Below are 144,179 nucleotides of genomic sequence, written 5' to 3' on the forward strand. Positions count from 1 at the left end.
TTGGGACTTTGTGTTTTCCAATTAATCACTTCCTTAATTAGACCTAGATAAAACACAGAAACATCTCTCTGTTTCCCCTCTGGTTTTCCTTCCATTCTCCCCAGCCCACGTAATTTATAGAACATATCACCTGATTGACAAGCGAGGTGGCTCTAGCCACGGATGGATTGAGAGAGTCTCCAAGGAGAGAATGTGAATGCTCTTGGTCCTTTCAATCATGCCCTGCTCTTGCCCCAATCTTCCAATGAAGATTCTGGTGGTCCTCCCCAGCTCTGTCTCCAGAGACCCCCAGGGGTGGCCTCTCCTCGCTGGATGGAGCTGTGCTCTCCTGCCTTGGGGAAACAGACACCATTCTTGCACACATCTGCGGTGGCTGTGATATTTGGGCACAAAACATATAAGCTCTGTTATTTGAAATCTTCAGCCTTTGCCTTTTGGTCAGAACTGCAAAGGAGGCTGAGAAATGTAGTTTTTCCAGCTGGGGACATTGCTGCCACCTGTCCTTCCCTCACCCTGTAAGTCGCATTTACCTTAATATTAACAAGGATGAGAAGAGGATGGATGTTGGATAGGCACTGTTGGCCATGTTGGCTATTAGAAGTTCGAATCTCTGGAAGGAACCTAGCTGGTGTTAGTGGGTCTTGATGCTGACCTGACCAGAAGACTCCTAGACAACAGGTCTTCTGGTTTAATGAGAAATTGCTCTGCCCTGTGTCTCTCCTGAACATTAAATGTCAGAAAACCATGGTTTCCAGACAGTATGTTTTCTCTGTGGCTCCAACTATCCCTCATCTTTGAAAACAAGGGACTGGAGGGCCCAAGTGGCTCATTGGTTAAGCATCTGCTTTCAGATAAGGTCACGATCCTGGGGTCCTGGGATTGAGTCCCACATCAGGCTCCCTGCTCAGGGGAACCTGCTTCTCCCTCTCCCTCTGCTTTACCCTCTCCCTCTGCCTCTGTCTCTCTCTGCTTCTCCTTGTACCTCGGCTTCTCCTCCCACTTAAACTCTATTGTTCTCCATCAAATAAATACATTAAAATTTAAAAAACAACAACAAAGGACTATAATAAACATCATGCTTTGTTGATTGGAAGTCATTTTTATTACTAAAAAGAAGTAAACTCAGGATACTTTCCAAATGCCTAGTGGCATAGAAAAGCCCCCGTTGTACTGTGTCACACCTGTCTTTATAGAAGGATGTGTGTATTTATTTGTATGTGTGGGAGATATATTTGCATTCTTCTGCCCACATTTCTTTAGGAACAGAAGGACTTGGCAAACAAGCTGGAGGAAGGGAGCCTATAGCCTTGCTTTTGTCTATTTGGCAGTCTGTTTTTTGGGGTTTTTTTTTTTTTCAGTTTTAGTGAGGTATCATTGACAAATAAAAATTGTGTATATTTAAGGTGTACAATATGATGTTTTGATATACATATGCATTGAGAAATGTTTACCACAACCAAGCTAGTTAATAAATCCATCACTTTACATGTCACTTTTTTCTCTTTCTCTCTTTTTTCTTTCTTTCTCTCTTTCTCTTTCTTTCTCTCTTTCTCTCTCTTTCTTTCTTCTTTCTTTCTCTCTCTCTTTCTTTCTTTTTTCTTTCTTTCTTTCTTTCTTTCTTTCTTTCTTTCTTTCTTTCTTTCTTTCTTTCTTCTTTCTTTCTTTTTCTATGCAAAGAGTTAAGATCTCCTCTTAGCAAATTTCAAGTTTACAATACAGTGTTATTAACTATAGTCACCATGCTGTGCATTAGATCCCCAGATTTTATTCATCCTGCATAACTGAAACTGGGTGCCCCTTGACCAATATTTCCCCTCTCCCCCAACCCTGAGCCCTGAACCACCATTCTATTCTGCTTCTTTGAGTCAACTTTTTTGGGTTCTACTTATAAGTGACACCATGCAGCTGTTGTCGTTCTGTGTCTGGCTTATTTCACTTAGCATAGAGACCTCTAGTTTCATTCATGTCATCACAAATGACAGGGTTTCCTTCTTTCTAAGGCTGAGTAATATTCCACGGCCTCTGAACACTACATTTTCTTTCTCCATTCATTCATCGACAGACATTTAAGTAGTTCCCACATCTTGGCAATTGTGAGTAATGCCACAACCAACATGAGAATGCAGGTATCTCTTCAAGACACTGACTTTATTTCCTGTGGGGACCCAGAGGTGAGATCGCTGGAACATGAGGGAGTTCTAACTGTGGCCGTGCTTTCCTGCCCTGTGATCAGACTCGTGAGCTCATCAATGGCTGATGAGTGAATGATTCCACCCGACTCTAGAAGGAAAAGAGATTTACAGTAGACTTTTAAGAATGAACATCATACCAGTTAGGACACTTTGGCTGTTGGTAACAGAAAACCCTTAATTCAAATTTGCATAAAAGATAAAAAGATTTATTTTCTTACCAGGAGATGGGATTCAAGGTTGTTTAGTTCAGCTTTATTCAGGGACTCACATTATAGTCCAAAGATGTGGGTTTTTCCATCTCACCACTCTGCCACTGGCAGTTCAGATTCTCTCACGGTCACAGGATGGCTGCTGGAGTTCCAGGTGTCACATCCAGACATGACCATATTCAAAGGAAGAAAAGAGGCCATCTCTTTTTAGGCTCCCCATTATTAATAGTGATAAATCCTTTCCTGGAGGTCTCTAACGCACTCCTCACCTCCATGACCAGCTGGGTCACATGCTTGCCCTAACCCTGCCATTAACGAAGGGAATCTGATCGCTTGAACTGATCTTCCCTGATTAGGATTTACCAATGAGTCATGTGGCAGGAGGGACAAGAACATAAACGAAATCAAGACTCTGTCAGTGAAGAAGGAAGTGGAAGTGATTTGAGACTGACTTCCAACAGCATCTGCAATAAGCATGAACCTCATTTCTCATGACCTCACCCTGGTTTCGTCGGTATACCAATTTCAAAATGTAGCCACTGCTAGTAAGTATAAACTTGTTGGGTTTTATTCTATTCTCAGATGCTCGTGTAAAGACCTTCCAGTAGTTTTAAAACCATGAGTCCCAAAGAGCAAGCAATAGTCTATTTCTCTTCCTCAAAGCACTGATGTTGTGATTGCAGTTGACAGGCTGCTCCTGGCTTTTGTCTGGGCCTCCCTCAGCCTTTACTGCTTTCTTTGCCTGGCAAGACAAATGGCCATCACTGTAGCAACGTAATTGCTTCTCTGACTCCACCACTGAAATAAACAGAAATGAAAAGGAAATAGGGAGCTTCAAATTGTGATCCCACCACATGGCAATTTCCCATGATACCTCAAGCGAGAAGCAGACTAAATGGGCAGGCTGGGGGTTGATCTTGAATTAAAAAAAAAAAAAAAAGCCCAGACCAGATTGTAGAGAGGGTGCCTTTCTTCCCACTTAATTCCTAGGGTTGGGTGGAGAAAAGAAAAGTGGATAGCATAAAGCAATTTGTCTTAGTAGTCAGGAATAGGCAGCCTGCCAGTCAGATGCTAAAATAGACATGCTGTTTGCCTGGATGGTGTCTTAAAAATTAGAATTTGTCACACATATTTAAAAATCAAGGGATTTCACGTATCAATCCAGGTTGTAAGCTCTTGCAAAATCCTGCTCTCCCTGAAGACAGGCAGTGCCTGGTGCTGCCCCTATGAGCGGGACTCACCTTGTCCACTTTGCCACAGTCCCCATCACACCCTAGTGTCCACCCCTTCCTGCTTAATTTGTTTATATTACCTGTCTGCCCATGTGAGGCATTGAGTCTATGCTCTTGGTTTAACTATTAGGTATGTTAGAGGTAAGGGGAGTATCCATGCTTGTTGGACAATATTGTTTAAATTCCTGTCCCTGCTTGTGATTCTCTGGTTGTGTGTGCAATGTTTTGAAAAGACGTTTACTGCATAATATTTGCTCTCCTGGCTGATTCTGAAGATTCATTTACTCCCTTCCCAGCTGGTGGCTGGAATAAGTTAGAAAGCCTGTTTAAGAAGAGACAAAATTGCTAGGCAATGCCATCCACTCTGAAGTGCTACTGGTCAGACATCCCTGATAAGTGAACAGAACTGGAATCAGATCGCGTGGAGAACTTACAACCAGACCATTTATTTCCAGGGATTCGTTTGCTGAGGCTCTTACTGGATCTGGAAACAAAGAGCAGGCCCCGTGTGGAATCTTGATGAATAACTGTGCTCTGTGTGGCACACACCACACCTGACCTCTCCCTGCTTCACCTAATCTTGTGGCACTAAATGCATTTGTGACAGATGGAGACCACAGTTCTCACAGAACCAACAACCATTACTTAGAGACTTTAATGCCACAAACAGGACATTTTCCTGTTCTTGGACAGTGAGAACGAGAGATTGAATTTGCACAAAGACTTCCAGAGATTCCTTATGATTTTGACAGGCGAGGTGGTAAAAGAAGGGAGTCCCAGTTGGCAGAGGAGTAGGAGACCTGAGTCTCACGTGGTCCCAGGAATTCAGCAGGATAGCCATGAACACCTGTGAACTCAACTTGGGATCTAAGGAAAGAATAGTTGCAACTCTGCAAATAGAAAAGTGACCACTTTCTACAAGGTGGGAGGCATGGAGAAGTGAATCCGAGAGAAGAATCCCAGGCAGGGCAGTAGGGTCTCAGGATCCCCCCAGGTCACCAGGAGACCGAGGTGCCTGGGTGCAGCAGAGTTCCCAGGCCCTGGAGGGGAAACGGCTGCCATCAGTGAGCCCAGGAGTGGACACTCAGCTCTGGGTGGCATAAACCACGAACCACTGCACGGTGGGTGACCGCTCTGTGAGTAGGGGCCCAGCAAGCAGCAGAACCCCATGGAGAACCCCCTCCCCTGGGGGGAGCAGCACACACATGCACTGCAGAAGTCAACAGGGTTTGGGGATTCCTGAGATAGAAACCTTGGTCACAGGCTGGGTGAGCACAGAGTCCCATCAGAGACCGGGGAGACAGGGGTGACTGACTGCTTTTCCCTGAGGGCACACTGAGGAGTGACCCCCACCCAGCTTTCAGCTCCAGGGCTGGAGACTGGGAGGCCTCCATTCTCACTCTCATCTTCTAAAGCTGCGAGGAAAACCTTCGGGGAGCAAAAGCCACCTAGAGCAATCTGAGCAAGGCCGGTGCAATTCTGCTGGGGGCAAAGACCCCTGAGACTCAGAGCAACAGGCGCCTCCCCCAGAAGGTTGGCAAGAACATCCAGCCAAGACCAAGTTTAGGGATCACTGAGAACTGCAAAACTCCCGCACTAGGGGGAAACAGCATATAGAATTCATGGGTTTCCCGCCCCCCCATAATTCTTTAGTCTTTCTATTCTAATTTTCTTCTTTCTTTCTTTTTGCAACCAACTTCTTATTTTATCAACTCTTTAAATTTTTTTTTAATTTTCATTTTAACAGTTACATTCTATCCTTTTGTTGTACTTAATTTTGTTTTTGTATATATATGTTTTTCTTTCTTTACAATTTTGGGAGTCAGTTTCTCAGTTTCTTCTAACAAACAGAGTAAAAGATACTCAAGGTATAATGTTTTGCTCTGTTCTGTTCACCTGTCTGTTTATATTCCTTCTTTTTTTCTTGTCTTTTAATTTTGATTTTTACATTACATTCTATCCTTTCATTGTATTTAATTTTGTTTTTGTACATATGTAAATTTTTCTTTCTTTACAATCTTGGGATCTAGTTTTCTAAAAGACCAAAATACACATTGGGATCTAGTGTATTGTTCTGTTCTGTTCACCTGTCTGATTATATTCTCTTTTTTTGTTCTTTAATTTTTATTATAATTTATATTATAATTTAATTTTTATAAATAAATATTATTTATTTTTGTTTTGGGTCTCTTCTGCGTTGTTTAGTGTATACTTGTCTGTGGTCATTGTAGCCATTTTAGTATTTTCTTCTCTTGTTCATCATTCTACTCTGGCAGAAAGACAAGATAGAAAAACTCACCTCAAAAAAGAGAACAAGAGGCAGTAATGACTGTCAGTGACCTAGTCAGTACGGACATAAGTAAGATGTCAGTACTAGAGCTCAGAATAACGATTATAAGGATACTAGCTGGGCTTGCAAAAAGCAGAGAAGACACTAGAGAATACCTTTCTGGAGAAATAAAAGAACTAAAATCTAAACAAGTTGATATTTTAAAAGACTATTAATAAGATGCAATAAAAATAGAGGCTCTAACTGCTAGGATAAATGAAGCAGAAGAAATAATTGGTGACATACAAAACAAAATAATGGAGAATAAAGAAGCTGAGAAAAAGAGAGATAAACAATTACTAGATCACAAGGGGAGAATTTGAGAGATAAGAGACACCATAAAGAGAAACAATATTAGAATAATTGGGATCCCAGAGGAAGAGGAAAGACGGAGGCAAGGGACAGAAGTTATATTGGAGCAAATTATAGCAGAGAACTTCCCTAATCTGGGGACAGAAACATGCATTCAAGTCCAGGAGGTGCAGAGAATCCCCTTCAAAATCAGTAAAAATAGGTCAACACACAAAAAAAAATAAAAATAAAAATAGGTCAACACCCTGGCACATGATAGTGAAATTGCAAATCTCAGAGACAAAGAGAAAACCCTGAAAGCAGATCAGAACAAGAGACTGGTAACATACAAGGGTAGAAACATTAGACTGGCAGCATACCTATCCACAGAGACCTGACAGGCCAAAGGACTGACATGATATATTCAGGGTGCTAAATGAGAAAAATATGCAACCAAGAATACTTTATCCAGCTAGGCTTTCATTCAAAATAGAAGAAGAGATAAATAGCTTCCAAGACAAACAGAAACTAAAAGACTTTGTGATTATTTAACCAGTCCTACAAGAAATATTAAAAGGGATCTTTTAAGCAAAGAGAGAGCCCCAAAGTAACATAGACCAGAAAGGAACAGAGACAATATACAGACACAGTGACTTTACAGGTAATAAAATGGCACTAAATTAATATCTTTCAATAGTTACTCTAAATGTAAATGGGGGGGGCAGCCTGGTTTAGCACCATCTTCAGCCCAGGGCCTGATCCTGGAGACCTGGGATCGAGTCCCATGTCAAGCTCCCTGCATGGAGCCTGCTTCTCCCTCTACCTGTGTCTCTGCCTCTCTCTCTCTCTCTCTCTCTTTCTCTGTCTCTCATGAATAAATAAATAAAATCTTTAAAAAATGTAAATGGGCTAAATGCCCCAAAGACAAGAGTATCAGAGTGGATATAAAAGCAAGACCCATCAATATATAGTTTGCAAGAGACTCCTTTTAGACTCAAAAACACCTCCAGATTGAACATGAGGAAATGGAAAACCATTTATACTGCTAATGAACATCAAAAGAAAGCTGGGTGGCAACACTTATATCAGACAAATTAGAATTTAAAACAAAGCCTAATAAAAGATGAATAAAAATCATAATTGAAAGGTCTATACAACAAGAAGATCTAACAGTTGTAAATATTTATGTCCCTAATATGGGAGTAGCCAATTATATAAACCAATTAATAACAAAATTAAAGAAACACATTGATAATAATACAATAATAGTAGGGGACTTTAACATCCCACTCACGCAACAGATAGATAATCTAAGCAGACGACTAACAAGGAAACAAGGGCATAGAATGACACACTGGACCAGATGGACTTCACAGATATATCTAGAACAGAACAGCAACAGAATACACATTCTTATCAAGTGCACATGGAACATTCTCCAGAATAGATCACATACTGGATCATAGATCAGGTCTCAACCAGCACCAAAGAATGGGATCATTCCCTGAATATTTTCAGACCACAATGCTTTGAAACTTGAACTCAATCACAAGAGGAAATTTGGAAAGAATTCAAATACATGGAGGCTAAAGAGCATCCTGCTAAAGAATGAATGTGTCAACCAGTAAATTAAAGAAGAATTTTAAAAATTCATGGAAAAAATAAAAATGAAAGCACAACTATTCAAAACCTTTGGGATGCAGCAAACGCAGTTCTAAGAGGGAAGTATGTAGCAATACAAACCTTTTTCAAGAAACAAGAAAGGTCTCAAATATACAACCTAACCTTACACCTAAAGGAGCCAGAAAAAGAACAGCAAATAAAGCCTAAACCCAACAGGAGAGGATAATTAATAAAGAGCAGAGCAGAAATCAATGAAATAGAAACCAAAAGTGCAGTTAGAACAGATCAATGAAACTAGGAGCTGGTTCTTTGAAATAATTAATTAGATTGATAAATCCCTGGCCGGACTTATCAAAAAGAAAAGAGAAAGGACCCAAATAAATAGAATCATGAATGAAAGAGGAGAGATCACAATATTGAATAAATGCAATCATAGAACATATGATGAGCAACTATATGCCCACAAATTAGGCAATCTGAAAGAAATGGATGTGTTCCTAAAGATGTAGAAACTACCAACAGAAACAGGAGAAATAGAAAACCTGAACAAACCCATAACTGGCAAGGAAGTTGAAGCAGTAATAATTAAAAAAATCTCCTAACAAATAAGAGTCCAGGGTCGGACTGCTTACCAGGGGAATTCCACCAAATATTTAAAGAATTAATACTGGGTAGACCAGGTGGCTCAGCGGTTGAACATCTGCCTTCAACCCAGGGCACGATCCTGGAGACCCAGGATCAAGTCCCACATCAGGGTCCCTGCATGGAGCCTGCTTCTCCCTCTGCCTGTGTCTCTGCCTCTCTCTCTCTCTCTCTCTCTCTCTGTCTCTCATGAATAAATAAATAAAATCTTTTAAAAACTTTAAAAATTAAATAATTAATTCCTATTCTTTTGAAGCTATTTCAAAAAATAGAAATGGAAGGAAAACTTCCAAACTCTTTCTATGAGGCCATCATTACCTTGATCCCAAAAGCAGACAAAGACCCCACCAAAAAAGGAGAATTACAGACCAATATCCCTGATGAACATGGATGCCAAAATTCTCACCACGATATTAACCAATAGGATCCAACACTGCATTAAAAGGATTATTCACCATGACCAAGGGGGATTTATTCCTGGGCTGGAAGGGTGGTTCAATATCAACAAATCAATAAGTGCAATATACCACATAAATAAAAGAAAGGACAAAAGCCATGCGATCCTCTCAATAGATGCAGAAAAAGCATTTGACAAAGTACAGCACCCTTTCTTGATTAAAACTCTCCACAGTATAGGGATGGAGGGAGCATACCTCAATATTGTAAAAGCCATCTACAAAAAGCCCATAGTGAATATCATTCTCAATGGGGGAAAACTGAGAGCTTTTCCCCTAAAGTCAGCAACACGACAGGGATGTCCACTATACCACCGCTGTTCAACATGGTACTAGAAGTCCTAGCTTCAGCAATCAGACAACAAAAAGAAATAAAAGGCATCCAAATCAGCAAAGAAGTCAAAATCTCACTCTTCACAAATGATATGACACTCTATGTGGAAAACCCAAAGACTCCCCCCCAAAACTGCTATAACTCATTCAGGAATTCAGCAACCTGGCAGGATATAAAATCAATACACAGAAAGCAGTTGTGTTTCTATACATTAACAATGAGACAGAAGAAAAATTAAGGAGTCAATTCCATTTACAATTGCACCAAAAAACCCTAAGATACCTAGGAGTAAACCTAACCAAAGAGGTAAAGGATCTGTAGTCAGAAAACTATGGAACACTCATGAAAGAAATGGAAGAAGACAATAAGAAATGGAAAAATGGGGGATCCCTGGGTGGCTGAGTGGTTAAGTGCCTGCCTTCGGCCCAGGGCATGATCCTGGAGTCCTGGGATGGAGTCCCACGTTGGGCTCCCTGCATGGAGCCTGCTTCTCCCTGTACCTGTGTCTCTGCCTCTCTCTCTCTCCTGCCCCCCACCCCCGTGTCTCTCATGAATAAATATATAAAATCTTAAAAAAAAAAAGAAATGGAAAAATGGTCCATATTGATGGATTGGAAGGACAAATATTGTTAAAATGTCTATGCTACCTAGAGCAATCTATACATTCAGTGCAATCCCTATCAGAATACCACCAACTTTATTCAGAGCTGGAACACATAATCCTAAAATTTTTTTGCAACCAGAAAAAAAAAAAAACAAATAGCCAAAGGAATGTTGAAAAAGAAAACCAAAGCCAGTGGCATCACAGTTCTAGACTTCAAGCTCTATTACAAAGCTGTGATCATCAAGACAGTGTGGGACTGGCACAAAAGTAGACACACAGATCAATGGAGCAGAATAGAGAACCCAGAAATGGATCCTCAACTCTATGTTCAACTCATCTTCCACAAAGCAGGAAAGAATATCCAACGGACAAAGGACAGTCTCTTTAACAAATGGTGTTGGGAAAGTTGTACAACTGCATGCAGAAGAATGAAACTGTACCATTTTCTTATACCATATGCAAAAATAGACTCTAAATGGATGAAAGACCTAAATATGAGACTGGAATCCATCAAAATCTTAGAGAAGACACAGGCAGCAACCTCCGTGACCTCAGCCACAGCAACTTCTTGCTAGACACATCTCCAAAGGCAAGGGAAACAAAGGTAAAAATGAACTATTGGGACTTCATCAAGATAGAAAGCTTTTGCACAGCAAAGGAAACAGTTGACAAAACCAAAAGATACCCCCCCCCAAAAAAAAACAACCAAAAGATAACAGACAGAATGGGAGAAGATATTTGCAAATGTCTTATCAGATAAAGGGCTAGTATCCAAAATCTATAAATAACTTATCAAACTCAACACCCAAAGAACAAATAATCCAATCAAGAAATGGACAGAAGACATGAACAGAACAAGACATTTCTCCAAAGAAGACATACAAACAGCCAACAGACACACGAAAATATGTTCAACATTACTCGGCATCAAGGAAATACAAATCAAAACCACAAGGAGATATCACCTTACACCTGTCAGAGTGGATAAAATTAACAAGTCGGAAATGACAAATGTTGGCAAGGATGCGGAGAAAAGGGAACACTCGTACACTGTTAGTGGAAACACAATATGGTGCAGCCACTCTGGAAAACAGCATGGGGTTTCCTCAGAAAGCTGAAAATAGAGCTATCCTACGACCCAGCAATTGCACTACTGGGTATTTTTATCCCCAAAATATAAATGTAGTGATCCGAAGGGGCGCCTGCACCCCAATGTTTATAGCAGCAATGTCCACAATAGCCAAACTATGGGAAGAGTCCAGATGGTTAAAAAAAGATGTGGTGTATATATGCAATGGAATATTGCTCAGCCATCCAAAAAATGAAACCTTGTCATTTGCAACAACATGAATGGAACTAGAAGGCATTATGCTAAGCAAAATAAGTCAGAGAAAGACAATTACATGATTTCACTCATATGTGGAATTTAAGAAACAAAACAGAGGATCATAGGGGAAGAGAGGAAAAAATAAAACAAGACAAAATCAGAGAGGGAGACAAACCATAAGAAACTCTTAATCATAGGAAATAAACTGTGGGTCACTGGAGGGCAGGGGGATCAGGGGAAGGGTAACTGGGTGATGAGCATTAAGGAAGGCATGTGATGTCATGAGCACTGGATGTTTTATGCAACTGATGAATCACTGAGCTCTACCCCTGAAACTAATAATATACTATATGTTAATTCATTGAATTTAAATTTTAAAAAATAATGAAATTCCTAGGGACAGGGAGCATGTTTTAAACAAACAAACAAAAAAAAGAAGAAGAAGAGAAAAGAGAGAGAGAGTCACATGAAGCAAGAACTTCTGTCCTATTTGAAGATGTCAGTAAATGTCCAGTCTCGACCCTGGTGGGGCAGTGGAGGGCCGAGGCTTCCCTCCATCCCTCCTCGGTCGCTGAGAGGAGGGGCCTGGGCACCACATCTGACTTATTCCCTCTCCTCTGGAGTACGTGGGCTGACTTTCTACATTTTGGGTCGGCCAGAAGCAAAAAATGTGATCCCAACCATCTGCTATTTAAACAAGAAACAGTTCATTAGTTTAAAGTTCAAGGAACTGTGTTACAGGCAGACTAGCCACGTCAGGTGGCCGGAAGATGCCACCTGTGGTCCTGATGTGTCCCCGAGTGACTCGGAGCTGTGCATTTCTGGCCCTGCTGGGGAAGCACGTGGTTTCCAGAGAGTCATGGAGGGAAGGAAACCTATGGCATTACGTGGTTGCTGAGGTGACTGATGGATTTAGTTCCTAGTAGACCTCAACCAGGATCCATCAGCTGGCCTTATATACGGCTGACACTCAAAACAAGTCCTTTATTCATTAATAAGTCCAAGTGTGAGGGGCGCCTGGGTGGCTCAGTGGTCAAGCGCCTGCCTTCAGCCCACGGTGTGATCCCAGGGTCCTGGGATCGAGTCCCGCATCGGGCTCCCTGCAGGGAGCCTGCTTCTCCCTCTACCTGTGTCTCTGCCTCTGTGTGTCTTTCATGAATAAATAAATAAAATCTCGAAAAAAAAAAAAAAGTCCAAGTGTGAGACGTAGCACTCCTCTGCTCGTGCCCTCTCACAAGTCCACAATGAACCTTATCATTTTGAATCTCCTTCTCGGTGGATGTTGAAATAGTTTTCCTGTGGCCACATGGCCCGAATGGTCTCTCTACACACTTCCTTGCTGCCTTCCAACCCATGATCCACACACCCTGGGTGAGCTTTTCCAAATTTGGAAGAAATCATGGACTTCTGCTGCTTAAAACATGGTCTCTCTTCATTCTCAGGCAGAAAGCCAAATCTCTAGAGCTGTCTGTTGCCCTGCCTGGTCTGGCTGTGGCCTCCAACCTCACCTCTCCCCACTTGGGTCTCACTGGACTTCTTTAGTTTCATGAATTCACCAAGCTCTCTGCTGCTTCAGGGCCTTTGCCCATTCTGCTGCCCCCTTTGTACCTCCATGTCTGGGCCTAACTGTCATTTCCTCACCAACCCATCACTTTCATCACCATCCTCCCAAGTAGGTTAAAGTCTTCCTTTTTTAAACTGAAAAACGTGAGGTAATTATAGATTCACATGTAGTTGTAAGAAATAATACAGATGCTTTGTACACTTTGCCCCATTTCTCTTAATGATAATATTTTGCAGCACAACCAGGATGTTGGCATTGAAATGATCTTCCAATTTTTTAATTCAGATTTCCCAGTTACACTTGTAACCATTTGTGTGTGTGTGTGTGTGTGTGTGTGTGTGTGTGTTTTGGGTTCCATACTCTTTTATCACCCATGTGGGTTCATGTATCCACCAGCAGTCAAGATACCGACCAGTTTCAACGCTGTGAGGTCCCTCTTGTTGTCCTTCTATAACCCACTCTCCATCCGGCCATCACCCCTCACCCTGGCAAGCACTAACCTGTCCTCTATTTTTCAAATTTGTCCTTTCAAAAGTACTATATAAGTGGAACCATAGAGAACACACATCTTTTGGAATTAGCTTTCTTCCTGGGCATGGTTCCCTGGAAATGCATTCACATGGCTGCATCTACCAAGACGTCACTCTTTCAATTGCTAAGTAGTATCCTGTGGCTTGTGGGCCAGTCTGGTTAGCCACTTCTCTGTGGAAGGATTATCTGGGCAGACTCCAGGTTAGAGCCGCTATCAGCATTCTTGTGCAGGCTTTTGTGTGAACATAAGTTTCCAAATTAGAGCCCCTCCACTCACACGGCAGCCCTCAGCTCCATATCCTGTTGGTCCAGTACAACCCAGATTTTTGCACCCCTGGCTCCTGTTCAGGGCTGAATCATCTTGGGGTGGTTATTAGATACCACCCGGCCTCATGTCTCCATACTGCTCTGTACTGGCAAAAGTACAAATATATGTAACTATAGCAAGTCCCTGGTGCTATTATCTCTATACTTTTCATATATTGAAGTCCTGAGCCCCAACGCCTCAGAATGTGACCTTATTTGGAAGTTATGTTAATTATTAAGGAGTGAACTCAAGATGAAGCCTTTTTTTTTTTTTTTCAAGATTATTTATTTAGGGATCCCTAGGTGGTGCAGTGGTTTGGCGCCTGCCTTTGGCCCAGGGCGCGATCCTGGAGAACCGGGATCGAATCCCACGTCGGGCTCCCGGTGCATGGAGCCTGCTTCTCCCTCTGCCTGTGTCTCTGCCTCTCTCTCTCTCTCTCTCTCTGTGTGTGACTATCATAAATAAATAAAAATTTAAAAAAATAACTTAGCAATAACCATTAAAAAAAGATTATTTATTTATTTATTCATGAGAGAGAGGCAGAGACACAGGCAGAGGGAGAAGCAGGCTCCATGTGGGGAGCCTGACGCAGGACTTGATCCCAGGGCCCCAGGATCACACCCTGAGCCAAAGGCAGATGCTCAACCACTGAGCCACCCCAGGGTCCCAGACATCTGTTTTTATTCGCAGTATCTACTCATTCCCTACTCCAAACAATGTTTCTCCTCCCTCCTTCCCTTTGCCCTATCTCCCATATTAGTCAATAAAGTTACCTTTTTTGTATTTAGCTTTGTATGATTAAATATACATATACTTTTCAGTTTTTTATTTTTTTATTTTTTTTTTACTTTTCAGTTTTATATTATTTGAGCTCTAGCTATTACACATATGGCATTAACAAATTTACTCTAGTTCTGATATTTTTCTTTTTTCCCTTTTTTTTTTGTCAGTTGCATCAGTTCCATAATCATGCCTCAACACGTCCCTCATTCGTTTTACCATGGTTCTGTAGACAGCACGTGTTCAATGCTCATCCACAATTCCTTGGCTGTGGTTTCCTTCATTATCTCCTGATTACCTGAAATCCATTTTTTAAAAGATTTTATTTTTTAGGCAATCTCTACACCCAGCATGGGCCTTGAACTCACAACCCTGAGATCAAAAGTCCATCGACTGAGCCAGCCAGATGCCTCTCTAATAGTTACTTTAAAATGGGCTTAAGAAGGAATAATACCCTTTAGATTCCTACTTATTCACAACTATTTGTCAGCTCCATCTGGACACAAAATCCTAAAAAATACTGAGTTGTTCTGCATGGCTTCTATGGCAATCTCAGTGATGTGGAGCAGCATTTACACACTTTCTTCCTCAAATCATGACTACCTTCTAGTGTCACTGACATTGGTGTTCGAGGGTCTTGCGTCTTTTGCATAATATCTAGATTGAGGAAATGGGAAGATACATTCACAAATACTGTGCTCATTCTGAAAGCCTCTGCTATGTGACTCTTAAAAAAAAATAAAAGGATGTGCCTTTTCCTATAACGGGGGATCAGACACCACTTTAGCATGAATAGAAGCCATACCTGGAAATTCCAAATAGATTATCTTGTTCAGTGTTTCAGAACAACCCTTAACATAGATGACATTATGCAAATCATACAGAGTAGTAACCTGAAGTATGTAAGTTAAGAACTGACTCAAGGACACCTGGCTTGGGATCCCTGGGTGGCGCAGTGGTTTGGCGCTTGCCTTTGGCCCAGGGCGTGATCCTGGAGACCTGGGATCGAATCCCACATCGGGCTCCCGGTGCATGGAGCCTGCTTCTCCCTCTGCCTGTGTCTCTGCCTCTCTCTCTCTCTCTCTCTCTCTCTCTGTGACTATAATAAATAAAAATTAAAAAAAAAAAAAGGACACCTGGCTTGTAAATAGGAAAAACAGGGCAGAGGGGAAAGGCAAGTTCTAGTTTACTCTACCGCAGTTGTCTCCTACAAATACCTCGGAGTCAAGGTAATTCCATTCCTGGGACAATGTCTGTTCCTCTAGGAAGCAAGTAAACGAATACACCATTCTCAGTATCCTTTCCCACAGATGAGCCTTGAGAATTGTCAACATCTCGGTCATTGAAGGGTAGTCCCCAAGCTTCAAAATATCTCCCCACCGTATTTCTTACACACCTACATCCCACCATTGATTCTTTGCATCAGTCATTGTACACCTCAGATTGTCTCTTAAAATGTGTGTATTTCTAAGTGGGGTGGCGTATTAAGATTTTTGTGTTCCTAATACATTGGTATGAAACACCAGGTATTAGAGATTAATCTGAATGGAAATCCTATAGTATATAATGTCTACTGGTAGGACTGAATTTATTGCCTATTTGCTGTGATTTGAAGGATACCAGGATGGGGACGCTCTGTATCAAATGTATTCACTTCACAGACATCTAAAATTCTCCCCCAGTATGATTTTTAATTAATTGAATTTAAATTAAGAATTGCCCTACTTCAATACAGACAATATTGCACTATGATCATCAAACTTGCTGAGACGGAAACTTTATTATCATAACCACTAAAAAGAGGATAATTACATAATGTGATAGAGGTGCTAAATGTTGCGACAACAGAAATCATATAGCAATATAGAAATGTATCACATTAACATGTACACCTTAAATTCGCCCAATGTGATATGTCAAATGCATTCAATTAAAAAGAAAAAAAGAACTGCCCTCCTTCAGGGCTCATTTTATTAAAAAATGCAAATAGTGCCTCATGAAAATTTTAAGGGGTTAAGTCACACCTACTTTGCATGAATTACCTTAGAACCCATTCATTCCTAACTTGAAGTGGGGTGGGGGGTGCATGAGAACATGAAATCACAGCTTGCTTGACCTCCTGGTTTCTCTTAGGGTGGCTTTAATGATGTAGGGATCCACGGGGCTGGGTCCCAGCCTGGGCGGGAACCAGAGTGGAGAAGGCGGGCCTCTCCACCCAAGGGGAAGCATGGAGGCCACGGACTTGGAAGAACTCAGGAGGGTCATTGCTTGGCTGCGGGAAGGCCCTCCTCGCTGCAGGCGGTGCTGGGGAGCAAGCCTTCCAGTAGGACAGCTTCTAGGGCGCCGGCAGCAGGTGTAGTTCTCAAAACGGCCATCAGATGGCAGCCTCCGCCAAATTACCGAAGTTCGTGTGTTCGCCGGAGCCAATTGTGCAGCAGGGAAGGTAGTGGAGGCCCCGGGTCTGGCCCTTTGGTTTTGCAGCCCAGGAACTCCAGCCAGACCGAGCCTACGCAGCCTGAAGCCGCACATCATCAAGTCGGTGGCAGAGCTGGGGGTCCCGCGACCTCCTGCCAAGAAATCCAGTCATCTGTCTATAATGGGAACCTGAAAGGAGTGCTCCTCACCTCAAACAAAATGAAATAAAGGATAGAAAAGACAGAGCAGGCCTGTTTGAATACTCACGTAGTCGTGTGAGCTTGAGTACAAAGCCTTGCAGGCTAAACCTTGAGCCTCCAGCAGATTTTTGTTAATATATGTACTGCCAAAGCGAGCACCAGATTTTTGTTAAATTCTAGGCAGTCACATTTACCAAGGGCTTATTTGCTTTAAAAAGGGATGGAGGAGGATACTAGTCCTTTATTCTGCAAGACATTTGAAATACCTTCTCCTATTCCATAGGCTGCCTTTTAGTTTTACTAACTGTTTCCTTTACTGTGCAAAAGCTTTTTATCTCAAGGAAGTCCCAGTAGTTCATGTTTGCTTTTGTTTGCACCCCAGTGTTTATGGCAACAATGTCCCCCACAACGGCCAAAATATAAAAAGATCCCAGATGTCCATCCACAGATGAACGATAAAGAAGATGTGCTATGTGTATGTATGTATATATATATATATATATATATATATATACATTTATATATGTGTATAGGAATATTACTCAGCCATCAAAAAGAAGGAAATCTTGACATTTACAATGTGGATGGAACTGGAGGGTATTATGTTGAGTGAAACAAGTCAATCAGAGAAAGACAAATACCATATGATTTCACTCATATGTGAAATCTAAGAAACAAAACAGATGAGCATAGGAGAAGGGAAGGAAGAATGAAATAAGATGAAAATAGAGAGGGAGGCAAACCATAACAGATGCTGAACTCTAGGAAACAAACTGAGGGTTGCCCGAGGGGAGAGGGGCAGGGGGTGAGGTCACTGTGTGACGGGTATTAAGGAGGGCACCTGATGGGATGAGCACTGGGTGTTACATGCAACTGATGAATCACTAAATTCCTGAAACTAATAAAACACTATGTCAACTAAATTGAATTTAAATAAAGAATTTTTAAAGATTTATTTATTTATTTATTTATTTATTTATTTATTTATTTATGATAGAGAGAGAGAGAGAGAGAGAGTCAAGGAGAGACACAGGCAGAGGGAGAAGCAGGCTCCAGGCTGGGAGCCCCACTTGGGACTTGATCCCGGGACTCCAGGATCGTGCCCTGGGGCAAAGGCAGGAGCCAAACCACTGAGCCACCCAGGGATCCCCTAAATAAAGAATTCTTAAAATAAAAAAATAAACAATAAAAAGGAGTGGGGGAGGACAGAAGAGGGGAATTCATAGACACAAGATCCTGGGGAAGTAGGAAGACTGCAACCAGGGAAACCAGAGAGATCCCTGGAGGAGATGAGCTTTGAACTAGGGTTAGATGCAAGGAGAGGAGAAAAGGAGACAGACACAGGATGGTTAGTATGAACCAGGTGGAAAAAAAGCAGGAACAATCCTACCTTGCAGCAGGGCTAGCCCTGTGCAAATGGAATGTGAGCCCAGCTTCCCTTGAGCCTCAGGCCTCCCTCTTTTCATGCTTGCTCCTCACAGGACACCCCCACCATCCCCATCCCCACCTTTCTGAACTATCACTGGCAGAGAAATTTCCCTCCAGCCAAACTTTAACATCACATGGTGATTTTAAGTGATTGCTCTTTCCCAGGAGAAGTGGGATTTTAGGCCAGTCTGTCATTTTGGGTGAAAGGGTACTGCTCACCCTGAGAAATAGTATGGGGAAAGAATTACAGAGAGAAAGATGCTTGTCCAGGTTGCTTGTTTAAAGCAGAGAGTCTCTATTATCACCCAGAATGTAAATGGGAGGGGAAACAGGTGAGTAAGGCATGCAGAAAGAGCATTTGAGATCTGAAACTAGAAGTGTGTGGATGTACCTCTGTGCCTAGGACAGTAGGCACTGACTATGTGTTAGCTGAATTAGCAAGTTAGAAGGCTGTCGCAGGACCTGAAGGAAAATGAAAGCTTAGCCTCCTGTAGTGGCAAGGTGGCCAGGTTTGAGGGTGAATGAGGAGATTTTTGATGTTGTGGCTGCCCCGAGAGGGTGCACCATCCTAGAAGTACTGCGATACAGGTCGATGAGTGAAGTGGACAGAGCCAGCTCCTTTTCCACCTCCCTGCTCCAAAAATCCATGTAATATATTGTCTTCAGATACAGGACATGTCAGATATAAACTGATAAGAACAGATATTATACTTGATCTTAGCCAAAAGGCTGAGAAACATTTTTTTTTTAGTTCAGTTTTGATCAAATGCATTTGAGTGAAGCTATTGAGTTGTTTGTTTGTTTGTTTGTTTGTTTGTTTGTTTTTTTCAGGGCTGGACAGTAAGTTTATACACACCCACATCATGTCTAGGAGCCACAGTGGGCTCCAACTCATTTACAAGCATTACATCACAGCACCTGCTTTGGGTCCGCAGACGCAACCAGGCTGTCCCGGTACAGGTCCTCACATCGCAGTAATGCTTTATTAAAGGGAAGATTAATATGCAGCTTTTGGGGAGGGGGAATTTTTACAAGTATCAAAAGGAGCTCAGGGAAAGAATCCGAGCTCTGAGATCAGTGTACAGAAGAAAATAGAAGCCGTGGGCATAGAGGGGGGTGCCGCGGGGGAGGGAGCGGATGGAGAAGAGGATGCCTTGAGAAATGCCAGCATTTAGTGGACGGTGTTGGAGGAGCCAGAGGAGTGACAGCACTTCCACTTCTCTCATTCCACATCTAGGAAGAAAGTGAAACAACACAGGGGTCCTAGAAGTGGTAACTGATGATCTGAAACCCATTCAGTGTAAACTTCTTAGTCCTTTGTACACTGTGACTCCAACTGACTTCTCTCCATCACTCGCTCCTCTGCGCACACCCTCTGCTCTTGCCAAACTCGGCTCTCTACTGAACTTGCCCTGAGAGTTTCCCACCCCTATGCCTTCGCGCAAGCTCTGGAATATCTTTCCCCCACAGAAAATGCTTTAAGATGAAGGAGGGTGCAACATAAACTTCTGGCATGCAGCTAAAGCAGTGCTTAGAAGGATTTTTAGCAGCAAGTGCCCATATTAAAAAAAGAGGAAAGATCTGAAATCTACAACCTTCTTAGAATGCTCTTCTGCCTCCTCCCAAGCTCTTCAGCATGTGACACGCTCGATGATCTATTTGAAGTGATCATATCACCACCTGTCTTGTTTGAGATTAGTTCCGCACTGGAACACCCTTCCCATGTTGGAGAATTCCCCTCCTTCCGACTCCTGATTGGATACAGAGCCTACCTCCTGCATTGTTTGTGGCCACACAGAGACTCTTGTTTCCTTAACTTGTCCTTTGGCTCCTGTCGGACCAGCCTAGTTTGGGAGCCTCAGACATGCCCTGTTCCTTCTTCCTTTGCAGGAAGGAAGTTGGTGACCTCCTCCTCAACTCCTCCCTGTTTTCTTCTTCCGTTTTTCCTTCAGGGCTCAGCCTCAGGGAAGTCTTCCAGGACTTCATGACTTCACAGGCTAAGGCAGGTTTCTTTGTTATACGCTGTTACAGAGTGTGGTGCTTCCTCTGGGAATCACCCACCCCTTCTGCTGGTTACTGCCCATCAATTACTGGGTGTTTCCATGGGGTCAGGCACTGAAGGATCAGACTAGGGCCTTTAAGGATCCTACAGTCCCCCTGGGGACCATAGGTGACACTGTGGGGTACGTGCTGAAAAGGCCCTTGAGTGGACAGCAGCGAAGTGCTCCTGGGGGAGTAGGCACTGGGGTAGGGGAGGACAAGGAACTGATGCTGCTGGAATGCAGCCAAGCTTCATGGAGGGGCAGAGCCACCTGGGCCAGGTCTTGAAGGAGTCCACCAGGAGCAGGACCCTGGGAAGTCCTTCTAGGCAGAAGGAACATTTATGCTCAAAGCCACAAAGTGAAAAGCACATGGTGGACCAGTGAGATGCAGGGTGCCTTGGTGTCACTTGAACAGAAGGCCAGGAAAGAAAGAGGGAAAGAGGAAGAATGCCAGACACAAGCCTGGAAATATGGATCGGGTCAGATTCAGAAGAGCCCCAGATGCCATACGGACCAGGAGGAGCTTAGATTTGGTTGCTTAGGCCACAAGAATTGTTTTAAGCAGAGGAATTGTTTGAGATACCTAATTCTGGCTATAGTATGAAGGATAGATTGAGGATTGAGTGACATGCAGATCCATGTGGAAGCCATGTCTTTATAGCTCCAGAGAGAGAGAGAGAGAGAGAGAGAGAGAGAGAGGCTCAATACATGGTTGTGAATGAATCAATGAAGAAGCAACCGTAAAGCAGGAGCATCTGTGATAAGTGCCATATGAGACACTCTGCATGCCATGGGAAGCCGTGCAGCACGGGGGAGATCTGGAAGAGAAAATCAAGGATAGGTGAGCTTAGACGTGTTCTGAAGTAAAAGCGATGCGGTTAAGTAATAAACTGCATTAGTTGCTGAAAGGAATGACTAATTTAGGGCTAGGTTTGGCTGATGGTGACAAACGGACTTGAAACGGAGAGCCCAGGCAGCAATCCAGAGCCAGTACAGCGCTCACATATGGTCCCTTCTATCCTGTTACTCAACATTCTCAATGCATGGCTTCATGACGTGGTCCCAGATGGGTGCTCCAGCACCAGCATCACACCCTCCTTGTAGGCAGTGGACTATGGGGAAAGGGACACGGACAGGGCACGCCAGTGACGTGTAAGAACTTACTTCCTCGAAGTGTTTTCCCTTCCAAGACATTAGTAGATGTTTAGTCATATCTAATTGATGGGAGTTTGGCAGGTGTCTTTGTTCTGGACAGCTAAGATCTGGAAGCTCTATGGCTGAGCAGTAAGAGGCACCAAGAATGAGCCTCATATCCATTGGGTGGCTATGGCTGAAGAAAGAAGGAGGAGTTTTAAGGTTTATAGGAAGCCACAGAGTAGAGATGAGTAAGTTTTGTTTTGAATATGTCTATTTTGGGCAGCCTATGGGACACAAAGTGGAGAAAACCAGTAGATATTTGAAAACATATATAAAGAAATGGGTCATTTCCTCTACTTACACCATGTTCCTTGAGGGTGGAGATTCTTACTATTACATGTCCATCACGCCTTACAGATGTCCAGAATGGATAAAGATTGCAGGGATTAAGAAAGTGAAAACAACAATAACAACAACAACTAAGGGCTATTTTTTTTTCTTTAAGTACACATGGAGAGACTAGATATAGAACCCAGCTGGTGTCAGCACTGGAAAGAACTTTCTCAGGTAACTTTTGACAGGAAGGCACCCTAGTATACACCTCATTCAGAATCTACTGTGAACACACACCCATGTTAAGTACAGAGCAGAGGAAAGCTGCTTCTAAAATGGGGTGTTACATTCCAGGTGACTTTGGTGCAGTGATGAGGGAAGAGGGGAGATCTTGGAGATCCAACTTTGGTGTGTGTGGTGGGGATGCGGCTACTGAAAGTCACCAGCAGGCAGTGTCACAGCTCTGCTGGCCACAGATCTCCCCATTTCCAGGCTGAGGGGCACTGCTGCACCTGCTTTTTTTTTTTTTTTTTTAGATTTTATTTATTTATTCATGAGAAACACACAGAGAGACAGAGACATAGGCAGAGAGGGAAGCAGGCTCCATGCAGAGAGCCGGATTGGGACTCGATCCCAGGATCCCAGGATCAGGACCTGAGCCAAGGCAGATGCTCAACCACTGAGCCACCCAGGCGTCCCAGCTGCACCTGCTGGAAGTTGAGGGGAACTTGGCATTCTCTGAGAGTTTTCCAGGGCTGTGAGAGACGTGGCCAAGGATCTAGACGATTTAATCCAGTTTTGCCAAAGGGAGTTTACAGTGAGCAATTAAGGCACAGTTAAATAATTAATCACTAATGAGTCATTAACTCTGCCCACTATTGTACAGTTAACAAGCTGAGGCCAGATTATTGGAACCGGTTCCCAATTAAGGGGCCGGCATTGGCCGCAAAGCACACCATCCGCCTCTTGGAGGGTGGGGGGGCCAGTGGGGCGCTGCGGGGCCGCCTCTTTCCCAGGCGAGTTAGGTGGAGCCCGAGGCGGTGCTCGGGCCGGTGCAGAGCTCGGGCTGGTGCAGAGCTCGGGCTGGTGCAGAGCTCGGGCTGGCGGCGCAGAGAGGAAGTGCCGGCTTTTTCATTAATTTTATCTTCCCGGGAGATCTTTTCCTCCTGGAGGCCTGAATTCTATGGGTGCAGGAAGGTTCTAGGAGCACTTGGCCGGAGGCGGAGAAGGGCCTGCGGCGAGGCTGCGGGGCGCGGCGGGGCGGGAGGGTGGCGGGAGCCGGGACGCACCACTACCGAGGTCCCCACCGGACACCCCCGCGGGGCTGACGCGGAGTCCTGGGCGTCCCCGCTTCCAGAATCCCGCAGCAACGACTTTCAATTCACCGATGAACTTGGCTGAGAGAGGGGAGGATTGGGATCCCCTGCCTCCGCTCTTCGGATTCCGGATTAGCTGGAGGTGGGAGTGGGGGTCGGGCAGGGACTGTCTCCCCTGGTTTGACAGTTCCCATCTCCTAAACAAGGGCTCTGTTTAAATACACGCGGGCCACCCCAGGCCGTTGCTGGCCAAAGCCTGCTCCTCCCATCCTCCCGGTGTAGCCCATTCCAGCCCCATCACCCTCCCGGGCAGCAGGGGTGGGAGCTCAGACCCGCCAGGCCCAGAGCTGGGTTTCCAAAGCCAGACGACGGCCCATCCGGATGCACCGCCTGGGCGGGCCTGAGGCCGCAGCGCGGGCCCCAGGACACGTAGCAAGGAGGCCCCGCAGGTCGGAGCGGCCCCTGGACCCCGTGGCTCCGGGCGACCCGAGAGGCGGAGCCCTGAGTGCCCCGCGCCCCTGCGGGAAACAGCCCCACCGCCGATCCGGAGCCGTGGCGCGCTGTGATCACGACACCCCCGTGGGCAAGAAGAGACTCCTTCAAAATGAGGAAAACGCGAAAACGGAAACAGCTCCCCCCAACGCGGGGGCTGCGGCCCGGGGGGCTCGGCCCCGCGCGCCCGGACCTGGGGATGCGCCCGTGGAGTGCGCGCCGCACCTGCCGCGGGCCGCCCCGGCCGCGCCTGGCTCCGCCCCCTCTCGGAGTGGCCCAATCCGAGGCGGCCTTTCCCGCCCTGGAGCCCCGCCCCTTGGCCCTGGAGCCCCGCCCCCTCGGCCCTGGAGCCCCGCCCCGCGTGACTCCCGGGCTGGTACCCAGGAGCCCGACAGAGCCATCCAGCCCCAGGCTCACCCGCTTTCCTCCCGCCGCAGGTCGGACGGAGCACGTGTCGTCCTCTGGGGAGGAGGCTCCCTAGGCCTCCCTCCTGACTGACCGAATCCGGTCAACCCGAATCGGTGCCTGCCTCGAGACCCAGGTCGCTGTGCTTGGGCCTCGGTGTCTTTCCTCCCCAGCCCTGTTGAACCACTCGCAACTGGTCCTTCCTCCCCTTCGGTGCACCCCGGGAGGGTCGCCTGAGCCAAGCCCGCAATCTCCCTATGGAGGACTCGAGAACTAAGTGATGCAGGCTTACTGGGGAGACCTGCCCACCCCCTCCACTCCCGGAGTCCCTGGAAGACTCGTGGCCGCCCCAAGTCATAGCCAGCACAATCTAGTTTCTCGGAAGCTGCGACTCCACCTTGGCCGGCGCCTCTGCAAAGTGCTTTCTGTAGCCATGAGCTTGAGCGGCATCCCCCCCCCCCCCCCCCCCGCGTTTCAGGGTCCTCTGGGGCTGTAATGCTCTGCAGCGCGGCCTTCTCACCTCCAGCCGGAGTTAGGTCCTGACTTCTGGCCTCTCCTGCGTCTCTACTCCTGGAGCTCTTAGAGCTGCTCTGTTAGGCAGCCCCTAGGAGTGGGGGGAGAGGGGCGCTGGGGCTGATGGGAGCCCAGGAAACACTGCTGCCATCCATCCCTCGGGATCTTAATTCCCAATGTGGCATAATGAGTTATCCCTCAGAGTTGAAATAGGAGCATTTATTCAGCAAGTGTTTCCCGAACACTGCGCTATGCTTGTGAACTGACCAGAGCTTCTGGCTACTGCAGCTCCAACGCTTGCAAAAGGTGTTATTTGAACACCTGTACCTCAGTTTCCCCATTTGTAAAATGAGGCTAATCGTATTTTCCTGGCATGGTCCTTGTGAGGCTTAAATGAATCAGCAGGTGTAAACTGCTTGGAAGAGTGCTGGCACATAATAAACTCAAAGATCATTAGCTGTTAGTATTTTGATCATTTTTCAAGTATTTGTCCCTGAAATTCAGGTATGACCCACCCTGCTGGTTTCTAAGGAGATGGTTTAGAATATTCATTCTCAGACTAAGTAGTAGGAGAGGAGAAAGAAGAGATGGAAAGCTGCAGGTGATAAAGAATACAAAGAAAAATGGCATAATGAGGCAAAATGAGTAGTCATGGAAATGATCTAAAGGAAGCAAAGAAGATGCTGACGGTGGGATGGGCAAGTCAGAGGTGCCCAGGACTGTGGGAAGGAGAAGGAAGGCAGAGCAAGTACTCACCAGTGAAGTTGGAAGTTCTCGGAATAAATCCCAGTAAAGGGAGGGCATTAAAGGATGAAACGATGGATGAAAGGGGATAGTGCAAACTGAAAGAAATTTACTTACACATCCACCCTGTTTGCCTATTTTCCCCCATCCCAACGGCTAGTATCACTTGGCCAATCCATCCATTTCCCAACGAACGTCCTTGTGAGGGAAAGTGACAGTATCACTTCCTACCTCTTGAGGGAAATAACAGATCCAGGAAACCCTTACTGGCCAGCCTGCTATATACAAGGCGCCACGTGAGGGTCTAGGGGCACACACCCCTGGTCATGCTCTAGCATCTCGAGGCCCTGATGGCAAGGCTTGAATCCTGTGATGACACTTCCTCTACCCCAGCCTCAGGATACTCCTCCTTGGCCCAGGTAGGTTTCAGGAACTCAAGAGCAGGTGGACTGGAATACCGTGGGATCGGAGAGGCGGGATCACAATCTGCGTTGCCTTGCGTGAAAGGGGGCTGGAGCGGCCCACTAACGTGCTAAGGCACGGCAAGCCGCAGTGGGTGGATGATGCTAAGGCGCGGGCCGCGTCTTTCCCGGCGCACTCTAAGCCACGAGGCCAGAGAACCTGCGCGGCGGGAACCCGAGTTACATCCAGGACCCGCCGCAGAGACCGCGCTGCCCAGGGTGGGACGCCCCGAGAGCCGGCGGGGGACCTCCGGGCTCCCTCCCGCCCCAGAGCCCGCGCCAAAGAGCAGCGGAAACTGTCCACGGCGCGCCGCAAGCACGTGTCCCCCGGGGGCGCGGCGCAGACAGCTCCAGGACACGGCCCCAGGGCGCAGCAACAAACCTGGCCGGCTCTGAACGGAACCGCGGGGCTGGGGGGTCAGCGGCGAGCTGGGGGGAAGCGAGAGAGGCTCGGGGACCAGAAGGGGAACAGTCGCCCTGCCCGTGTCCTCGGAGGACTAAGTCATCAGTCCTGGGTAGCAGGGGCTGGCACCCAGCCCGCGCCCTGGACGGTGATCCCAGGCCCTGGGGCAGCGGCGGGCTGCGGACGGGGAGGAGGAGCCACAGCTCTTCCCCGGGGCAAGGGGGTTCCTATTGGGGGTTCCTATTGGGGTCAGTCCTTCGAGGGAGCGGCCGCAAGCTTGACTAGCGGGGTGCAGAGGGCCTGGGAACGCGCAGGCCGCTGAGCCGGGGGCTTGGGGCCCCGGAGCCCCGCACGGTCGCCGCTCGGGCACGCGCCAGGGGAGGGCGCGCGGGTGGAGTCTCCGCGGCAGGAGGATCCGCGGGGCGGGGGCGGCTCCTGCGCGACCCTCGGCTTTCCCTGACGCGCCCCGGGCGTCGCCGCAGCCCCTCCCGGACCCCATCCGCACACGGGCCAGCGCAGTCCGGGGCGCCCTTCACCGGAGTCAAACCAGAACAAGGCAGTTTAATTCTCCTCCCCAGTGCTTCAAACTACGCCTACACAGTGCCTCGAACTCTACTCCTCGGCCTCCCCCTCCTCCCCGCGTCGTTTCCCGGGGTCGGGCGCTTTAGGTCCCCCGAAGCCCGAGAGCCCGGGCCGCTCGCCCCCCCGCCCCCCCCCCCGCAGCAGGGCCGGGGGCCGCGGGGACGGAGGGGGGGCCGGAGGGTCTCCGCACGGCTGGTCCTGCCCGGCGAGCCAGCCGCAGCTCAGACGGCTCGGGAGGGCGGCCGCGGGGGAGCCGGAGGTGGCAAGGGCCGGCCGCCCGGTCCCATCGGGTCCCCGGAGCCCCTAGAGGGCCTGCCACGGCTTCCCGATGGCCTGGATGTGCTCCTTGGCCTTCAGGCGCAGGGCCGCGATGCTGCTGTTGCGCGGGTCCGCCTCGTCCAGCGGGAACTTGTCCCCGAAGCCGGGCGCGCACGGGTAGGCGGGCGGCGGCGGCGGCGGCGGCGGCGGCGCGAGGGGCTGCAGGCCGGGGCCCAGCGGCGGAGAGTTCAGGAAGGGCGGCGGCGGCGGCGTGTAGCTGGCGGGCAGGCTCTGCGCCGGCGGCCCGAAGCCCGGCAGGCTCTGCAGCGCCGTGGCGCCCCCGCCCGGCAGCGGCGCCCCGAGCCACGACTCGAGCGGCAGCGCGCCCCCCGCCGGCCCGCCGCCGCCGCCGCCGCCGCCCGGGCCCGCCCCGAGGGGCGCCAGAGCCGCCGCCGGCGGGGAGCGGCTGAACGAGAGCAGCGGCGAGTCCTGCAGCTTCATGGACGACACCTCCAGCTTCTCCTGCCGCCGCCACTTGGCCCGTCGGTTCTGGAACCACACCTGCGGAGGGCAGCAAGGCGGCCGTCGGGCTGCGGCCGAGCTGGGGCCACCCCGGCCTGCTCCCGGGCAGCCCGGCCGGCCGCGGCGACTCCCCGCCCCCCGCCCCCCCACGCTCCCCTCCCTGTCCACCCCGTTTCCACCTCTTTGCCCCGTGCCTCCTCCCGTTTCCTCGGAGTCCCTTTCTCCCATCTTCTTCGTCCCCCCCACCCCGCCCCTGCACACCTCACCCGCAGCTGCGGTTGTTCTCTATTTCCGACTCCTGGCACCCAGCGGGCGCTCCGAAAACAAACAAATAAATAAATGAAATTTTAAAATGAAGCTAACTTTGGGAATCGACCTAGGATTTTGGAAAGCAGGTCTCACCAAATTTCGGGGACCTGCTGGTTGGGCTCCCGCACTTCGGGTTAGACTTTGTTTCCTCCCTGTGTGGCTCAGCTCTCGCTGGCTGGGATTTTGGCTCAGACTTTCTGTGCTTTACCTGTTTTTGTCTCTATGATAAACGTAGACATAGGTATAGACAAATACTCTAAGAACCCTGACTGGCAGCACTGGATGTTAACATACAGCGATGTCCAGGAATTACTGGGTATGAGAACTAGTAGGAAAAAAAAAAAGTGGGTTTATTTTATTCCAAGCTTATTTGAGCTGCTGCTTTCATAAGATCTTCCTTCTTCTTTTATTGATATCCCTTTGGTATTTCCTTTTTTTTTTTAAGTGATTTTTTAAAAAAATTTATTCATGAGAGACAGAGAGAGGCAGAGACATAGAGGGAGAAGCAGGCTCCCTGCAGGGAGCCTGATTGGGGGCTCCATCCGGGACCCAGGGATTGCACCCTGAGCTGAAGGCAGAGGCTCTACCGCTGAGCCAACCAGATATCCCCCCCCCCACCTTTTTAAAGTCCTTTAGTATTTCTGATATTTCTTATAAATGGTTCTCAGTGAGTAGAGGAGTTCAAGTTTATTATATTTACGTTGAGTTTTTTTGTAGTCAATTTTGACATTAAGATGAGTTCAGTGAGTTCGAGTTTTTCTTTTTCTTTTCTTTACACATAGAAAGTCTGCACCAAGAGTGAAGTCTGGTCTCTTAATGATGAAAACGTCCATTACTGATTTGGTAAAAGCACAAGAAAAAAGGTGTGATTAAGGTGGTGACCAAGTTATCACCCTTGGAAACAGAACCGGTCTAGTTTAGCAGAGAATCTAAAAGAACTTTGGCCAAACCGGTGGCTTCAGTGTTAGACTAATGGAAGGAAATAGGGGAGTAGCTGAGACCTTAGGAGGGAGAAGGCAGTTTTGAGTGGGGGTGGGGGGGTGGGGATGGATCTCCCAGCGCCTGGGCAGAGCAGGGCAAGTGTATGTAAGGCTAGGATTTGGGGGAAACTGAGAACAAAAAAGTGAATACCCTGCCCCCTTGCCACAAAGGATTCATCCCCATAGCCGAGACCCCAATTTCCCCCAGAAACGTTAGATATCTGCCGATAATAGAGAAAAGAGAAATATTAGCTTGGAAAAGGCTCCCATCCCACTGCTTCCTCCAATTCCCTGCATGCCCCATCTGGCCCCCAAAATATTGGCCAGAGTCTTCCACCCAGTATTCAAAGTCAGAGAGTTAAAGACTGGGATAGTCCGCTCTTAAGGGCTGTACTGCTGCCCTCTACACAGTTGGAGGTCCACAGTAGACCCCTCCACCCCGTCTGATTACATCATAGCCATGTGTTAAGAACCCGCCATATGCTGGGCACTGTGCTGGCCCTGTGGTCACAGAGAAGTCACATACACTGTTCTCAAGAAGCTGACAACGTAGAGGAGGAGCCAAAATCCCTGAACAAATAGAGGGAGGAAGGAACATAGGACGGAGGTGGTATCAAGTGTGAGGGCAGCCCCTGCCCTGGCTGTGCCTGTATTCTGTAGGGGCACCGGGAGGCTTTGTCTCTCCTCTCCCTTCATCTTTCACTGGTGTTCTTTTCTTACCCCGTACTCCATCCTCTCCCCTTGAAAAGCAGGTACTAAAATGTCCGCACCTTCAATGCAACCATTGCAGTTCTACTGCCCCAAAGTCAGAGAAATTGAACTGTCCTTGCAAATTAATCCTGAGTTACATTATGGAACTATATGTTAAAACTACGACATTTACTCATTACTTTAAACCCCTTACTTTAATAAGCAGAGGAGACAAAAGGCAAAAGCTTGTCTCCCCTTTTACCTTTAAGGAAAGGCTAAAAAGTCCCCAAACATCTGAATATCTTCACTTCCTGGAAATATAATTCATTAGACACGCACAAAAATCCCATCTTCGTTCCACCGCCTTTCAGATGCAATGAAATTTGTTCCCAATGACTCCCTTTCAGGCCTCTGTAAACTCTCCTAATTTGGAAATCCTCCCAGATTTTTCACAGATGACTAGCAAATATTTAAGGCTTTCAAATATTTTAATGATCAGGGATTAAAGATAATTCAGCTTTAATTAAAGCGAAAACCCCTTTACAGTAGAAAAAAAAAAAGAAGAAGAAGAAAAAGAAAGAACGAAAAGAAGAGAAAAGGCCTCTCTGCAGCAGCGGGAAGTTTGGTTGGATGTGCACCAAAGAAGCAAAAGTCAATTTCTTAAACAAATCCACCAAAATTTGCAACTGCAGGCGCCAGGGCCCTTGCAAGAAGACTGGGTTTTCGTTTCTCGACAGGGTGGGCGCAGTTAGCGACTAGGGTGGCATTTGGGGCCCCAATCCCGGAGGCTGCCTACATCCCGCCCCGATCCTGGCTGCGTCTAACGAGCTGTCGTTCTTCATCTTTCCAGCCATTTCTGAGTCCCCTCTTTAGTTAAGAAAAACGAGACCCCCTTTCTGTTCCAAAGGGGGCATTGGGACAGAATGTCCAAGAGGGCTGTGCTGGGGCGCGCGCCCGCTCTGGGCGAGCCGGGTCGAGGCAGACCGATGGGTGGGAAGGGTGCCACGGTACACGCGTGGACGCCCGGGGACCCAGGGGAGCACTGGCTGCAGCGCGGGCCTCGGGCCCTCCCGGGGACCCATGTGGGCGCTTTACCTGGACCCGGACTTCGGGTAGGTTGACCTTGCCGGCCAGCTCCTCGCGGCTGTACACGTCGGGGTAGTGAGACTTCTCGAACGCGCGCTCCAGCTCGTGCAGCTGGTACGTGGTGAAGGTCGTGCGGTTCCGCCGGTGCTTCTTCTTGGGCTGCTCCTCCTCCGACAGCTTCGCGTCGCCGGTGGCGGGCCCGACCGGCAGCCCGGGGCTCGGCCGTGCCTCGCCGGGCTCCTTGGGGCAATAGGGCCGAGGGGCTGGGACGAAGGGGCCCCAGGCGGTCAGAGTCACTCCGGAGCATTCCTGGGCCCACTGCGCCCGTCGTGCGCGCCGGCAGCGGGACGCGCGCTCCTCCCGGGGGCCGGGCCAGGAGGTCGCGGTAAGGCCGTGCGGGGCCCCCAACACTTCTCCCACCGCAAACTGCACCCTAACCCCGACTCCGCGTCCAAACCCCTTCCTGGAAGGTAAGGCAGGGGCTTATTCCCCTTGCGGAGCTCCCAAGTCTGGGCGCCCCTCGGGGCCCCGCAGCCGCCAGGGATGCGCACTCACCTTCGTACTCCGGGGCCGGCGCCGGGGCCGGCTGCGGGGAGGGCTCGCCGCTGCCCCCGGGCGCCTTGGGGCAGGCGGCCCGCGCGCCCGGCCTCCTCTCCCGCTCCTTCGCGCCCCGGGCGCCCGGCTCCGGCGAGAAGGAGCCGAGGATCCCGTCGTCCTTGGTAAATCCCAGGATAGCCTCGATGCTGTGCAGCCGCGAGGCGCTCCCTCCCGGGCTGCGGAGCAGGTGGCCGGCCAGCGAGAAGCTGCCGTCGGCCATGGCGGGGGCGCAGCCCGGCAGGTGCATGGGGAGCGCCGGCCGGCGGGAGGGCGCGGCCCGCTCCGGGACCCAGAGAAGAGCCGGCGCCGCCCGGGTCCCGCCGCCCCACCCGCCGGGGCCCGACCCCGGGTCAAGCTTCGCGGGGGGCGCGGGCCGGGGCTGCGCGCACCGGGAGGCGGAGGCGGAGGGAGGAGGAGGCGGAGGGAGGCGGAGGCGGAGGGAGGCGGGCGAGCGCTCGGGCCGCGGCGGCCTGCGTCTGCGGAGCCTGGAGGGGGGACTCGGGGCAGCCGGGGCGCGGGGGGCTAAAGGCGGCGAGCCCGCGCGCCCCGGCTCCTCCCCTCGGCCGGGCCCAGCCCCCTCCCGCGGCCCCTCCCCCGGCTGCGGGGCGGGTCTTTCCGTCCCAGCCTCGGGGGCCGGGTCCGCCCCGAACTTCCCACCTTCCGCCTCCCGATCCGCTCCTGGCGCGTCCGGGGAGAGCGGCGGGGGGTCCGGCCGGCCTGGGACCCGCTCCGGGCCCGCGTCCTCCGTCCGGCCTCGGGGGCCCACGCCCTCGGTCTCACTGGGCTTCCCCCTTGTCGGGCCGCCTCCCCCATCGCTCTCCACCCCCGACCGCCTCTGCCCTCGGGCTCGCCTGCTCCGCACCGACGGCCCCCGGCGCTAGGCCCTGGGAAGCCGGGCCACGCGCGCTCCTTCCCAGTTTGACCCTCCCTCGCGTGCCCCGCTTAACCTCCAAGGGCGCTCCTCTTTCGGCTCCGTAGGCTGAAGCCTGGAACTTCGGGTTTATTTTGTTTGTCTAGGTATTTTTGACTGCTCCCTCCTGTCCTCGCGCGCCGCAGCCCCCTCACCCGAGCGCCGGCCCGGGAGGCGGCGAGGCCCTCCGTGCCTGCCCCCAGCGACCTCCAGGGCCCGACCGCTGGCGGGAGGCTGGGAGGCCCCAGTCGGACTTCGGGCTCTGGGGTGGGGGCGTGGGGCCCAGCCACCTGGGGTCCCTGAGCTCACGTTGCGCAGGAACCGACTCCCCACCAGAGTCTCCAGGTCCAGGAGATCTCCCAGCCTCAGGCTGACTGTGCAAGGACCTCGGTCTTGGTCTCGGGTGAAGGCCTTGCACTTTTCCAGGGTGTGTGTGTTGGGGGGGGGGGCTGCTATAGGCCTAATCTGCTTGCATTTCTTTCCACTTTGGGAGCCCCACGAGGCTTCTGTGTTGCAGGGGAAGTCACAGGCCAGGTGGAATGATGGTTAGTGCAGGCAAGTGTTTTTTTCACCACTGCCAGCGCTGTGATGGGCGCTGTGAACGCTGGCGCTTCTCAAACCTGATGCCAGAGACCCGAGGCCCCCGGTCCGCCCTCACTAAACTATTAGCGGGAGCCGGGAACCAAAATTCGGTCCTAAGAGTCTGAGGACCTACAGGCTTCTTCCCCTCCCCCCAATCTTATTGTGATATAATTGACATACAGCACTGGGTAAGCCTAAGACCTATAGTATAATGATTTGGCTCATATGTGTGGTGAAATGATTACCACACTAAGTGTACATCCACCGTCTCACACAGATACAAAATAGAGATTTTTAAAATGTCCCCTGCAGAAGCTCTGATCTCAGCACCAGGACATCTCTCCCACCCCACCCCACCCCATCAGTTTATTTCTGCTTGCATTCAGACAAGGATTTACTGCCTCCCTTCTGAGGGTCCTGTACTCATGTGGACCAAGCTAGCACCACAAAAGAAAAGAAAGGCTGGGCGCTGGCCTTGAGGAGTTTAACGTCCAGCCTGGGAGATAAGACAAAGGAAGAAACAAGACAAAAACCCTTATCTTCCAAGCCTGGCCTTTATTTAATTTTTTTAAGTTTATTTATTTAAATAATCTCTATACCCAACGTGGGGCTGGAACTCACAACCTCATGAGATCAAGTGCTGCATGCTCTTGGGACTGAGCCAGCCAGGTGCCCCCAATCCTCATCTTTAAATTGGTGTTGGGCACATTCCAAAGGACATGTGACTACATTAAGGCTCTCAGAATGATCAATTTTCTGTGACAGGCAAATGGGAGTGGTCATTACACAAATCATTCTATTGTTGAGTAGACCTATAAAGGGATAAATTAAAATAGCAGGAGGCTTTGCAGTAGATAGAATTTGAGCTGCTGATTCAAGTTGAGAGATTACATTTTATTTTAAAGATTTGCTTGTTTTTATTTGAGAGAGAGAAAGCCTGAGCATGGTGGAGGGGGGGCAGTGCAGAGGGAGAGGGAGAGAGGGAATCTCAAGTAGACTGAGCGAGGAGCTGGTCACAGGCTGGATCCCAGGACACTGAGATCATGACCTAGACCAAAATCAAGAGTTGGATGCTGAACTGACTGAGTCACCCAGGTGCCCCAGAAGTTATGTTTTATTTTAAGAAAAAGCTACAATAATGATAATCAATATGTACTTTATGGTTTTTGCATTATCCTTTCACACTCTTGTGAGGTGAGCAGGGCAATATTTGTCCCCATTTTATGGAAGAGGAAACTGAGGCTCTGTATGATGTAAAGCGGATGGGTCAGGACTAGAACCCAGACCACTGGACTCCTTGTTCAGTGTCTTCTGTCTACGGCTCATTGGTAATAAGTGTTGTACAGCCTGATGTTTTTGAAAAGAATAAAAGCACATCTTAGCCTGCAGTCCATCTTTAATCCTTCCTGGAGACTGGAGGCCGCATCTAAGAGGCTGAGATAATGGCAGCTTAGCTTCCCCAAGAAATGAAGTCCGAGCCTATAGACAGTGGCCTTTGGGGCGCTGGTGTCTGGGAACACCAAACAAATCCTAGGGAGCTTCCCCCCACAGTCCAAGCAAAGCCTGCGCCTGGGACCCTGAGGCTTTCTAGGCTGTCAAAGGCACTGTCCCTGCAATACCACTGTCTGGTGAGATCCCCACCACGTCCCAAATGCGAGTTGCATAGACCTGATGGCTGAGATGCTAATGTCTTGGTGACCAGAGGGCAGCCATAGAGATAGCTGATTGGTGTTTGCTGTTTCCCCCTTGACCAAGAATACTTTTTATGTAAACTTCCCCAATATTAAATTGATCTCCATAATCACTGCTAAACAAAGATTGGCAGTGTTTTCTTAAGCTTCTGCCCACACGCTAAGGGGCTTAGAGCCTTGTTTTCTAAAGTTAATTCCCTCTGGGACTGCCCAGCTCTCCCTAATAGGTCCAGGTGAGGTTAGCTTTTATTTACTGTTTATTTCAGAGTCTTGAGAGAAAAGCAGAAAAGACTTCAACAGCCACTGATGAGGGACTTGGGGTGGGGAGGAGGGAAACAGGGCAAAGCAGGACAAGGGGAGGTTGGGGCTTCCTTTGTGTGGGACATAAAGAGCTAGTCAATGCCATTGTGGGCACGGTGGAGGGTACTCCAAGCAATCAGCCGGGGGTCATTGTTAGGGGCTAATCTACATGTGTATTTCCCAAGAACTCGATTAGGGAAGATGAATGGACTCGGCCATGTCCCTAATTCTAGCATGAAGCCGCATTTTTCTAGCAGTGACGCCAGCTCATAATCAGCCCAACTTCAGCAACAGTAAGGAGCCTGCCTTCTGAACTCCACCTCTGTTTAATTCATTAATTCATTAGGTGGATCAAAGAAAAATCCCTCCTCCCAGCCCCCACATGCAGGCTGAACCTAGACATAGCTAAAGCCCCCTTAAGTTTGGCATGGCTCAGAGACACATTTCCAGAAGGGCGGAGAGCAGGGTGGTCACGGCTTGGGACGGTCTGCAGGGTGGGAGGTTCCACGTGATGTGGGAAGGACGATATCAAAGAGTAATCGAAGTGGGGTGGGGTGGAGGGAAGATTTTGAGGAGAAAGGGAATAGAGACAGGCTGGTATGAAGAAATGAAATCTAAATGTCACCAGCGGTTATGGAAAGCTGTAATGTAAAGTGGCTCTGTTGTCTTGGATGGATGCGGGAAGTCCCATTTCTGGAAGTGTTCTAGGGGGACTGCTTCCTCCAGAACACTCTTGCAAGAAATGGGGACACTTGCAGAGTGAATGCCTTGCACGCTGGGGTGAGCGGGTGGCCTGTTCACAAACTAAACTTTTGCGTTTGACCATGGCTTCTAGTCATTTCACCTTGAGGCGATGTTTTAGGTTTTGGCAAAAAGTGTTTCTTTAAGGGCCTATGTGTTACCACTTCATAAAGTGTGTAAAACCAACTCTATCATCTGCATGTAGACGCTTCCCTTTAACAGATGTATTTTTATCCTGGAATAACTCCACCTGTTTCAGATCACGCTCCTCCTAGCTCATATGTGTTCTTCAAGGGAAGGCAACTTTAGTTGTAGCCAAAACCCATATAAACATAAAACACACGTACACAGTGAAGTTCAACAAGTTCAGTTTCAAGGGTTAAATATATTTCCTGAATGCTACCACTGTGCCAGTGGGCACACTTCTGAACACCTTATGTGGATTACCTAATTAGTCTTCACCGTAACCCTCCGACATAGTCAATATTCATTTTATAGACAAGGAATCTGAAACACAGGTTAAATCACTTGGCAAGGTTGCACAGGTGGTTTTAGGTGGAATCAGGAAATAGGTGTTTTTTAAGGAACATGTCTGTCTAACTACCATGTGTACTAACTCCCAATAAATACGGTGTGTTTACGTGCTAGACATTGTGAATTTTCTCTTGGCTGTGAGAGAACTAGCAGATAAGAACACCTGGGAATCAAAGGATATAGGAATACTATGGTTCAGAGTCTGGGTGATGTGAAAAAATTGTGCTGGGCCGTTTACAATTTATTTGGTCAATTTTAATGATGACAGAGATGCTTTAAAAATTTAATAAAGTATACCATTCAACTTCCCAAGCCTGTCCCATTAAGTTCAGGGAATCTTCTCTCTGTTCCCAGAGCTCCAGTTTGTTCACAGTTGTTCGTGAACTATCTATCATCTGCCTATCTATCCTATATATATATATTTATTTATATATTTATATATACTTATATATATAAATATATTTTTTAAAAAATATTGATTTCTTTATTTGAGAGAGAGTGAACAAGAGCAGGAAAAAGAGCAGAGGGAGAGGGACAAGCAGACACCATGCTGAGCTCAGAGCCTGGTCCAGGGCTAGATCCCAGGACCCCGAGATCATGACCCAAGCCAACATAAAGAGCTGGAGGCTTAACTGACTGAGCCACCCAGTTTTATTTTTAAGCATCAGCCTTGTGTCATTTACTTTGTCTGCCTTTGATACTATGAAGTGTCCCTGATACTAAATTGCATGTCATGTCATGGGCACAATATACAAGCTGCTGACCATTGTAAATAAAAACATCGCTAAACTGTCTTTAATTCTGACACATGGAGTCAGAGATGAAACACACAGTGCTTGTTTGTCTCTCGCTACCAAATCTTCCTAATCAATGAAATATTTTCGTACTTCAAGCACAGCAGAAGGAAGGTCAGGAAAATGTTCTTAGAGATGCTTATCAGAAAACCCATTCTTACAAGTAGACAACCAATAATGAATATTGTTGGCCACTTCCATCAAATTGGCACAAGTGATAAACACACTTTCTATACATCAGTTTACTACTCAATATGGCAATCTGAATATTTTCTAGTCTTTTCAGACTAAATTGGAGTAGATGTTGATTAAAGGATACTGCGGTGAATTATTATTCACCCCATCACTTAATTGTGGCTAAAACACACCGACCAGTGAAGAGATGGGCATCATATAGGCATTTCTGGTTGAATTGAGAGCCTCTCAGGTGGGGTGAATAATAATTGGGCAGATGGAAACAGACATTTGACCTAATCACAAGATGAAACCAAGGGCAGTTGGGAGCTGTTGAGTTTCACACTGTTTGGGAGGCTTCCTTTTGTGTAAGAACAGAGACCACAGCTTTCTGCAGATCATCCATTAATTAGCAAGATGTCTGTCCTCCTTTGGCATTCCTGGTATTTCCCAATTACAGTATATTTTACAGTAAATATTTTTAGGAATCACTTAAAACTAGCCTCCGATTTACTTTTCTGATATTTCATTTTTTAAGATTTTATTTATTTATTTATTTATTTATTTATTTATTTATTTATTTACTTGAGAGAGAGAAAGAGAACATGAGCAGGGGGAGGGGCAGTGGGAGAGGGAAAAGCAAACCCCCTGCTGAGGGGGAAGCCCACAGTGGGGCTGGATCCCAGGACCCTGAGATCAAGACCTGAGCCAAAGACAGATGCTTAACGGACTGAGTCTGTAGGGACACTGGGCTTCACCACTGCCATGCTGGGCTCTAGGGGTCTTACCCTTGGAAGGGGAGACTTAAGGTTGCAGTTGGAGTGTGTTCGTGGATACTGGGGACAAACACAATGAAGTTACTCCTCATGCTACTCCCCAAAGCATGTACCAACCCAGGTACCTTGGCCTTGGTCCTGAGCTGGCTTCTGCAGCTGATGTCAATCCAAGTAGCCACCATGTAAGAGAAAAGAATTCCCTTGGCAATAGATTCGCAGGGCATTTGGGCAAACAACTGACGTGCTGGAATTAGCTCTTTAGTGGCTTGTGAGAGCCGATGGTTAACATCCCTCCCCAGCTCTGAATTCACCGATGTCACATTAGTGGCTTGAAACGAGTCATAGTGGGAATATTTTCGCCACAGATACCGGCAAACACTGAAAATCAGGGCATTCTTCCTCTTTTCTCCCCCTAATCCCGTTAGCAGTTTAAAAATAATCACCAGCATACCAATATTCTTATTTCATTAAAGAGTGAAGAAATCAGAAGCTAAAATACGATCTACTGAGTCATGTCCACTTTTTTTGCCAACAAAATGGAACATTTGCATCATTATCTGAGAATATGTAAAAAGAAGGAAACTTGGATTTCTGCCAAAGAAATGGCCTTTTTCTTTCTTTCTTTTTTTTAGTTGTTAGGCGCAAAGCTATATTAAGATAATTCCTCTTTACTTGTTTTCTAATTAAACTAATTGAATTCAGAGTGTCTAGGGGAAGCACAAGACACATTCATCTCAAGGAGACGATGGTCTTGAAGCCCATCAATCCTCTTTAGAGTGCTAAGAAGGCAAATCCGAGGATGCCCATTCTGCAGCAGCCCGGACCCACCCCCCCACTCAGAGTCTGGCCATCTCCAGGAGTCTCCTCCTGTCTTGTTTTGAAAGGACAGTTATCAGGGAGTCAATTCTTTTTTTTTTTTTTTAAGATTTTATTTATTCATTCATGAGAGACACACACAGAGAGAGAGAGAGAGGCAAAGATGCAGGCAGAGGGAGAGGCAGGCTCCATGTGGGGAGCCTGATGTGGGGCTTGATCTTGGGACTCCAGGATCATGCCCTGGACCAAAGGCAGGTGCTAAACTGCTGCGCCACCCAGGGATCCCCCAGGGAGTCAATTCTTATTTCATTTTTACAGCATCTGTGAGGTCAAGATTTAACCCTTCCCCATTCCTTTCATGGCCTGATTGAACACTTAGACACTCTCCTCTCTGCTCCAACTTGCTCGCAAGTTGGCCACAGCCACACTGGTCTTTCTCCCTCCTTGAAATCCTCCAAGCCCCTTCCTGCCTCGGGACCCTTGTACCGACTAGTCTCACTGCCCGAAATGGTCTCCCATAAATGTCCACATAATCCTTCTTGTCATTTTATTTTTCTCATAGCACTTTCCAGTCTCCAAAGCTATCTTTTTTTTTTTAAATTTTTTATTTATTTATGATAGTCACAGAGAGAGAGAGAGAGGCAGAGACACAGGCGGAGGGAGAAGCAGGCTCCATGCACCGGGAGCCTGATGTGGGATTCGATCCCGGGTCTCCAGGATTGCGCCCTGGGCCAAAGGCAGGCGCCAAACCACTGCGCCACCCAGGGATCCCCCCAAAGCTATCTTATTTATTGTTTGATTAATGGTTTGTTACCTGTCTCCTCTCATTAGAATCTAAGCTGCATGAGACCAGGCACCTTGTCTATTGGATCCCTAGCCTCCAGGACATGTGCTACACATGGTGGCGGTTGATTTAATGAATAACAGCAAGGAACTGTGCTTTCCAGTTGAGGAAACAGGTTAAGAAACTTGTCTAATTCCACACAGCTATTAATTAGCACAAGTACATATTTTTTGCACAGCCTTATAATAAGTCATCTGCAGTTCCTCTAAATATCAGTTATTTCCCAGGTGTTGGAAAATGTCAAACTGCTTTGCTCTCCCTTCTACATAGTCGACAGAAACCATTTGATCGCTTTCAAAAGTCAGTTCAGGCCACTCCAGTCTTGTTAGCATCAGGGCTGTCTGGGGTTTCCTCTCTGGTCTTTGATGTGAGGAGCCGGGTGATGCAGCAGCCACCATGCTCAGAACCCACCCCAGCCGGCTTCTCTCTTAGCGGGGTGCACCATCCTAGGGAATGCCATTCTTTTTACAAAGTGGCTCCTGCAACTCTACTGCGGACTATTGGCTGTAGCTTACTTTTACAGCTGACTGCAATTTCATAGACATTGGTGTGTCCATTTTTATTGTACTTTCTCCTTTGACCCCTTAAGCCCTAAAAATGCTGATCTTATATATCCTGACCAATCTAATTAGCTCCTTTTAACCACCAGATGTTTTCAATAGGGTTTTCAAGATGTTCCCGAGAAGTGTCTTCATTCAGATGTCGGGAGCTTACCGCACTTACCGCGGGGTGTGTGCATTGTAAGTCCGAGGAATAAGCTTTAAAGAAACACAATTTGGAAATCCTTAAAGTTTTCTGAGATGGCTTGAGAAAACAAGCAGGCATCACTTTGTGCGTTTATGCTATCTTTCTATAGCTCTAGGAATTAGACACCATCTAAGAACAATGTCTGTTTTATGGGGAGAGCTGACAACAGTTTTCCCAGGAGAACAGTGCTTCAGAGTAAGGTAAAGAAACTGAATTTGGGTACGTGTGCAATTGTTATCCTCGCTGTGCTACTTTTGGTGGGGTTTGAAAACTTTCCCTAATACATTTTTTTTCCACAAAAGAAAATCCAAGATTCTGAATCTGAATTTCATTTGTATATCAAATTTTATTGCATCCTGCAAGCATCATTTTTGTAGCTCTACAAACTGCTATTTCTAACGTAGATGAAAATCGAAGGATGATCTAGACATTCCACTTCCAGGTGGAGCTGCCCCCAATTTCATTGGAAAAAAGCGTGAGGCAGCAGCTATAAGGTAGCCAGAAAAGCAGAATCAACCCAAGTGTCCATGGATGGAGGAATGCATAAACAAAATTTGGTCTATACATACAATGGAATATGATTTTACCTCGAAAAATGAGAGCAATTCTGACATTTGCTACAGCATAGGTGACAAGTGAGGACGTGGCGCTGAGTGAATGTAACCAGTCAGGAAAGGAGAAGGATCGTGTCATCTATTCATATGAGGTTTGACTAAAAGTAGAAAGGTGGCTGCCAGAGGGGGTGGGGTACAATGGGGAGATCATGTCTAACGGGTTCAGAGTTTCAGCTGGGGAAGGTGGAAAAGTTCTGGAGCTGGAAGGTGGTGATCATTGTTCAGCATGAATGCACTTCGTGTCACATAAATGGGGAATGTGGGGGGTGCCTGGATGGCACAGTCAGTTGGGGGTCAGACTCTTGATTTTGACTCAGGTCATGATCGCAGGGTCGTGAGATTGAGCCCTGCGTAGGGCCCTGAGCTCAGCGGGGAGTCTGCTTGAGGATTCTCTTTCCCTCTCCATCTCTCCCCACTCACATGCTCTCCTTCTTTTTCTCTCTCTCTAAAATGAATAAATAGGGGCACCTGGGTGGTTCAGTGGTTGAGCATCTGCCTTTGGTTCAGGTCATGATCCCAGGGTCCTGGGATCGAGTCCCACATCGGGCTCCCCATAGGGAGCCTGCTTCACCCTCTGCCTGTGTCTGCCTCTCTCTGTTGTGTCTCTCATGAATAAATACATAAAAATCTTAAAATAAAAAAAATGAATAAACAAATCTTTAAAAAATAGTGAAAGTGGTAAATTTTATTTGTGTATTTTACCACAACCAAGAAATAACAGTAAGACTTTTTTTTAAAAAAGAAAGAATAAAAATAAAAAATAAATAAAAATAAATAAAAAAAGAAAGAATAAATACCCAAATGTAGAGAGAGTCCTTGCTCTACTACAGCAAACCCCTCAAAGTTTGTTTGCATTCTTTTTTCCCCCCAATTGTTATTTGAAGGAGTGACATTATAATCTTGGGGAAGGAATTTTTCCCAGGTTTTCTAGGGATGGATGCTGTGACCGTATGGGGATATGTTTTATGTCTCTAATATCTGGATGTAACATCTGTTGATAGAGCTTGTGATCAAAATATGGACTGGCCACGGAGATGAGGAAAAGGAAGAGGGAGACAGAAAGACCCCAGTGGCCCCAAGCCCATGAGCAGCAGAGCATTCTGGGTTTAGCATGGGGTTGGACCTGAAAATCCACACAAAACACTATTTTTGACTTGAACGCCTGGGAACACCACTTTTTAAAATGCCTATGAGAACGAGACACAAATTGGTCCTCCAGAATTGCTGTGGTTAGACAGTGAGCATATTTATTTCATTTTATTTTCTTCATTGCATTAAGAAGTGTGACGTTTTTGTTGAAATGTTTAGTTTTTGTGGGAGTGATATTTATATACTGTTTAATGCTTTGAATTCTTCTTGTTCAACGTTGCTTAATGCTTTGAATTATTACATGAAAATTCTACACATGAACACAAGAATATGAACCAAGTACCTGTCCGTTATTTAAACTACTGAGCAGAGAAGAAAACGAGAGCCTAAAATTAAAATGCATGTGAGAAATAGGGGAAGGGGATAAGAGGATTCTATCTTGATGAGCACTGAGTAATATATGTAACTGTTGAATCACTACATTGCACACCTGAAAGTAATATAACGCTAAATGTTAACTACACTGGAATTAAAATTTTAAGAATTACATTATTGGGGCACCTGGGTGGCTCAGCCTGTTAAGTATTTGACTCTTGATTTTGGCTCAGGTCATGATCTCAGGGTCCTGGGATGATTGATCCTCATTCTGGGCTCCCTGCTCAGCGGGAGACTGCTTCTCCTTCTGCCTCTTGTGCTCTCTTGCTCGCTCTCTGTCAAATAAATAAGTAAAATCTTAAAAAAAAAAAACTTTGAATAAAATAAGATACATAAAATCTTTTAAAAATTTCATTAAAATAAATAAATAAAATGCACGGAGAACTCCAAACTTAATTTCATCCATCGGTTTCATCCTTTCTTCCTATAGTACCTCTTTCACTAGAGCTACTAACAACTGGAAGAGTTTGTTCATTCTTCCCCCAATATTTAATGATAAAATATAAAACATGCGTTAAGAACACTTAAAAATAAAAAAAAATTTAGGGCAGCCCGGGTGGCTCAGCAGTTTAGCGCCGCCTTCAGCCCAGGGTGTGATCCTGGAGACCCGGGATCCCACATCAGGCTCCCTGCATGGAGCCTACTTCTCCTTCTGTCTCTCATGAATAAATAAATAAAATCTTTAAAAAATAAATAAAAATTAAAAAAATTAAAAGGAACACTTAAAAATATACAATAAAGTTCAAAGAATTATAAGCACCATGTATCCATCCCCTAGATTTTAAAATTAGTATTTTGCCATATTGTTCTAATATATCTATTTATTCATCTATCTCTCTATCTGTCAGTCTCTTGTATTTTTTAGTACTTCTTTTTTTTTAAGATGTTATTATGAGAGACACAGAGAGAGAAATAGACACACAGGCAGAGGGAGAAGCAGGCTTCCTCTAGGGAGCCCGATGCGGAACTGGATCCCAGGACTCTGGGATCACACCGTGAGCCAAAGGCAGATGCTCAACTACTGAGCCACCCAGGTGTCCCCTTTTTTGTACTTCTTAAAGTAAGTAGCAAATTTTGGGGCATTTCACCTCCAAGTGCACAAATGCATGCATATCCTTAGCTAGAGTTCAATATTTTTTAAGGATTCTCTTTTTCGGTAAATAGACACATACATGCATCTTAACACACCATTTAATGAGTTTGACAAAACTGTGTACCTTAATATGCTGTTTTATAGCAAATCCCTATCAAGACTTGGTACATTACTGGGGTGCCTGGGTGGTTCGGTCCATTAAGCATCTGCCTTAAGCTCAGGTCATGATCCTAGGATCCTGGGATCCCGCCCTGCATCGAGCTCCCTGCATCCAGCCTGCTTCCTCTCCCTCTCCCTCTGCCTCTTTTCCCCTGCTTGTGCTCTCATTCTCTCTCTCTCTCTCTCATGCTGTCTCTCTTTCTCTCTCTCTCAAATAAATAAATAAAATCTTAAAAAAGAAAAGACATAGTGCATTACTATCATCTCAGAAAATTCATACATACCCTCCCCACCCCTTCCCAGCCAGTGCTCACCACCATTGAGGCAAATACTCTTCTGGTATTTTTCACCAGACACTGGTTTACCTGTTCAAGAATTTCTTATAAATGGAATCATACAACACGTACTCTTTTGTGTAAAACTTCTTTCACTCAGTGATTCATCCATGTTGTTTGGTGTATCATTTGTTTTTACTGCTTAGTATTTCATTGTATGAATATTCCATCTTTGTTTATTCACCTGTTGATGGACACCTGGACTGCTTCCACTTCCTGGGTATTATGAATACAGCTGCTGTGAACATTCTTGGACAATTTGAGGACATGTACTTTCAAATCCTAAGCATGCAATGAATGCTAGGTCAGGGATAGTGTGGTTTCGTCTGTTACTTGCATATGAAACTGCCAGAGCACTTTCTAAAACTGGTTGTACTATTTCACACTCATCCAGTAACATAGGAGAGCTCCAATTGCTCCACATCCTCCCTGGCCCTTGTCAGTTTTTACAAACGTTGGACCATCTAGTGGGTCTGTGGTAGGATCCTATTCTAATCGCTTTTAATGTTCACTTCCCTGACAATCACACTGAGCTCCCTCTCATATGCTTGGCTGTTTGTGTGTCTTCCTTCATTAAGTGTCAGCTCAAAAAAGCCAAAAAACAAAACAAAAAAAAAGTGTCAGCTCACATCCTTTCCCTCTCTTTTTGTATTGTTTTAAACATTTTTTATTGTTGGGTTGTAAGAGTCTTAAAAATATCTTTATGTAAGTTAGAGATATATTTATATCTAACAAAAAGACTGGAATGGGGATATATAAAATATAAATTGATATTTTTTTCTTTGTGGATAAGATTTTGAGAATTATTTCTTTTCAATAAACCTGGGGTTATTACTCTCATGAATAAATAAATGCAATCTTAAAAAAAAAAAAAGAATTTGTCAAGTTCAAATTGAGACACTAAGTTGTCAACTGTATTGGCATAAAGTTCTCCGAAACGTCCCCTTCCTAGAATGTTAACAGCCGTAGGATCTGCAGTGAGCGCTGTCTTTTGTTTTTGATGTTGCTATTTTGTGTTCTTGGTCTTTGCTTTTCTGGACTGTCCATTTTGTCGATCCTCTTAAAGAACTAACTTTGGGGCTTTAAAAAAATGTTTTCTTTCTATTTTCATTGATTTGGGCTCTTATATTTATTTTTTCCTCCCTTCTCCTTGCTTTGCTGTGTTATGTTTTTACGGGGAGTATTTTGGTGTGTTTGTTTAGCAGTCTGCAAACTTGGCTAGGTATCAGCCCTCGACTGTCTCCCCTGGATGGGCAGCAACAGACTTCAGTTGCTGACCTTAACTGGGCTGCTTGGATCTGCGTGATGTGCACACAGGTCAGGGATTAGCCAGGATCTTGAACAGACTTTATACACAGAATTAGGACCATCCTCCTCTGGCTCTGTCCCTTCTGGAAGTTTCTCTTTCACTTTATGGCTACTCCGGTCTCCCAAAACTCTGCTGGCTCTTTGAGCCAATAGGGCTGCAGGTTTTCTGAGTTTTAATGGTCTTGGCTTGACTGGGGTCTGCCCTCAGATGAAACCGGTAAACAAAGGAAAACTCACTGGTGCTTCTTCCTTCTTCCAAGTGTTAATTCAATTTCCCTCCAGCATGAACCTGCTTTTGGCTGCTCTCTGGTGCCTTTGGGCTGTTGTTTCCTTTGTATTTGTCAAGAGTTTAAAGTTGTTTTTAAAGTTGTTATCTGCAGGAGGGTTAATCCACTGGGAGCTAATCCTTATCAGAAACTGCAAACCCAGTTTGTTCATTTTTAATCTCACTCCTCTCCCTGTCTCGTAGGAGGCGATTTGGCCAGATTTCTAGCGCCGGGAGTGGAACAGAAGTGCTTCTGCAACTCACAAACTGGATTACCTGGCCTCTGAATAACTGAGTTTGCTCTGCCAATACTCTTTCCAAAGAAGAATCCCTGTTTCCTTCTGCTGTATGGGCGTCTAGCTAATGGAGACCTGAGCAGTTCTAGGCAAAATTGGAAAGCCCATTTGTTTTTCTTAAAGATTTCAATTTTTTTTTATTTGAGAGAGAGAGGGAGTGAGAGCAAACGAAAGGAGGGGCAGGGAAAAAGGAGAGGGAGAAGCAGACTCCCTGCTGAACGGGGAGCCCGACTCAGGGCTCGATTCTGGGACCCCAAGATCACAGACTGAGCCAAAGGCAGACGCCTAACTAGTGAGCCACCCGGGCACCCTGGAGAGTCCATTTAATTTGTCTTCTTTGGGGGATGACTTTTCAATAAACCTGGGGTTATTCTGTTTATCTTGTGTCAGGATTTGCAAGGTGTATTTTTTTTTTCAAATAATGTGTCAAGTTTGGGATCCCTGGGTAGCTCAGCAGTTAAGCGTTCTGCGTCTGCCTTCAGCCCAGGGCATGATCCCAAAGTCCCGAGGGGTCGAGTCCCCCATCAGGCACCTTGCAGGGAGCCTGCTTCTCCTTCCTTTGCCTGTGTCTCTGCCTCTCTCTCTCTCTCTCTCTCATGAATAAATAAGTAAAATCTTTTTTTAATTTATTATTATTATTTTTTAAGATTTTATTTATTTATTCATGAGAGACACACACACACAGAGAGGCAGAGACACAGGCAGAGGGAGAAGCAGGATCCATGCAGGAAGCCTGATGCGGGACTTGATTCTGGGTTTCCAGAATCATACCCTGGGCTGGAGGTGGCGCTAAACCACTGAGCCACCTGGGTTGCCCTAAATAAGTAAAATCTTAAAAAAAAAAAAATTGTCTTCTTGGTATTCATTCTTCAGCGTTCCTCCCAAAGGGTCATTATGGCTCCTTGCACCGGGGCTAGAAATGTTCCCTGGGCTTCTAGATTTTTCTCTTCGTGGACAACCTTCTAGGTCCCTTCTAGTCCCTACCAAAACCCTCTGTACCCTTTTTTCCCCCTAGGGCCTGTCGTCCCTTTGCTCAGGTGGAGGTAGTATAGGGACAGAAACCTAGTTCTGTGACAGTAAAAATGGGCTCATGTGCTCTCTTTCACAAGATAAATCTATAGTTGATACCGACCACCCTGAAACCATAAAAGGTGAATCACAGAAGGTAAAGGAATCCAGCCTCTTCATTTTTACTCTCGAGAAAATGAATTTCCAGAGAAGATAAATGACTTGGTCAAGATCACACACTCGCAGGACTGGGGCTGGAATCTTAATTTCCTGGCTCCCAAATTGGCTCAAAGGAATGGCTGCAAGCATAGAATCCAGTGGCTGGTGTGGAAGCTAAGGTAACCTCAGTTTTCCACATGGCAATTCATTTTACCACCTGGAAAAGAGAAAACTGAGGGGAACATCATCAAAGGCCTGAGTGGGGGTTCAGGTTATCTGCACAGCTCCGCACAAGGGAACCTTGACAAATGAGTCCAAGGGACAGCCAGTTTCCATGTAAGACAAGAAAGGGTTTTCTAGCAACTAAAGGTGTCCACAAATGGAAGGGGGTTAGTGGCTGAATTCTCTGGAAGTGGCAGATGGTTAATTCTGAGGCTTTTAGATAAGGTTGAGTTTGGGTCTTGTGAAAGGAGTTCCTTTATTTATGGGAGTTTAGACAAGGTTCCCTCATAGTGCTCTACAATTGTTGGGTTTTCTGTTTTGGTTAAAGGACACCCTTTTGTGTCCATGACATGGCCCGGACACCAACTATCTCTAGAAGGAAAAAGGCCTTCTGAATGCCCCAACACAGGCCCTCCCTGCCTCAACCCCCCACGTCCGTGTCGTTTGGTGTGCCGTGGTGGGTTTGCTATGGTGTACTATGTATGGGGTTGCGTGGCGTAACGTGGTGTGATGTTTTGGGATACGAGAGGCATCCGACAACCATGACAGTCTTCTAGGAGCTCCACAGCTCCACTGGGATACAGACCAAAGGGCATCAGAGTAACGCTGAAGTCAAGAGGACGCGCCAGTGCAGTGACTTCCCTATCTGCGCTGGCTGCATCTTCTAACAAAGCAAGTCTTCTGTCACAGTATTTTATGTCACAACCGAGTATAGCGTTGTGACACAACACAGGGCCACATGCATCCCCCATCCGTCCCACTCATTCTGTCCATTACGGGGCAGAGTCAGGCACTGACCTGAAAAGAAATTTCATCCGTTATTTTATAGTTTTAAACATTTTAAATATTTTAAGTTTCCTGCTATAAAACAAGTCACCAATCACATGCCGGTTCGGATAAAAAGACAAGCATGGTTTTAAAATATGTCCATGGCATCCGGGGCTCATGGATACTGTGGCCTGAATGTGTGTCTCCTCAAAGTTCATATGCTGGATTCTAACCAAGGTGGGGTCTTTGGGGGGTGTGATTAGGTCATGAGAGCAGAGCCCCCATGAATGGGATGAGCGCTCTTATAAAAGAGGCCCCACAGAGCTCCCTTGCCCCTTCCATGGTGTGAGGATAAAGGGCTCTCACCCAGTTGTCTTGGCACCCTGACCTCAGCCTTCCAGCCTCCCACACAATGAGAAATAAACATTTTTTTGGTTTATAGTCACCCAGTCCGTAGTGTTTTATTATAGCAGCCAGGATGGACTCTGTAGTGGACTTGAGGACTCATTAGCTGCCGGCATTGCTCCAATATTTTCCCAGGGACTTCCACGAGGGCTAAACTTTTCCAAAAACCATAGGTCTTAGACTCCTAATGAGTTGTTTTATTTGCATATTTTCACAACATGAAACCTTTCCTTCTACAGTACATTCAGGAACTCTGGTACTAGGACAGGTTTGCCCCTAGGCTTCTGATCTTAGTTCTTTCCTCTGACTGAGCGGTTCTTCTTGGTAAAAGCTGCCTTTGGGGGCACCTGCGTGCTTCAGTCGGCTAAGCACCCAACTCTTTGATTTTGGCTCAGGTCATGATCTCGGGGTCTTGAAATCGAGCCCCATGGTGGGCTCCATGCTCAGCGGGGAGTCTGCTTGAGACTCTCTCTCTCTCCTTCTCCCTCCGCCCTTCCCACCCCCATTCTTGCAAGTGAGCACATGTGCGCGCGTGCACCTTCTCTCAAGTAAATAAATAAATCTTTAAAAAGAAGAAGCTATCTTTGAGCGTTATTTCTTCAATGAACAGATTCACTGAAAGGCTAGTATTTTGCTTTGGTTTGGTTGGCTTTAGATAGCTCTAGATGTTTCCGAGGGAAATATTCTAGGTCTTTTGAGCAATTCTCTTTGAAAGAGAGCAAGTGTTGAGGAAATCCGTGTGCCCCCTGGAAGACTGTGGCGCAGAATAAGGGCGGCATGATTTACTGGAAGCTAGTCTGCAGCAGAGGGATGGGGAGGGACAGGTGAGGGAGACCAAGGAGAGGTCGCAGAGGCAGGATGGGGAGATGATGAGAGAGAAAGGGGGGAGAGAAGACACACACACACACACAGTGAGATTCACTTAACTTCTCAGTGCTCTTTATTTGTCCATCTGCTCTGTTCCCACTGCAGTCACCAACAGACAACCGGTGATGATGCCGAACGTGGAACCAGCCATAGCCTTCCTAGTCGCCCCCTGCCTCTAGTGTCACCCCTCAAGTCCATTCTTCATATAGCCTCTAGCATGATGCAAAGGGCTAGTGAAGTCCATTCTCTGCCTTCATTTCTCTTCTTCATTGCTCGTCCCATCCCCGCCTCTGTCCCCTGGGCCTGGAACCATCCAGGTCCTCATCCATCCGCGATGAGGAGCAGCAACAGTGTCAAGGTCCCTGGGAGTGAGAGGCGGTGTGCTCTTTGCTTGCCCTTGAGCCTGCAGCCGGGGTTCCCCGGGGGTTCCCTGACCTCCCACATCTTTTCTCCAAAGGATCTGGAGTTATGCTAACGCATGAAGAGGACGAGACCTTGCCCTGGAAGAAAGCAAGTCGGAGGGGAAATGCCATCTGCTCTTGTCTCTTTGGGGCTGTCCTGAAGATCTTCAAGCAGATGTGTTCCGCGTCACTCCCAGATGAAATCTCGCACTGAGCCACATTTATAACTACAAGGAAAGTGTGTGTCCTACTGCACGGTGCTGGCTGAGCACTCTACGGGGACGTTTAGAACATCAAGTCGTCTACCAGTTTGTGGAGAGCTTCACCGTCGTGGTGTTTGTGTGTTCGCCGTGTTTAAGGACGCGCTGCTGGAAACGCTCCGTGCAGAGTGATCACCTCCACATGGACTCGGTTCCCTCCTCTGCGCGTCCTGCCCCTCACATCACAGCACACTTCTGCTCAGCGGTCTGCTTCATTTCCGTGAAGGTGGCCTGGGCTTTTTCCTTTATGGTATCCAAGTCCATGTTTTGGAGATTCTGTAAATGCCCAAGAATGGAATCCTTGTCTTCTTCCTCTTCTTGATCTTCATCTACCATTTTCCGGAGATCTTCGGGCAAGTCCACATCGTCTCCGGCCATCTGGATTTGGTTCTCGTCCATTTCACTCTGTGCAAAACACAAACACGGAAGAGATAAGCCACTCTCAGACAACCAGCCTCCAAGGAGATAGTCAAAGCAGCAGCAAAGTCCTCCGTTGGGGTGAATGATGGGGACGGCGAGCTCGGCCATCCCTCTGCAGAGCCATCGCGGAGGCTGGAGGTCCTGGTTGACATGCTCCCCTTCCGCTGCACCTTGGGCTGATCAGAACTTTTTACAACAGTGGTTCTCAAAGTGTGGTCCCTTGGCCCAGCAGCATTAGCACATCTAGGGATACTTTAGAAAAGGCAAATCCTGGGATCCCTGGGTGGCGCAGCGGTTTGGTGCCTGCCTTTGGCCCAGGGCGCGATCCTGGAGACCCGGGATCGAATCCCACATCGGGCTCCCGGTGCATGGGGCCTGCTTTTCCCTCTGCCTATGTCTCTGCCTCTCTCCCTCTCTCTGTGACTATCATAAATAAATAAATAAAAAAAAAAAAATTTAAAAAAAAAAAAAAAAAAAGAAAAGGCAAATCCTTGGGCCCCATCCCAGACCAAGGGAATCAGAAACTCCTGGGTGGAGCCCAGCAATGTGGGTTTCAAGAAGCCCTCCCTTGTCCTGCTGTTGCCTGCAAAGCTTGAGAATCACACTGTAGGCTCCGCCTCAGGGCAGCTTTGCAAGCTTTGCAGTCTATCAGCCCCAGGATGTGCCTCAGTGGCCCTGGCTGATCCCTCCCTGGAGGGTGTGGTTGGGCTCTCAGTGGCCTTGGCAACTTCTGCTTAACCTCTGCCCCTTCCCTCCTCTCTACTAGACCGGGGCTCCTTGGGGGCACAGAATCAGTCAAATTCAACCTTACATACACCCTTTGCACCTGGAAGTGGTTCTGGCACAAAGCTCTTTGTTTCTTAAGCAACTCGTGGGTGGCATGGCTTCTCCTCAGCAACCTCCTGTGCTGCTGCTGCTAACATCACAGTTTGCCTCTCACAGATTCCATTTTATGATCCTGAGAGTGTCCGTTCCAATTTCGTAGTACCTGCTGCCTGGTCTTAGAGATTCCTTTGCCCCATTTGGCTGCAGGGCCTTTGTTTCTTAATAAGAGAGAAGAATCTAAAGAAGTTTCTCTGGGAGGGGCACCTTGGTGGCTCAGTCAGTTAAGCATCCGACTCTTGATTTTGGCTCAGGTCATGACCTGATGATCTGAGATCAAGCCCCACATGAGGCTCCGAGCTGGACATGGGGCCTGCTTAAAATTCTCTATCTCCTGGGGGGCTCAGCGGTTGAGCATCTGCCTTCAGCTCAGGGCATGATCCTGGGGTCCTGGGATCGAGTCCTACATCGGGCTTCCTGCAGGGAGCCTGCTTCTCCCTCTGCCTATGTCTCTGCCTCTCTGTGTCTCTCATGAATAGATAAATAAAATATTAAAAAAAAAAAACCTCTCTCCCTGTCCCTCTGCTCCTCCTTTTCTTAAAAAAAAAAAAAAAATTATCTGGGAAAGGTAAGGGTAGTTTATATTCCCAGGTGGCTGTATCCAGTGATTTCTGAGATCAGATTGTAACAGGAGGCAAATGGGGCTCCAAGGGCCCGGAAGATTACAGAGCATCAGAAAAGCAAAATGTAGGAAAGATGTCAGCCGACCTTGGGGCTCACCCTCCTCGATGTCCTGTGACCAAGTGCATGAAAATTCACGTTAAAGGTACGACACTTACTTAGTCCTCATCAAACCCTCACTGATTGGACTTTAGAAAGATGCTGACCCCTGCTGAGTTCCCAGGTGGAGTTCAAGTGGACACCTACAGGAAAATATGAATTCCCCTTGCCTGGGTGATGGGAGGAAGTAACTCTAGGGGAACATCGGTGTCTCTGGGTCCGAAGAACGAGCCAGGGCAAGGCGTGCGCACCCTCTAGTCTGCATCTGTGAAGTGGATCTCCCGGGCGGGCTCCAGCTCTAGGGCCCCGTGGCTCCCCCACAGCTCCTTCCTTTGGTGGGTTCTCCCACAGGGTGACAGCCAGCCCCCCGCAGAGACCTGTGAGAGGCTGACTTGCAGGGCAGAGATGCTCCCCTTTGGGGGGTACGGTCCTCACACACGCCCTCCGGGAAGCCCTCCGGGGAGGGCCAGTCTCCACCGCAGCCTCCCCAGGGACAGAAGCCGGTCCCTGCACTTGGCCAGGCCTTGGCCCTTCAAAGCGCTTAGTGGATTAATTAGTTCCTCGTCAAACTGTTGTGGGGATTAATTAGTTAGTTAATCCGCAGGGGCTCCCAGCCAAGCCTCCATTTCTATTTATTTTTTATTTACCTGCCCTAGAGGTTGCCTTCCTTGCTGATCATCCTCTGGGCACTTTTGCAGGGAAGAGAGGAAAGGCAGGACTTCCACCTGGCAGTCCTGTAAGTGCAGGACATCTCCCCTCTCTTACGCACCCCGGAATACATAATGATTTGAAAAGACATTCCTGGGAATTCTGATACCCTTTCCCCTCCCTCTAGTTGGTAATAAGATCTTCGTGGATGTCAAACCCGGAAGGAGTAGCCTGGAGGGACAGGCAGCTAGAGGGGCCAGAGGGCGGTGGGCCAGCCAGCAGGTGCTCAGAGAGGTGGGCCACTCATGAGGGTGGCGGGTCGGGGGTGGGCTGCGTCTGGGGGAGTTTCAGATTGGGTTCCTCCTTCAAGGAGGACTTTCAGGTTTATTTCCCCCTCATTCCGTTTGCCTGGGAAGGGAGAGCTGTGGGCTTCCACTTTGCCTTACAGCTCACAGAGGGGCTCTGGATCGGCACTTCTACCAAAGTGTGTCCCTGAGGGGGGTCCCCAGCCCCGCAGCATTGGCACCTCCTGGCACTTTGTTAGAAATGCATGTCCTCGGGGTCACCCAGAGCTGCTGACTCTGAAGTTGAAGATTTCTTAGCAATCTTCAGTTTAGCAAGGCCTCCTGGTGATTCTGGGTCGTGCTAAAGTTTAAGAACCATTACTTCACTATCCCTGAAGACAGGACGGTCGCTTACTCATCTCCAAGCCTCAGAAGCCAGCAGAGTGTCTGGCACGCAGACCCAGACAGTAGATGTTCACTGAATGATTCGATGATCCTGCCGTCAAGGGCAATAGCCTTAACCATCCTTAAATGTACAGATCTGCTTTTCGAAGGGCTCTTTTCTCTCTTTTTTAAAGATCTTATTTATTTATTCATAAGAGACACACACAGAGAGAGAGAGAGAGAGAGAGAGAGAGAGAGAGAGGCAGAGATACAGGCAGAGGGAGAAGCAGGCCCCACGAAGGGAGCCCGATGGGGGACTCGATCCCAGGACTATGGGGTCACGTCCTGGGCTGAAGGCAGATGCTCAACCACTGAGCCACCCAGGTGCCCCCCTCTGTGCCTTCTTAATCATAGGGACTCTTTCAGTAGGGGTGTGACAGTGATCTGCCTTTTTTTCTCAAAAATACGAATAGCCATAGGCATGCTTGTCCCGCAGGCTTAGGAGCTTACAAGACCATCTAGGAGCACACCCCCTTCCATCTGCTCGGTAATCCTCTGAGGGCCCTTCCACGGGGCATCAGAGGTGTAAGGTGACTTGCCAAAGGTCATGCAGGGGGCAAGTGACAAAGCTCAGACTTGAACCCAGGGCTCTGATCGCTGCATGCTGCCTCTGCGGGAGAATAGTCTGGGTCAGCTGCAGAAGCCTGTAAAAAGCCTGGACCCCTTTTTACAAGCAGGACCCTCACCCTTGGCCTGTCCTAGGCCTGGGCCCAGCTCATGTGGTTAGGACTCAGTGCTAATGAGGCTGAGGCCCAGGTTTGGTCCCCCTTTTGTCGTCTAGCCGCCCATTGGCCCTTTCTGGGTGTCCTCCCTTAGTTGTCAGGTATCCACAGCATGGGCTGCAGCCCAGGGAAATAGATTCTGGTGCTAGGGAACCATTCTCCACTATCCCTGTCATCCTTCTAGAAGGATGGTGACTGTAGGACTCTGACCATAGCCAGTGACAACACTGAATGCTGCCTTTAGACTGGACAATTGGAGCCACCTGCCGAGGGCCCCATGCTTTAGAGGGCTCCTCTGTCCCTTGGGCCACACTCCTTCACACGGGGTGGAAAGGTCACAGGGCCAAAGGGACGGGCCTGCCCAGAGCCCACAAGCCCTTTTAGACCACACTCTGGCTGCCTGGGACCCTGACTTCCCCACCTAACTGTATCCGGGAGACTGCTCAGACCCCTTCACCAGGCCGGTGCCCCTGAGAGTTCAGTGATCTGCTGGCCTGAGTCCTGCTGAGCCTCAGGAGGAGGGCAGGGGGTCTGTATACATAAAGGTTGCCAGGGAGGGAGAGAGCCAGGGATGGGGGAAATGAGGGGGCTGGCAGTGAGCCTGGAACCTCTGTCAGAAGTCGTCCTCTGGGTCCCACAAACATGCACATGGGTCTGACAAAAGCTGAGGAAAGCCTGGTAGCTTTGTCCCAGAATTGAGGACCTGGTGCCTCAAAGGGAAATGAATCCTGCCAGGAATGTGACTTTTGGGTGAAAGCGGGGGCCATTTCGAGGCCAGGGGTAAGGGTACAAGGAGAGCAAGGCCTCTGATAAGGCTGACCACCGTGTGCAGGAGTCACAATTGTCCGTTGCACATCTCCAGCCCACCACTGAGGGTTATTCTACTTATGAGAAGCCTCTGGGGGTTGACTGCTTAATCTACTCCAAATAATTCAGACGTCATCTAATTAATCATCTATGACTCTAAGGCAAGTAAGAGAATCCCAGCTTATAGATAAGGAAATAAAGCTCAGAGAGGCTGTATCAGGTGTCCAGGGTCACACAGCCTGTAAGTGGTGGCGGTAACCTTCCTGCTCAGGCAATCAGATTCTCACGCCAACGTTGGACCTCCCAGCGTCCAACAGGAGGGGCGAGACAAATAAGTCAGTGGCTGTTGAAACAGAGCTCTTGGGGCACCTGGGTGGCTCCGTGGTTGAGTGTCTGCCTCTGGCTCAGGGCATGAACCAAAAATAAATCTTAAAAAAAAAAAAGGCATAGAGGGTGGGTGGGAGAGCATCGGCCCTGAAGGCAAAAATCCAGGACCGAGCAAGCCATAAAGAAGAATCCGTGGAGCATATGCAGTGGCCTCTGCGTGGCCTTGTCCCCTGGCCTCACCGACCTCCCTGCGCAGGAGACCTTGTCTGCCATCCACGCAGCAAATGTCCTGCACAGACTTTCCACTGCCCGCTGACAAGTCAGGCCGGGGGACCAGGGATGTTTGGATACATCACACATCCAGGAAAGGCAGTGATGCCTCAGCACTTGCCCAGATACAAATGCAGTTGCAGACAACACGAACCAGCTCCAGGGAGGCAGGGAGGCCAGGAGGCAGGGAGACAGGGAGGCTTAGCCCCCGCCGCCCCCACTCCAGAAGCTTGGTGTGAACAAGTGGAAGCGAGAGTCAGGGAGGGAGGCGAGCCGGTGTCCGGTTAGGGGCCCGACAAGCTGCTCTCTGTTCTTAGAGGCTCTGTCTGAGAGGCCTTCTCGTTTCTAGAAATCTTATCAATTTGGGATATTGTTTAATGCAGTTAAGAGCTAATTATTTTTATGCCGGCTGACCAGAATCAGTTTTAATCTCTTGGTTTTTAACCAGATTTATAATCTTAATTGCCGGCGCTGAATGCCCCATTATTTAAATAGCCCCACATCCTGCTCTCGTTATTCCCTGTGACTGATTTCTGACCTTTCTCCGAAGGGTAAGCACGACCCTGGATTCACACTGTCTGAGCCCTAGATTTTGATAAACTGGCCTTCATCTTGCATCCACCTTGAGATACGTGGAAAAGCTACCTTATCTCAGACGGTTATGTTGCCCAAGAGCTGAGCGTTCACCACGTGTTAGAGTCCCAGTCAGTTGACCTTGGTGTATAGCAAATACCGGCTTGATTCTGGGCAGATTTTGTTTGGGGTTTTTGGGTTGTTTACGTATTTTTGGTCTACAGGATACCAGACAGTGAGATTAATGGCTGTCTTTGACTTTGACCACTTGACCTGACATTGGATGCTTCCATATTTGTGAGGACCACAGTGGTGGTCCACAGTCAGTGGTCTTCATCCCAGGTATGAGGGGGGAACTTGTGAGACATTGGGGTAGAGTGAAAAGAACACAGCCCGTCAACAAAATCCTCCACAGCAAGTCAAAGTGAGCATGGCCTGCTTTGTGAGGAGTGAAGGGATGTATTGGGGCCAGAGCAGGAGGGAGGGAGGCGTGAGGCCCTGGGGCCCAGGCTCCAGCAGACCCACTCATCCTCATTCTGAACACTTGCCACTGAAGGACAGAGCCAACTTTATGTCCTATCCCTCTGGGACTGTGGTTCTCCACCCTCTCTGGGCCTCCGCCTCCCTTGTGAAGTCTAGAAAAATGGCTAGTGCCCACCCCCACAGGATTGGCTCCAGGGATATGTGGCAGGGGCCGAGGCAATATAAATTTTTTAAAAGCTTTCCAGGTGATTCTAGTGCTGAGCACTGTGGAGACCCTTGTCTGGGGCCGGCCACCTGCAACGTCTGCTTACTGTACCTCATTGCTCTTCCCTCATCAGCTACTTGGACAGAGGATGTGGATCGGACTTCTTGGGCTGAGAGTGTGCAATGTGTAGGGCCCATCAGGAATGAGGATTTCTAGATTCCAGCTGTGTACATCTCCCACTTCTTCCCTTCACAAAGGCATGGCCGAGGGGCTCAAGAGGCTCGCGGGGGTCACTATCCAAGCCTCTCATGTTACAGAGGGGGAAGCCAAGGTCCTGAGACTTGCATAAATGTCATTCAGCTTGTTTAGTGCTGAGCGGCCAGCACCGCCACCAGGGCTAGTAGGAAAATATGGCCAATGGGGTCAGATGGGCTTGGGGTCTTGTCTTGCTTTGCCATTCACAGGCAGGCATGACCTTGGGAAGCCCCGCTTCCTCTCCTTTCCCAGCCAGTGTTCTCATCTGCGAAGGGGAAATACTATCCACCTACCTTATGGGGTGGTTGTGAGGATTCAGTGGGATTGCCAGCGTGGCTAAGTACTTCACTTGCATTCCCGTGGCACCAGCGTCCTAGGGCTCTCTCTCCCCTTCCCCATGTCCCCTCTGGACAGTCAGTCTGTGGCTCGTTCAGGGGCATGAGTAGAAGGAGCAAACTGCTTTGGGACAGGATGAGGAGAAGGAAGGAAGGGAAGGTCCCTTGCGGCCACCGACACCGCCCCCCCCCCCCCCCCCCCCCCCGCCCCAATGGCCTGCCGCCCTGCCACCAGAAACAGCTGCTCAGGAGCAGGAGGTTTCAGTGTCTGGGGCCCTGCTGGGCAGCCCAAGAGCTCGGAATCTGAAGGGGGCGGGCAGAGAAAGGTCCACAGCATCATATCCTCTTTGTTAAGAGGCAAATTTTAAATTCTGTTCTAAGGGAGATTTCAATGTGACACGTTTAAAGACAGCTCCACTGGTAGATCTCCTTCTCTCTTCATCTTTATTCAAAGTGAATGATGCCCTTAATACAGCAGACAAACACCAGGTGTAACTAAATCATATAGCTCAGCAGGGGGCACAACATTATTTTTCAATGACTAACCTAGATTGACAATTCCCTTAATAGGATTAGGGTTCATTGTGGAACTGTTTTTTCTTATTAATTTGGCTTGACTTACATATACATTTTGAATTGGCGAGGGAGAGGGGCACATTTGTTTCTAGAAAGAATCTCGGGGCCTTATTTAAAACGTTAAGTTTCGGATATACAAAGTTAAAATGTCTAATCCAGACCTGTTCTTTTTATGAAAATTTATTTTCCTAAAATTCTCACAGCAGGTAAATTCTTTCTGCTGTTTTTGATACTTTGCTCTCTGGATGCATTTTTTTTCTCCTTTTCCCCAGCGACATCCAACATTCAGCAAATGTTTTGTGCGTGTGTGTGTGTGTACAAACACCTGTGCACACTTTCTACGTGTCAGACATCCTGCCAAGCATGCAAGACAAGGACAACCCCTTTGTTAAAGAGCAGAGTCCAGCGGGTGAGAATATTCACGGTGGTAAGATAACATAAGAGACACGCACTCCTGTATTACGGGAGCATGAAGGGCGGCGGGGAGAAGGGGGCACAGGAGGCTCTGTAAGAAGTGGCCCTAGACGGAAGCCTCACGGGAAGAAAAGGGGCCACGGAGAGCAGAGTGTAGGAAACAAAGCAGAAGGAAGGTACAGTCCAAGCAGGGAGTAGCAAGAGCTGAGACCAGAAAGACAGGAGCCACGTCATGGCCAACAGGGCAAGGGATTGGGACTCTGTTCTCAGAAGTTGTGATAACCTTTTTTTTTTTTTTTTTTTTTTTTTAAACAGGAGATAAACAGGACCAGATTTGCATTTTGGAAACCTCACTCTGTAATTTTGTGGGGAGCAAGACTCAAAGTGGAAAAGCCACCGATAAGCTGTTGTGGTCAGAAGTGAGATATGATGAGCCCTGCCCTTGGGGATGAGTTGAGAATTATGTAGGAGGTGACATTAGAGTGACTTGATGATTTACTGGATGTGAGTCTGGAGGAGGAGGGAAGAGTCAAGGCTGACTTCCGGATATAGGCCCTGGGGACCAGGGCTGGCTGGGGATGAGGGAGCTGGGAGGTGGGGCACGGGCAACACTGAGATGGGGCCCACAGGAGGAGTGGGTTTGGGGGAAAACGAGCCAGATCTGTTCTGGGGAAGAGCTCGGATGTGTTCAAGCAGAGGCAGCCGCGGCAGGGACCCTGAGGGAGAAGACTGCGTGCGGGCTGCAGGTGTAGGTCTGAGAGTCATCCACACACTGGTGGCAGCCGAAAGCGACAGCAGGATCCCCGGGGAGAGTGTGCAATTCGGGAGGACAAAGGACAGACCTGAGATATTCCAAAATCTGGGGGCAGCAGGCAGAGGGAGGGTAGGCCATGACCAAGACACAGGAGAGGCAGTTTGGGGAGGATGAGGAGAGAGGGGGCTCCGGGAGGAGGTGACGGTCCTCTGTGCACAGCCAGACTACCCAGCATGGGAAGGAGGAAGCCTTCAGCGGAGCAGTGGGAGCCCGTCCCTGGGGGGAGGCACCTGGAAAGGCACAGCTACTCCCCAAGTGCTATTTGCTTGTTTTCCCTGGGAGAGATTTGACCTTTACAAAGGCGAGATGGCGGGGAGGGGAAGGTGAAGACCCAGGACAGGGGCTGACTGGCGGCGGAGCAAGACCCAATCCTAACGCGAGCATCGCGGATTCCTTGAGGCGCCTGATGTCCCCCGAGTACCCCCGTGGCTACAAAGCCGGAGGAAATGCACGCTGCGTGGACACGTGTGCTGTCCCTATATGCTCTGGATGGTTGCGTTCGACTGCTGCACTTATTGGACTCCTTATGTGATCACTGCAATTAAAAGGGGTCACCCGAAGACACAGGGTACAATACACGGGGTTGTCACGAACAGGGAGGACAATCTGGGAGAGGAGGCTTTTGCTGTTCCCTAGGGGGCTGGGCCGCAAATTGTCCTTCCCCGAGTCCAGATTTCCTTCCCCCGCTCAGCAATCAGTGAAACCCTTTCACGGGGAACAGCAGCCAAATAATTTCTTTAGAAAATACAGTTCTGATTCCAAAATGCGACATAGTTATCCTCATTAGACCTGACAGCTCCCGGGAAGACATTTTCCTCAAATCTGCTCTCCGTTGGGCCTTGGTTAGGGGAAAGGCCCAGAACCGCCTCCTGCTGGTTGTGTGGCTGCTGTGCCGGTGACCCTGGAGAATTGTGAATGAGGCACCCAGGGGGTCATCCCTCGTTAGCTGGAGGACTCAGTGAATGTGTCCAGCTCCCTGTGGGCTGCTAATACTATTAGTGCGGCTGCTTACCCAATGTGGACTTTATAAGACAACAGAGGGCTTAGAAGTCTGCAAACCTCAAGACTCCAAACCTCGAGGGAAAGGAGGTTATTAGGAGCCCAGGAAGGTCCCGGTGACCCTTGCTTTCTGCCCAGCGCTGTTTTCGGGTTAGAGGGTCGTGTTCCTTCTCAAGTCTACCATCCTGGATGGAGACACGGTTCAGGGAGGGTGTGTAGGGGACAGTGAGGCTCAGAAAGTACCGGGTGGAGACTCGGGAGGCTGGAGGCCCCTCTGGCACAGTAAGCTTTGTGACCTTGGGCAAGTTCCTTGACTTGAGTTTCATGGGTTTTCAATGAGTTTTATGATTACCTACTGATGTGCTTTTTCAATATATAAAGAATAAGTTTAATAAAAATAGAAATTATATATATATATATATATATAGCTGGGGTGGAGGAGCTACGGTCCTGGGGCAGCCCAGGAACCCACCCCTGCCCTAGGAGGAGAGCCTGGACACTGGGTGTACTCCTCAGACGACCCCACCTGCCCCCAGTGATTGCTTATGGGTCATTACAAGACGATTTGTCCTACCAGTGTCTTTTGATGACTGTTTTTAATAGTCACCAACCCTCACGTTATAGCCCTAGGACTTATTTATCTTATACCTGGAAGTTTGTCCCCTTTGACCCCCTTCACTCATTTCACCCTCCCGCCCCCACTCCCACCCCCGCCTCTGGCAACCACCAGTCTCTTCCCTGCATCTGACTTCTTCTTTTTAAGATTCCACATACAAGTGAAATCATGCAGTATTGTCTTTCTCTGTCTGACTTATTCCACTTGGGATGATACCCCTAAGGTCTATCTACATTGTTGCAAATGGCAAGATTTCCCTTTTTTATGGTTGAATAACACACACACACACACACACACACACACACACTTGCACACCAGGATGACCATTTTCAATGACAGTAATCAAATAAGTTATCAATGAAGTGAGGTAATCGAGACGCCGAGCCCCACAAAGAGGATGTAGGTAATGATTTGGGGATCTGTTGCCCCATCTCCAGCCTGGCAGTTCCCGGCTGGCCTGAGCCCCCGTCACCCCTCCCTTCTGCTCCAGGGGTGTAGGACTGGCCTGGCCCCTCATGCCTTTCCCTGGATGCTCTGGACATACGGCCATGGCCTCGAGCTTTCCCAATCATAGTGATGGCCCTGGGCACGGCCTGACCCCTCGGGGCCTCCTTGCTCCTTAGGGGAGCATGCAGGAGATGAAAACCTACCATTTCGGGGGGCCCATGTGGATTTCAGAGGGCCTTCTAAGGACTCACTGCGAGGCGTCCTTCTGCAGCCCAACACCTGAGTTACACGCAGTTCCGTGCAGCCGGCAGCGCGGCCGCTCCAGGTGAGCTGGTTGGTACAGCACGAGAAAAAGCCTGCCTTCCGAGGCCCAGGGAGTGACTGTCCCCACTGTGATCCTTTCCCCGAGTCATCCCCTCTGGGGCCGGATTCTCCAATGCCTTCACCTCAATTACCTGCATTTCAAACAATCCCCCTCCATCCCTCTTGCGGTGGAGACAGCAAGCCCCCCACCCCCGCCCCCATTGGTGCTGGTCCCCACGGGAGGCTCCCACGCTCCCCACCCGGCCTATGCCCACCAGGCCCTCCCAGCCTCGCTGGCACTACAACTGCTTTACAATACAACGCGCAGCCTGTCCTCGGGAGCCAACGGATAGACTTCACACACACACACACACACACACACACACACACACACACACTCGATCATGTGCAGATATTATTTCTGTCCCCACCATCACTGTCCCTCCTACGACCCACAGTCCCCACACCCGAACTGAGAAGCCGGCGGGTGGGCTCTGCGGGCTGCACTTCCCTGCGGCCGCCGTGCGCCGCGTTAGGGACACCAGGGGGCGCGAGGGACCCGAGCCTGTCCCTGCCCGGTGGCAGCCAGCGCTGCTGCACAGTGGAGCCAGGCCAGGAGTGGCCACTCTGCACGGACAAGAAGCCACGGGGCCGGGGCGATCTCGGCCTGGGAACTGTGTCTGTCCCCCTGCCTCCCAACCCCTGGCGCTCCCTTCTAGGCCTGGGGGCTCCTGAGCCTAGATGAGGTGGGTGAGAGGGGCACACGTCACCTGCAACAGCCCTGGGGTGGGGGGTGCAGCAGAGGGGGGTGCCCCAGGGTCGGCAAGGTGCTGCCCTGAGGCTGGGCCGTTAGCCACATCTGGTGACACGTGGACACCGTGGAATGGGAACCCATTCGTTTTTCATGATATACTTTCTATTAATTGCCATTTTGTGGAAGCACAACTAGGTTAGACTTTGCACGTGCTGCATGAAAAGCGGGCCACGGTACTGTTAGTATTTTCACTATTTTTCACACCACGGGCAGATCCTCGAAGCACCGCGTAGACCTAATCCATTTTTACCAAATGCAGCCAGTTACAGGAAAGAACCGTGGGGAGGCCTCCCCCTGAAAGCAAACCGCATGCACCTAGGGATCCAGTGTAGAGCGCTCTCCGGCCATCATCTCAATTACTGGTCTAGCTTGTGTCTGGAACTCAGCAGCAGCCCCCGGGTCTGGGGTCCAGCTGTCGGGCTGCCGGGAGCAGGAAAAGCCCCGAGCCTGCGGGGGCTTCAGGGCAGGGTTCCGCACGGTGACACTAGAACACGGTGCAGTGCAGGTTGTCCCCAAAGCCTTCCTGCAGCCTGAAGCCACAAAGAGCTCAACACCACACGAAAATTTTGGGGACTCCTCAAACACTGAGAAACCACAGACACCTCGGGGTCAGAGGGGGAGCCGTGTTCAAATCTTTTCTGGGGAAGTCTCACTTTTTCCTGGTTGAGAGGCCAGCAATCCCACCCTGGTTCTATCAGTCACCAGCGGTGGGTTTCTGCAGAGCTCCCTAACCTGTCAGGCTGTGGTTTCCTTGTGTCCAAAAAGAGGCAGTGGCATGAGGTTCTTAGCTAGACTCCCAAGTTCTTTTTCAGGGTCCAAGAGAAAATCAGGTGAGGCCTCACATGCATTAGACATTTGAAGCAGCGCTGGGGAGAGGGGTTTCTGAGCACAGGTAAGTCAGGCAGTGAGAGATCCTGGGCTCCACTCTTAACAATCAGTCGACTTTTCCACGCTCCCTCCATCCCCACCCCAGACTGGCTTTAGGGAGCAGTAGCCTGTGCAGACATAGTCACTGTCCCTCCTCTGGGCCTGGTCCTCTCCAGGGAGGATCTGAATGAATGTGCACATCTCATGGCTGCAATTCTTTCCTCTCTATCTCTCTTTTTTATGATTTTATTTATTTAAGATAGAGCAGAGCATGTGCCAGAGGGAGCACAAGAGGGGGTATGTGGCAGAGGCAGGAGAAGGACAAGCAGACTCACCGCCGATCAGGGAGCTCCATGTGGGGCTCAATCCCAGGACCCTGAGATCACAACCTGAGCCGAAGGCAGAGGCCCAACCTGCTGAGCACCCCAGGTGCCCCTCTTTCCTCTCCTTGATAGCTTCTGTTGGAAAGGCTCTTGTCCCAAAGGATAGCCTGACTCAGAGATGTGGGGATTCTTTTTTCTCTGAAGGCCATCAAAGCCCTGCTTTGAGCTTTGAGGGGCTCATCCCAGAGGCTCCAGAAAGGAGCAAGACTGGGGCGCCCTCATGAGGGAGAAAACCATCAAAAGTTCGGACTCTTGACTTGAGTTGTTGCCTTGTTTACACCCACAGGGTGCTTGGTCAAGGTCTCCGAGACCCCCGGGGCTAGAGTGAAGGAAGGAGACTTCTGGGCACGGAGGAGACCACAGGAAAGATAAGAGCTGGCATCTCTTGAGTTCCTGCCATCAGTCAGGCACTGTACTGGGTTCTGCCTGTCATGTTACTTCGCACAGACTTGGTGGCACAGGTGTCACTGTCTCCATTTTACAGAAGAGGAAACCAAGACTCAGATGGGTTAAAGAGCCATCTGAGGCTGCAGCAGAATTGAAACCCAGTTTTCCTAAAGACAGCCAGTACCATCCCAGGGAGCTTCGGGGAATCTACCAGACAACGGGAGGGGACAGGGTCCCCAGGTGCCCCGCGCTTCCAAAAACGCAAGCACAGTGGGGTAAGTGCATTAAACCCCGGATAAAGGAGGCAAAAAGCAAAGCCCTTCTTTTCAAAACCCGTTGGTCACAATGAAAATGGTTAAATTTCACTGTGGGTTTTCCTCCCCTCTCTGAGAGCAGAACCCAGCTCCTGGGGCAACTTTGGGGTGAGTCTCCCCCGACAGGCTGGGGCTAGTTAACCACTTGGTGACCTTAGCACTGACCTCGCAGGGACAGCAGGGCTCTCTCCCTTTGTTTAGGGCTCGTGGCTCCCAAGTCAGCTCTTGGGGGACCCGCAGGGGACACACAGGAGTGGAGCTTCTGAGTCCTGACGTCACATGTCAACCCCTCCTCTTCCCATCAGCCAACCCACTGCTTGACCAGAGCCTACAGGTGTTTCGTGCTCTCTGCCAGCAGCCAGATGGCCGGATGGATTGTGCCAGTTACCACTCTATGGTCTCCACCGAGAAGGAACAGACTGCTCCTGAGCCACAGGCAGAGCATGGTGGAAGTAAGACCCTGCGCTCTGCCCTTCCTGGCCTCTGCTTCCTCCCCCACGAAGCAGAGGTGATAATAGAACACCCCCCCACCCCCCCACCCCCCCACCCCCCCCACCCCCCCACCCCCCACCCCCCCCCCCCCCCCGGCCCAGGGGACTGTCGGGAAGGATTACAGGTCCAAGCTCTTAGAACAGTGCCTGGCATGGGACACGAGGTGCCAGCTGTGATTACTTTCTCCTTGTGTAGTTACGTATAGAAGTTGTACAGGCTTTACAGACATTTACAGTAAAATGCCACTTACAGGTGTTAGCTTCATTTTGTTGAGAGAAAATGGAAGTTCATAGAGGTTGAACGACTGGAATCTAGTTTTTATGAACTAGTTCAATGCTCTTTTCACTACATCAAATGCCTCAGTTAAGATGAAAGCAAATATATGTATGTGTACTTGTGTGTGGTATGTGTATGTTGTGCATGTGGTGCATGTGTGCTTGTGTCTGTCTTTGTGTGTGCATGTGTCTGTGTGTGCATGTGTGTGTGCATGGGGTGTGTGTATGTGTGCTTCTGCATGTCTCTGTGTGTATGTGTGCATGTACATGTCTCTGCATGTGTGTGCATGTGTGTATGTATGTGTATGCCTGTGTGTACATGTGGTGTGCATATGTGTGCTTGTGTATGCATACATTTCTGTGTGTGCATGTGTTTGTATGTGTGTGCATGTAGTGTGTATATGTGTGCTTGTGTATGTCTGTGTGTGCATGTGTGTATATATGTGCATGTATGCGTGTGTGCTTGTGTGCATGTGTGTGGATGTGTGTATGTCTATATGTGTGCATGCATGTGTGCATGGGTTGTGTGTGCTCGTGCACGTCTCTGTGTGTGCATGTGTATGCATGTGTGTATGTATGTGCATGCGTGTGTACATGGGGTGTGCGTATGTGTGCTTGTGCATGTCTCTGTGCACGTGTGTCCATGTGTGTATGTATGTGTATGCATGTGCGTACATGTGGTGTGTGTATGCATGCTTATGTATGCATACATCTCTGCGTGTGCATGTGTCTGTATGTGTGTGCATGTAGTGTGTATATGTGTGCTAGTGTATGTCTCTGTGTGCATGTGTGTATGTATGTGCATGTATGCGTGTGTGCATATGGTGTGTGCTTGTGCATGTCTGTGTGTGCATGTGTGTGGATGTATGTCTGTATGTGTGTGCATGCATGTGTGCATGTGGTGTGTGTATGCTTGTGCACGTCTTTGTGTGTGCATGTGTATGCATGTGTGTGTGCATGCATGTGTGCATGTGGTGTGTGTATGTGTGCTTGTGTAGGTCTTTGTGTGTGCAGTGTGCATGTGTGTATGTGTATGTCTGTATGTGTGTGCATGTGGTGTGTGTGTATCCATGAATGTGACCCTTTGCTGATCATCAAACATTCTCCATTTTCTATTATTTAAGAAATTAAATAGGATAGCTACTGCGTTAAGAGCGTCTCACCTTTGGGAGTCTGTATTTTTCTCTGAGATGAACTCTGAGGCATGCCCTCTCTGCCTTTTTTTGTGTAAATGCAGCATCTCTTTCCATCCTAAAAGTAAAAGAATAGAATAAAGGATCAAAGGACATATTGAGCTAAGGACAGTCCAACCCCTGCACAGAGAAGCCCCCGCTGGGCTAAACCTTCCTGGTTCCCAAATGTCTCCCTCATTCTCCTGTCATAACTCAACAGGACGCCAAACCCCAACGACAGCTTGGATCTGGGACTCTCTTTAGGATGCAGCCCGGAGGGGGGCAGAGTGGTTATTCCTAGTGTATAGCTGACCCCTCAGGGTTGCTCTCAGAGGACTTGGGACCTCATACACCACAGCCACCTGGGTGCTGGTTAAGAGCGCAGCTTCCTGGGTGTGAGCTCAGACTGACTCATCAGACTCCCTGGGGGCAGATGAGGGGAAGCTATGTTTTTAACAAGCTTCCTGAATGATTCTTGGTTAGTGAAATGGGGTCACAGCTTCCAGGGCTGGGGGGGCCTTTAGAGGCACATAGTCTTGAGGAATGTATAGAAAGTGGTTTCCCTTCACTGACACCCCCTCTGGGCCCCATTTTTGTACAGTGTTCCATTCCCTGTTTGGAAGGGGGATCCCCGAACGAGGTAGGGTAGGTCTCCACGCTGCTCTGACCTAATAGGACTTAGGATCAGGCTGGTTTGCAACCGACCCCTTGCTCACGATGTCCTGGGCAGGAGCTGACAGCTTTGGGGCTGTCTGGGGGGCCCACGGTGACCGCCACCCCTCCCAGCTGCCCATAGGGGTGCCTTTTGAGTCTCTACCCGTGGCCCTGCCCTCTGGTTGGATCGGACTGGCCCAAGCTGGGCAAAGGAAGCCCTTTCTCTGGGAGTTTGGGATGGGGACTGGGAAAGACAGACCTTCGTGGGAGCAGTTCACTGCCGTTTCCCCCCAGGCCCATGTGGTTGGGGTGGCACAGCCAGGACAGCTGACAGCTGAGAGGCAGGAGCAGGACAGCTGAACAGAGAGACAGGGGCAAGGCAAGAGCCAGGAAGGAGCTCACAGCTGGATTTACCCTGGTTCCTAGGTTAGGCCCGTGTGGGGCCTGGTCGGTCTCTCTTTCTCTCTCTCTCTCTCTTTAAATACTTAAATTATTTATTTATTTATGGAGAAGGAGTGCAAGTGGGGGAGGGGCAGAGGGAGAGAGAATCTCAAGCAAACTCCGAGCTGGGGCTGGATCTCAGGACCCTGGGATGAGGCTCTGAGCTGAAATCAAGAGCCCGACCCTTGGCCGATTGAGCCACCCAGGCGTCCGGCCTGGTGGGGTTCCTTGCCCAGGGGTTTGGTGAAGCATCTTTGCACGAAGCATTATTTGCACTAAAATAAATTCTGCTTTCCTTTTCAGGTGACCACCCTGGTTTCTATTTCTTAACTTCACGTTTTGAAATCATCTTCACCACCACACGGTCTGAAGGAAGGGCTGATCTGAGCAGTCGGGTTGGACTACTGACTGCGGGGCCCTGGGCGCGAGCCGTCCCTCCGCAGGTCAGGCCCAGAACACGCACCCACACTGGCTTCCATTTTCTGGCTTTGGAGAGGGAGACAGAGTAAGTGACTTGCCTAAGGGATCAGTGACCTGGGGCTTGGGCAGAAGCAGATCTATTCTCTCCAATATTTTGCTAAGAAAAATTTTAAACATACAGAAAAGTTGGAAGAATTTTACAGTGAAACCCATACACTCACCACCTGGAATCTACAATTAGCATCTTGCTATACATGTTTGATCACATACTTCTCTCTCTACCCATTCATTATCCGTCTTATTTTTTGATGCATTTCGAAGTTGTAGACGCCAGTACTCTCTCCCCCAAACACTTCAACACATATCCCTTTAACTACAGCCTTGTATTGGTTTGCAGTTCTTTTCTCTTTTTTCTTTTGAGTAATCTGTGTACAATTAAGTGCACAGAGTTTACTTGTGCTGTGCCTGTTAATTTTGTTTTTGGCTTGACGGGGACACAGGGTGGTCAGATTAAACATGATTTCTGGGTGTGTCTGGGAGGGTGTTTCTCCGTGAGATTAGCTCTCGAACTGATGGGCTGAATGAAGCCAGTTGCCCTCATTGGTGTGCATGGGCAGCATCCAACCACTGAGGGTCTAACATGAAAAGGCAGAGGAAGGGAGCATATTCCCTCTCTCTCCCGTTGCCTGTCTGCTCGGGCTGGGATCTCAGTCTTCCCCTGGCCTTACCTAGGACTCATACCCATCAGCCTTCCAGTTGAGATCGACACCAGCAACCTTCCTGGCTCTCCAGCCTGCAGACAACAGATGGCGGGACTTCCCAGCCTCCGTAATCGCGTGAGCCAATCCTTAGAATCAATCCTCTGGACACCTACGCACAGATGCATGTCCGTTTCTCCTATTGATTCCGTTTCTGTGCATAACCCAAAACTCTACTAAGATATGAAAAGCATTGCTATCACCTGAAAAATTTCTCTCTTCTCCATGCCCAGTTAACAGCTGCTTCCCCAGTCACTGTCCTTTACCCACCATAGATTGCTTGTGCCTGTCCTAGAACTTTCTACAAATGGAACCATATACTACACACTCTTTTGTATGAGGCTTCTTTGACTCAGCATAAGAAACTTTTGGGATTGACCCAGGTGGTGTTATTTATCGGTGGTTTGTTCCTTTTTGTTACTGAGTGCATCGTCCTGTGTGAATATATCATGCTGGTTTATTCATTCTCCCCCGGATGGACTTAGACTATTGCCCCTTGGGGGCTAGCGTAAATGAAGTTGCTGTGAACATTTTTGTACAAGTCTTTTTGTGGACATATATGTTAGTTTTTCTTAGGTAAATATCTAGGCATGACATCACTGAGTTGCAGGGTACTTTGGTTGAGTGAGTTTAGTTTTATAAGAAGCTATCTGACTTTTTCCCAAGTGGCTGTACCATCTCACATCTCATCAAACGGAATAAAGGTTCTATGTTGTTCCATATTTTGGCCAACATTTGGTATTGTTGTCTTTTTAATTTTAGCCATTCTGGTGAGTGTAGTGGTACCTTTGTGTGATTTTAATTTTCATTTCCATGATGACTGAAGATATCAGATGGGCCTTTTTTTTTAATGTACTAATTGGCCATTTGTGCACCTTTGTGAAGTATTTGTTCAACTCCTTTGCTCATTTTTTTTTTTGCTTTTATTATTGAGTTGTAGAAATTCTTTATATATTCTAGATCCCAGTCTTTTGTCAGATATGTTTTTGCAAATATTTTTTCTCAAGTCTGTGACTTGCCTATAAATATTTTCTTTTTTTTTAAGATTTTATTTATTTATTAGAGAGAATGAGTGATGGGAGGAGCAGAGAGAGGGAGAGAGAGAGAGAGAGAGAGAGAGAGAGAAGCAGGCTTTCCCTCCACCCCTCCACCGACCCCGGGGCAGAAAAAGAGATGCGGGGCATAATCCTAGGACCCGGAGATCATGACTGAGCCAAAGGCAGACACGTAACTGACTGAGCCACCCAGGAGCCCCTATAAATATTTTCTTTTCTTTTTTTTAATAAATATTTTCTTAATGGTGTTTTTTGATGTACAAGATTTTTCAATTTTGATAAAGTCTGCATTATTTTAACATTTTTATGGTTATTGCTTTCAGAGTTTAAGAAATGTTTAATAAATCTTGGCCTACCTTCAAGTTGCAAAGATACTGTTTTTCTCTAAATGCTTTAAAATTTTAGGTTTTATGTTCAGTTCTGTGATACATATCAAAGTTCAGGTAAGAAATACCACAGCAATTACTGTGCAATAACCAGGTAAAGGGACACTTTACTATTACTGAGAGAAATGGAGGGGTAAGTGGACTATTGTTGCATTCTAGGTGATGAAGCCATTGAAAACTCAAGCAACAAACTAGAAGTCATGCCTCTTGCCAGAGGGAAGCGGGCTGGCCCCATTGCCCTGCTATTATTTCTTAAATTGGATGACTACAACAATTGATAACATTCACACACACACACACACACAGCCAAGTAGTTGGCAAATAACCCAATCCGCTGATTGACCACACAATTCGGCATTCTGCCCTTTGATCTATCCAGATATGAACTTAGGGAAAACTAGGACATTAGTTAATCAAACAGATGCCATATCTGTGACCAGATTTATTGCTTGGACCAGTTGGATGATATTTTACACAATCAGATGTATAGTCTAAATTTCTGGCCAGTTTCTTTTTATTGGCTCCCTTGAGCTGAGAATGTTTGGTGCTATTGTTCTGCTTCTAAGTTTCTTCATCACGCTAGCTTTTTGTTTCTTTGTTTACATGCCACAGGCAAAAGAAGCCTACATATATGCAAGCAATTGCTGTTTCTTTTGCCTAAGCTTTATCTTAGCACCGACATGGTGTTTGGAGTTGCATTTTTTTTTTTTTAATTGACTTTAACTGACTGCAGAGCCAAGTATAATACATGCTAGGTAGTTTATGAGCTACAGTTTCTTTCAGAAAAAAATACAATAGACAGACTTTCCATTAAATGTAGGCTTTTGTACTTTCTTCGTTTCCTCCAGGTCATTAACCTTTCACCTATAATCATCTTAGCAATAGGATTTAAGCAACTCTTATGTAATTGATAATTAGCAAAAGAGCCATGATGGCAAAAAGAAATACTCTTATTAAATGAGAATTTTTTTTTTTTAAGTAGGCTCCATGCCCAATGAGGGGCTTGAACTCACAACCCTGAGATCAAGAATCAAGTGCTCTACTGACTAAGCCATCCAGGTGCCCAGAGAAATACTTTTACTAAACAATTAAAAAAAAAAAAAAGATGAACATTTAACCTCAGGATTGAGGCTTCAATTCTTCATTGTTACTAAAAGACTCTTATTCTACCTTAAAATGCAAAAAATTAACACACAGATTATACTTAAAGAGCAATCTGCAGCAGTGAAAAATTGTTGGTGATATTCACATTTCATAAGGTTCAATTAAAATGTTACTACTGTTTTACTTTATTTTATTTTATTTTTATTTTATATAGCCAGGAGAATGTCCTCATGTAGCCAGGAGGATGTCTTTAATTTTTGGAGGTACATGGCTGAAGTATTTAGGGGTGAAGTATCATGATGTCAGCAATTTACTTTAAAACTGCTTCTATCTACTATCTATCACCTATCAATCTATCTATCTATCTAACTAATCATCTGTAAGCCAGTACAACACAATGCTAACTGTGACCTTATTCATAGGTTTATATGGGTGTTCTACTTTTCTGTACCTTTACAATTTCCAGAATAAACAGTCCACAAACTTATTCACAGTTTTCGAGAAGCCGAATCTTAGGACACAATCCTCGTGTTGTGGTTTCTAGGGCTTTCACACACGTAAGAGAAGAAAGATTGCACCGTGTGCGCTTCAAGGCTCTCTTCCAGGTACAAAGCTTTCGGTGTGCAAGCTTTCTACGTGCTAGGAGGGTGAGTTTGGGGAAGACCGCAGAGGCAGGCTCACCCTAGTTCATCTGAGCACTTCAACCGAGCTTAATTAAAATGAACCTAGACCGGAAAAAGTGTTAAGCTGCTTTTAGAAGGACATATAGATTCGTTTATTATGGCTTGCCACCATCCCCACAGGCAGGACATAGTAACTGCTGAGGCGAGAGATGGTTCCTGGAGCAGAACACATGCTCCGAAGGTCAGGGGCACACAGCACAGGGGCAGCATCTAAAGAGCAAAGCGGAAGAGGTCGGGGAGCCCAAGAAGCTAGGGCCACAATGCATATCTTTTGGCTCGGAGAGGGAAAGGGAATCTTGTGTACTCACTTCTCCTCAATCATTTGCTTCTGATACTCCTCATACTCCTCTCTAGTCATCCCTTGAGCTGCTGCAGGATCAGATGTGCCTCCTTCTTCTTTCTTTTCTTCAGACCCACCACCGAATCCCAAATTCTTTACCTGGTTACTTATCATCGATTTTACAAAGAAAGCCATGGTTTCTGGCCCCAGAAAAATAAAACCAAAGCTCAGACAAAATGTGAAGAAAGAAAGAAGAAAGAAAGAAAGAAAGAAAGAAAGAAAGAAAGAAAGAAAGATCAATTTCTAAATATCCTCAACGACAGGAAAGCATTTAAGAGCAAAGGACTTTGTGTGGCCTCTTCTACTCAAGGGCATGATGACAGAGAAGAGTGGTTTGCGGGCCGTAAGCTGGATTAAAGAGATGAACTCCCTTAATATAGGGAGGCAGATGGTTCAGATTACTAAGGCATACAATCAGATGCAACCCACTGCTTTCTGAATTAATACACTAAGCTAATTTCAGAGGCAAAAAAAAAAAAAAAAAAACCAAACCCCAAAAACAAAATCCCTCACATTATCTACTCCTCTCCCTACCCATTCTAAATTTGAAATTATAAGCGCAGCAGGGCTTCATCAAGAGTCTGGGTTCAATTAATCAGAGCTGACTGATTACAGGCCTGTAACGGAATGTCCAAATTCCAGCCCTGAGCACAACATCCTGTTGAAAACAGAGTCCAGTGAGACTCAAAACCCAAAATGCTTCATTAGGCAAAAATAATCCTTTGATCCATCATTTTATCTCATTGGACTCTTAAGTCCTAGGCAAGGATTTGCCTTTTGGTTTGCTTGAATTCTGCACTGCTTCCGTGGTTACTGGGGCCCATATGTACGTAAATACTACTCAGCTGAGGCGAGTCTGAAGGGCAAGCCTTCCTCGCATCTGGAAGATCACCCTGGCCCCTCCTGCGCCGAAATGGCACATCTCTGCTTGGACAGGATGCACCACCCTCGGTGCTCGAACCCAGAGGGTCAGCACAACGTGGGCCAAACCATCCGCGTGTAACAGGGTCATCTTCTCGTGCCCCCTTCCTCCCGGGGCCCTTCCCGAGCGCTCTGCTGGCGCTCCCGGTGTACTCCCATCAAACTTTGGACAACGTTTCCCAACACGCAGCGGATTCTCAACGGCTTTCTTCAGGTCGAGGGAGGAATTGAGTATGGCTAAGACTTTAATCTGTTAGTACCTTTCTAATTAAAGCCCTCCAAGAGGGGGTGGGCGCAGAAAGGGATGTAGGCTCTTTGTAACCTGTGCTTAGGATTCTGTCTGGAAGCACGAGCCCTCTCGGAAACGGGGCCCTCAGATCGGCGGGGCTGTGTCCTGGTTAATAATTCCCTACTTAAAGATGTTGCTACACTGGTCTCACTGTGAAGAGAGACAAAGGTTCGGGATGGGATGGGAGCCGAACGGAGTGCTCCAACCCGGAACGTACCTTCACACCGGCTCCGCTTTCACTCTTACTGGCACACCGCTTGGAACTTCATGCGCTCAGTCCATTGTCGCTCCGTCTCCATTTCTAACCCACTAGGCTTCCTCCCTTCAGCTGACAGGGTGAAAGCCACCACCTGGGATTGTTTGCTCAGTTCAGCACGACCCTCCTTTAGGAAACACTGCAGTGTTTCATGAGATTAAAAACCACCTTTATTTCCCAGGGAAGAGGACAATCTGCTGAAGATCCGACCTATGTTAATCGTGCTGGTCCGAAAGTGAAACCCTTCAAGTTACACTTTTCCGAATGGATGCAGGAGAGGGGGTAATCAAGCATTACGGACACGCGGGTGTGGCAGCTGATTACCCCCACCCCCCACCACCACTGTTTTCATGAAGTCAAATCTCTCATGGTCTCCTCAATAGGTGATTCCATTGAAAATGGAGTGTCTTTAAAATCTCTTTATTCCTCAATTTATTACAACAGCCTTTCCATTTGAGACATCCAATAAACTATCTGCTATGTGTAGAATCTTTTAGTGCTCCAGGAAAGGAAAATAAATATCCCAAGCTTTATGACATGGGACAACCAGGCGTACCCCCTCCAAAGGCTTCTCATCGCAGCTGAATGTACCAAATCTCTACTATGGCAGGGCGGGCAAGGCATATCTCCAATGTCCAAGTGAACTGCACAACCTCTGACCAGTGTGCGGGTTTATCTGTGCATAGTCTAGTTTCCGCCCACCCCACCCTCCCCCAGCAGGCTCGCTCATCAGGCATTATGTCATTTCCTCTGATGCCTTTCAAACCCATCTAATTTACTTAAAGGTTTTATTTATTCTATGCAGTATTTCTCTTACAGCAGAATAGAGTCCATTACCTTGATCTACCATTTTCTGAAACCACCTTCAAAGACTCTTTTACAATGCTACCAATCCTGTGAGATAAATATTGTAAGGAAACTTAAGATGATGTTTAGTATATGGCAGAGCCAAGACTTAAACCCAGTTTTGTCTGACACCAAAGTCCTCCTTTCCTTTTAATACTGCATGGGCTCTCAAAAGTGGATTTACTTGGTTAAATCACTGGTGCTGGCCGAGAAGATTTAAGTACTTTTTAAAGCTGCCAATAGTAATGATTAAGAGTTCCAGCTTAACTACACTTTTATCAGTATTTGTTTTTTTAAAGGTAAAAACATCAAAGACAGTTTTAATTGGTTGGTGTTTGTCATTACCAGCAAGGAAAAGCTATACCCATTCTCATTTCTACTTCTCTTGTTCTGCTCCATGTGTTGATGTTGAAGCTGCATGTGGTGGGTCACCTAGGGCATAGTGTTTAGCAAATGACAGATGATAAAGGAGTCAGGATCACAACCCAGGCCTACTTGAAAATAAATGACTACTTATTAACCGAGATAAATAAAGGAAGAAGTAAATTTACTAAAATATTTCTTTATTTGAATAAGGTCAATGTCATTTCTTGAATTCCAGCTAGCATCAAATAACAATCAGAAAAAAACACTTGACAAAATGTTATCCAATTGAAATTAACAGTGGATAGAAAACCCTTTTAAAGTTTAAAAGAAATATATTAAACAGGCAACATACAGATCTAAAAAGTTGCAAGTGGTGATTTTACATTAGCTCTTATAAATAAAAATATCCCCCATATAATCGTTTGTTCACTATCTCCCTGCTTAATAAGCACACGGACAGGAAAAGATAATCACATCTTAATATTCACAAGTGTTATTTAAGTTCTTTACAAAGATTGTATCTCTGCAACACATCGGGTCAGGCGATCCCTTATTCAAGTAATTTGTTTTCCCTAAGTTATCAAAAAGTACAATTGTCCGAGATAAAATGTCACAAAAATCACAATCAGGAACGCAAAAAGCTTTAGCAGGCAGACTTTGAGATGGGAGTTTACATGGCTTGACCATGATCTGATGATTCTGTAAGTTTAAAAGCCATCAACCAAAGTACCAAGAGCTACAGGCGACAATCTGGGTTTAGCTTGTGGTTGTTAATAAATCAAGAATTTTAGTAAAAAGAACATTGTAAGTATTAAAGAATCTGCACATTTGCTAATGTCATCAGCAATGAAAATGGCATATTATGCTCTCAGCTCAGCTTTAAACCAACAAAACAAAGTACTTATTTTTTTCCCCACTCCCCATCTTAGTGGTTCTCAGACACTAATGTGCCCAGAGTTACCTGCGGTGCTTGTTGCAAAGTGATACTCTGAAGCCCGCCCCTGAATTTTGATTCAGGTGGTTTAGAATGGAGCCCTGGAATCTGTATGCTTCACAAGCACACCATGACCCACATGGTCCATGGACTACACTTTGAGAAACACTGATGTTCCTTTAATACATAACGAAACATTGTTTATCGTTTGTGGCTTCTTAGTAAAGTTTCAAGCTGAATAAAACATTCAAACAATTAGAACACAAACAGGTACATGAAATAAAAGTATTAGCCGTTATGTAATTGGATTTCTTTTTAAAAGTGGTATCACAAGCACAATGACTTACACTAAAATTTTAAGATCAATTTTGTTTTAATCCAAGGCACCTGTAAAATACTTGCTGGTGAGAAAGAAGTTAACAAATTTAATTATACAAAATAGTACAGAAATGAAAGAATCCTGGCAGTGACTGATTTTCCTACAGAGCAAACATTTTTCCTCAGAAATGAGCCACATAAAGTCCATGACTTTGAGGAAAATAGACCAAATTTCAAATAATATGATGAACAGCCTGTGTGTGAACTGCTTTACTGAATTTCTAGTAAATTACTAAGTAAAAAAGAAAGATTCATGCACTTTCCTAATAGCTGTCTGCACTTGAATTAGTAATGGTCGGCACACTTCCTCCTGCACCGCAGCCTGATAAATGCACCAGGCACACAGACGCCTGGTGCTCCCTTGGTGCATTCAGGCACATGTGACCATGGATGTTCTAACTCCGGATACTTTGCCGGATTTCCCAACTTTCACAGCCCACAACACCAATATTCTTCTGAGGGTTTTCTTTTTTCTTTCTTTTTTTTTTTTCTTTCACAGATTTAAGAGCAAATTCTGTGATGATGTCTCTGGAACATGAATTTCAAAAGGTGAATACTACAACGGAGAAACATCAGAAAAGTATTTTCTCTGTTAAAGTGACTGAAAGTAGAGTGAGTCGCCATTAGAATGTTCTCATTCAGCGTTCCAGGATAAATGCTAATAGAAAAAGTAGTGCTAGGACTGTTTGCGTACATAGTACGAAGTAGGTACTGCTATAATGCAGGCTTCCTCATAGTCTTTGTATAGATTTTAGGCAGTTAGCCCAATCTGTAAATGACATTTGAGAACAAATTTATGAAGTCTGGAAGAATGAAATGGTACTGTTTTATAAAACAGCATTATTTTTTATTTTGTATTCTATGACAAATGAAAGATTAACGATTTAGCTAAAAGAGGTAAAAAGTATTTTCAAGCCAGCAAAAAACCAGGTCTACATCAGCTGTGAAAACATTAAGTTTACATTTTAAAATGTCCTTTACAGACTGTTTCTGTAATGCCTAGAACAGTTATGTACAAAGACTACAACTGCCCTTCCCAGTCTGACATTTCAAGGTTAAGCTTCCTAACAAGTGTTTCACGATATCCTTACTTCGGGCATTAAGAAAGAGAAGTCAGAAGTATTAATTCTATTTTTTAAATTTTGCCTTCAAAAGTCTTAACACAGCCTCCTTGATTTAAAGGACACCAAGTCGACACCAGATCATACAAAGTGACGTAAACCAAAACGTAGCGGTAGATTTTTTTGTGAACTTAAAATATCCTCAGGACATGCAATCTGAGCTGAATTTATATACCATACAAAATGGGAGAAATAAGTTCCCTAGATTACAAACATAAATCCATATTCCTAAATAAATAAATTTATAAATAAATTCCTAAATAAATCCAATCATTTTCCTACAATTGACCTGATACTGCTGGCATGGAGACATTCCCGAGTATGAGCAGTCCTGAACTGAGCACATCAGCAGGGGGAAGACAAACAGAGACCATTAACAGAGAAACGTTTTCACGTAAATGGTTTTTCAGGCAAAGAGCAGCTATTAATTGTCCTCCCCAAATTTCCTTTAAAAGTGGAATGTATTATTGATAATCAGAAAGATACTTCAACATTCTGAAGCTTATCTTCTAGATCCTAAAGCTCTCAGACAAAATATTCTTTGATTTCAAAGATTATATTAGATTCAAGAACTGCAGGACTGGGTCTTGGAGTAGGAAATCCTGACCTCTAAAAAGACTCTGGTTATAAAATAAAATGGTGGGGAGCTCTTAGTTAGACCACATAGTCTATGGGGAAGGAGGGAAAGTGTGTATTTATGTAAAATAAAGAAATTTCCAACTCTGGAGACTTAAGGGTAAGTTTCACATCTGGGGGGGTGCCCCTATTTTCTATTATTTACCATCTTAGTTATCAATATTCTTTTCAGTGGCTATACTCTACTGGCCAGAAATTCACTGAAATTTAAATAGATTTATGTACTATGCACAAATTTACATGTGGTTGTCTTTAACGTTTATTCTTAATGCAAATCAATGCTTAAACATTTTATACAAAATTTAATAATTTAGACTATGAAGCAATTTAAATACTTAAATTCCCTCAAAAAGACAACATTTTGTACATACATACATGATGTACACATATGAAAATGGTGGTCAAAAGAATTTTTTGGCAGCTGCTTCTTGCTGAGTCCTAAGGAAGAGGAGAAAGAAAAAAACTGAGAGTTGTATATATTTTACTTCAGAAAGAAATAGGATTCCTTAAAATTGAAATACACATTGCCTTTTGAAGTATAAAATGCATTAAGATAAGCATATATTCTATACATGCACTCCACGTGCCTGAGATAGACTACAAATAATACTTTCTTTGTTAAACCGAATTTTACAAGTACTGAAAGTTCTGTTAGGTGCACAGATAACTTTGAGTATTTAAAATTAAACAAATACAGAAAAACGTTGAGTCAAATTTTAGAGACTTACCTATACATAATATAACCAATGAATAACACCGTTTGTACCATTACAAATATAATGAAGTGCATCGTAGATAAGCATGATGGAAATGGTGGTAGTTCTGGGCATTTTGGTCTTTCATTCAATGGCTATAAGGCAAAGAACTATTATAATTAGTCAAACTGGTATTTTAGAAACAGAAATAAATGCAAAAGCTTTATAAAATTCATGGTTAACTACATAAACTCAAGATTTTCATTTCTTTGTCCCATAAACATTTCTGCTCCCTTAACTTTTACCACTTAATATTTTAAAAAATAAAGCTTATTCAATTTATTAATTTTAAGTAATCTCTATGCCCTATGTGGGGCTGAAACTCATGACCCCGAGATCAAGAGTTGTGTGCTCTGACAGAGCCAGCTGGGAACCCCTACCACCTAACTTTCGGAAAGAGTAGTCAACATCGGAAGGCCTCTGCCTTCACGATCCAGTCACTAACGCACTGCCATCTGGCTTGAATCTTCAGCACAGTGATGATGATTTTTTGTGTTCTTGATGGTCACAGACCATGAATTCCCTGGACACACCCAGTTTATACTTGCTGTACTAGAGTAATTATTTCTAGTTCAGGCAATGACATGGTCACCCCCGCCCCCCATAAGCTGCCTGACAAATATAATGGCTTTTTCTTAGCCCTCATCCTCCCCAAACTCCTAGCAGTCAACAGTACTAATTAGTATTCTGAAAAATGTTTCTTTCCCTATGTCCATGGGTATTCCTTCTACTTTAAGGGAGTAATTACATGCCAGGAACAAAGATTTACTCAAGGTATCCAGACAGAACAGTTTCTAGGATTAATTGTTCTCAGTATGTTTATATCTGTGGGACAACGCTCTTCAGTGCATATATGTACCATTCACAGCATCAACCTGGACACTGCAACACAGGCTACAGTTGGTAGAAAGTAACCTCAAACAGAACTAAGGGAATAGACAACAACACTTTGGATGAGAGGTAATGGTCATTAAGAAAACTCTTAAGTCATATTTGAAAAATACGAATATCTAAGACATATATAAAATATAGGTAAGAAAGGCAGTATCCAAAAATATAAAGGAGATCAGATTACATATTAAAGATCTAAGTTCTTCCCTTCTATCACTTACTAGCTAGTGACCTCAGGAAAGTTATTTAACATATAAACTTTCTTTCCTAAACGACAACAGATATTTAAAAATAAAAAAAACTTTTAACGACATAAAGCTCCACATAACATATAAGGTATTAGGACTTCTGGGAAGGTAGACTGGGTAATATGGATCGACCACCTTGCAGATGACTAGCAGAGCTAGAAACAAATCCAATCTAAAATAACACCTGTCTGAAGGCAAAGGCAGTGAACTAGATAGCAAGAAATTATGGGATCATCATTTGGTGGCGCGGAGGCCAAAGAAAGACAACTTTAAACCCATGAATCAGAAAAGAAATTAAAACGGAAATTAAAAGGGGCGCCTGGGTGCCTCAGTCAGTGAGCATCAGATTCTTGGTTTCAGCTCAGGTCGTGATCTCAGGGTTGTGGGATGGAGCTATGGGGCAGGCTGCACTCAGTGAGGAGTCGGCTTGGGATTCTTTTCCTTCTTTCTCTGCCCCTCCTCCTGCTCACACATGCTGTCTAAAAGAAAGACATCTTTTTTTTTTTTTTTTTTTTTTTAAGATTTTATTTATTTATTCACAAGAGACAGAGAGAGAAGCAGAGACATAGGCAGAGGGAGCCTGATGTGGGACTCAATCCCGGAACCTGGGGTCACGCCCTGAGCCAAAGGCAGATGCTCAATCACTGAGCTGCCCAGACATCCCTAAAAGAAATAAATCTTAAAAAAAGAGATTTATCTTAGAGAGAGAGAGAGAAAAAGAAGGTGTGTGTATGTGCATGCAAGAGCTGGGGAAAGGGTAGAGGAAGAGAATCCACACAGACTTTTTGCACTGAGCTCAGGGTCCCACCACCCATGAAATCATGACCTGAGATAAAACCAAGAGTTTCCACGCTCAACTGACTGAGCCATCCGGGTGCCCAGCTATAAATCAATCAATCTTTAAAAAAGAAAAGAAAATTAGGAAGAAAAAATGCTTATTGAAGGATTAATATAAATATTTAACGAAAATCATAGGATAGGAGAAGCAATTTCTGCTTCCACCTCCGAAGGGCTGATTAGGAACAGCTCTTCCACCTAGGACTAGAAAACAAGATATATGAAACAACTATTATCAAACATTGGCCACAGGCAGTGAAGGCCTCTACAACTGTGACAGCCAAGAAAAAGGAGTCAGACAAGCTGCGACCCATGGCAGATGTAGCTTAATGCCTGGAGGCAGATTCTGCAGTCCAGGGAGGGCCCCCAGAGAGAACTGAGTGGTCCTGCTGAACTGAGAAGTCAGAGACTACAGCTGAGGGAAGTCCAGGTGGCGGTGTGACACAACATGAAAAGAGATAATGGCAGAGAAAGCTTTGGAAGTTTGCAGAAGAGCCCTTCAAATCTTTGGCTGAATCTAATCTGCACGTGTATGGTATGAAAGTCCACAAGGCTAGGAAAGAACCACCTAAAACCAAACAATTCCCAGAGCTCACGGGAAGGGCTCTTTGTTTGTTCCAATGGGTAGAGGCCAACAATACACAAAATAGCTTCCCACAAAACACAAGTATCTGGTACAAAAATATCAATGGTACTGAGACTGAGAAATCTTAATAGACCCATTCTAACAAAACTTAAAAAGCACACCCTGAAGGAAGCCAACTAATTCCCAAAACTTAATTGTAGAGCACAACAGAGCTGAATGCTAGTTAAAGGAATACAACAAAACCCAACAACCAATAATGTAAAGGCAGAAATGTTCAGCAACCAATGAAAAATTACCAGGCACACAAAGAAAATTTGGCCCAGTCTTAGGAGAAAAATTAATTGGTAAAAATAGACCCAGAAATGACACAGATGATGGAATTACCCAAGAAAGACATTAAAAGATACTATAAATTGATATCTGGGCCAAGAAAGACATTAAAAGATACTATAAATTGATATCTGGGCTTCGACTGTAGAGAAAAATATAGACATGAGGAGGAAATGGGAGATATCAAAAAGGGACCTACATGGACTTTCCAGAGATTAACACACAGGAAAATACTTTGAAGGAGCTGAACAACACATTAGACACTGCACAGCAAAACATTGATACACCTGAAGGCACAGCAACAGAGGTGACCCATGACTAGAAAAAGTCTAGCAAGACAATGCAAAGAAATATGGCTAAAGATTTTCCAAATTTAACAGCAACTATAAACTCATAGAATCAAGATATTAAACCCGAAGCACAAAGAAAACAAAAGCAAAGCATATCATAATCGAACTGCTGAAGCTCAGTATCAGAAAAAAAAAATCTTAAAAGCAGAGAAAAAATACATACAAAGAAACAAAATAAGACTGACTTCTCAGTAGAAATTATAAACTGTGATCGTCACATAATGGGGTTCAGGCAGCTGTGAGAGGAATAAGGAACATCTGTGCATCACTACAGGCACACTGGTAAGTGAAAGAAAGCAGGAAGATGACAACTATTTACAGTATGCTACTATCTGTAAAAAGGGGGAAGATTTCATCACAGTTTCTGCTTATATTACAAAAGCAAAGAAACAGTGGACAGAGGAACTATAACCCCACCCACCCACCCACCCAGTTACTCAGTTGTTCCTTATAGGGATGAAATAAAAAGTACAAGCGTAAAAGTTAGACTTCTTTGAATTCTATCTTACTCTATAGATGTGAGAAACCATCTGAACTTTAGTCTAGATCTAAATTTACAGGAAATTTACATTGAGTATAATTATCAGTACATAATTGCGATCTTGTTACTTTTCACTTCTTTAATCTGTCTCCAGTCTTTTATTTTTTATTTATTTTTTTTTTTTAATTTTTATTTATTTATGATAGTCACAGAGAGAGAGAGAGAGAGAGAGGCAGAGACATAGGTAGAGGGAGAAGCAGGCTCCATGCACCAGGAGCCCAACGTGGGATTCGATCCCAGGTTTCCAGGATCGCGCCCTGGGCCAAAGGCAGGCGCTAAACCGCTGCGCCACCCAGGGATCCCATGTCCCCAGTCTTTTAGAGCTATTCGAAATACTCCTGTAAGAACAGATTTGAGCATACTAGGAATTTTTTTTTTTTTTTAAGATTTATTTGAGATAAAGAGTGAGAGAACATGCAACAGTCAGGGGAGGAGCAGAGGGAGAGAGAGAATCCCCAGGCAGACTCCCTGCTGAGCACAGTGCCCAAAGTAGGGCTCCACCTCACACCCCTGAGATCATGACCTGAGCTGAAATCAAGAGCTGGATGCTTAACCAACTGAGCCACCCAGGTGCCCCTACGTACCTGTTTTATTGCCAGAATAGCTGTGAAAATGCTGTGTTAAACAGGCAAATCTCCTAAGGGCTATGCTATTTCGTATCCCCTCAAGCAATGTGCTACTCTGTTTTCCTCAAGTCTTGGCAACAGAATATGTTGTCAGACTTTGGCTTTTTGTCAAACAGGTGTGGTATCACAGGAAAGTTTTATTTATTTTTCATTTCTCTTATTATTTAAGTAGCCTGAGCATCTGCTCATATATCGTACAAGCTTTTCCCAAGAACACTCTGTTCATTTCTCCAGTACCTTTTTGTGCTGAGTTGTTCCCCATCAAATTTTTAATGTTGATCATTTCAAGAAGATTGGACTGGAAGGGGAAGAGGCAAATACTACAAGCATTTGTAAATTTCATAAAGGTTTTGAAAGCCAGTAGTAAGTTAAGGAAAAACTTAAAACAGAAAAAACTTGTAAGTACCACAGGTCTATTGTCTAATACTGTTTCTTATGCATATTAAACTTTGAAAACACATTACCTATTTTTAATATTTATGGCCAATCTCTAAAAATATAGACGGGGCTTACATTTAAAAAAAAAAAAAAAAGGGATCCCTGGGTGGCGCAGCGGTTTGGCGCCTGCCTTTGGCCCAGGGCGCGATCCTGGAGACCCAGGATCGAATCCCACGTCGGGCTCCCGGTGCATGGAGCCTGCTTCTCCCTCTGCCTGTGTCTCTGCCTCTCTCTCTCTCTGTGACTATCATAAATAAATAAAAAAATGAAAAAAAAAATAAAAAAAATAAAAAAAATAAAAAGGCCTAATAAAACAAAACCAAACGAACAAAAAAAGTTTTAAAAAGTGAATCGAGGGCAGCCTGGGTGGCTCAGTGGTTTAGCGCTGCCTTCAGCCCAGGGCCTGATCCTGGAGACCTGGGATCGAGTCCCACGTCAGGCTCCCTGCATGGAGCCTGCTTCTCCCTCTGCCTGTGTCTCTGCCTCTCTCTCTTTCTCTCTCTCTCTCTGTCTCTCATGAATAAATATATAAATAAATAAAATCTTTAAAAAAAAAAAAAAGTGATTCAAGTCAGAAAGGAAAAGTTGCTGGAAAAAAGAAGAGTCTTAAAGAATGAGGCTACCAGTCAGCCAGTCTCAGATCTGGGCTTCCTCATTGCCCTGACCAGAGAAGTAGGAGGTACCCAGCATCAGTCTGTCTCAGCAAAGCGTCAAGAGATGTTCACCATTTTTAAGCTGTTTAAAGACAGCATTACTGATAACAAGAACCTTTTTTTTTTTTTTAAAGAAAATTTACACAAAGAATCTAGAAAACAGAAGTCTGAGACTGTGACAGCTCCAATGATAGGAAAAGCAAAGTACTTTTTAAAAAATTCTATTCAACAGAGTATGGAAGCATGGAACATAAAGACATTTGAATCATATGGAATAATTCTACCTTGAATACTACAAATAAACATTAGTATTAAGTAAAACATTAAAATATTTTCAGTAGAATATGTACTCTTCCTTTTCTAACTAAGGAAGACTGGTAATTATAAAAGTAGAAGGCAAGAGCTTACCATATTTCGCTGCACTAAGTTATCGATGTCCCGCTTCACAATGTGAAGATGCTCTTTGATGTCATTGAAGTGTTGAGTTGACTCATAAACTCCCCCTGCAGATCCAGGATGCTGTATGCCGCTGACCAGTCTGACAGTATCACTCATGGAATTCCTAAAACAGAAAATCCCTTTAGACAAGGAAATTGCTAGAAAAATGATTTTTTATTTTTTTAGTCATATACTATAAAAGTTTAGATATACTTTTATGCCCAATAAGTTAGATTTTTAAAAAATTAATATTTAGGAATATTCAATTGTATTCAGGATTGGAAAATAATTTATAAAACTACAGTTTATGGGGCACCTGGGTGGCTCAGTTGATTACATGTCTGCCTTTAGCTCAGGTCATGATCCCAGGATTCTGGTATCAAGCCCAGAAGAGGGCTCCCTGTTCAACAGGGAGCCTGCTTCACCCTCTCCCTCAGCCCCTCTTCCTGCTTATGTTCTGTCTCTCTCAAAGAAACAAATTTAAAAAAACAAAACAAAACAAAACAAAAACAAACGGAGATGGGGCTTTAGAGTGAGAGTGCCACCCTTCGCTCTCTCAGGAGATGAGGGATTCAGGGTATGGCCATGACTGCCACTAAAATTTGGAGGGGTTGATGGGGGTACTTCAGGATGAACTGTGCAGGCTGACAACATCCAGTTATTAACAACTGTTCCAACTGGGGGCTGGGGTATGACGGACGGCTTTTATGCTCAACTTCTTTGTATGTTTGAAAATGTCTAAAATGAAAAGAAAAATTGGTAAGGTGTTCTGGTATGCTAGAAATAGCATTTGAAAGTGAAGAGATAATAAAACTAATTCTGTTTTATATTGTGACCCTTTAACAGTCAGGGCCTTGTTTTCTTTTTCTGTAAACTGAAGGGTACTGTATTACATGCTGTTAAAAAAATTTTATGATTCTTGGAGGATATGAAAACCCACAGACATACACCACTCTCTCCATAAAAGGCAAGTATTTCCTCTCTCTTTACAGTTTCTGAAGCCTATCCAGAAGGAAAAAAGCTCTAGAGGACAAATTCAGAAATCTGAGTTCAGTTTTTACCTTAACTTATGGTATGCATGACATTTGTTCTCAACGGGTGGGAGTTTATGAGGAGTGCTAACGACTCTAAGTAAGTGTTTTCATGGATAATACTGCCAGATGACTAGGATTTACTAACCACTAATTGAATCTTAAGACGTTCTAGTACCACTGTTAAGTGAAATAGGCAAAGCACAAAAGAGTGTCTAGAATATACTACCATTCATGTAAGAAAGAAGAGAATCTAAGAAAATACACATGTGCAGGAGAAATACAGGAAGAACAAACTAGAGATTAATGGGATAAGTTACCAACAGGGGGTGGGTGGGAAAAGGCTAGGAAGGGGGGGAAATGGGAGTGAGGTGGTAGTGATGAAGAGGGGTACTGAACATATAAATTTCGTCTTAAGAGTCTCTCAGAACTACCATTTTTGCATATCCTTCATATACCCCAAAAACACACAATTAAAATCAATCAGGATATAGGAAGAATACAAACGCTAACAAAGAACCTAACTCCATTATAAATGCACATCACAACCATACTGAAAAGGGTGGGGAGAGAACCGTACTAAGTAATTGGAAAATAGTGTCTGCATTACAAACTGGACAGTTAGACACAGAAGGACCTTTACATAAATCCATCAGTGAATATATTTCTCACAGGGATACAAGTTAACAATTTAATACCACTTTATGGGTACATTTTGTGTACACTAAAATAAGTAAATATATTATAGATAATAAAGACCAAATTTCTCCCTCCTGGAGGAAGAATTTTTAAATAAGGAAAGAAGGTAAAAATAGATTCTATAACATTCAGCCTAGTTGAGTCCAATCAGAATCCAAGGTGTCTGGATATCTCAGGTTTTTGTTTTTTTTTAATTTTATTTATTTATTCATAGACAGAGAGAGAGAGAGGCAGAGACACAGACAGGCTCCATGCAGGGAGCCTGATGTGGGACTCGATCCCGGGTCTCCAGGATCATACCCCAGGCTGCAGGCGACGCCAAACCGCTGTGCCACCCGGGCTGCCCACTCTCAGGGTTTTTAAATGCAAATGTAGAGTGATGGGTACAAAAATAAAGATGTGTATATTTGTGGGTTAGTATACATTCATATATTCCCTAGCTCTCTCTGTCTACTGAGAGGGCCTAGAAGCAGCAGCACTGCAGAGGTAATGAGCACGCCCAACTGTCCAGATCTTGGGTTTCTAAATACCTTTCTTCAATAAAAGGAACCAAGGCTCACTGGAGAAGTGGTTGATTCTAGAGCTGGGGCAGAGAAAATACAAAATGAGACTAAGACACAGTGTAGCACCAGAAGGTAAAGAAATGCTTTTAAAAAAGATGGGAACTTGGGCAGCCCAGGTGGCTCAGCGGTTTAGCACTGCCTTCGGCCCAGGGCGTGATCCTGAAGATCCGGGATCGAGTCCGCATCAGGCTCCCTGCAAGGAGCTTGCTTCTCCCTCTGCCCACCCCCGCTCCTCTGTCTCTCATGAATAAATAAATAAAATCTTAAAAAAAAAAAAAAAAAAAAAAAAAGATGGGAACTTGTTCAAAGAACACAGAAGCCAATCTGGAGGAGTTCTTAATTACCAGAGCTGAATAATTTGAGCAATAAATAATGATAGGGTAGGACTGTGACCATAGAATACATACCCATGAGTCCATATGATATAAATAATTGATTAAATAAATAAATGGAGCAGAAGAGAGCTGGTCCTTACAGAATTCCAATAAAACATGGGAAGGAATGATGAAAATAGAAAAAAAAAATCAGCATTTGGGAAACATCTCATTCTTGTTTCAGGCAAGACATCAATGGATGCTACAATTAGCAAGCAAAAGTTTAAACTGAAACAGGATATTTATATATTTACATGGTCTCAAAGTATCTTTCCCAAAATATAATTAATCACCAAGGGAAAGATAGTAACTTTAAAATAGGGAAAGCACAAAGAAACCACCACAACCAAGTGATCACGGCCAATGTCATGAACATGATAAAGTGTTGTATGGATGTCAAAAATGCAGAACCTCCATCCAATCACAAGTAAACACCAGACAGACCCAAATTGTGAGACAATGGAACAAGTAACTGCTCAATGCAGAAGCTGTCACGGTCATGAAAGACAAGGGAAGATGAACTATTTCAGACTGTAGAAGTCCAAAGAGATAGAGCTAAATGATATGTGTGTTGTTGGATAAGATCCTGGAATGGAAGAAAAGGTAAGCATGAAAAATGGGCGAAATTTGAATAAGATCATTAGTTTAGTTAATAATACTGTTACCAGTCGGGGGGGCACCTGGGCGGCTCAGTGGTTGAGCAGCTGCCTTTGGCTCAGGTCGTGATCTCAGGGTCCTAGAACCGAATCCACCATCAGGCTCCCCAGAGAGAGCCTGCTTTTCCTTCTGCCTATGTCTCTGCCTCTCTGTCTCTCTCATGAATAAAATCTTTTAAAAGAATTTAAAAAAATAGTACTGTACTGGTGTTAATTTTTTGGCTCTGACAACTGTGCTATGTTTATGTAAGATCTGCACATTAGGGGAAGATGAGTGAGGGATACATGGAAACTACTATTTTTGCAAGTCTGAAGCCGAAATTAGATCAAAATAAAAAAATTTTAAGTGTTACATTATCCAGTCTATTTCTGAAAGAATTAAACTATTTAGGATTATAAATATTTTAATCATGAGTTTACAACTTAAAGATTTTTTAAAATGCCAGACAAGTGAAAGAAGTACAAATTTGCAGTTATAAGTGGAGTTGCCTTTAATCTCTCTATGTAGATATTCTTACCTCCTGTTTAACCTAGTACTGTTTAATTTTCCAATGTTAAAGAACTCACTTTGACGTTCTTGTTTGTCAAGGACTGTATTGGTTGGTGCAGTGCTCTGAAGTGCTGGCTTATAAAATGTAACATTTTGGCTGTTTCTCTACTCTAGGCATTGAAGGCTGTTAATTATCTGCTTAAGTGAATACTTTTTAGAAACTTATCAAAGTTCCAAGGACACAATACCTCCTCTCTGCTCCAACTCCTTGTTCAGTCTCAGAGTACAAGACGGAATGAAAGAGAGGTAGTCACGCAGCATGTTTCCTTGAAAATGGTTTCGTTTCATCAGAAAGAAGTTCCTGCATCAGGCATGCTTGTAATTACAGTCCTATAATGCTACCCTTACTCTTCTAGGATTTTTCACAGAATTGTTACCTATTACATATATTCTTTTTATTTTAGAAATGTATGAATACTCCTGGAAGTCAAGTAGCTGCGTGACAAATGTACTTTTTTTTAAGAGATGCTAAAACATTTTTTCTCTTCTGGCTTGGCACAATTCAAAACTTTAGGCCAGGGATCCCTGGGTGGTGCAGCGGTTTGGTGCCTGCCTTTGGCCCAGGGCGCGATCCTGGAGACCCGGGATCGAATCCCACGTCGGGCTCCTGGTGCATGGAGCCTGCTTCTCCCTCTGCCTGTGTCTCTGCCTCTCTCTCTCTCTCTGTGACTATCATAAATAAATAAAAATTTAAAAAAAAATTAAAAAAAAAAAACCAAAACTTTAGGCCTGTTGGCAGTTTTTGAATACCAAAGGTTCCTGCACTTGCCACTCCCCAATTTATAAAATGAATCTAGAAAGTGATTCTTATCCTCATCCAGAATCCTTACAATAATAACTTGCATGGAGAAAGAGAGAGAGACAGACAGACATCAGGAATTCTGGATAAATGTATCACCTAACAGATTTTACTTCTGTAGACTTACTTCACTTCATTTACTTGTCTCAGGATCTCATGCTGAGTGTTCACAATGGTATCCAGGTCTTGTTGAGTGACCTGGAGGAAAAACGGAAGAACCAAGTTTGTAGGAACAGACGACAGAGTAGTCTTTCTTTCCTTCCCTCCTCCTTCCCCTCCATCAGAGGCTACCTAGGGCACACATTCAAATTTGGAAACTTACCTGTCCCTGATGCCCTGGGATCCCTGCTCCTCTTTTAGAGATCTCCTCTGTCAAGGAAGAGACATATCTTCTCTGCTCATCAAGAATCATATCTAACTGTCGGTTCAGCTGCTTGATTTCAAGATGGATACGATTTTGTCCTTCAAAGATTTGTCTCAATTCACGGTCTCCTACACTCTCAAATACTTCATCTGCTGAAATGGAAATTGCAAATCAAAATGATCAAAACCACCAACATGTGTAGTTTCTGAAATATCATAAGTGACTGAAGTATCAACATATGCTAAAATTAGAGTATCACCAATATGATCTACTCTAGTGGTAAGACCTCCCCAATAGTAAACATGCAGATAATTGATTCAATCATGACAAAATTACTATTTGTTTTTTGCTGTCTCTGGTGGCTGAACACTTATTATAGATTAGTTCTGAATTTTTTCACCTAAAAATAATTTTCTTTCAAATATACTATATGATTATATATATAAAAGGACAAAACTAATCTGTATTACTAGAAATCAGGAATAGTAGTTGCCTCTGTGGAGGGGGGCCGACTTGAAAGAGGCATGAGGAAAGAGGCATTTTTATCACCCCTTTACCCCTTTATCTTGGGGGTGATAAAAATATTCTATGTATTGACTTGAATGATGATGAAACACATTTGTCAAAATTCATCAAACTACACTCTTAAAATCTGTGCATTTTATTTATGTAATAAATTTAAAAATGAAGTTGTGACCATATGATTTTCCTTTTAAAGCTGACTATGCTAAAAACAAGATTTCAAACATTTTCTATAAATAAGCTTCAGGATATACTCACAAATCACGTGATATTTAAAACAAATCCAAGAAAAGAATTAAATTTCTTTTTTATTTTTTAAGATTTAATTTATCCATTCATGAGGCACAGAGAGAGAGGTAGAGACGCAGGCAGAGGGAGAAGCCGGCTCCTTGCAGGGAGCCCAATGTAGGACTTGGTCCCAGGACCCTGGGATCACGCCCTGAGGTGAAAGCAGACACTCAACTGCTGAGCCAGCCAGGCATCCCTATATTTTTCATTTTTATCTTCATTAAGTCTGTTTCATATTATTGATTATTTAGAAGATCATATACTACCGAGAGGACAAAAACTAGCTATAGGCTTTATTAAATACAGCTTGGATCATGTGTGCTGATGGGAACGTTAAATAAAAGCAGATAATATAAGCCACTCAATTTGGACTTTTCATTTTATTTTTGACACATAGCACACTTGAGTTCAACACTGGCTTAGACCAATTATTTTAAAATTTGTAAATTTTAAAGTCTGGCGTTGTGTCAAACAGTAAGAGGAGGAGAGCCAGAAGATCATTTCGTATTACTTTCACAAGAATTTTGATATTTTTCCAGTATTATCTCTACATTAATAAGGTAACATCTGCCACTCAAAGGAAAGACATAAACCCTAGATGATTTTATTCCACAAATATTTACTGAGTCTCAACTATTGGTCTACTGGCGAGCATTGGAGTTTTCTGGGTTTTGAGTATGGGTTTTTTTTTTTTTTTTTTAGGTTAGGGGGCAAAGCAGTAAATAAAAACACAGAATCCCTGTTGAAAGAGAGCCTGTGCTTCAGCAGATCACTGTTCATCCATATTACTTGGGCTCTCCCACCCCATACTTTCCTAAAGCCACACTCTTATTGGTAGAAACATCAACCTCCAAGCCTTGTGAAGGCAGAAGATTCATTCACATATTACTTCTGGAAACTACTTGGATATGCCAGACAAGAGCTCAAGGAAGGGACAAAGGCATGTGCCATAAGCCCTGTGTAGCTCTGAGCAAAGCTTCCTTCAACTCACCAGGATGCCACTGAAGGTCAGGATGGCCCTTCTGGAATTCCTCCTTTTTTTTATCCAATTCTTGCTGAAAGTGTTCAAACTCCTCCTGGTACTTTTCTTTTTCTTTTTCTGAAATTTCTTTATCTGCAGTAGGCTTTTTTTGGAATTTAGGAATATATCATTAAAAAATTTCAAAGATAAGAAAAAATAATAAACCTCAATATACTTTCTCCCCCTTCATTTTAGCCACTCTACACTAGTTGAAAGGTTAACATAAAAATGTTATTTCTTATTTAAATTATAACAATTAACTCTTGCTACAAATAATTATAACAAAATAACAATACTAGCCACTACCATTTATCGAGTGCCTGCTAGGAGTGCATTGTCTTAGGTAATGCTTCTGACACCATGAGGTGGCTAGTACCAATGTCTCAGTCTTACCAGTGAAGAAAAGAAGCAGTACAGAGGTTAAGTGATGTTTACAAGGTCATACAGCAGTAACAGGTAGAAACAAGACCCAAACCTAAGTTGGGCTGCCCAAGTTCTCAGCTACAAGGAGATGCTAAAAAACTGAAAATAAACTTCTGGAAAAAAAAGAAGTGTATATGTACCGGTTCTTTCCCAGGCTCAGTCAACTGGAAAGTCAGAAAAGAAAGGACATCGTGGTCATCTACAAAGTAAAAAAACAAACAAACAAAAAAACAGAAAAAACTCCATAAGAGATAATTTTTATGGTTATGAAGTTAGAGAAATCTATTGTTTTAAAAATAATTAATATAAAAAATAACAAAAATTAGCTCTCAAGGCAAATAGTGCTTCCATGAGCTTAAAGATAAGAATTCACCAGAAAGATCTGCAACAGAAATAAACTAAAATTCACTTTCTTTTACCCTAATACTTAAGACTGTTTACTATATAAGATGTTTAATAAATAAGGGATAAGAGAATGAACAAACAGGGGGTCAAAGTAAGCCGAAACTCTTAAACTTGACACCAAGAGCCTCTCACATTTCCCCACAAAACTCCTTCCCAGGCTGTGTCCCAGCCAAACGAGACAAAATACTGTCCTTCATGTATTTCTGCACCTTTCTTTCAACCTTTCTTAGAGTACTTACCACTGCCTGCTTTACTTCTTAGTCTAAACTTGACACTGCTTCGTCCTGGTTTACTGGGACGTGTGGATTTTTCCATGTCATGCTGGCATTACTAATAGCATCTTCTTTTATTCTCAAAGCATTCCAATGTAGATAATATGACCACTCTATACATCATTCATATTTATTTCCCTCACACAGCAGATATTAATAATTTTACTTTATCTAAAATCATTACTTTAAAAATCAAATTAATTTCAGGCCATTTAAGCTGAAAACAGACTTAGCAGATCAAACCTCATAATGCTGACCTAAAATATCAATCCTGGCTAGTCATGTCAGCAAAGCAAGAGCAATTAATTCCAAGTGGCAATTTCTATGCTTTCTACCACTGTTACGGAGATGGAGATATGCAGCAAATGAAAGAGAAAATTTTAACACTTTAAGTGTGTAAGTTACATAACTTCAGATGAAGACGTATATAATAGGGCACTGAATCCAGAAGTCAGAAATCCAAACCAAGACTTGCCTTGGTCTGGCCATTACTGGCCATGTAATATTTATAACGTACTTTAAGATTTGGCAAACTTAACTAAAAATAGGGTGAATACAATCTAACCTCTCCTTCCTTCCCTATGATATTATAAGGAACAATCATATATTTGAAAATAATAAAAAATTATACAACGTATCACATAAACACAAGATTATATATATATATATATATATATATATATATATATATATATACACACACACACACACGCACATATATATTTTTTTAAAGATTTTATTTAGGGATCCCTGGGTGGCGCAGCGGTTTGGCGCCTGCCTTTGGCCCAAGGCGCGATCCTGGAGACCCGGGATCGAATCCCACATCGGGCTCCCGGTGCATGGAGCCTGCTTCTCCCTATGCCTGTGTCTCTGCCTCTCTCTCTCTCTCTCTGTGTGTGACTATCATAAATAAATAAAAATAAAATAAAAAAAATAAATAAAGATTTTATTTATTTATTCATGAGAGACACACAGAGAGAGAGGCAGAGGCCCAGGCGGAGAGAGAAGCAGGCTCCATTCAGGGAGCCCAACGTGGAACTTGATCCCAGGACTCCAGGATCACGCCCTGGGCCGAAGGCAGGTGCTAAACTGCTGAGCCACCCAGGGATCCCAAGATGATATATATTTTTAAACACAAGATGGTATTAATGTCAAATGAGAAGATTATCACCAGATATGGGGGAAATATGGTAACTATATCTTGTTTAAACGTTAGTCCCCAATAATATTTCCTCAGGCTACCAAATTAATTTAAATGTGCTGTGACAACTTTCAGGATCCTAAATCACTTGGCAAATAACCTATTTTAGCCTTGACTTAAATATCAACCAACAGCTGTATGCAGTGCCAGCCAAATGTATACATACCTACAGAAGTCAGTAGAAAATTAGCAGATCCAAGATACTAAAAGATTGGCTCTGCAGACTATGTAAAGGTTACAGCTAGTCTTAAAAAGTTAAAAGTAAACAAGTCTACCAATGAAACTCAATTCACAAACTTTTAATATTAAAAGAGCAAGATTTACCGGCAAGACCTCCAGTTGCAGCAGATATTCCAAAATGCCCTTGAGGAGGGATAACCATATTTTCCAATTTGGCACAAAATTCATAGTCGTTTTTATCTGGTGTGAAGCCATTATTGATCATTACCTAAAAAGACATACCACAGCTATAGCTTTTACAACAGACACTGTAAAATGAACTTCAAGTAGTCAACTTATGACTAATTCATCTTTATATTTGGTCTACTAACCAACTGTCAAAAAGCTATCAGTTTTCTCTATTATAAAGGATAATCCCCTGTCCATGAAATAACTTCACTTATTTATTAATATCATTATACAAGATAGTTCGTTTTAAAGTTTTTTACCCTACAATGTGTCAAAGGCTTAAAGAGAAATCTTTGATAATGTTCCATGAAAATCTTCCAAAATAGAAGACTCAGGGAACCACAATGATATCCTTTGAATGATTTATCCAGGAGAGGGATCAGACTCCTTCTGAAACCCCAGTGCTATAGCTCAAATGAATAGGATGAATTTACAGTTTTGACTACAGGTAGCTGAGAATTAGATTGCCATAGAAAGGAGTGACATTCATTCAACTGGGGAGGGGGTGTTAGAGAGTGAGCGAGCAGAAGTGACAGAAATCATATTGACAAAAAGGTAAAAAATAAAAAAACTGAAAGGGCATCTAACTTTCTATTATGCAGAATGTATTTTTGAAGTAATAACCCAAAATGTCCTTAAAAGAATCTTGGAATCCCAAGGTAGCACAGGAAGCCAGCACACAGCTATTCTGATCCCAGGCAAGCAGTGGCCCAGCCTTTCACTTCCAGCAACCCAACGTAAGAGTGGCTGAGACAGAGTGGAAGAGGAGGAGGGATGTGGCACCAGAGCAAGGCACTTGCTATTATTACTTATTATTACTTCCAGATGCAACTATCACTTGTCAGTGAGTAACAGGATTTAGTCACATACGTAAAATGATATAGTAGTACGCTGTCCACATTTTTTGCAAGAGATCAAGATGCCTGTCAATCAGTATGTAGGGTAAATCTCCAGGTTAACATAGGATGGAAACGTGAACTCCTACCAATTTTTTTGAATTCTTTTTTTTTTTTTAGATTTTATTTATCTATTCATGAGAGACACAGAGACAGAGAGAGGCAGAGACACAGGCAGAGGGAGAAGCAGGGTCCATGCAGGGAGCCCAATGTGGGACTCGATCCCGGGACTCAAGGCTCACCACCTGAGCCAAAGGCAGAAGCTCAACCGCTGAGCCACCCAGGCATCCCAAATTCTTTTTTTTTTTTTAAAGTAGGTCCCCACACAGAGGGGAGCACACGTGGGACTTGAACTCACAACTCTAAGATCAAGACCTGATCAGTATCAAGAACCAGATGCTTAACTGACTGAGCCATCCAGATGCCTCACTACCAATTTTTTAAAACCACCTTCCGTTAGTTGGCTAACATTAATAGTTCCCTCCAATCAGTAATGCTCCTATTTCAGTTTACAACATTTATGAATGGTTCTGCTCTACCATGTTTCTTTTCTTTTTTTTTTTTTTTTAAAGATTTTACTTATTCATTCATAGAGACACAGAGAGAGAATGAGAGGCAGAGACATAGGCAGAGGGAGAAGAAGGCTCCACGCAGAGAGCCCTACGCGGGACTCGATTCAGGGTCTTTAGGATCACACCCTGGGCTGCAGGCGGCGCTAAACCGCTGCACCACCAGGGCTGCCCTCTACCGTGTTTCAAATCAGAATCAACTATGAGTAAGACATTGTCTTTGAGATAAAAAACAAAGGTGTTAAGTTAATCACATCCTAATTCTAATACTAAAAATTCTCAACTATTCCAGTACTTTTTCCTTGAACCTGAACAAACCGAAAATCCATTAGGAGTCTTTACTGTCTAGCATTAATTCTTTAAAAAAAAAAAAAAAAAAGGGAAAAATATATTCACTGTGCTCTGAGTTTGAAGGAATGTTAGGTATGTGATTGTACAGTTAGCACACACCCAATGATTAGTACCAGTAACACTTCTCATGAGATCATCAGTATTCACCTAATATCCCTTATTCATCTTATAGTTTCAACCCGTTGTTAAATACTACACTAGCAGTATTTAAAAATCTCTTGTTCTAACTATGTTCTTCTACTAACAGTATTTCTTGCTCCCCTTTGCTTTTTCCCTCTGAAGTTCAAACAATTGGGACAACACAAATGTTTAGGTACTAACTCAATAAACATTTGTTACTAAAATGAGCACAATATTAGGGACTGTCAGGAACACAGATATGATGTCTGCACTGACAAGTTTATGAACATATTGATGAGAAGAAACAAATCATAGTTAACTAATAATTCAAGACAACATATATTAAAGGCCAAATATGTATTAAAGAAAAAGAAACAGAGTTTCGGAGTGATAGATAATTATGAGCTGATTTTTGGGAAATCTGATGGAACAGGGATCTGACCTAGTGTGTTCAAGAATAAGCATCGCTCTGCCACACAGAGAAAAGGGGAGAGTACTACAGGAAGAGAGGAGGCTGAGCAAACATATTAGGGCCAGAACTATGATATCAGTTGTGTATCCCGCCAAGTCTCTCTCAAATGTATTCCTCAGAACACTAACTCTATGGACAGTCACAGGTATTATGTGCAAAAGTATTTCCATGACTTCCTAGAATCTTTAATGTGCTAATCTGCATAGCCATGCCACGTCTCTTCCAACTACGGAACTCCTTTGGGAGGACATTTTGTAGGACGACTGTTCTGGATATTGTTGGTATGGTTCACTGCGTTGGGTCGTGTAGGCAGCCCCCCTAAAACATGTGAACTAACATGCATGTCTGCACTCCGTGTGGCTGGTGTCTGGGTCCTGCCATGTGAAGGTGAGCGTGACTTCCCGATGACTCATGAAACAGTATAGGATGTGTAATAATTACAGTGGAACCTAAGTGCAAGGCAACTGTAATGGACTGGACATCTCCTCTAGTCTGATACTTCTAAATTAGTTTGGAATTTAAGGCTGAGCCAATATAAAGTTTTCCAAAGAACTGTCTGCCAGTACAAGGCTAACTCATGATTTCGAGGAAAGAAAAATTTAAACATGTATTTTTAATTTATAAGTATTACACAATCAGGTATTGATGACACCTTTAATAAGCGTAGTTCATATTATTAGTAATCGTAGAACTGCTAGCTGGATATACCCACTTTAAAAATACGCTGAACTCAATGTGTCTACAGGTAAACTCATTACCAACCCTCTCTCTGCCTTCCCACTTCTCACTCAAATTCAAACACAAACAAATGTACTGCTTCTTGGCTCAGTTGTACAATTGACCAGAAATCCAGGAACTCTCTTTTGACTCCCCCACTGCGCATACCCTCCCACCCTCAAGCACAGTCTCTCCATCCTAATTGCCTCTCCTCTTCCCCAGCTCAGACTGCAAGTGGATTCTTGCAGGGAAGACGGTACTCAGTACTCGGTTCAAATCATGACTGCATTACTTTTGTAGTATGACACTAAGTAACTTAAAATGTCCCATATTCCATTTCCCTGAGAATAAGATGGGGATGACTGCCCCCTAGGGCTGTTGGAAAGAGTAAGTGAGAAACTGCATGTAAAGTACAGAATACTGGGTGGGGCCCATTAAGTGTAGGAGGCTCCTTTCACAAATACCATTATAAGAACACTGCTGCCCAAGTCATCTTCCCAAACTGCAAAAGAGATCATTTCACTCTCCTGCTTAAGACTGTAAACGGTTCCTTACAGGATAAACTACCCAAGACCTGTGTGACTTGCCACCCCCAACCTCTTAACCCCACTACCCACAGTCTCCTCTACCCTCTAGCCGTTTCAAATTACACGCTTTTCTCAAATTTTAAAAAGTCTCTGTGCCTCTCTTCTCTTCCTGTAATATGCATCCCATCTAAGAAATTTCCACTTCCCCTTCCAGGTGCAGCTCAGCTCTGAGAAACTGCTCCTGACCTTCCCCGCTCCCACCCGCAGTTACAGGATTCTAACCCCTTGACTCCTCAGTGGTATGTGTGCCACAGCATGTATACCACCTAGCACAGTAATGTTACAGAAGTGTCTCCCCTCCACTAGACTTCAAGTTCTTTGGAGAAAATGACCTCTGTCTTACTCAGATTTGTATCCTGATGGTTTGGGTATGTATATAATGTGTGGCACATAGCAAATAGGGTGCTTAAACGGGTACTGACTAAACGCAAACCTACTGGCAAGGTTTTACAACACATGACCACTTACGCCAATTCTTTAATCACTTCTGTTCTCTCTTGGTAACGCTGAGTACATAAACAATATCCAAATTTACATGCCTTTAATTTCTATCAAAGACTCAAAACGAAAAGTCCCACTAGAATACTATTCACCTGAACATCTCTAAGTACATGTTACTTACTGTCAGTGCCTTCTGGTAATATGTAATCTTTGCCCGGACAGGATAGGGTTTATTACGAAAGTCCCTCTGGCAACTTGCTAAAGCTTGATTAGCACCATCACTACAGTATGAGGAAAGGGAAAACAAACAGAAAACGTAAGAACGCTTCTTAATGTTTAGAAACTCACTATTTAAGATGACCAGTGTCCAGAAAGATAAAATAAAATCAAGCGATGACAAAGTCTTGGGATATTTCAGGTTACTTATTCAAAAGACACAAAGTTAATGCACCAAGTTTTCCCCATGATTCCTGTCAGAACTATGGATAATGTCAGAAGTCAATGTTACCAAGTGCTGACAGCAAGAGGAAAGTTCTACTCTTCGACCTGAGACGAGGGCAACAGTCCTTTATGTCAGGGCAGAATTGAAATATGTATAGAGCTTTTAAAAATGCAGGTGCCTAGATTCCACCTCACAACAACTGAAGAAGACTCACAAGGAGGCAGCCTTGGCACCTCTAGTTTAAAAAGCTCCACAAATGGTCATGATGAACCAGGATGATTAAAAATTATGAAGGCAGGAAACAGTAAACAGAAGTGCAGATGAGTAATTTTTCTTACAACTCACTGATTGGCTCAAAGGTAATTCCTCCCAAAACAAACCCGTAAAAATAAAAACTATACATACACAATTCATACACATTATAAATATACCAAAAACTTAGAAATCTTGTAGCCTATTGAAAATCTTTAAATAAAGCGACATGAAGGATAAATAAGGTGGTGTAAATTTCTTGGCTATTTGGTCAAAAGTTTCAACTTTACTTTTGAAAGATAAAGATGAAAGAAACACGACTAATGGCATCACTGAGAACCAGGAACATTTTATAAATCTTTCAAAATATTACATAATTTTAGGTTAAATAAAACAACACGTTTTTATGTTTGAATATGAGGTGGTCTATTGAGTGAACTTTAAAACAGGACCATATTAAAATAAGACCTTTCTACCAAGTTATAAAATACATCCCAAGAAAAAGAATATATCTCATCTGGAAAATACTCAGATTTGCAACAATATTTTTACAACGTTTCCAAAAAGAAGCTAAAATCAAATAATACAAAAAGCACACACTTACTTTTGATGATCATAATGGATTTGTCCATTGTTGCCTATAATTACTATAGCAGGATTATTTTTCTAAAAATAAAAAAATGATTTGTTTTAAAGTCCTTAGATCAAACAATTCTAGATCATTCTAGAAGTGCTGTAAAGCCTTTTATATCTCTAAAATTCCATGACTCAAAAATTTTAAAATAATGAAAAGATTTCTATCTATTTAGAAAAAATTTAGTAAACTCTTAAAATCATTCAAAAACAGTCTCTCAACGCCTCAATCAAGACTGATGATGTGATCTACGTGAAAAATCAACTACAACACATATTTGAGGGCTCACTGTGTGGGACAAGGGTGGGACCAAGGAAGCTTAGTAACAGGAAGACTAATGCACCTCAACATTGAAGAGTTATTCGAGTTCTCCTTTAAACTCTTAATAATGACCTCTGACAATCAGCAGAGAAACTACTAACTGAAACAAAGATCATCAATCCTAAGGCTGCTAAGGAGCACAAGTTAATTGTTTGCAAGTACATTTTGTTCTGAACTATTTTAGGCTCTCCTAAAGATTTCATCAGAGAAATTGGTGGATCAAAAGGAGTGATTAACATACAAAAAGATATTAACATGTGAGCTAGTAGCAGTAACACACAGGGGTGTTTTTATGAAAACAAACTATAATTCTAAACACTGCTGGTTTCACTGCCTACCTCTAAATGACTCAGGCTCATGCATCAAAATTACTAAGCACATATAGGGCACTGGGGAGGGAGGTCATTGCAAAGTTCTCAGAGCTGGAGATTCATTGGGACCTCAGGTTTGGGTGTATGACAAATCATGAGCAAAGAGCTTTTAATTTCTTAAGTCTCGGTTATAGAAAGACTAATCCTCATACTTAATATATAGTTCAGTGATTTCTCTAACTACTAACCTGTCAAAAGTGTTAATAAGCTGTATTTCTCATACCCTAACTCTGTTAGCAGATATAGTCAAGTAGGTCACAGTCCCAACAACAAATATACCTTTCCGTCATTGTCAAAAGAATCAAAAAATATTCCAACGCCATTCCACATATCAGCTGATCCAAACACAGGACCCTCCAAGCCCTGATTTTCTGTATACCAAATTGCCTGTAAATAGACAACAAGGGACATTTAGAGGCTAGTGGCATATGCATTGACATACATTTTCTAAGTTAAAGAAATTATCATACCAGGCCATCAGCTCCAATTCGACCTCTTCCAGTCACCCGAAACGTCACCTCAACTTCCCAGTTCTCAAAGGCTGCTTTTGTTTTTGTCCACACTGATCCTCTCTGGCTTTTTAAAGATGGTGCTATTCGAATCTGATCTGAACTTGGAATAGCATCTAGAACAAAAACCAGGGAAAAAGAACTTTAAGTTATAATTATGTAAAACTCAATAAACCATCACCAAGCTGTTCCATATACCTATAGCCATCTAATTTTAACTTGGTAACCTGTACAATAATTTTGTTAGGAAAAATGACATGTTGACAGTTTCAACTTTAAAATTTTAGAGCTTTCTAACTGCCCTCCCACACCCATCTTGCAGTGAAATAACTGAAAAAAAAAATAATAAAGCTGCAATCATACACTAAAAATTCAAGGGGCAGGAGGGAGGAAATTATGGCTTAAAAAGCAAACCAACTATTTGATTCCCATAATATTCTTTCTCAAGTACCTCAAAAACTTGTGTATTATTTTTTAAAAACTGCAAGCTATTCTACAGGTTTATAGATGTTAGAAAGCTCAAACAGTGTGAAAAGAACATACCACTAAGAATCAAGAGACTTATTCCTAGTCTCAGTTCAGCTGTGAGACTTTGAGCAAATAATTCTCTTACTGTCTTGGGTTCACCATATGTTCACCTGTAAAATGAAGGGGCTGGGCTTGATCACTTCCATAAACACCCCAAAAGTTAGATGCAAAATTTTGTGCATATATACATTCTTCTAGAGAGAGGGTCAGTTCTTTAGCATCAGCAGATTCTCAAAGAGAACTGTGGTTTCCAAAATGGTGGTTTGCATCTCTAAGCTAGGTTCAAATCCCAGCTTCACCACTTCCTAGCTACTTGACTGTAGGCAAGTTTACTCCATTTCTCTAATAACCTCACAGACATGTAAGTGCATAGAAGTATTTCAATGTTAGCTAGTCCAGTTATAGGACTAGGTATTAAGGCATCTACCGGGCCTAAGTTTGAGCAATTCTAACACACCCTCTTGGATATTAACTAGTTCTGACACCCATTCTGGGGAATAACTGTATTATGTCCTTACAGTTAGAAGGATCTGACAAAAGACAAGTTGAGATACTTTAGTAAGGTCAATCACCGTCTCTCACCCTCACATTGCATGTAAAGGTAGGGGCAAGAGTACCACGGAAAGAGTACCGGACACAGAATCAGAAGACCTGGATGTGAATTCTGTTCTACTGACACTAGCTATGTAGCTTTCCAAGAACCTTAACCTTTCTGAGCAGCAGTTTTTTCATCTCTAAGACCGCTAACACCTGCCTTGCCTGCAAATGATCAAGTCAGAGACTAAAGGTGAAAGCTCTGAGAGCTACAAAGGGTTACAAATTGCCCTGATCTTTTCTGTGCCCTTATGAACCCAGGATGTGTACTAACAGTACAAAAGGACATGACAGTTAAGAAAAGAAACACCATTGATTTGGTCTTCATTTTGGGTATGGATGCAATGATCCATGTTTAAACTAAATCTTAAATTTCTCTATTTTAAAAACTGCTTTAAATAATGGATCTCAGGGTAAAATGGAAAGGGAAAAAAATGATCAATGGAATTAAGAAAACAGACTGAAAAGCTACAGTGATGATGAAAGCAAGGGGTATTCATAGCAGGGGTTCCCAGAGTCAACATGCAAAAAAGTCATGGCTAAAACACTCATCCCTTTATTTCAAATCTGGTCTAGTTATCCAACTTTGATTTACTCAGGGAAACTATTTGACTTTTTTTTTTTAAGATTTTATTTATTTATTCATGAAAGACAGAGAGAGAGAGGCAGAGACACAGGCAGAGGGAGAAGCAGGCTCCATGCAGGGAGCCCGATGCAGGACTCGATTCCCGGACCTCAGGATCACGCCCTGGGGCGAAGGCAGGCTGAGCCACCTAGGGATTCCCACAACTTGACATTTTTGCAACAGACAGGCTTAGTTGGGTATAGACCAACTACCTTTAGAGAAGTTAAGGCAGCTAATTTGAGTAGTTGATTAACAGTCTTAATTGGCTGATGTATGTGGTGTAAGAGTGAAAGACCCAGCAAGCGGGGGAGGGCAGAGATGCAGAAGTGAAAAAGTGAGCAAATCAACCACCACTACTGAGAACGTCATCATCATTCCAAACCAAAAAACAACTCCCCCGCCCCAAATTTGTGTTTGGTACATCTGCAGCACCTTAGTGCGGTAGGAACCATGTTACCTTGATAACAAAAAGCCCAATGATACATGCTTGGTGGTTGGCACATGGTAAATGCCTCCTGACTCACAGAAATAATTGCACTCTACTTCAAATACTTAATGACTTGGTCATTAAGTCAAATTGAAATTTTATACCTTCAAATTATACATTAATTTCAGGGAAATGAGCCTCCCTCATAAGTGTGTTTCCTATTCAGTGATTACTTTCTAGAAATGGAATGTTCTGTTTCAAGCACCAGGCGTTGTAAAAAACGATGTATGCAAACCTCCTATAGACACCTGTTTTATTACACATAAAGATGAAACTCAAAATGCCAGAATTTCTCACCCCACATAAAGGCTTTTACACCCCTTTTGTTTCAAAGGGTGCACCCGATGGCCACTGAACAGAGGTTACAGTGCGCCAAGTGTTAGGGCTGATTCCTTAGTCAGCAGTGACACATCAGCACTAGAAAGTACAGAGACGTTTTCTTTCACATGTGTAAAGATCCAGCAAAGCTGCTCTTATCTAGTCACAGTGACAAACACACAGAGATTACTTTCAACTTCAAGAAAAAAAAAAAAACAACTAAGTATGACTTTTAAAAGGCTGCGTATGTCATGTTATTCCCATGTATCAAGTACAGAAATACCAAAAAAAAAATAAATATATATATATATATATTTTTTTTGGTATTATCCCTTCTACTACGTAAAGGGACAAGTGCGGCTCTGATCACACCAAGGGCCCATACAACCGAAAAGACCGAAGACCACAGCAAATCCCTGAGCGAGGCAAACGCCAGGTGTGGTTCCCAGAGCGTCACAGCGTCCTCGGACACAGCAAGTCTTAAAACTACCCTGAAAGCAGGGGCAGCCCGGGGGGGGGAGAGGACTCAGTGGTTTGGCGCAGCCTCCGGCCCAGGGCGGGATCCTGGGGTCCCGGGGTCGAGTCCCGCGTCGGGCTCCCTGCGTGGAGCCTGCTTCTCCCTCTGCGTCTCTCATGAATGAATAAATAAAATCTACCCTGGAACCAGCACATGCCATCTCCGGAGCCCTCGGGGCGGCACTGACCGTGGCCAGCAACCCCGGGAGGAGACGGCGGGGGAGGGCCCGGGAGCAGCGGGCGAGGTCCCGGGTGGGGATGGCGGGATCCCGGGATGGCGGCGGATGGGGCCGCCGGACTCTCCCGGGGGGACGTGGCGTTGGGGCGAAACGCGGCTCAGGCCAGAGTGGGAGCGCCTGGAAGTGCAGGAAAGTAACTGAACGCCTCCAGACCCAACGGAAAGAACCGACATCAGAGACCGGGGGGAGGGGGGGGACAGGGGGACGGGGGCAGGGGGACGGGGACGGGGAGGGGGGCGGGGGGACGGGGGGAGGGGCGAGGAGGGGGCGGCCCGCGCCGACCTGCGGGCGCGCAGCCGGGGAGGGCAGAGCGGAGGGGACCCCGGGACCCGGCCCCGGCCCCCCGCCCTCCTGCCCGGCTTACTCCCCGCGTGGGCCCAGAAGGGCACAGTCCCGTCGCTCTGCACCAGGTGCGGCCCCTTGAAGCTGTATTTGTACTCGAAACGGCGGTGTGGCGGCGCGGCGGCGGAGCCCGCGGCGGCCGCGGCCGCGAAGTCGCCTCCCGTGCCGTCGCCCCCGGCGAAGCGACTAAGCGACAGCAGCAGGGCGCAGAGAAGAGGCCGAACCCCGGCCCGGGGACCCCTCCGCCTGGATCCCGCCATCTTGGATTCTGAGAAGCGGAGGCCGGCGGGAGGGGGAGGGGCGCGGGAGCCGCGGACGGCCAACAGGGCGCGCGCTGATTGGTGGAGCCCGAGAGCCCCCGAGGGCAAGGGTGAGCCCCGCCCCCGGACTCCGCTGGCCGCGCGGCCGCGACTCTCGGAGCATCAGTGGGCGGGGCCCGCGGGAGGGGCGGGGCCCGCGGGAGGGGCGGGGCCTGGGCGGGGCTGCCCGCTAGCACCTCCTGTCCGCCCCCCAGGGTTCCCCGCCTCTGGGGATCGGAGAGCGCGTGCCTGCCTGCAAGAAGCTTTCTCCGGCCTCATAACAGGCCTTAGAGGTGGAACCCGCGAGCCCTGACACCTGTGTCCTCTGGCTATATGCAATAAACCGTCCCAGTATTTGTTAGCAGAAAGTCATTTTTTATTTTAAGATTTTATTTATTTATTCATGAGAGACACACAGAGAGAGAGAGAGAGAGGCAGAGACACAGGCAGAGGGAGAAGCAGGCTCCCTGCAGGGAGCCCGACGTGGGACTCGATCCGGGGTCTCCAGGATCACACCCTGCAGCACTAAACCACTGCGCCACCACGGCTGCCCGAAAGTCATTTCTTTTGATGTGATACTGATTGTTCAGTAGCTGGCATTCATCGGGTGGACTTTGCAGAAACAAGTCTTTCCAGAAACAAGGCATAGTTTAGTGGTATGATGGTCCCAGCCCACTGAGCCCCATCAGCTTGTGTTAGGGCATTTCAAACAGGGGGCCACACACCTTAAGCTAGGAAGTTTGAATATTGTCCTTGAAAATAGGAAGTGTTTCTAATGGTCTTATTTTTTTTTATGATTTTATTTATTTATTCATGAGAGACACACAGAGAGAGGCAGAGACACAGGCAGAGGGAGAAGCAGGCTCCCCATGGGGAGCCTGATGTGGGACTCAATCCCAGGACCCCAGGATCACAACCTGAGTCAAAGGCAGATGCTCAACCACTGAGCCACCCAGGTACCCCTCTAATGGTCTTAAAGGAGAAAAGGAATGGGGCAGGTGCATTGTTAAGAGAGAACAGTTAGAGAAGAGGCGACCAGAACGTGCCATGAGACCAGAGTTGGGAAATAGAAACAAAAGAGACAAGAGAACTTGACACAATGAATAACTTCAAAACGTAAGGCTTTACCTATTTCTCGCCTAATCACACCTGATCACGCCCTCCACCTTGTATTTCCTTAGGTTTGCCTTTCAGTGGAAGTAATGTTTGCCTCTGCGGATGTTACTAAATACCTGCACCCACTCCATTCCTCCTTCTGTTCTGTTAAGAACACTGTTTTGTTCCGGGTGGCAGTATGTCCAGCTGAAATACTCATTTCTCTAGCCTGCAGGACATCTAAAGAGAGGTTGGCAGAAATACCTGAGGAGGGGGGTCACAGACCAAATAAAAAGGTAAAACCTCACTAGATGGAGGCTTTCCTTTTTCCTATTTGTACTGCTTACTGCCTGACATGTGTATGCAATGCTTGGAGAGCAGCAGCCACCTCGTGACCACTAAAAATGATGGCACAAGAAACCAGAGGAGACCCTATCTTTAATGATTTTTTTTTCAGCTCTCTGGCAGGCCGAGCCTGTCTATCTCCAGACTTCTGTTTTCTGAGATAAGGCCCTCACTCATTTAAGCTATTCTTTCCAGGTTTTGTTACCTGCGATCCTAACTGGTATCATAGCTCACATGTATTGAATGCTACTATATATCAGGCACTATTCTGGGTGATAAATATATGTTCATTCATTGAGGAGGAAATTGACCCAATATCTTCATTTTAACACCAAAGCTTTGCCTTAGTAGTTTCATTTATAAGAAATAGTCCTCTTTCTCAAACTATATGTCTATCTTCCCTAAAATAACATGTTGAACGTCTTAAAAGCTGTTCTGCAAGTTTTTCCCAATTATAAATCAGTCATGAGATGTAAAGGCTTCTTTACAGTAGGATGACATTTTACTTTTGGGTCAATACCATAATGTTGGAGTTTTGTGTGTGTGTGTGTGTGTATGCATGTTTGTTTTAATGTATATGTTTTGTAAAATATGGCTACCACTCCCCAATGGCTGAGGAAATTTTTAAAAATGAAACTCCAATTTTTAAATCAGAAGGGGTATATAAATTATGGAAGTCCCTTGCCATCCTACTGAGCCCAGCACAGAGCTGAGAAATGAAGTAGCAGTATTGGGGCTCACTTTGGTAACAGACTTCTTGTAACTTTCCTGGTAAGAGCAGTGACTCATTGTATACCTCTCCTATGCTAGTGAAAAGTGTCCTAGGTGCCAGGAGACTGGCTGGACTGTCCCATTTATAAAACCGATGGTGATGCTTTGCTTTTAAATGAGTAAAAAGAGGGTGCCTGGGTTGCTCAGTCAGTTGAGCATCTGCCTTTGGCTCAGGTCATAATCCCAGGGTCCTGGGATCACTCTCTGCTTGGTGGGGAGCCTGCTTCTCCCTCTCCCTCTCCTTTTCTCTCTGCCTGCTACATCCCCCTGCTTGAGCTCTCTCTCTCTCTCTGTCAAATAAATAAATAAAATATTAAAAAAAAAAAAAAAAGGAAAAAGACCAGGAGCAGATTGGGAGGCATCTTTTCTTCATGGTCTTCTCCCCACTCATTAAGTGTACTCATTCTTGTTGGCTAGTATCAAGGATAAAAATCTATGGTCTATGAGACACTGATAATAGACCCTCATTTTCACTTAAACTGGCTGTAAAAAATTTCACTTAGTTGCAGCAAATATAGCATTAAAACTAAGCCTACATGACAATTCATTATTTGCGTTAATGGATTAACTATTTCAGGGGTCTCTTAATGACTTTAAATCAATCATTTGATAAGAGTAATGAAAATGATGATATTATCTGCTTGATCCTTCAGTGTGTGATCATTCATTCATTCATGCATGTGTTCATTTGTATTCGCTCATTAAGCATAATTGAATACTCCACTGTACTAGAGACAAGACAGGGAGAACATAACCTACATAAAGAATTCAGATTTTTTTAAAAGATTTTATCCATTTATTCATAAGAGACACAGAGAGGCAGAGGGGGAAGCATGCTCCCTCTGGGGAGCCTGATGCAGGACTCGATCCCAGGACCCCAGGATCACAAGCTGAGCCAAAGGCAGACGCTCAGCCACATGCCACCCAAGTGCTGCAGAGAATTCAGATTTAATCTTAAACAATGAGAAAATTATTAGACATATTTTAATAAATGAAATGTTTTGGGCTAAAAAAAACAAATTAAAAACTCAATTTAAAGTGACTGAAAAGGGGCAGCCCAGGTGGCTCAGTGGTTTAGCGCCGCCTTCAGCCCAGGGCGTGATCCTGGAGACCTGGGATCGAGTCCCACATCAGGCTCCCTGCATGGAGCCTGCTTCTCCCTCTGCCTGTGTCTCTCATGAATAAAGAAATAAAATCTTAAAAAAAAAAAAAAAAAAAGTGACTGAAAAAATAAGGAGAACTAAGTTTTCCACAGAACTGTACGTTAGAGGTAGGACTGGGTACAGGAAGACATGAAGCTCTGCTGTGCATCTTTGAAATTTCCTTGGCTCAACTTTGTATTCACTTTGTCCTCAGGCCTCTCTCCAACTTCTAAGACGTCATATTTCATGGGAGAAAGGAAAAAAAAAACTCTTCCTACTTTGGAAGATGTTCTTCATTTTTCTTTTTCTTTTTCTTTCTTTTTTTTTGGTGAAGATTTTATTTATTTTTGAGAAAGAGAGTGAGAGAGCTTGTACAGAGAAGGGAAGGGCAGTGGAGGAGGGAAAGGGAGAGAATCTCAAGTAGATGCTGTGCTGAGTGTGGAGCCTGACACTGGGCTGATTCCAGAACCCTGAGATCAAGACCTGAGCTGAAACCAGGAGTTGGACACTTAGCCAACTAAGGCACTCAGGCACCCCAAAACTTCCATTCTTTATTCAACTTAGGTTACATGCCCATCTTTGGGACATTAACAGTAGCCAAGGGAAGACCACACACTGAATCAATTACTGACAAGAGTATGGGATTACTGGATTTGGTTAAGAACAGAGGTCTTCAGATCTTAGTGTGGTTCAGAATTTCCCACCTCTAACATTCATAGTTTAGTAGGTCAAGGACCAGGGCTCACACATTTACATTGCTGATGAGTTCCAGGTGATGCTAATGCTGCTTGTTTGGGGACTACTCTTTGAGAATCACTGGCTTATCCAAATCATGGTCTATCTCAGGAACTGGAGATGGAGTTGGCTCCCCTGAGCCATATGAGCTATGTGTTGGAGCGGTGACTATCTGACCAAATCTGGGGTCCAGTTTAGAAAGGAGAGTGATGAAATGAATCAGAAGCAACCAACAGCATCTGCTACACTTGTTTAAGCAAGAACATGATAATGCTATAGATTTTATACATTATTAAGGATGCAAGGTGGAAGAGTGATCTAAATTAGGAGGACGTGATTATAAGAACAAAGAGTTTCCAGTTCAAGATTATACCATAGTTCAAATAATCAGATCTTTGTAATCAACAAAGATGCAAGATGTAAGATTTCTGAGGAAGATGAACACAGATTTGGATTGCGTCTCTGGGTAGAACAGAGTATCATGTCTCCTGGGATATGGGTCATTACTGTCTCCATAAGGCCAGTGTATAACTGCCTATGACAGGGCCATAAGCAATTCGCTTAAATCCTTCTCAGGATGGTTTTTAATTAGGGCACCTTTTATAGGTGAAGGTGTGATAATATGGAATTTTGATTGGTCAATCTTTTCATCAGTTGTATCTGCACCCAATAGTCAAAGCAGAGTAAGAGAAACAAAAAGGTGTTTCCCAGTGGTGCTCTTTAAAACTCCCTGGTGCCAAGAGATGCTATGAGATACTGTGAGGATAAGAGTTTTATAAGCAAATGAGTGTAGGAGACTTGAACTTCCACATGGACATTAAAGTGTTAAAAGCTCATCTCATAGAAATTCTCTGGTGATGAAGCCCAGTTGATTTTGTTTTAACACATTTCCTAAAGCTATTTGGTCACAGGAGCCTTTTTGCATGACGCTTGTTAACATACTGCAGTACTCCTGTCTTGCAGAACACACTTTTGGAAATGTTGAATGAAACTACTTTGAGACACTATTAAAGAAATTCTGTTTAGGAATCACTCCAAGATTTACAAAACCTCTCTGAAAGCAGTTCACTCTGATGGCTAATCTGAGCGTACCATAGCCAATTTCTGGATGTCTCACACATACCATGATTAAGCTATGATCAAACAGTAATAACACGATTTTTGTAGGACTTCTCTGCTAATTCCTCCTTAGACCACTACAGATGGACAAAATGAGGGCTGCTGATGCCTTATATGCAACAGATATTTAAATATTCTGGGGGGACCCGGGTGGCTCAGCCAGTTAAGCATCTGCCTTTGGTTTGGGTCATGATCCCAGGGTCCTAGGATCGAGCCCCTCATTGGGCTGTTTGCTTAGCAGGGAGCCTACTTCTCCCTCTGCCCCTCCCCCTACTTGTTCTCTCTCTTTCTCTCTCTCTCTCTCTGTCAAATAAATAAAATCTTCTAAAAATATCTTTAAAGGTGGCATACAGCTGAGGAATATAGTCATGAATACACAAAGTTTTATATTCATCAGTGAGCATTCCGATTGAATAGGATTTTAGCAATTTAGCACCAACTCCTTCAGAAGTCTGCATGAATAATATGAGGTGTCCGATTACCAATGGTGTTTATTTCTAACACATTCCATTCAGTTCAGTTTCCTAAACGCTTCCTGGATGGCTGCCTATAAGATTTCAGGGTCTCTACTATTTCTAGTTTTTTACTTTTATGTTGAGAACTATTCATAATGTTTTAAATTTTAAGACCATTTCCTTTTTTTTTTTTTTAGCTTCTAGAACTACACTCAACAGTTTCATTATAGTCCAGATGAATAAACACCTAGTCATGCTAAATGCATGCTGTCATGATAATTCCATTCAATACCGCATTTACTCCTATTTTACTTCCAAAAAACCATCTGAAGAAGCATCTTATTAGGTGAATTCTAAGGGTCCCTCCTTCCACTAATCTCCCTTTGAGGCCCTCATAAGGGAGGACACGATAGTGCCCCAGCTTTTCCCCCCAAAATGCTTACTTTCTCTTTTTTAAAAAAAGTTTCTTCCATTCCCTTGCTTGTCCCAAATTGGTACATGAAGCTTGGTGATCGCACGGATGAAATGCATAGAGTAAAACCTTGCAATTATGGTAAAAACATGGACTTAAATTTAAAGCAGTTAGTTATCAAAGACAAATGGATGCAGGATTCCGCACTAGAATGAATCTGCTCAATATTGACATAGTGAATTGTCCCGAGAAGATTAAACTACAACTAGAAAAGCAGGCGGAGGAACAGTGAGTGACAGGGGCTTTATGGGGGGGCAATGCCTCCCAGGGGGAGAGTTCATCTTCTTACTCAAAGAGACGCCTTCAGGGATCATGTAACTTGAATTCCCTGTGAATTCAGTGTCATCTTAGCTTGACCAGCTCTGGAAGAACATATTAACCTCCGCTTGTGATTTTCAGAAAACCATTCTAATTTAGCAAGTAATTAAGGGTCACATGCAGGATAAAGAGCTAGATAATCTTGGATTACCCACAGGAAGCTTTGTCTCCAAGGCAACCCCCAGTGGAGGGGCTGTTAATGCAAAGGCCAGTCGGTTAATGAACTGGGAATGGTAACTGGCTCCCAGGCCCATTTGAGCCAGGGAAATAGAAATAACAATTATATTGCTATTGAATGATTTAGTGATAGAAAATAAATGCTTCAAAAGCTATAGCAGGCTAAACATTTAGAGAAAGGATATAATTGTTGCTGTTCTGCAAGATCAAGGCTACCGATCTAAAATTAGCTTCTCTTGAATTCAAGCTACATCAATCTTTATTTATGAATTTTAGCCTCGTCTCCAGCTGAATCCTCTGGTTTCAGGGCTTCCTATGACCTAATTACCCCACAGCCTAGTTTCTCCAAAGGGGCAGCCTCAGTAACTACACCAGGCTGGGAGATTGGCCCAAGGAACCTTTGGAAGAGGAGACAAAGGTGGCATTGTCCATCAGAGGCTTTGATAGCTCATGCTGGGCTAAAAAATAAGATAAGGTTGCACAGATAAGCACCATAAGAGGATTTCTGAGCAGGTTGGTAAAGGTGGAATGGGAGGGTGCCAGGGACCTAATGAGGAAGTGCTGTGAGAAGGTGGCGATGCAAAGGAAACCCCACAAGGAAATCTGAGCTGGATAGGGTAGAGACCTCCAGCACCTCACTGACTCCTTAAGGAGCCTTGTCTTCCCCAATGGCCAAGGCTGGGTCTACATTAATTCCACAAAGCTGTCTACAACTCCATGAACCCTCCTTCAAAAGCTTACTGAAACACATTTCACACTCAACTGTATGTTCCATCCCACATGCCTTGGTTTTGGGACTCTTTGCTTGTGAATTTGGCAATATCCTATAACCATTTACCAAGAGTCAGTTACGAGGTAGGCACTGTGTTGGATGCTGGAGATACCAAGATAAATGAGATATGGTGTCTGATAGCAGGGATCCGCAGGCTGGTGAATGAGACTGGTGAGCAACGGAGGTGTTGGGTAACCCTGGAAGGGAGAACCACAGCCAGACATACATGGGATGCTGTACATTGTCAGATGTTTAGTATTAAGAAAGCAGCGAGAAAGATGATCTATCCCAAAGGCCAGTGGGGTGGTAGACTAAAACCCAGCACTTGAGGCAAGGATTTTAGGAAACATTGGCATTGAAAATTTCAGCTCATAATCACTAAATCAAGAGACAGAGGAAAAGCAGAGGGTGATGAACTTCTGGCCTAAGGTAGAAAAGAGTAACAAGCAAGGAAGATATTTTGGCAAAGATTTACTACAACCTCCTTCCCAGGAAAATCAGCCCAGCAAGATGTGTTTTCAGCATCTGCTGAGATATGCACATTTTTGAGTGAATTCTATCATCAGGACAGATTCGAGTATGTGGGAGATGAACGTGATCCAAAACTTACCAGGTTTAGACAACACGAAGAGGAAAGACACAATTCACTTCCACATGACAGAGATAGCAAGCTGATGGGATTTATGAACCTTGTGTGTTTATTTAGAAACTGCTTTCACGATAAAGGACAGTGTTGATCAAAAAACAAGAAAGACAAAAGGAAACCTGATAGAATAAAAGCTCATGATGCTCTGGGGAGTTGAGACCCAAATAAGATTGCTCAGTGAGAAGCAGGGCCCCAAGGAAGGTCCAAAGAAATTCAGTCTTTAGGCCCAAAGGCAAAGGAGAAGAAAGAGATACCAGCTCCATCAAGGGAAATGGAAAACACTTCCTTGTCCAGTGGAGACGGAAAATCTGCTTTATCAGATGGAGCTGGGGAGAGCTCCTTGGGGATGTAGAGGACACTCAGCTGAGATATTCACCTCCCTCCCCCGTTGTACATTTATAAAGGGCAATGGGATGGGTGGAGGTAAGGGGGCCTCTTATTTTCCTTTCTGTGACTATTTGTAAAGATATAAAAGCACAGGGGATGAGAGAGATGGACGTAGTTTTGGGAGCAGAAACAATGAACAAGCCAGATGAGAGGTAGAAATAAACCAAAGCCCTTTGTCTGATGACTTTAAATGGTCTGGAAGTATGTAGGAACGTGCTCTGTGCCTATAATTATGGTCATGATTTATGGTCTTCTCTGGGTTAAATTTCAGATATGCATGATCACATCTAAAAACCATGACAGGAGCCCCAAACTGCAATCAACTCATTAATTCATCTGATTAGCATTTATTGTGCTCCAAGCTTGGGGTGGGGGGTGGAGCAGTGAGCTGGCAGGAGGAAACCTGGGTCTCATAGTGTGTTACATGCTCATAACAGGAGATAGACAATAAAACCATTAACAGATTTTTTTAAAAAGATTTTTATTTATTCACTCATAAGAGACACAGGCAGAGGGAGAAGCAGGCTGCATGCAGGGAGCCCGACTTGGGACTGGATCCCAGGACTCCAGGATCACGCCCTGGGCCGAAGGCAGGTGCTAAACTGCTGAGCCACCCAGGGATCCCCAGATTTTTTTTTTTTTTTTTTTTTTTTACAGAAAATTTCAAACTGTGGTGCTTGATACATGCTGCAGAGACTCAATAACAGTACCTGAATCAAACAGAAATGGTGTTGAGAGCGACTGGCGGGGTTGGGTGGGCAGGTGGAGGGCTCTGGGAAGGCCTCATTATGAGGAGACATTTGATCTGAGGATGGAGGGATTAAGAGGGAGCCAAGTAAGGATCAGGGAACAGAGTGTCGGGGCAGAAGGGACAGAAAGTGCAAAGTCCCTGGGGGTGGGAAAGCTGTGACTTGTGGCAGAAGAGAAACCCAGAATGACTAGGGTATGGTCCGATGTTGGAAAAGGGTAGGAGAAGATGCTGGGAGATTACAGGGGCTTCCTGAACATGGTGAGAGGTTTGAGCCTTATTCGAATTACAAATGCAAAGTGCTGGAGTGTTTTCAGCAAGTAACTAGTATCATCTTCCTCTGTGATCTGTGCCATTAAATCAATCTCATGGACCAGTGGCACCAGTGTTATCTGGAAGTTTGTTAGAAATGCAGATTTTAGATCCCACCCCAGACTGAGGCAATCAGAATCTGTACCTTAACAAGATCACCAGGGACTGTACATGCACATGAAACTTTTGAGACGCAGTGCTATAGTCACGTTTGTGCTTTGAAAAGTCTCTAAGGCCCACCTAGTCAGATGGTTATAATAAAAAAGAAAGAAAGAAAGAAAGAAAGAAAGAAAGAAAGAAAGAAAGAAAGAAAGAAAGAAAAGTGTTGGTAAGGTTGTGGAGAGGTGGAGAGGTGGGAACACTTGTATATTGCTAATGGGAATGCGAAATGGTGCGGTTGTTATGGGAACCAGTTTGGCTTTTGCTCAGTAATAACTCAAACAGAAGTTATCATATGACCTAGCAATTCCACTCCTGAGTATACATATCCAAAAGAAGTGCAAACAGGTGTTCAAAGAACTTGTCAATGAAGGTTCATAACAGCGCTATTCACCATAGCCAAGGGTGGCAACAAATGTCCATTAACTGATACAAAAATGTGCTATATCCATATAATGGGATATTATTCAGCCATAAAAGGAGTGAAGAGCTGATACGAGCTACAATACAAAGGACCCTTGAAAACATGTAAGCTAAAGGAGCCAGACACAATAGGGCACTCAAAATAAGCAATAGGTATTCAAAATAGGCAAATCTAGAGGCACAAGAAAGGGGGCTAGTGGCTCCCAGGGACAGAGGGGCGGGAGGGTGGAGAGAGGCTGCTTACCAGGTATAGGGATCCCACTAGGGGTGATGGAAATGTTCAGAACTAGATGGTGGTGATGATTGTACCACACCTTAAAAGTACTAAATGTCACTAACGGTAAATTTTATGTTATGTGTAATGTGCCACCATTTTTAAAAAAGGACTGTAAAGAACAAGAGTGGAAAACATATCAAATAGTACTTCCTCCAGGCAACGTATGGGTATGGTCTGTGGTTGCAAAGTGCTGTTTTGATTTTGTAACATTTCATTAATGATTAGGATAGTAAAACTTGAAAATGCTTGGAGAAAACATCAAGCTGATGGACCTAATAGTACCTTGTTGAAAGTTAAAATGAGAATATGCTTGGCTAAATTAGGTAGGAATCAAGCAGAATGCAGTTCAACAAGGTCAAGCCAAGGAAGCGAATAGTTGCTGAGGGGGAAAGTGACAAAAGGTACAAGAGATAAAAAATCAAGGAATTGGGAATCCCTGGGTGGCTCAGCGGTTTAGCGCTTGCCATCCGCCCAAGGTGTGATCCAGGAGTCCCCAGATAGAGTTCCACATCGGGCTCCCAGCATGGAGCCTGCTTCTCCCTCTATGTCTCTCTCTCTCTCTCTCTCTCTCTCTCTCTCTGTGTGTGTGTGTGTGTGCGTGTGTGTGTCTCATGAATAAATAAATAAAATCTTAAAAAAAAATTAAGGAGTTAGTGGACAGAAAGTCAGTGTTGGCAACTGGATTCATGTCTGGGTGAATGACAGATTGCATAGAAACCATGCAGTTCCCTTGCCATGTCATTCAACATCATCCAGACACATTCTCAAATTGTGCCTCCAGCTCTGGGCTTGGTAACTTGGGAAGCATAGGAGAACAATGAATTGGTTAGATTTAGATGATAAACACCTGTCAAGAGAAGTTTGGCAAATCCATTCATTTATTTGCCCCCACCCTTGTCCAATCTCCTGGTCACCTATTACTACTCCACGTCCTGAGAGGCAGTAAAGCATGAGAGCTCTGTCTAGAGTGGTCTTGAGCACCATTTATTGTGTATGATACTGGGCAAGTCACTTAACCTTTTGTGCCTCTGTTTTCTCATCTGTAGAATGGGAATAATGATTCAGAGTTATGAGAATGGACTGAGTTAATGCATGGAAAAGACTCGGAGCAATGCTTGGAACCTGAGTCATTTGATCCCATTAGCTGTGACTACCATTACTCTGCAAGATGCTGGGATTATGGAGAAAGTAAGACCTTCTCCCGGCTATGATAGAGCCCACATTTGGTAGGGAATCCACTCAGTGCTGCCTGGCAAACACGAAATAAGAGGTGGGCACATAAGGCTTTGGGGTCCAAGAAGGACTTTAGTTCTGCCTGGGAGGAAATGTGAGGGTTCAAAGACTGGGGGACATCTGAGTAGATCAGGAGAGGAAGAACAGCCATTGTAGCCAGAGAGGACAATATGACAGAGGTCAGAGAGTATGAGGGAGTCATCCCTGCAGATGAGCAGGAAAGCTAGCCCTCCCAGCTTCTGATGGTTGCCAGTGATTTTTGGCATTCCTTGGCTGTGGCTACATCACCCCAGTTATAGTCTCTGTGTTCTCATGGCCAGGGCTAGAACTTTTGTTGTGGGTGGTGGGGATATAATTCAACCCACATCAGGGCCTGGCCCATTAGACCAGGGAAGAGATACAAAGAAACACATATTTTACATGGAATCATTCTAAGGGTTTGAGATGAAGAGACTGGAGGACCATGGGACACTAGAGGACCAGTTAGGGGATTATCGCAAAACAGTGAGAACTTCTGAGCCCTGGACAAAGGTCATCTCTGAGAATGCTGAGTCATCAGAAGTCCCATCAGCCTCCTGAGAATTTTTGGCAAGAATAGTTCATAGGCAGTGAGGAATGGGTACTTCTATTGGATGCATCGTGTCTGGTTCTAGCAGCCAGAATTGAAAATTCTTTGCTCCATCCATTATTTCATTGGGTTTGATAAGATGGGTGATGTATTTTTTTTGGCACATAAAATATGTTTAATAAATACTTTGATCAAAATTAAACTGGGGAAAACCCCAAATATATGGTAAGTAAATGCTCCCAAAATAATCTAGAAGAAAAATGAAATATAACAAATCAAAAGCAAGAATATTAAAACGATGTCGAGGTTGGATGGCCATGTCAGGGAGTCCCCTCTGCCTATCCAAGCCTACCAATTAACCTTGTGAATTCAGTCAAGTTTTGTCTTCTTCAAGAAGCTTTTCCCATCACTTCCGGTGTGCACTGGGATCACCTCTGAACTCCCAATTCTGCCCTTTGCCCTCAAAGCTTCTCTTCTCCAGAACAGCTTTAGTCCCTAAATGCCCATGGGTCAATCTGTATACCCTTTGGCATCACGGTCCTCCTCCTTCCCCTAAATTCCCATTGAGCACCGGGATCCTGTTGACAGAAAGCACCCTCCCAGCCATTTCAGATGGGAGGCCTCGTGCTCCTGCCTCCTTTCCATTCCTGCTGGTGTGACACCTCCAGGTTGTCATTGCCTCTCCAATACCTGCCACCTGCCAGACTTGGCCCTTCAAATGTACCCTCCCCCCACCCCCTTCAGAACCTGCTTAACATGAGCATCACATCCTTCTCCTCCTCTGGACAATACAGTTAAACAGTTCCATGCTAAAGAGTTAGTTCGCAGGCATCATCCAGACGTGACCTCTATGTTTTTGTTGTTGCTTTTCATTGTTTTTCTATTTGATGGTGCCGTTTTGGACTCGTGGCTTTTGATGAGTTTTAATCCACTTCATTTATCATCCAGGAGCCCTGTACTCTAATCTTGCCATTGGCATGATCTGCAAGGAAGTCACTTACCTTTCTGGATCATCCTTTCTTCCTTTGTCCATTTGGGAGATGTGTCTCTGCAATCTTCAAATTACCCAATCTCGAATAAAGGGGAAAGGAGAAAAAAATGAGTGGGAAATATCAGAAAGGGAGACAGAACATGAGAGACTCCTAACTCTAGGAAATGAATTAGGGGGGGCGGTGGAAGGGGAGGTGGGCGGGGGTGGGGGTGACTGGGTGATGGGCACTGAGGGGGGCACTTGATGGGATGAGCACTGGGTGTTATTCTATATGTTGGCAAATTGAACACCAATAAAAAATAAATTTATATTTAAAAAAATTACTGCATCTCACGCTAAAATGCTGAGATCTTAATTTTTGGCTCTCATCTGTTTCAGACCTCATATAAAGGTATTTTTCCAATGAAGTCAACTGAATAATTGTATAACTAAGTGCAATTTAATTTTTGTCTGTGCAAGTCATTTTATCAAATAACTGAAAAACAAAAACATTGTCAGATTACTCATTCTGTTTTTTTTAATATTAAAAAATATAGCCACTGAACTGATATAGACCGCATTGATTGACCCTTCTGCTTGCTCTTTCAGAAGCTGCAGTCAGCTGGCAAACAACTTCCCCAGCCTCCTGCTGAAACATCTGCTGAGGCCCCGCAGATTGTGGTGTGTCCTCCCTCCCGCAACCCGCTGCCCGCCCCACCCCCCATCCTCAGGCTGCTCATTAACTCATTAGAAGCTGCCTTAATAGCCGTTGTGGGGAGGTTTTACTGTCTACTGACCTTAGCTCAAAGCACCTGCCTCAGTGTCACCTGGAGACCTTGGCAAATGGGTCCTCCCACATCCATACCCTGGCATCACACACTGCTTTTCCTCCATAGCGTTTATGACAGCATCAGGAATCAGAACATTTCTTGTGTAAATCTTTGTGCAATGCCTGCCTCCCACTCTGGATAAGAAGCTCCCTGAGGGCAGATTGTGCTGGGGTTTGTTCACCTTCATTTGCCCCATGCTCAGCTCAGAGTGTGACACTTCATAGTATTTACTGGATGCTGAATGCATGGCTGCATGAGTGACTGAATGCACCGGTTTGATGGAGAGCCACCCAGATAAACAGAGACATTCCTCTTGATTTTCAAATTGTCCATGTGAGATTAAAGAAGGACTTTCCCCCAACTGGGGCTGACACTGTAGGTCTAGGTGTCAGGATACTTGTGCAAATGCATACATGTGTATACAACGGACAGCAAGGCTCTCCTAATCTAACATACTCAGGGACTTCAGAGGAGGAGACTGGCCAGTTTCTGGTCCTGTGGGGCTACATGTTACTAGAGGAAAAAAGGGGAAAAAAGCATTGACCAGATAGGTTGAAGATTTAGAGTCTGGTGTACACTCAGCCCCTCTCAGTGACCTGGGTGATTGTGAGCTCACCACTTCTTCATCTGCACAACACTGGCACCTGTAGCGATCTTTCTAGCACCGCACTAGCACTAAGGTTGTCCACGTGGGTAATGTGTCTCATTGACACGGAGCCAGGGTGCCAGCAGGCTGCCTTCTCAGCCCACAAATGACATAAGTGTTGTTCATTCTAAATATCCCCGCCTAAACCAAACTCTTCCTTAGATTTACAACTTTCAGACCTGATGTTGCACAATCATTGTTGCCTTTTATGACTTTGCTTCCCGGGTTTCCGTCTCTTACGTAGTCTCCTTGTAGTGGCTTTAAATTATTGACACCTAACCGCATGCCAGGCACTGTTCCAAGCACTTGACACATATCAGCTCATTTCAACAAGGATAAACTGCAGTCGCCCTAGGGTTTGCACACGTCATGTGCTCATAGTAACAGGCTGACCTGTGGCATGTCAACTTCATGTTTCTTGGGCCGATGGCTATGGCGTGGCTGGATTTTACATTAAGGCAGCATGGAAAGGTAACTTAAGTATCTGAATACTTAGGTGGGAGTGGAAGACAAATGGGAGGGTCAGTGCCCTATAGTAAGTCACAATGTGTCAGGAAATTAACTTGCAAGGAGTGTTTGACAACACTATATAAGAGAGGATATATAAAGTGCTAAATCCCTTGGCATACTTTCTAAATCCTCCAAGAGGTCAGGGAAGGGAGCGTCAACTGGCAGCCTGTGTAGCCCACGTGCTCGATGCTTATCTCCGGGTCCCCCTGGCATCCTTCCTTTCTGTCCAGGCCTGTTACACAGCAAGAGCACACAAGCCAGGTGCCCTGCCTGCCAGAAGGTGATTCTGGAAGCCCACTTTCCCGCAGCACACCTCTCCTCCCTGCAACACACCCTGCTCTTACTTCTTCGCTACTTAAAATTTTAAACAGTCACCTTGACTCAAGATATTCAGATGCCATTTTTCTGATGATAAAAGTTTACACAGGTTCATTCTAAAGGTTTGGAAAGCATAGAAAAGTCTAAAGAAGAAGCAGGAAACAAACAAACAAACAAACCCAAACACATTCAACTCTCAGAGGTTGGTGAAGTCAATTCCATCTTCTTTTCCCTAATTCATATTCCTCGAAGTCGATTTTTCCTGATCACGTTTCACTGCACGCCTGGGACGCAGGGGCAGGTCTAATGAAGGTTCTTCTCCGCAGTGGGAAGAAATGGCACATCACATCCCACTGGAGGGACGAGAACTTTTTTCTTCTTGAGAAGGGGGACAAAGGTCGGGATGACGCATGCCTGTCTCCATGCAGTCTCTCCCCACAGTCCTGAAAGGGAGCCAGGGAGTTGGAAATGAAGGTTGGAGCCTGAATTCAGCCCAATGTGGGAGTGAAAGGAGGGGCATCGCCGGACTAACCCCAGATGGTTCCTGTTCTGGGCTAACCTGGGAAGATGCTCTGGAAAGATTGGAAAATCAAATCTCTTGGTGGCGCCACCGCCCCCCGCCCCCCAAACCTTTCCCTTTCACCTTTCCTGGACACACACAAATGACAGCTTTATTTGTTGTCCAGCTACACTTTATCGTTCTCTCTCTTTTTTTTCTTTTTTGCTCTCATTAACTTCACTCCCTCAGTCTCCCCAGATTTTCCAATGATTAAAGTAGTGGGCTTTTTAAAAAGGCCTCCAATTAGCACCTCATCAGCTCCAATTAGAGCAGACAAAAGCAGTGTAAAGATAACTCAATGAGAGAGGCGGGCACAACCTCATGTAATCACTTAAGACAAGCATTGAGCATTCTCTTTGCTAACCACGCTGGGCCTATTCACCTTTCTTTCTTCCTTTTGGATGCATTTAAGACTGTTTTGCTGGGAAGACAGGCCTCCCGGGAGTCTCATAATTCCTTATTCAGGGGCTACCTGTTTACAGCTCCCGGGAGCCCCGAGGACCTAAACAATCCTATATTGTCTGCCCGGCGCTTCCCTAAACTCCAGCCTCCCTAATGGCGAGTTCTCTGGGAGCAGCCGAATTAGTTAAAGCCGGGCTTTATACTCACAGAGGGCTCTCCTTGGAGTGTCTTCTAATTACACAGGAGGGCAACAATGTATTTTTTTTTCAATGAGAGTTCTTTGGAGCAGTTAATTTGGTGCCTGTACTAAATGCCCCCAAACATTAATTAGGGTGGAAGGAACCCTAATTTCCTCCGCAGCTTTCCCCTCCACTTATTTCCCTCGCTTTCACATAGGCCTGGATGAGTCTCCATAATGAAATTACCTCATTAATGCCTTTATTCTTCACAGTAACTCATTCAAAACCGACCATTTAGCTTTAATTTAATGCTGTCAAAAGGAAAAAGGTGCATTCATGGCTTTGATTAGCAAAAAATTTTCCCCCCTAAGGGGCGGACAGATTTAAATTATGAAGATGGTAAGTAGTGAGTTATAATTGGACACAAGCAGCCCTTCAGGGAAGCTTAAATGCTTTCAAAGCCAGGCCTGGCCGGTCTGTAGACTATTAACTGTGTCCACTGCCTTGTTCTCTCTATTTGAATTGATGGCAAGTTAACTATAAAAAAGAAAATGGGGTTTAATTTTTGTTTAATACACAGTGGGGTTGTATTTACCCACAGAGCAATAGCTTTTCGATGAGCTCAGTCTTTGTTCTCTTAATAATTTATTATCCGTGCTTTCTAGCATGAGTCCTGAAGGGCGCCATGCATGCCTCTGTTTCTAGGGAAAAACAAACCCTTAAGTGCATGGATGGAGCAAGAGGGTGGTTGACCTAACACCTCGGCTAGGGCAGCCCCAGCTATGTGAACTCTAATAACATGTTTCATAATGATTTTTAAAGTTATAGCACTGTGGGGATTTAACCTTTAAAAACCTCTCTCCTTGACATTTTCTCATTTGGTAGAACAATCCTGGAAAGAAAGGCTTAGATACTATATGCGTGGTAAAAAAAGCAGAGGTTTGGGGAGCCTGAGGCATTTACTAAAAACAAAACAAAAACAAAAACAAAATCACAGATAATGACAAATGCAGGATCAGCAGCCACTACACTGCAAGGTTGGGGGCACACAGTACACAATACTCCCAATTTTGAGGACAGAGCTGCCTTTTTGTGACATCCAGGGTTTCAAGTGTGTTTACACATTAGCTCAATCTCAATTTGTTTATAAAGGAAAGCCTGCATCACCAGGTAATACTATCCCATCTGAAATATATTGCCTGGAGATTTTATATATATATATATATGAATAATATACTATTAATATACTATATACTATTATATGTAATATATGAATAAGATACTATATAATATATATGAAGAATATGCTATATATCATAACCATGTGCTATATTTATAGCACATGGTTCATTATATATCTGTGAATCACAAATGGATGGGATGGAGTAGGTCACTTTGGATGCACAGGGGTGTTTAGTCACTAAGCAAAGAGAGAAAGAGAGAGAGATCCTAACAACATCGGGTAGCTTCTTCTCTTAAAACCTGAATTTATGTGACATAACCATCGAAACAAAATAGAAATTCAATAGAAAGAGTATGGGACCTAGGGTCAGATAAGACCTGCTTTAAAAAAATCTCTCCTCTACCTATGAACAGAGGTCTTCTGTTTTCTCAGTTGAGTCACCTCATTCGTTCCATCACAAAACCAACTTGGGAGGATGAGATGACACAGGAAAAGAGTAAACGTGTAAACAGTGTCTTGCAAGTTTCAGAGAGTAAGTGTTGGGGAGGAAATACTTTTTGTCTACCCTCTTAGGTTCTATGATTAAGGGCTGCAAATAGAACTGATGAATGAGGGATCCCTGGGTGGCGCAGCAGTTTGGCGCCTGCCTTTGGCCCAGGGCGCGATCATGGAGACCCGGGATCGAATCCCACGTCGGGCTCCCGGTGCATGGAGCCTGCTTCTCCCTCTGCCTATGTCTCTGCCTCTCTCTCTGTGTGACTATCATAAATAAATAAAAAAAAATTAAAAAAAGAAAAAAAAATACTCTCATTTAAAAAAAAAACTAATGAATGATAGATTAGCAAGAGAAAAGACAGATTTTTTTTAAAAGAAATTCTCTTTTTTGAAAAGATTTTATTTGTTTGTTTATTTATTTATTTATTCATAGAGACACAGAAAGAGAGAGAAGCAGAGACACAGGCAGGGGGAGAAGCAGGCTCCATGCAGGGAGCCCGATGTGGGACTCGATCCTGAGTCTCCAGGATCACGCCCTGGTCTGCAGGTGGTGCTAAACTGCTGCTCCAGGGCTGCCCAAGACAGATTTTTTATTCACAGAAAAATGTGACAGAAGGAGAAATCTGGAATTACATACCATGGGAGATGGGGAGGGGCAGAGGACCACTTCTGGGAGAACAAATGACTTCTTAGAAACAGGGTGGGGAAGAGGAAGAAAAGGGCATTTAAAAACAAATGATTTTTTGGAATAATAAATGGGCCCTTGGGAGAATAGATAGGAGATGTGATAGTTTTGTGGCAGTGTACATTCATTTGGGTGTGGTGTAGACGTTTTTTCCTCTCCAGGAAGAGATTAGAATTGCTGGAGGGAAAGGATTTATGACAACTGAGTTCTTTTAGGAGACCCTGCTTTTAGGCAGATAAGGGGTTTCAAGAACTTAAATGCTTTCAGCTTAAAATAATTTTTATGCCACAGCAGCTTATTCTGGACCCCATCATAAGGAAACATGGTATTAATAATAACCATTTATTGGGACACCTGGGTGGCTCAGCGGTTTGGCGCCTACCTTTGGCCCAGGGCATGATAGTGGGGACCTGGGGTCCCGCATCGGGCTCCCTGCGTGGAGCCTGCTTCTTTCTCTGCCTGTGTCTCTGCCTTTCTCTCTGTGTCTCTCATGAATAAATAAATAAAACCTTTAAAGAAATAATAACTATTTATTGAACCAAACTAAGTGCCTTCCATGTCTTGGATAAGCTTCATGATGCATCAATTCATATATTTTTGTATTAATTCATGCTTAATATTTATGGTTTAGAAGATAGTATTTTAAGTAGTAACTATTTTTAAGTACCAGATAGTACGCATGCCATTATATACTTTGTACATTTCTAAACACTTGAGATTACAAAATATTTTGGCAACAAATATCAAATACAAATAGTTCTGCTCTTATACAAAATATTGACCATGGGGAAAATGTATTTTTTACATCAAGCCCATTCAACTCCATCAGATAATTTACAAATATTTGACATCTTCTTGGTTGTCACAGTCAAGCATATTATTTGTAAAAAAAAAAAAAAAAATCATCAGCAAAACAAAATATCTCCCTTAATTAATGTAATATTTTTAAAAGGATTATTTATTTATTTATTCGCGAGAGACACAGAAAGACAGAAGCAGAGACATAAGCAGAGGGAGAAGCAGGCTCCATGCAGGGAGCCCAATATGGGAGGCGATCCTGGAACTCCAGGATCACACTCCGAGCCTAAGGCAGACGCTCAATCACTGAGTCACTCAGGTGTCTCCCTTAATTAATATAATATTAATTGTTTTAGCCAATAATCCATCATGCCAATGTGAGAACCAATATTTTTCTTGCCTTTGGTTATAATTCACTAGGCTTGGTCATTGTTGAAATGGCCACTGTGTGTTTTGGATCAAGACCTTGATTTTTTTTGATGTGGAAACATGAAACTCTTGGGTTTGGAATAGCTGGGAACGTCACATCTTCACAGGGAAATCTTCCTTCATGTTGGCTGCTGTTTTGTTTAAATAAGCACAGCTTCCTGCTCCTTCCCTATTTATGGTTGCTCTGTGTGTGTGTGTGTGTGTGTGTGTGATACTGAGAAAGGTTAAATGCTCAGCTGGCTTGGATTGTGAGCTTTCCTATCTTCCTAACATGTCAGGCAGAGTGACGTGGACAACACACCTCATTAAATGTAGTGTTGTTCCACACAATGGCATGTCCAGAAGTGCTGCTCTCTTTCCCTTACCCCATTAGGGTCATGTGAGACATGACCTCAGGCTTTTGATACTAAAAGAGGAGGATTTGCAAAGCATTTTTTGGTGCACTTCCTCTTCATTTAAGACTTTCTGTGGGCACATCACTGATACCAATAAATATTTACACCAGTGGAATTTAGTTCTAGAATTAGAAACATATTGTATTATATTGGCGATGTATTCTCCATAAAATACCAAACTGCTTACAGGCCATTGGAAAATAAGGTACTGTTAGGGGTTGATGTGTGTGCCCCACAAAAAAGATACTTTAAAGGCCTAACACCCCATATCTGGAAATGGGTCCTTATCTAAAAATAGGGTCATTACAGAGGTAATTAGTTAAGACAAGGTCGTACTGGAATAGGGTGGACTTAATCCATTATGATTGGTGTCCTTATCAAAAGGGGGAAATTTGAACACAGGGAATGATATGCATGGAGGGAAGACGACGTGAAGGTGTGGAGGATCCCATGTGAAGATGGAGGATTGGGGTGATACATCCACAGGCACCAAAGATTGCTGGCCACACTTGAAGCCAGTACAGACACCTGGACCAGATCCTCCCCCAGAGCCTTCAGAAGGAGCATGGCCTTGCCAACACCTTGATTTTGGACTTCTGCCTCCAGCACTGTGAGATAATATGTTTCTGCATTTTAAGCGACCCATTTTATGGTACTTTGTTTTGGCAGCCCTAAGAAATGAACACAGGTGCAATACAAATGTTCTTAGAAATGATTATTTAACCTCATTACAAGTAATGAGCCTTACTCTTCTGTCATCGCAAGTATTACTAATACAGTGATTTATTATATAAATCATGTCCATATGCTCTTATTAGTACAATATTTATATATGTTTTTTGTACATATGATCCTTTTCTCCCGAAGATCTTCAAGCAGTAACAGTTTGATCACTTCTGGATATTTATCAGAAAAAACAATTTTCTGAGTCACTTTTCTGACACTCTCCCTTCCCCACCCTCCAAATAAAATATCATATGGATAGGCCACTTCAACGTCTTGCCTTTATTCTGTGGTGTTCTCAACCACAGGGAAACATCAGATGTCAAGGTGACTTTCTCATGAAGGGAAGCCATTTTCATCTCTCATTGTCAAAATGAAGATAATATGTACATTTCAAAAATTATAGGAGAAATCATATATTTACAGCATTGACAGAATCAGGAAACATGGGGTAAGTGAAAAGCTTTCCCATAAATAAATGAGAAACAAAGTTGAAAGTGTCTAGTTCAATGGCTGGTACATAGTAAGTGCTTAATAGATATCCATTTCCGTCCTTCCTGCTCCTCTTTTGTATAACAGGGCATGAGTGTAATAGAAACTGAGAAGTCAGGCAGCAAATTCACTTTAAAAATTTATTTATTTTAGAGAGAGAGCGCTTGCGTGCACTTGCGCTTGGGAGAGAATCCCAAGCGGACTTGGTGCTGAGCGTGGAGTCCCATGTGGGGCTCTGTCTCATGACCCATGAGACCACGACCTGAGCCAAAACCAAAAGTGGGAAATTTCACCTACTGATGCAGCCAGGGGGCCCCAGCATATCCACTTTTAATCAACGAGCTATGTGGGAGATACTCAAAGAATTTTGCGAACTCTAAGACAAATTTAAAATATGCATGGTGGGAGCTTGCAGGTACATCAGAGCCATGAGCTTCAAGCAAAGCTTTAAAAAACATAGGTTGGTCGTACCCAGCATACTTGGATGTGAACCTCTTCCAGCTCTGAATATCCATGTTACCTTGTTGTTTTAAGCAGTCTGCCTTGGATGCTGCTCATTTGTGTCTGGGAATGATCTCCTCTAACAGACTCCTGGAAGAAAGATGCCCTTTTATTCAACATTTTGTTTTGCCTTCTCCAATAAGTTATGAACCCCTCAAGGGCAAGTGCAAACACACAGGTACATTCTTACCACCACTTCCTGCTCCGGGGTGCTGGCCAAAATCATGTCTATTTCAAAGCCATTCTTGTTTCTGGCAACATCCTCTTGGACCTGGGCTGGTTTCCCCTCTTGGGTCAGGGCCAAGAATTTTAACTCCATGATTTTATTCCACACAAAGTGTTTTTACAACATAACTCAGTATGGGACGTATTGTAAGCCCATACATAATTGTAGGAATAATGCTTTAGCAGATCATAGTTATAAATTGTGCAGTCCTGAGACATTGGATTTTCATAAAAGGTTAGCTTGTAGATGGCAGTGTAGAGACCGGTAGTAATTGAAGGCAAGTGATGTGTAAAGCTTTATTTCATTCTTTGTGTCCTCATCTGAACAATGGAAAAACGAATGCCAGTCACCATTAAAAATACCGTATTCATTTTGCAGGGGATGTAAATTTTCCAATGAGCAAATAAAACTGTGAGTCTTCAGGGGTATTCATCTCCTTGGATGGCTGGCTTATTTGATTCATGCGCGATGAAGAGTCTGTTTTGAAGAATGTAGAGACAGTTTGTAATTATGCCCTGGAAAGTACACAATTTCATTTTCTTCACTGTGGCCGCACTGGAAGGAAAACCAAACACAAACCCCTTCTTCTCTCCCCTTCTTTCCTCGTTGCATCTGGTCAATTCTAACAAATACGACTAATGACCAGGCTGTATCGGCATCACCTAGTCAAGTAGCCCATTCAGTCTGCTCAAAAGAGCACACACATCATCAAGCATTTGGTTGAATGCACAATTCACACTGAATGGGGCAAATATTTGGATTCAAGTATAGGTCAGCGGCAACCAATTGAAATATTGATAAAGGAAGCCTGTGGGAACTAAATGTACATAAAAGAAGGAAAGAAGGAAAGGGGAAAAAAGGAGGTTCTCAAGGGGTGAGCCAGGGCAGCAAGACCGCAGGGGTGATTTGTCTCTCCCACAGTAGGTAGGTAGCTTGGCTCGAGAGGTGAGCAGAGCCAGCCCCGGCAGGCAGCCTGTCACCCTAGCTTCAGAAAGCGGTACGTTCAAACTGTGCCGTTTGGTTCCAAAGTGGAATTCATAATTCACTAGAAAGTACCATGAAACTTCCTAAGAGGAATCCCCCGCCCCTGGTCACTCAATTTTATTTAAAAAGAGAATGAGGCTGGAGTCTCTTTGTGTTTTTTTTTTTTTATTATTTTTTTATTGTCCTATTTAGCCACCAGATCACACTGGGTAGGTTTTATTGGCTTGAAAACACTCCAGGGCACTGAGGAGTCCCCGTAACCTCCTGGCTCTGACCCTCATCATGCACTCACCCGTGACGCTCAGCAAATCCGGACCTCTGTGGCTCAAAGTAAATGTTTGCCGCCGTCACAGCCCATTTATAACGCCTTGCTTTATGGGTGGTTTAATTCTCAAACATCCACTCTGCATGTGGGCATTAACGTGCCCCAGTGCCACACTCAGCCACATCCTTTCCTCATACAAGGGTCAGAAATCCCAATCTTCGGCTTCACCAGAACACTCAGCTTTCTTACATCCTCCGACCTGCCAGCACCAGGCTCCTCTGTGGGTCTAGCCTAATTCCTGAAGCTTTGAAACCCCCCAGTGAGCGGCAGTTGGGCAGAGAGCCCCCAGTCCCCATCATTCCCTGGCTTGCTCCCCTGCCCTTGGAATTGCAGTGGCCAATAGTAAGACCGGGCAGCAGCTTGCACCCCAGCACCCGCAGCTCGGCTGATTTTGGGGGGTGGAGGGAGTTGTAGATAATGGTTAGGCATCCAGGGGACACTCCCTGGAAATGAAGATCCTGCCTGCAGCCTGCACCCCTGAAGATGGTAACAGGCTTCAGAGAGGAGGGGGATGTAGGTGTTGTGTTCTAAGCTTGTTCGGCTTTGTGAACAGGTTAACGGAAATGACTTTTGTACTTTTGTCCTCATCCTTTTTAGAGGAGATATAAAACTTGAAACCAAGTTTCAAGTTATATATTCAGTGAAAGGCACACTGAATATATAACTAGCTTCTCAGAAATTTCTCCCAAACCCAGATAAGAAATGCTCGTTTATTTAGGATTCTATTCATCAGACTTCTTTATCAAACGTGGAGTTTTAACCCTATAGGATAAAGACAGTTGATACTTAAAGAACCGTAAGGTCTTGCAATGTTAAATTGAGCTCAGAATAAAGAGTTCTGTTATGGTTCTTTGTCTTTTTGTTTATGGACTGTATGATATTTATCTAATAATCAGAATGTTTATCTGAGTAGATGATGCCACACTCAGTCACTTGTGACAATTTTTTTTTTTTTGCCTTATGTTAAATGGTTATTTAAATGCCAAATGTAATTATCTTACCCCAAACCACAGGCCAACCAATGTGGACAGTCAGGTGGTTGTGGCAGTGTGTGCACACTGATCTCTCATTCAGAAGATTCTCACTCCCTCTGGAGCACCAGCTGCGTATCTTGGGCTGTTAGAAGCTCACCCAAGGAAGTGGGTGAGTCAGTAAAGCTCATGATCACTTCTTGAGAAAGAGACTAAGTCCAAACTGAAGGAGTAGACTAACGGGTGAAGGTATGTAGACAGCACTCATGCCTTAGCAAGACTATTATGATTATAAGAGCAGAAGCCAATCAATGAGGAAAATAAAAAAGGTAGGGTGAGGGATACAAGGATGAAAGGGTGTCTCAGAGCTGGAAGAGCAGTGGGCCTTGCAAGCAAGAGGAATCATGAAAGGCAAAGCCACCAGTAGGGAAGGGGGGGGGTCCCTCCTCCACCTGCCACTCCTCCTGAGGCAGTGTGGTCTACAACTTTGCTTCTCATGTGATCTTGGGATATCAGGGCAACCTCAGAATAGAGACAATACTCACATTATGCTGATTTCACTCATTTTCTTTAAAAAAGGCAAAGTACTATGCCTTACCAATCCTAAAATGCTTTAGATTATAAGACCCATCATTAGCTGAAGTATCTCTAAAAAAGAAAAACCACTGCCCATTAAACCCTGACAGCATCGTTAACAATGGTGCTTTGCAAGGCACAAATTGATGTCACTGGTCTCTCATTGCTTTGACATTTCTTTCATCCATTCTGAAGGATTTGTCCCTTTCTTCTGCCTTCTGTTGCATTTCTTGGTAAGCAATCCTATCTCAGTAAACAAAAGGTGACACAGCTTCACTTGCTCTTGGGTAGCTACATTTCTTAGATCTTTTGAAGTGATTTGCAAGAAAATATAGAACTGTGGTTTACTTCCACGTAAGAATATTTGCTTTACTAAACCGCAAATTCACATCCAGTTGTTCTAGTTCTGTGCCTCTTGGTGGACACAATAACATTTTGTTTCAATGTTGAATCAGAGTGGAATTTTCGTGAAGCCATCTTAAAGGGCACGTGAGTACCAAGAATGCACATAACTCAATGGAAGTGATGATGATAGGAACAGCTATGGATAATCGGAAGATGCACAGGTGATGGCAAATACATGACGATGGTCGCCTGGATGACAGCAATTATAAAATGCCTTTGATTTGTAAGGTGCATTCGATTTTGTAGACGTTAAAGTGGGAAATAATTTGCATGTCATTAAAGAGGTCATTAAATTCGGTATTTGCAGGGTGGGTGTTGAGAATAGAGGTCCTCAAAGGACAATGACTAAGGTTCTTCCAGAACAGAACTTTGCAGTGCTGTGAGGATGCAGCTAGCGAGGAGGAAACCTCCACTCCTGGTGTCCTGTGTAACTCAGGAGCTTTAATGACCTGTCTCCAGTGAGCCTCATGATAAGACCTGGGAGCAGACATTAGGACCTTCATTTAGTGGTGAGGAACTGGTGCTTCTGGGAGGCACAGGGCTTGCTCCCATCACATGTCTGTGGGTGGAGGAAGAGGTGAAACGGAGATCTGTGTAGCTCCAGAGCAGGTGCTTTCCCTATACCACGGGATGGGACTGGGGCAGTTAAGTGTTTGCAGGCAGTTCTGGAACAGCCTGGGGTTGGAGACGGGTCTGGACAAATCAAATTTTAAAACCAATGCTTCTGGGAGGCCTGGGTAGCTTAGTTGGTTAAGTGTCTGCCTTCAGCTCAGGTTGGGATCCAGCTCCCTGCTCAGCAGGGAGTCTGCTTCTCCCTCTCCCTCGGCCCCTCCCCTCCCCTCATGCTCTCTCCCATACACTCTCTCTCTCAAATAAATAAATGAATAAAATCTTTAAAAAACCCAAACAAACCCCCCTAAACCAATGCTTCCTTTAGCAGAGAGCTGAACTACAATGTGACAGCTTACATTATTATTACATTACATTATTATTACAGCTTACATTATTCCCTCACATGTCTTGGATAGAAAATATATGGGCCAGTAGAGAAACCCGTTGGCTGATCTTTTTCCCTTGGGGCCTAGAAAGTTATGCCATATATATATATATATATATATATATATATTGCCATAAAATATATGTATAATATATTGATATTTTTGCCAAATACAGATGTGAAATCAAAGCAGGCCATTTATGATTTCAACAAGGTTCTAGCACCATTCTTAACAAATATTGAAATGAAACGGCCTGACCGTGACCCTAAATCGACCCTCACCAACTCTCTCCATCCTAGGCACATCTTGTTTTCTTTTCATTATTATCCCACATGTAAAAGTTCATAGCAAAAGCAGCTGCATTGTATTTAACAAATGTAGAGAAGTCTTCCGTGGTCAGGAGTAGTTGGTTGAAGAGAAAGCCCATCACATCAGACTTTTAAAAAAGTAAACATTCTCATTTAGCTTAAAACATAGAAATGTATATTCATACCAGTCTGAAGATGTAAGCCTACTGCCTTTTCTTTGGATAGGATCCACTGGTTAGAGTTCTCATTTGTTTGGCACAAATCATACCCTTAGCACATTGACCATAATTTCCAATTTTGGGTTCTTTAAAATTGCAGAGATGCTGTAACACAATAAAAGTGTATAATTCTACTAAATATTAATACATTTCCCCTAAAGTTCTTTATTTATTTTTAGTTTTATTTTTTAAAAGATTTTATTTATTCATGAGAGACAGAGAGAGAGAGAGAGAGAGAGAGAGAGAGGCAGAGACACAGGCAGAGGGAGAAGCAGGCTCCATGCAGGGAGCCTGACATGGGACTTGATCCTGGGACTCCAGGATCACGCCCTGGGCCAAAGGCGGATGCTCAACCACTGAGCCCCCAGGCGTCCCAAAGTTCTTTATTTTTACGTGATCTCTACGGCCAACATGGGGCTCAAACTCACAACCCCGAGATCAAGAGTCGCAGGCTCTACCGACTGAGCCAACCAGGTGCCCCTTCCCCTAAACCTTTATAGCAATCTTAACCATACCTGCGTTAATAAAAAATATGCTAATGATTTAATGATTATTTGTTTTTACCAAGTCTCTTCAAAGTATCCAATTTTGTGTTCTTTTTCCATGTACTCACTTGTTCACAGATCCAATATTTTATCAGCTACGCAAGTACCCTAACAGGCATTCAGGGTTACATTTGCATCATGGCCTGACAGCTTCCAGCCAGTCCTGGCTCCTTCCACGCTGTCTCGCACAGGCCTTTCCTCCAATAGAACCCATGCACATCGGATTCCATCTGCGTCTCAGAAGACCCCCAACTGTCACAGCACACATTACATTTATTGTAGAAAAAACTTACTGTAGTAGAAAAGTATATAACAACTGAAACAAAAAATCAATTAAGCCTTCATATTTCCTGCGATCTGAATCCACATTAAACAGTCCTTGATGCCCACAGAGGTACCATCGGTGGTGAGGAAAGAAGGGCCCCAGATGTTGTAGTAATCTTAAAACCTCAGTTCTCTAGTATGTACTTTTATTACGCTAGGAAACTGCACTTGTGAGTTTACTGAATGCATTTCCTTTTTTAAAGATTTTTATTTATTTTTGAGAGAGAGAAAGAGAGAGAATGGAAGAGAGAAAGGGCAAGCAGGGGTGAGGAGCAGGGTGGGGGAGCAGGGGAGAAGACAAGGGGAGAGGAGTAGGGGGGGAGGACCAGAGGGAGAGGGAGAAGCAGACTCCCCACTGAGCAGGGAGCCTGACATGGAACTCTATCCCGGGACCCTGGACCCTGGATCATGACCTGAGCAGAAGGCAGATGCTTAATCAACTGAGCCACCCAGGTGCCCTACTGAATGTATTTCTACTAGTACAGAAATATTATAATTCCATCATGGGAAATTGGAAAAGAGATGAAAGAAGGAATCTTGCCTGCTAACTAAGCCATTGCTGTTTTGGTGAAGGGTGAATTCATGAATTTTAGATAATTTTCACAGCGTTGAGGCAAATAGGATTGTGTATTAACTATCAAGCAACCAGAACACTCAATTAACTAGAGCCCAAACCAGGAGCTTCTTGACACCCCAGATTGCCAGATAATCCCAGAGGCTGGCACAGAGCTGGGCCAGCCCTGTTCTGCGAGGAGCTGCTGTGGGCATAGCTTCCAGGCCCTTCCTCAGAAGCCTGGCAAGGTGAGTGGGGTGGAAGTTGGCTCAGGAGGATGAACCAGGTGTTCATATCCTTCCCCCCTGCATCTCTCAGGCTGACCTGTGATAGGTCTCTACCTTGCAATCAAATCTGGTACCAGGTGTGCACGTCTTGGATTTTGCAGTTGAGAGAGCCATTGGGTAACTACCTGGAGAACCGGATGCTTTCTAGGAGTGCCCGAAGGCAGCTGGAGGCATTCCTCATGCTTTGTGGGTACGCCTGGTCTCCACTCCAGTAGTTCTCAACAGTGGCAATACTGCCTCCTAGGCGTTGTTTAGGAAATGATGTGTGGTGTTTGGTGTGTGTGTGTGTGTGTGTGTGTGTGTCTCCAGAAAGTGTAGAGGGGTTGCTGTCACAACGAATGATGAGTCTACAGCTTCACTCTGCTTTACATATAAGCACAATTTTACGTTATAATTCTATGTAAATTAAGGAAAGATCATACATTATCCACATTATACACTTAGTTGGAATTTTACCGGGAGTTATTCACCGATACAATGCAGCTCATGGTATTTGAGTCACCAACGCTCATTCTGCTCTGTGGCTGTCATATTTGGGTGAGTGTGTGAACAGGTGCAAGCATCAGACTACTTACTGCCTTATGTCTTCTTGCTGTTGAAATACATATTAATTTATGGTAACTTCTCTTTTATTTATTTGTTATATATTATTAGGACATTAGAGTGATTAATATCTGTGTAGATAATTGTATATCTCATTCTAGGAAACTATAGGCAAAATTGCACAATATTTGTTATAAAAGGGGAGGCGTTGAGTCCGATGGGATCAGGAAGTGCTGGTCAAATAGAACCTGCAACCCCCAGCAATTCCGCTGCACAGCAATTCCATGGACATCACTTGTGTTCTGAAATAATTACTGCTGTGGGCTCTGCTCTGACACACTGCAGGGGCTGTGCATGAGCTGGATAGTCTGCTGCTGTGACACAGGTGCCCCGACTGAATCTGCCACATGTTGTACTGGCCCAGCGCTAACCCAGCTTTTTGGAGCAGGGCCCAAGAGGCGGTATGTATCCACTCCTGGAAAGTCAGGCCCTGGAGTCAAGCACATGAACTTCTGAGGACTGCCTCTGCGGCCCCTTCTAGTCTCATATCCGACCTAGAACATCAGCTACCCTTCACCCAAGCGGACAAAGCAGTGGAGAGCCAACACCTTCTCCTTGATTCCAAAAGAAAAACAAAAAAAAGAATCTTCCCTAAACCCAGGCAACTCACAGTCTTCCTTACCCACAGAATATTGACGACGTGGGAAGGAACTGGCCCCTAAGGAAGTGCCTCTGTGGCCTGCCTGCAGGAAGCAACACACACCTGGCTTAACTGCCAGGTGGTGTGAAAAACTAGAATTTGCATCTCTGGGGGGCTTCCGGGCAGCTCTGCGGGGTGTTTAAGTGAAACTGCGGTTGCAGCCTCCAGCCTGGACTGCTGCCCTGCTCCCGAGGAACATTCAAGAAGGAATGTAGGCCTGACCCCAGTGGAAGCAAGCCCCGGACAGCTGCTTTGGGGGAACGAGCCTCACGCTCACTGTGCGAGTCAACTGCTCCACCTGCTGACCCAGCTGGGACATGCAGGAGAGCACGCGGGGGGGGGGGGGGGGGGGGGGGCGGCTCGGGAGAGGAGGGAAACTGAGGCGGGCCTGACAGCGGGGCCGTCCTCAGGCTCAGCCGTGGGGGAGGCTATTTGCACGTTGGATGCAGATAGTCTCCGTGTCCGTGCTAATTTGCCAAGTGCTGCATATGGCAGAGGATTTGTGTCTGCTTCTGCTAAAAGTTTCACAACTGTTCTTAAAAAAAAACAAACAAAACCGTGACCCCCCAGTGATTCCTACCCACCATCTCACAGCAGCAGAGCGACACCTTAGCGTTGTCCCCAAACGCCTCCTTCCCCTCCCCACCCTGCGGCCCAGCTCCACCAGGACGGCCTTGTCTCTTGGGCCATGCCTCTGTCCCGGCTCCCCCCAAAGACTCTTTCCCTCCCGCTCCCCTTGCTTTTATTTTATTTTTTCCTCCCCCACCCCTTGCTTTTAAAGAGATGCATTTTGAAGGAGTCTTTCTCTTTGCATTCATCCCTCTCTTCTTCAGTTCTGCTTTTGGGTGGAGTGCCTTGACACCTGTTAATTATTTGTGTCTGCTGATGGGTCCCCTGGTCAGAGAGACGACCAATATCGAAAGGATATTATATCTATTCTATATTTCTATATATAATCTAATGTGGGGGTTCTGAAAGTGTGGTTCAAGAACTTGTTAGAAACACAGATGTTCCCCTCCCTCAACCTCTACCCCAGACCTTCCGAATCACAAGCTCTGGGCCCCTGGGGCTTCAAGCTGCTTTCACAAGCCCTTCAGTAATTCTGATGCACAGGCAGGCTGGGGCAGGCTGGGGAATCGCAGGGCTAATGTCTTTCTTCTCTAATTCCTTTCTGCTACCTTTTTTTTTTTTTTTTTTTAGGTTTTATGTATTTATTCATGAGAGACACAGAGGGAAGCAAAGACATAGGCAGAGGGAGAAGCTGATGCCGGACTCGAGCCCAGGACCCCAGGATCATGACCTGAGCCAAAGGCAGATAGATTGCCACCCACCGAGCCACCCAGGCGTCCCCCCCTTCTGTTGCTTGTGCAGATGCACTCCCCCTCAGATGCCCCTGAAGGTGCTGACAAGCACGGGGGGCGGGGGGCTCTTCTAACAAATGCTGGGGCTGGGAAAGCACATTTCCAAAGAGCAAGCCTGCAAACTCTTGCATTGTAGCAGTTAGCCACCTCCCTTCCAAAGTTAGAGTCCCTGGTGGGGGTGGGGGTGGGGGGGCGGGAAGTCTGAGAGCAAGCCCGCCTCTCAAAGCTGCTCAGTGCCACAGCCAGGGAAAGTGGGACAGTCCCCATCATTTCAGAGTTAATGTCACTAACCCTGGGGCAAGGGGCTGAGCGACTCTCTCATCTCCTCTGAAACACGTAATAGTAATATCGTGGTGTCCATTCCCGACCCGAGGCAGAGTCTTGGAGGGTCTTCTAATTGGGTTTGAGGATTTGCTGATTTTCACTCTCAGGGAATTTGTGTGTGGAGGGTTTTAGCAGATCAGATTAAGTTTGGACTGCATAATACAGAAAACTAAAAACTATCCATAATTCCAGTCGTTAGAAGAGACCAAAGTTCATTTTTCTCTCACATACAAGGCCAGAGGCAGGCAGCCAAGGACTAGTGTAATGGCTCCGTGATCATCAGGAACCCTGGCTTCATTTTTTTCTTGCTTTTCCATCAATTCATGGTATAAAATGGCTGCTTACGTTCTCAATGTCACATCTAAATTCTGGCCAGCGGGAGGGAGGAAAAGATCATGTCCCCTTGGTTTGAGGACACGTTCTGGAAGGGAAACATAGTGTTGCTTATTTCATTGACTGGGACCTAATCACATGGCATCTCTAGGTGCAAAGGAAGCTGGGAAATGCAGCCCTCATCTTGGGTGGTCACAAGCCCAGTGAAGAACCAGGAGTTTTATTACTAAGGGGGTGGGGGAGGTTGGGGACAATTACCCATCTGCCTCAGAGGTCCAGTTTCAAGGGCTATGGGTCACACCTACATCACTTCTGGCTTCCCGGGTCTACCCCAGAGTCTCTTGCCTGAATTTTTGTGGCCAGTTCTGCTGAAGACTAACCTCTCTGTTTTTTTTTTTCACTCTTTTAAAAATATTTTATTTAGTTATTTGAGAGAGAGAGGGGCACGAGGGTGCATGAGAAGAAGAGCACGAGCAGGTGGAGGAGCAGAGGAAGAGGGAGAAGCAGGCTCCCGGCCTGCCAAGCGGAGGGCCCAACACGGGGCTCGATCCCAGGACCGCAGGATCATGACCTGAGCCGAAGGCACACGCTTCACCGAGTGAGCCACCCAGGTGCCCCTGTTTCTCCCACTCCTAATGAGCTTCACCAACATCAAGAAATCCTATACATAGTGCAGAAATTCCACACTGCTTCTTTATTCTTTATTCTTTTTTTAAAATTTTTTAATTTTTATTTATTTTTTTATACTGCTTCTTTATTCTTTACATTATTTCATGCAACTCACTTTGGAGACTTCTGAGGCCGCGAGAGTCCTTCTGTGATTCTCTGGAAAAGAGCGCAGTGCTGTGGTTCTTTCTGTCAGAACATAAAGCAGAGCCGTCTTTGCCAGGTCATAGATCATGAATTTGGCATGGCTCCTCGCCCCCCCTCATCAAGTGTGTTCTAGGGAATTGAGTGTGTTCCTGCCCAGAAGCTTCCATCTTTGTGCCTTAAGCCCCCAAACAACTCTTCATGTTGAGGCCTTGCGAACTTTCATGTATGTAGCTTAGCATCCTCCCTGTCCCTAAGCCTATCCATTCTTGAAATGCCTCTGGGCTGTCGTCTAACATCCACTTAGAGCCTTTTTTTGGTCTCTCAACTCTTGTATCTTACATTTCTGCAGTTTCTGGTGGCAGTGAGCTCATACAAGAGGCTCTAGAGACTGCTTCCAGTATGTTCCGCAGCCACACGGACGTGTGGTTGCCGATCACTGGGACCTATGAGAAAGCGCACAGTAGGCAACCACGGTCGGAGGCCTAGGCCACACGGCCCCAGCCGACAAATCCAAGGGTAATCCGACTTAAGGCTCCTGCGATTGAGAAATGCTGGGGTAGGCTTATGTGGCACGTGCTCCAAGCCTTCAAGTCATGTTGTCTGGATTCTTTTTTTCTCAGTCTCTCGTTCTGCTTTCCTCTCTGCAGGCTTCATCCCCAGCAGGCCTTTTCCACAAGGCAGAAAAGATGACTTTGCTCCCTGAAGTCGACAGTCTGTAGAAGCACAAACAGGCACTGGGATGCAAACATTTGAGAACGGCTGGGGTACACGCTGCGTGCTGGGCTTTGCTCGGCGGCAGGAATAGCCTGCAGACAGGCCTGGGTCATGGATGCGTCCACCTTGGTGGTGCAAGAGGGGTCAGCCATGCCCCTGCCATACCAGTGGGTCCTCCAAAGGGGGGCAGACTTTGTTACCAGAAGACTAACAGGATGAGGGACAACAGAGACACCCCTTTACTACCACAGATGCTGTTTTTTTTTTTTTTTTTTTTTTTTTTTTTACAGAAAACCAAAGTTTCACATTCATTTAGAATTAGAACTTACTGAGTTGTCCAACGGGAAAGGAAGCAAAAAAAAAAGAAAAGGAAAATCTTTGGCATCTTTTCCCATGAGACCCTGGGTCCCACTCCACTCATATCCCTTTTGTCCAGGGCCAGAGGAAGGGGAGGGAAGCTGGTGCCAATCTGTGGGCCTGGTGGTGCGGAAGGAGGCCTGAAACGAATCCCACGTAAAGAGGTTTAGCTTGTTGGGGCTTGGAGAACTCTTCACTGGGGACCAAACCTAATCCTAGTGCTTTTGCCTGTGGCCATGGGGATGGTCAGGAAACTACTGTGACAGGTCCCCAAGTTAATGAGCCCACTAGAAATTTTGCGAGGAAAATTTTGCTCAGAAATGGCAGCAGGGGGCCTATGACTGAACTTCTTCCACAGATATTGGGACCCCTTCCGTACAGAAAGGACACGAAGAGTGAAAAACAGAGAAGTGAGATTTCATTTCATCCAAAGTGTATGGCTCTGCTTTCTCTAGGACAGAGTCACTTCTGTACAACGAGAACTCTAGGGAGGGAGGCTCAGAGAGTCCCCTCAAGGGACAGGCTCCTGCAGCCTGGTGGACACTGGACTGTGATCTTGACCTCTGGATAGTAATTCTTCCATTTGAGAACCAATTATTTTTCCAAGCCACTAAATCTTTTTTTAAGGTTTTATTTATTTATTCATGAGAGACACAGAGAGAGGCAGAGACGGAGAGAGGGAGAAGCAGGCTCCCTGCAGGGAACTTGTGGGACTCCGTCCCAGGACCTGAGCCAAAGGCAGATGTTCAACCCCTGAGCCACCCAGGTGCCCTTCAAGCTACTAAATCATTATGCAATTTGAAAGGCCTTTTAAAAAAGACATTCATAGGAACATTATCATGAACACCCATGGACAACCAGCCAGCTTTCAGTTATTAACTCGAGAACATCTTGTTTTATCTATACTCCCACCCATTCCCTCTACCCTATGGGATTATTTTAAAGCCCTCATTTAACACATCATCTTTTAGACAACTACTTTTTAAAGAGATTTAAAAAAAACATAAAACGTATCTAAAACGAGTTAATGGTGTCATGGACTGACTTCCACAAACTCAAAAATCAAAATAGATAAACATGCCCCCCACTCCTCACTATTCTGTTTTTATCCTTCCCACCCATCTGTCTTCCCCCAAGTGAGTCACTGCAATCAAGAATAATTATGGAGCTATTTGGACATCCCCTATGCCAATAGCATCATTTCAATTATGCGCCCCAGGTCCAAGAACTGGGAATCTTTGCAGGCGAATCTGCACATGCTTGTGTTGTGCTCCCTCCCATTTGGAAACCAAATGACCTCAATGTTTGGTTTGCCATGTACGTCTTTCATTTTTTACCTCCCCCCGGCATTTGAAGGAAATCTCTGCCTAGGCCTGGATTTCCTCACATGCATTCCCTGAGGCAACAGGACTTGTGAAATGCCAGAATGGCTACAGCGGAGATGTCTCCCTTCTGAAAACAGAGTGTAGGGTTCTGATGGACGGCGCTAAGGGAGGCAGCGTGCTGTATCTCACGAGGATGAAGGGGCAGGCCTAGATTTTCAGATCCACAGCTTCTCAGGCACTTGGATTGGATTGTGATCGGACCCGTACAGTCTTGAAAGACTGAAAGATGGTCTTTGGGCATAAAAAGAAATGAAATAAGAACCTGGAGTGATTTGAAAGTGCTAATTAAAGAATGCATCTCATCTGTAGCTGGTTTATTGAAAGGTCTAAATTTGTTGAGGACAGAGAGTGGTATTTAGTTTTTGTTGAACTGTGTTCCCCTCCCTCTACTCGTTTTTGGTTGTGGCTCCTTTTCATGAAATTTTGGCCAAATTCTAACTTTCTAGTCACCTTTGGGATTTAAGATCAAGTCCTGTTCATTTATAATGCTTTAACCTTGAACTCGATTTAGATCTTGGCTCTTCCCTGCTCCCCGACTCCAATGGGGGCTAGGGCTGTGGGCCTGGCTGTTGGGAAAGGAGTTGGGATCTGGAGCTGAGAGTCCTCCACCGCCTGCCTCTACCAGTTCAGGTTTCGGCGGGTGGGGATGGTGGTTGGAGCGAGGCAGGAGCTGTGAGGACCGGCTTTGGTGATGGCCACATGTCTGAGTGGGGAGGGGTCCCTGGCACTCCTCTTACTTCTGTGCTCCTTCACATGCAGACAGTTCTTGCGAACACCTCCAAGGTCTGTCCCCATCTTCTTCCTGGGGATGAGAAACCAAGGTTCCTCAGGCTCCGTGGGAGAGGCTACTCCCACTGGGTCTCTGACTTCACTGACACAGGTGTTATCTTTATGTGTAAGTATGTCCCCTCTCTTCAGGGCACACATGTCAAGCACCCTCTCTTCTTGGGGGTCGGGAGTGTAGGTAGAAAAGGAAAGCAGGGATCCCTGGGTGGCGCAGCGGTTTGGCGCCTGCCTTTGGCCCAGGGCGCGATCCTGGAGATCCGGGATCGAATCCCACATCAGGCTCCCGGCGCATGGAGCCTGCTTCTCCCTCTGCCTGTGTCTCTGCCTCTCTCTCTTTCTCTCTGTGACTATCATAAATAAATAAAATTAAAAAAAAAAAAAAAAGAAAAGGAAAGCAAATCATACTCCTGGACTCTGAGAGTCAGAGCACCCTCCCAAGAATGCCTGTTCTTTGGCCTTGTATGTGTGGCAGTAACCACGTGCACCTGTGCACACCATGCATACCTGTGAGGCCTGCAGCTCAGCATACACCTAACGAGGGAGCAGTTGCCCTCTTTCATTCCTATGAGCACCCCACATTGTCAGAAGTATTCCTTTTGGAACTTCCTCTCACTTGGCTTTAGGATGGGGAGCTTCTCTCTTCATCCCCATACACAGGGAATCACCTGGCCTCCAGAACACCCTCTTCTCTACAGGCTGTCTGCATCTCCCCCTCCCTTGCCTGCTTTTCCCACAGCTTGGGGTTGGGTGGGGGGTAAGTGGGGCAGGCACAGTGCTGAGCAGGCCATGTGTGTGTTTGGTGGGGCGGGGGGCGACTACTGCTAACTACTTGAATATGCTCACTGTAGAATGTGGGGGTTCCTGATGCATTCTGTCTTCAGCTTTGGGCCAAAACGCAATTTTGGCTCAATACGAAAATTCCATTTTCTGGGCAGTTCCTCACAGCTTGCTAAAGCCACCTGCAAATACACACTTCATGCAGAAGAGGCCGCTGACAGTTTGTAAGAGGCCTTGTTTTGTTGGCTAGTGTGTAGGTGGTTGCTTTTCCTTAAAAGGGGTGAAAGTCAAAATATATAGGTGGTGTTATCCAGGATGAATCCAGTTTTGAATTGTAAAATAAAAACCCTTGGGGGAATTGTGTACAGAAAAAATTTACAAGGGGAGGAGGCTTCAATGTGGTCTGGGATTTCATTCACTAGATTAGAATCCCAGATACTGGGAACCAGGACTGGTCTTGATATCTATTATATTTGCAGTGCTCACCACAGTGTATGTCACATAGAGGACAGTTGACGCTTTTTTTTTTTTTTTTTTTTTAAGAATTGAATGAATAGAAGTAATTGGGGACCACCAGAGGCTGTATCCTTAGTGACTGGTTGCTTCCTGCAACTGTCTTCTGAACTCTAACTTTGCCCCAGGCACTGTTCTAGGTTCCCCAGGAGCGATGAAGGTGGTTAAAATTCCTGTCCTCCAGAAACTTTTGACTAAGAGTGGGAGACAGAGTGGCACTTACCTATAAAGCCTCCCGATTCTATTCAGGAGAAAGCCAGGACCCTGTCTTTGAACCCAACAGGGAGTAGAGGGTTGGGAAGCCCCTGGCATAATAACTCCTACAATCCAAATTGTTTCAAGTGAAGCTGGATCCTTCACGTTCCCCTCATATGACATGGGGGGGTCACCCAGCTAGTAATGGAAGGGACTCAGAAACCCTCACATTCACAATGACAGTTAGTGGAGACGACATTCATTGAACTGGGAGAGCTGGTGCATTGAAGATCACAGAGTTCGTGGGTTATCTTGGGTTCTCATAACCTGCCGTCCTTCCCTGGGGACCCCCTCCATGCACACCTTTAGCTCTCAGGTTAGGTTTGTTTTTTGCCCTCCTCATTATATCTCACCAATTCCCTCAAAATTGTTTTCTGTTGAGTCTTCCCATGAAATCGGGTGACTAATTTCTCCATGTACCTGCTCGTTAATGAATACACCAGCTCTCACGACTGAAAAAGCTGTGGCCTGAGTGAACGGTCCTTAGGAAGGGAAATTAGTGGTGAGAATTTCACACTCAAGGCAGACCCGTGGGGGTGGGCAGCTTGGTATTTCGGGTTGTCAGTTGCATATTCCTCATTCCCTCAGAGGGTGGCTCTTCACTCCTCAGAGGTCCCTTGCACACACCTGGGATCCCACCCCCACCTGCACTATCTCTCAGCTTTGAGTGACCCTGGGGCAATTCTCCCCTGCAAACAGTAACCAGCTTCCTTGGTCTTATGGGGGGACTTTGGGAATCAAGTAAAAGGCATGAAGGAGCCTGGATTGCCTGAGAAGGGGGTGCCTGGGCGTTGCCTATGTGCCTCTTTGCAAGTGCAGCCCCCCAGTCCCATCTGACCACGGACAGGGCACTGAGTGGAACTTCAAGTCCAGTAGTCAGGGAACCCTAGCAGAGGAAGACCCAAGTGCAACCGAGTGGGTTGGTTACCTAAGAAACATTCCCTAAGAGAAAATGCTCCCCTACGTCAAGCACGGATTTTTTTTTTTTTTTCAAGCACGGATTTTATCTTTGGTAGAAGGATGCCTGTGTAGCTATGAAAGCCAATACCCTGGGGCTACTTTTGTTTACTTGGGACAACCAGATCAAATCCTATCGAGCCAATGCCTTTCATCCCACCTTGCATGAATATTTATACTTAAAGTGTGTACCAATCAGGTGGGTGGCATTGGATCTCAGCAGCCAACAGCACCACAAAGTCAGCCCTGGAGGAAAAATGTACTTGGCTGCTGTCCTAGGAAGGCTGTTTTGCAGGGACCTCTTTTTGAAATGTTTTCCAGCTGTTATTTCCTTTCTGAATAATCTGAGGCTAATTCAATTTGTGGCACCTTTCTCTTTTCCAGATTTTTTTTTTTTCAGGAGGCAAATCACCCACATATGGCTTTCTATAATCGTATAGATGTTCTGCTGGGTTTGGCTGAGACTTTTACTGAGTTGTGAATAAATGACCCTGCTGGAACACTGGAGTGTTATCCCACATGACATGGTCTTTCATTACATGGCAAATGGCAGCCTAGCAAGATGCTGTGCATTATCTCCGGAATGCTGGGGGTAAAGAGATCCACAACCTTCTCTGGGCTGACTCAGGGCAGATCCAGCACATTGCTGTGTTACTGTGGGGGAGAAGGCAAAGCAGAGAGAGCCAAGAACGCCCACAGATTATAGTTAGA

At 45.1% G+C, this 144,179-nt stretch overlaps 3 protein-coding genes and 1 non-coding gene across 5 annotated transcripts; all 4 read right to left on the reverse strand.

The window, feature by feature from the left end:
* Positions 1–19,016: 19,016 nt before the first annotated feature.
* Positions 19,017–19,204, reverse strand: LOC112919365 (U2 spliceosomal RNA). Its single transcript, XR_003234894.2, has one exon. It is a non-coding gene; the product is annotated as a U2 spliceosomal RNA (small nuclear RNA).
* A 7,894-nt stretch (positions 19,205–27,098) lies between these two features.
* On the reverse strand, positions 27,099–31,830 carry RAX (retina and anterior neural fold homeobox). Its single transcript, XM_072758010.1, has 3 exons — positions 31,292–31,830; positions 30,746–30,999; positions 27,099–27,710 (listed from the first exon to the last, which is right to left on the reverse strand). Exons 1-3 carry the CDS (start codon positions 31,578–31,580, stop codon positions 27,195–27,197), a joined length of 1,059 nt encoding a protein of 352 aa, XP_072614111.1. The 5' UTR covers positions 31,581–31,830; the 3' UTR covers positions 27,099–27,194.
* Positions 31,831–49,342: 17,512 nt separating this feature from the next.
* Positions 49,343–72,150, reverse strand: CPLX4 (complexin 4). The gene is made up of 3 exons (XM_025997566.2): positions 71,984–72,150; positions 66,166–66,253; positions 49,343–50,331 (listed from the first exon to the last, which is right to left on the reverse strand). The coding sequence occupies exons 1-3, from the start codon at positions 72,148–72,150 to the stop codon at positions 50,104–50,106; spliced, it is 483 nt and encodes a 160-aa protein (XP_025853351.1). The 3' UTR covers positions 49,343–50,103.
* Positions 72,151–74,873: 2,723 nt separating this feature from the next.
* LMAN1 (lectin, mannose binding 1) lies at positions 74,874–104,780 on the reverse strand. Of its 2 annotated transcripts, none has more exons than XM_025997691.2 (13): positions 104,385–104,780; positions 100,675–100,829; positions 100,484–100,591; positions 99,483–99,544; positions 98,366–98,465; positions 93,948–94,071; positions 91,886–91,944; positions 91,293–91,425; positions 89,450–89,643; positions 89,255–89,325; positions 84,426–84,579; positions 78,491–78,612; positions 74,874–78,200 (listed from the first exon to the last, which is right to left on the reverse strand). In XM_025997691.2, the coding sequence occupies exons 1-13, from the start codon at positions 104,620–104,622 to the stop codon at positions 78,164–78,166; spliced, it is 1,557 nt and encodes a 518-aa protein (XP_025853476.1). In that variant the 5' UTR covers positions 104,623–104,780; the 3' UTR covers positions 74,874–78,163. The 2 variants fall into 2 exon arrangements, with proteins under 2 accessions (XP_025853476.1, XP_025853477.1); XM_025997692.2 differs by having other exon boundaries at positions 89,450–89,640; positions 104,385–104,647.
* Between the last annotated feature and the right edge of the window lie 39,399 nt (positions 104,781–144,179).

Source organism: Vulpes vulpes, chromosome 5, assembly GCF_048418805.1.
Source record: "Vulpes vulpes isolate BD-2025 chromosome 5, VulVul3, whole genome shotgun sequence".
Taxonomy (NCBI): domain Eukaryota; kingdom Metazoa; phylum Chordata; class Mammalia; order Carnivora; family Canidae; genus Vulpes; species Vulpes vulpes.

Coding starts and splice junctions, on each gene's coding strand:
- RAX (XM_072758010.1), bottom strand. CDS start 31,580: ATGCACCTGCCGGGCTGCGCCCCCGCCATGGCCGACGGCAGCTTCTCG. Junction 31,000..31,291: donor GCCGGCCCCGGAGTACGAAG/GTGAGTGCGCAT, acceptor CCTTCGTCCCAG/CCCCTCGGCCCTATTGCCCC. Junction 27,711..30,745: donor TACCCGAAGTCCGGGTCCAG/GTAAAGCGCCCA, acceptor TGCCCTCCGCAG/GTGTGGTTCCAGAACCGACG.
- CPLX4 (XM_025997566.2), bottom strand. CDS start 72,150: ATGGCTTTCTTTGTAAAATCGATGATAAGTAACCAGGTAAAGAATTTG. Junction 66,254..71,983: donor AAGCAAATGATTGAGGAGAA/GTGAGTACACAA, acceptor TTTTACTTTTAG/GATGGAAAGAGATGCTGCAT. Junction 50,332..66,165: donor AAAAATACAGACTCCCAAAG/GTGAGACGCTCT, acceptor TGTTTTGCACAG/AGTGAAATGGACGAGAACCA.
- LMAN1 (XM_025997691.2), bottom strand. CDS start 104,622: ATGGCGGGATCCAGGCGGAGGGGTCCCCGGGCCGGGGTTCGGCCTCTT. Junction 100,592..100,674: donor GAATTGGAGCTGATGGCCTG/GTATGATAATTT, acceptor GTCTATTTACAG/GCAATTTGGTATACAGAAAA. Junction 89,644..91,292: donor TGACCTTCAGTGGCATCCTG/GTGAGTTGAAGG, acceptor TTTCCATTTCAG/CAGATGAAGTATTTGAGAGT.